At 49.3% G+C, this 140461-nt stretch overlaps 6 protein-coding genes, 1 long non-coding RNA gene and 1 pseudogene across 12 annotated transcripts in view; 5 read left to right on the top strand and 3 right to left on the bottom strand.

The window, feature by feature from the left end:
* Positions 1-6260, top strand: part of LOC113977361 (ficolin-1-like) — an 18370-nt gene extending 12110 nt beyond the window's left edge. For both annotated transcript variants that reach the window (XM_027703417.1, XM_027703418.1), the window contains 4 exons: positions 2285-2412; positions 2817-2946; positions 3502-3636; positions 4516-6260. In XM_027703417.1, coding sequence (XP_027559218.1) covers positions 2285-2412; positions 2817-2946; positions 3502-3636; positions 4516-4763 — 641 coding nt within the window. In that variant the 3' untranslated portion in view covers positions 4764-6260. The remainder of the gene's footprint in view (positions 1-2284; positions 2413-2816; positions 2947-3501; positions 3637-4515) is intronic.
* A 23520-nt stretch (positions 6261-29780) lies between these two features.
* On the top strand, positions 29781-56204 carry DPP7 (dipeptidyl peptidase 7). Its single transcript, XM_027703361.1, has 13 exons — positions 29781-29932; positions 30179-30292; positions 33647-33786; positions 34487-34650; positions 37954-38089; positions 41648-41729; positions 43422-43588; positions 44732-44792; positions 52642-52760; positions 52844-53000; positions 53318-53382; positions 54211-54281; positions 55355-56204. The coding sequence occupies exons 1-13, from the start codon at positions 29854-29856 to the stop codon at positions 55494-55496; spliced, it is 1497 nt and encodes a 498-aa protein (XP_027559162.1). The 5' UTR covers positions 29781-29853; the 3' UTR covers positions 55497-56204.
* LOC113977326 lies at positions 45493-51747 on the bottom strand (annotated as a pseudogene).
* A 2829-nt stretch (positions 56205-59033) lies between the features above and the next one.
* Positions 59034-83431, bottom strand: MAN1B1 (mannosidase alpha class 1B member 1). 3 transcript variants are annotated; one of them, XM_027703356.1, is made up of 13 exons: positions 82890-83069; positions 80521-80629; positions 75272-75408; positions 74423-74580; positions 72610-72719; positions 70837-71022; positions 68713-68861; positions 67896-68084; positions 66867-67057; positions 65103-65223; positions 63154-63351; positions 62716-62847; positions 59034-61871 (listed from the first exon to the last, which is right to left on the bottom strand). In XM_027703356.1, the coding sequence occupies exons 1-13, from the start codon at positions 83034-83036 to the stop codon at positions 61668-61670; spliced, it is 2031 nt and encodes a 676-aa protein (XP_027559157.1). In that variant the 5' UTR covers positions 83037-83069; the 3' UTR covers positions 59034-61667. The 3 variants fall into 3 exon arrangements, with proteins under 3 accessions (XP_027559157.1, XP_027559156.1, XP_027559159.1); XM_027703355.1 differs by having other exon boundaries at positions 74423-74583; XM_027703358.1 differs by lacking the exon at positions 75272-75408 and having other exon boundaries at positions 74423-74583; positions 82890-83431.
* LOC113977328 lies at positions 63312-74567 on the top strand. Of its 2 annotated transcripts, none has more exons than XR_003537317.1 (3): positions 63312-63399; positions 72350-72477; positions 74460-74567. It is a non-coding gene; the product is annotated as an uncharacterized LOC113977328 (long non-coding RNA). The 2 variants fall into 2 exon arrangements; XR_003537318.1 differs by lacking the exon at positions 63312-63399 and adding an exon at positions 72143-72228.
* A 1515-nt stretch (positions 83432-84946) lies between the features above and the next one.
* UAP1L1 (UDP-N-acetylglucosamine pyrophosphorylase 1 like 1) lies at positions 84947-102050 on the bottom strand. 2 transcript variants are annotated; one of them, XM_027703359.1, is made up of 9 exons: positions 101662-102050; positions 95747-95951; positions 93950-94125; positions 92683-92855; positions 91657-91850; positions 90747-90887; positions 89013-89198; positions 88219-88285; positions 84947-87262 (listed from the first exon to the last, which is right to left on the bottom strand). In XM_027703359.1, exons 1-9 carry the CDS (start codon positions 101936-101938, stop codon positions 87176-87178), a joined length of 1506 nt encoding a protein of 501 aa, XP_027559160.1. In that variant the 5' UTR covers positions 101939-102050; the 3' UTR covers positions 84947-87175. The 2 variants fall into 2 exon arrangements, with proteins under 2 accessions (XP_027559160.1, XP_027559161.1); XM_027703360.1 differs by having other exon boundaries at positions 101921-102046.
* Positions 102051-107897: 5847 nt separating this feature from the next.
* On the top strand, positions 107898-119090 carry SAPCD2 (suppressor APC domain containing 2). Its single transcript, XM_027703362.1, has 7 exons — positions 107898-108318; positions 112181-112186; positions 113340-113467; positions 116703-116849; positions 116998-117096; positions 117636-117749; positions 118651-119090. Exons 1-7 carry the CDS (start codon positions 107913-107915, stop codon positions 118777-118779), a joined length of 1029 nt encoding a protein of 342 aa, XP_027559163.1. The 5' UTR covers positions 107898-107912; the 3' UTR covers positions 118780-119090.
* Positions 119091-138411: 19321 nt separating this feature from the next.
* The window catches only part of ENTPD2 (ectonucleoside triphosphate diphosphohydrolase 2), an 11250-nt gene continuing 9200 nt past the window's right edge, over positions 138412-140461 (top strand). Inside the window, exon 1 of the mRNA XM_027703387.1 lies at positions 138412-138605. Within this exon, the coding sequence (XP_027559188.1) occupies positions 138495-138605 (111 nt within the window). The 5' untranslated portion in view covers positions 138412-138494. The remainder of the gene's footprint in view (positions 138606-140461) is intronic.

The following is a 140461-nucleotide window of genomic DNA, read 5'->3' on the forward strand; positions in this document are numbered from 1 at the left end:
GCAGGATGGCTGCGCCCATGTCACGTTTCTTGGAGCACGCGGCCGCAAGTCATCGGTGACACAGGGGGGTAAGCTTCCTGGGTGCCCCTCCCCCATGCCACGGCGGGAACCTACACTTCACCCCTGTATACTGGATTCGCAAACTAAAATTCCCGTCCTATCTCCGCAGCTCGCACCAAAACCGGGACCTTCACCATAACTTACTTCTATATCACCTGCCCCTTCTATATCACTCTGTCCCTCATGGATCTGCCGATCCTTTGCCAGGTGGTTATATTTAAAGCTTCTACAAGCAGCAGTGCTGGTGCAATGAATTTTATCCATTGCAAGAGATCTGTTATTTCTGTGCGTGTGATCTCAATAGGACACTGTCTTAGCAAGAGACACAAGGCTTCTGTATCCCTTTCTATGTCCCGGGAAGCCAAATTCCCCATGCTTTTTTACCTTTTCTCTTACTGCTTTCATCTCACGTGCGTTTTCTCGCTGCTTGCTTTTTTCACCAATTCGGTTCGGCTTTCGGTCTCTCTGCTTCTCGGCTTTTCGCTGCCTCAGCTCTCGGCGGTTTCGTTTCTCGCCGCTTCTCTTGGCTCGTGTTCACTGCTGCTTTCTCGGCTTTTCTTCTCCGCATCCTTTCAGCTTTTTGTTCTCCGCCACTTTTCTCCTGGCACATGCACTTGCAATTTTTTCGAGCTCGGTTCAGTTTTGCGTCCTTCAGCCACGTTCTGCACTGAAGTCTTGACGCTTTTAAAGACGTCTGTTTTTTTTCTCGGTATGTGTCCCTGAGCCCTAAAACGAGCTAGTGGCAAACACACTCACAATTTTCCTTGCTGCAAGGCAGTCTATTTTTCCCTGTTACACAGAGAAGCCCTCACATTTAGGGCACCATGTATGGCTTATTAATGTAATAAATAAGCACACGACCCGGTTGCATGGATTTCCAACAACCAAATCCGTTTATTAGAAGAAAACAGCACCTTTTATACCTTCGGACGACACGTGATTCGCCTAGCCAACCACCATGGGACTCACACTGCCCATGTGTGTCAGAGTATACTTTGGAAACTACCAATCCCAGGATGCATCACCCAGCATCCCTGAAACACGTTTCCTACAGGCACTCCTCTTCCCCTTTTATGTTTACTGGGCATGTAAAACATTTGACTAATAAGGAAAAGGCCAAGTCCAGGACCAGACCCCCATTAGGATGGACACACATGCCCACAAGACAGCCTGGTACAGCTGTGAATCCATGCATCAGACAGCACACTGGGTCACCTGCACCACCAGCACCACCATCTGAGATCATCTCCCAAAACTTTCCCTATGACGGATACAGATGCAGCTGTAGGCTGGGTTGTCTGATAGGGACCATTCCAGTCACTTGTGAATCTGAGATTCTGTTAGCAGGTATGGTTTGGGGAAGGAAAAAATGATGCATAATATGTACATATATGTATACATATATATTTTATATATATATATTCAGAAGTGTTTTCTGTCTTGGGGAAACCTCAGTGTGGCCCTTCAGTACTTAAAAGGTGCTTATAAAAATGCTGGAGAGTGACTTTTTACATGGCCATTGACAGGACAAGGGGAAATGATTCAAAATTAAAAGAGGAGAGATTCAGATTAGATATTAGGAGGAAATTCTTCACTCAAAACTGTTTGAGTAGGGTGGTGAGGCACTAGCACAGGTTGCCCAAAGAAGCAGTGGCTGCCCCCTCCCTGGAAGTGTTCAAGGCCAGGCTGGACTGAGTTTGGAACAACCTGGTTTAGTGGAAGGTATCCCTGCCCATGGCATGGGGGTGGAACAAAATGACCTTTAGGTTCCTTCCAACCCAAAACAGTCTGTGATTCTATGATTCAATCCACAGAGGATGATCTGAATGCTGTTCACCGCTGCATCCCAGGGAGCTGTTTCTCTGTATTACTACTCCTTTCCTGACAACTCCACACACATTCTCTGTGTCCTCCAAACATTTTGGAGTCTGGACAAATTCCTTCTCACAGCAGCTCCATCACCCAGACCCCCAAGAGAGTCATTGTGAATGAGAGAACTCTGAGCACCTTAGACAACCTCTTGGAAGGTGCCCATCTCCCCTGCAATATATGGACTCAGAAACCATGGCAGGGTTTAGTTCCCAGCAGCCGCATGCCAGGGTCTTGCAGTGTTAAGAGCTAGCTGGGTGCTGAAGGGCTCCAAGCCTCAAGGCTGGTGTGCTCCCTGGATGGAGTGAGCACATTATAACTCCTTCCACTTGATCTCTTTCTCTGATTTGCACAGAACCCAGGAATTGCCAAGAACTGTTGGGCAAAGGGAAGATCTTGAGCGGCTGGTACACCATCTACCCCCAAGGTTGCAATGCCACAGCTGTCTTCTGCGACATGGACACAGATGGTGGGGGATGGATTGTGAGTAGGATGAGAGAGGGAGGTTTTTATGTTGATATAGTGATTTTTGTTAAGGCTGCAAAGGGTGGCTTCAAAATAGAAACAAATGGGAGGAAAACACAGACTGAGCAGACAGCTGAGGTTCACATCAGCAAGCCAGTGTGAGTCCCTGTGTGGATGCAGGAGAATCTCCCAGGAGTTGTCTCTGGGAGCAGACCAAGGGCCACTCCCTGCTTAAATCAGCAAATCATTTCCTCCTCATTTCCAAGGGCAGATGGAGGACATCTTTATTGAGGGACTCTTATGAGGTTTGCTCCCCAGAGACCCACAGGAGTGTCCTGATGCAGGGGGCTGTGTACGTCAAGTGCTGTGGATGCTCTGGGTGAGGGATGGACTGGTGTGGCTGAGGGTCTCCTTTCCTGTAGGTTTTCCAGAGGCGCTGGGACGGGTCAGTGAAATTCTTACGAGACTGGGATTCATACAAACGAGGCTTTGGCAATCAGCTGACAGAGTTCTGGATGGGGAATGACAACATCCACTTCCTCACCTCGCTGGGTAAGGTCTGCCTCTGTCCAGGTCTGGGGCCATGAGAGTCCAATGCCTGTACCACATTGGATCATTAAAGACCTCTGAGCTTCTTGCATCCATTTGATGCCTCCCACTGTTAATCCCAAAGGGGATGTAGGTTCTTGCAGACCATTACATACAGGAAATTGTATTCTTAAAAAACAAACAAACAAACAAGTATTCAAGAAAGAGAATGAGCTGGCTGCATGATCTATCCTGGAGACAGGCCAAAACATTTTCCTACTGAAACTGGTTATATTGGCATCATGTTGTCCACCTGAAGGCTTTGAAGTCTGTATGCAGGCTTCCTGGGCATGTAGCTTTCAGTGTTCACGACCACCCACCATCATATCTGAAAAGGTGCTTCCCAAGAAAACCATCATATGTAGAGGAGGTTCTGTGGGAATATTAAATAAAACATAATTTCTCAAGTAGTGGAAGCTCCTCTCAAGATAGCTCATGGCTCATTAAAACCCCCACCCTGACATCCAGGGACGTATCCACCATAAGCTCTGCATGACTGCTGTCAACCTTCTCTTCTAGGACCCTGTGAACTCCGCATTGACCTGAGAGACTTTGAGAACAACTACTATTTTGCCAAGTACGCTTCATTCAGAGTTTTGGGAGAGTCTGAGAAATACAGACTAGTTCTAGGGGACTTCCTTGGTGGAAATGCCGGTAAGTTTGAAGCAGCTCTCCGGGAAAGTCTGTTTTACTAGAGCATTTCAGAAGTGCTTGGCATCTATAATGCAGAGCTGTATCATGCAAACTCCTTGTATCAGCTACATTTTAAAACAGTTTTTTAAAACTGGCCATGGTACCTCTAGTGCATGACCTCTAGGTGCAGGGAAGGAAAGAGACACCCATCACAGAAATGTGACCCAGAGCATTACCTACAAGCCCAGCCACATGGTTTAACAGAAAGTGTGGAGCCTGGTCCTGAGCAGCACCCAATCCAATTGACCTTCCCAACAGCTCTGTAGCAGGCCAAGTTCTGCTTCTGATTACTTTGGTAGGAAATATTTGACCACAAAGTTTGACATTTCCAGGGCTGGGGTGCTGTTCAGCTGTTGCAGCAACAGCACTGCATCCTCTTAATACCTGATGTTTTGCTTTTCTTTAAAAAGCAACCAAATTTTCTTCAAAATTCAATATCCCTCACAAAAGAATGAGTGAAATCAACACCTGAGAGACCAGTGCACTGTGTTTATGTGGCTTTTTACACTGCAATTCTGTCTAGTATTTCAGACACCAGTGTGTCTGCAGAGAACCTGAACAGTGCAAGAGAAGCGACACCTATGTACATGCGAGGAGAATCTGACCCATTTGATTCACAGGCACAGACAAATTGTCCGCGTGTTTTGGCAGAGCTCAGGATTCTTCTTTTGTTCAGAACCAAGGAAGAAACCTGGGCAACTGGGGCAAGATTACAGCGGAATTTAAAAAATTTGCCTTGCACCCAGCAAGGGCCACTGGTGCCCAGCAAGGTTGCACAGGCATATCAAGGTCCTGTTTGTGATCCTTACTGCAGTAACTGTGAATGTGTGCTCTCTGCAGGAGACTCTTTATCATACCACAGGGACATGCCATTTTCAACAACAGATCAGGACAATGACATGAGCTCCTTTAACTGTGCCACAGAATACAAAGGAGCGTGGTGGTACAATGACTGTCATTACTCAAACCTGAATGGGATGTACTGGATGGGTGTGCATGGGAGCTACGCTGATGGTATCAACTGGAAGACGGGCAAAGAATACCACTACTCCTACAAGCGAACAGAAATGAAATTCAGGCCAGTCTAATATGGTGAGAGGGTACCTGACTAGCACCAAGAGGTGCCACTCACCAGCCAAGAGAAGACAGAAAACATAAAGTTTGAGGACAAAAATAGACCAGGAAGGTTGTGCCTTCTATGTAGAACAGACTTTTTGAGGCCAGAAGAGATCAGTACTTTTTTGAGCTCCCATAAGCTCCACACTCTCACCCTGACTACCTCCAGCAGCCGCACTGATGTTGAGCTCAAGCGTCTTTTTCTGAAAAGTGCTTTACTTTGATTTAAAGACCAAGTGATGGGTGAGGCCAATGCATCTGAGTAAAGCTCTCTGATATTATTATCCTAAATGTAATTACTGGTAATTTTCAGTCTAATCCATGTATATGAAGCCTCCAATATTCTTGCAGCCTCTTTCTGTTGGACCCAAGATTCATCTGAAAGGCACAGAATTCCTGACCCACCCCCTCTTCCTGCAGGCTGTGATGAAGCCATGACGTAGAACAGCATGGAAAGGACTTGAGGGTCCAGCACAGGGCTGTCAGCATCACCCCTTCCCTCCTTCCCTCCTCAAGTGCTCCAAAGCCTCATGTGGGACCCCAGTTGCTGGAACCACAGCAGAGTTGCTCAGCACTTCCCACCACAACACAGCTGCAGTTGGCCCAAAGGCCAGTTTCAGCCACTCCGCCAGGGCAGGTTTCTTGATCTCATTTGCCCCTGCGGACCAGGAATTCTATGCAAAAGTCTGTGTGGTACCAAGACACTACAGCAGGTACCAGTGTTTTCCATTTCACCACTTCTCTCCCCCACAAGAGCTCCATTTTAGTTTTCTCCCGCTACCAATCTGATTGGCATGCCCTCAGCAGGAGCAAAGTCCCACAGCATCCGGCTGTATCTCATTCATCAGCTTCTGATACTGTCGTCCAGGAGTAGCATCTCAGAGAGGCCCAGGGTGCTGCCACGACAGCTCTAGAGATCCACAGACTCCTCTGCAGAGAGGTACAAGCAGGTGCTTACAACCTGGGCTTTAACCTAGGTAAAAGTGCTAAATCCCCTCTCTTTGCTATCCTCTAGCTTCTCTTTTTACTACACAGAAACTGTCAACATTTAAATTTTGTTTGTGAAGGACACTGGTGTCTGAGGGATTAAGAGAACACCAAGAGCAGTTTACCCAAACTCATCTATTTGATATTCCCATACCACGATATGACTCCATAGAGGAAATATTCAGGTATGACAAGCCATCAGCAGTGCTAGGTGAGGATCTTGCTTGCAGAGTGAAATTATCCTGAGTCCTTATGCTGGTTTTGGCTGGGGTAGAATTCATATTCTTCACAGTGGCAAGTATGGGGCTGTGTTTTGGATTTGTGCTGAAGACAGTGATGATAATATAAAGATGTTGATATTATTACTAAGCAGGGCTTGCACAAAGTCAAGGCTGTTTCTTCTTCTCGTGGCAAGGAATTTGGGAGGAGACACAGCTGAGACAGCTGACCAAAGGGATATTCCATACCATATGACATCATGCTCGGCATTGTGGCAGTTTGAGCCATGTTAGAAATCCAAAATCCAATTTTCAGGCTTCTCCACCCCCTCCCACAATTTATGCCAACACCGAAGAGAAACTTTCAGGCCAGAGGCTTCTATAGGGGAAGGGGGAAATATATATACATTTATTTACACAAATAAATACTATACAAACTAAAGACAACTATATATATATTACATCTCTATCAATCAGTCTTTTCAAGCCCCTCCTTTAAGTTTAGTCCAGGAAAGAGCCTTTTCAAGGCTGGAAAGTAACCAGTCCCTCTGTGGGAGTGTTCTGGGCCCGAACGCTCCCCCCTCACCAAGTTCCAGTTGTTTGTTGTAGTCTCTCCTCCTCCTGAAGTCCAGGAAGATAGCTTTGAGTCCTTGCTCTCCTGCCGCTGTGTGATCTCTCTCTCTCTCATACCTCGGTTCGTAGGCTGCTGCAGTGTGGTTCTGCTTATCAAGTGTCCACGTCCTGGCATGTGGATTTCTCCTCAGGTTTTCGGTTGTCCTGCGTGGCAGAGACATCCTCCGGGCCCCCCTTTCTCTCTCTCTGGGGGTCCGTCTCCAATTTCACTTGGGACTCTTTCTCCCGAGCGCCGGGCCTACCTCCACGGCCCGTCCACTTGGCTCAGCTTCAATGCTGAGCCTCTCCTCTACTTACAGTGGAGGGACAGAAAGCCCCCCTCCACAGCTCAGCTGTAGAAAAGGAGGGGGGAGAAGGCTTGGCTACAAAAGCCAGCCTCTCTCCTCTTACCTCAAGTCAGATTCAGGTGCTCACGTGAGTCTCTTCCCTCACTGCACACACTCAAAATGCTGCCTCTAACTCTGCTCTGGGCTAGGCAGAGCTGGGGGGGCCGCAGGGCTCCCCTCTTTCCCCCCCGGAGGGGAGAGAGGGAGCCCAGCCACCCCCTGGCCTTCCACACCTACACGCAGCAGACACCAACAGCAGAACTCTTGACAACAGTTTCCGGTGGGCTGTGTATATACGACTTTTGAGCAGAAGCGAACAACATGAGTGGTGATTGGCTCTTCAGGGAACACTGCCCTGGCACCCAATCACCTCTGAGTCCCCCTCTTCTCGAGGGGGGGCCAATCTCAAACCATGACAGCATATAAAGTAGGGGAGAAGAAGGAGAAGGGGGGGACATATGGACTGATGGTGTTTGTCTTCCCGAGTAACCATTACACGTGATGGGGCCCTCTTCTCCTGGAGGTGGTTGAACACCTGTCTGCTCGTGGGAGCATAATTCCTTGTTTTGCTTTGCTTTGTTTGTGTATGCAGCTTTTGCTTTCCCTATTAAACTGTCTTTATCTCTACCCATGTTTTCTAGCTTCTTCTCTTCTGATTCTCTCCCTGATCCCACTTGTGGGGGAGTGAGCGAGCTGCTGAGTGGGGCTTAGTTGTTGGCTGGGGTTAAAGCACAACAGTCCCCTAAGCTGCAGCCCCTCCAGCATGAGTCCCAACCACTCTGATGAACAGGAATGCTCCCTGTGCTGATGTAGGCACGTGGGGGAGAGGGTTATAGAATCACAAAATGGTCTGGGTTGGAAGGGACCTTAAAGAGCATCTAGTTTCACCTGCCCTGCCATGGGCAGGGATGTCATCCACTAGATCAGATTGTTCAGGTCTCCATGCAACCTGGCCTTGAACAATTCCAGGGATGAGGCACCACACCTGCAGCAGTCACTGAGTTGGCTTGCACTAACTCCAGCCAGGAAGAACTAAATTCAGGATCCAGTTCCCCAGATACCTGTGCATACAGAGCTCCCACCTCTCCTCAACAGAAGGGTTCTGATTCCTCCATGACCTCTCACACCTGACCAGTGAGGGGAGAGGCAGGAAACAGACTTGAGATATCCTGAAGAGATGTTCCCCCAACTGGCAGGACACCATCTAGTCCTTCTTGCTTCCTTTCCTCTTGCCAAGGGTCCCCAGAAGAAAAGCAGAATAGCCCCAGTCACTCTGTGACTGATTCTGGCCACTGATCATCTCAGAGCTTTTTCTCTGTCTTGGAAAGCTCGTGGATACTGTTTGCATTTTGTGTTTGAAACCCCTTTTCTGCTTGTCAGTAGATCTGGAATGGGCCAACCCTGAAGCCCAAGAAATGACAATGTCCCTGGAGCTTTCTCCACACATTTCCCTTGCTGCAAACGACAACCGAGTCTGTGAGAGTCACCAGGAGCAGGCTGAGACAGGCTACAGGGTGTGGGAAGAGGACTTAGTTTCTACCACATCATGGAGCCAGACACACACTGAGAGGCTGGAAGCATCTCTGATGGCTTGTTGATGCACAACCATCTGAAAGCAAAAGCAGGGCCAAAACGGTCCTCTCAGGGCCCACCCAGTCCAGCCTCCTGGCAAGATTGAGACTGCCTCAAGCAGTAGCCTCGTGCATCGCCAGGGATGTGGGAAGACTCAGCAGTCCAAATCACCCATGAGATTACTGCAGGACAAGGGCTGCATGGAGGCTCTTTCCAGGGAGGAATACAGCCACGTGTAAGTGCCCAGAGATTTCACAAATCTGAAAGCTGACTGATATCAAGAAACTGGACTTTCGAATGAAAGGTCTTCCTACCTAACACCGATGATTATCCTGTCATGATTTGTGTTTGGATGCAGCAGACCCAGGGGTGAACACCTTCCTCCAATTTTCAGAGGTGTCCCTGTGAGAGGGCTGCATCTGAAGAGATATGTATGAGTCAGCATAAAACAAGCTGCAGCTGGGAAAGGGAAATCATTTCACTGTGGTTTTGTCCTTGGGGTGGAAAAGATGAATTCAACACCCTATGCACTACATTCGTTGTGCTGCTGTTACCTTGTGGCCACCCAAACCAAGTGAAGGGGTGATTTAACACACCAGCTGACCCTGTCACAAACCACGGGCACACAGAGGCAGTGAACTCAAAATACCAATCTCATAGGTAAATAATCTTCTGTAAGTTACTCCTAACTAAAGGTTTGTTCTGCTAGCTGTGCTGAGAGAGCTCAAAACTGCTCATTTAATTGTTGTTGGTGCCTATGGCTGGAAACATGACATTTCAGTAGCACAAGAGAGCAACCCCAGGATGATTAAACACAGCAGCCTTGCAGCTCCAGCCCCTGCCAGTGCCTAGGGCTCTTGGCCAGAGGATGTGCCCACCCTACAATACTGGGGTGGGACAGCTTCTGCAGCAGGCTGATCTCACACACAATCACCTCTTGGTCCACATCGTTCTTGTAGTACTTCACCACCATCACTTTACAAGCAGCATCCTGGGTCACCTGGAGCCAAGGTTGGAGCAGGACATCTCTTAGACTCCAGAGGTCAGATAGACCTTCTACACAACGGCATCCCTTCCTAACCAAATGCATGAATCTCATTTCCCTGCTGCACAGGGATTTGCAACACTCATTTGCACATAGATGCTGCCCCTTCCATATAAGCTCCACTCCCAGTGATGCCTGCCTGGGTGGCTGGGGACAGCTAGGTTCCTCCTGTCACAACACATTACAACACTGTTTCTCTGGCAAAATTTTTGTGTTCCTTGGGCTGGAGCAGTTTCTCAGCCCACATTGGGTTACCACAGAGCTGACTTTTCCCAATCACAGTCTGCCCCACATCTCCATCCCTATTTCCTACCTGGGTCAGATCACTGCACAAGGCTCCTGGCCACATTCCTCAACCCCAATTCCTTCTGCACCCCTGCCCACAGCCAGCTCCCTTCCACCCGGGCTCTGCCAGAGAGACACAACCAAGAAAGCAAAGAGCCAGCTCATCTCATGCTGACCTGAAACTCTGCAATGAATCACGAGACGTATCACTCCTAGGGCTTCCCCAGCCAGGGATACTGGAAGCTAAAGGACAGAAAACAAAATGTTTCTCCCCACCTTACAACATTGAACAAGACTGAGTAGGCATTTTTAGGAGATTTTCTGCCCCCCAGAGAAGTACCAGGGCTGCCCAGTGCTGAATGCAGTGGGTTCATGGAGGGAATCCCTGGCTCTCAGCCCTGAGAGGACCATCCAGGACCCCTGCACTGCAGCTCATGTTATCTGGGTTGACAGTCTAGAGCATCTCACGGGGTATTGTGGTACTTTAACATTTCTATCCTCAACATCTGTTTTGAGAAGACTCGTGTATCAAGTGTGGCCCCACACTGATGGCCTGAGAGCTCCTCCAGGGCTAGCAGAGAATCCAGTCACATGTTTAATTTTGTCTCATTTTGAGGTTTGTGAGGATTTGTGTGTTTGTTTTAATAGAAAAATAGTTTTGACACAGCATGAGCTGGCTTAAGAATAGCACTCTTAAAATAGTCCCCGAATGTCACCCATTGCTCCCTGTGAAGGGTCACTTTGTGGGTAAGGTTACCACCCAGGTGAGCAGAACAAAGAGCTGCATATAAAACATACATGGGCTGGAAGGAGAGAAGGGTTCATTATAATTAGGGTCACAACACAAACTGTCTTGGGAGCAACATGAACTGCTGCTTCCTTTCTGAAGGAACACAACATGATCATCAGTGTTGTCACTGGAACAACTCTACCTCTATTGGAGTAGGTCATGAGGAAGCCAAGGCTCTGATCTCTTCACCTGAAGGGACTTCACCACAGACTGTGGGTCACTGATCAGATGGAACTGATCATTAACTGTAATTGCACAGATGTAGATACAGGAGGTGCTGTCAGTTGTCCATGCCCACAGAATGTGAGTGCCCTTATGAATACAGGGAGAAGCTGAAATCTGGAAAAGCTGAAATACTTTCTGAAGAGCCAATACTGAGTTTCAGTGAGATGTGTTAGCTCTGCCCAGTCTCTGGTGGGACACTGAGCCTCAGCCAACCCACAAATAACGGCTCCTGAGGATGGGCTTAGCCAAAGTACAAAGGATGGCAAAGGCAGCAGGCAGCCAGAACGGCAGTGCCAGCACTGCAGTGCCAGCACGCTGGGGAAGTCATGCCCCTGAAAGGGAAGCAATTTGGAAAAGCATGTTGGCAAAGAGCTCCAAAGGACCATCTCTGGTGATGCTTACCAACAGGAATGCTGCTGTCCAGGGCTGCAAGTCCATGGGGCACTCGCTGATCTAAGAGCATCAAAAGTCATCAAAGCACTCAGTTACAGTCGTGCTCAAGTCCTTAGACAAATGTCAAATCCCCACGAAGGACTGTCCTTGTCCCAAGTGCCCTTCCACTGTCTTCTGATCATTTGACCCACAGCACTTCATTCAAATTTTATTCTTTTACATTTTATTTACATATCTTTTTCTGCTTCTATTTCAAGAATTATTCTCACCAGATGCTGAAGAGGAGGAGACAGTGCCTTGAGAAAGCAAAGTGCATTTATTTATCTGACTTGCATATTTTCTGCCTTTCCACAGCCAGATCCTGCCAGCCTGGCTCCAGTAGTTTCACAGCTGGGCACATGTGCCTACACCAACCATTTACCCTCAGTATGTCAGAGCATCTTATACTGGCCTTGGAGAAATGTGCAGTTATGGTGTTTATCACAGGGCTGATCAAACTAAGGAGCTCAAGGCAATGGTAGAATCAGGCCCATTTTTTTTCTACTGTGTCTGTGTCATGTCCCAACAACCAAGAACAATGTCAGCAGACACATTCTGGAGAACTGCTGGAAGGAGAGACAAGGTGGGCAAACATGCTACACTGCAAAGCAATGTGACTCTCAGAGAGGACGGCAGAGTCTCACTTCCTAATAGAAAGCACCTTCTTCCACTCTGCTCTTCACAGAGCAGTGATCACCCAGGGGTATAGGGAAAGAGCCCCAAGTCCCATCTACTCCCCTCAAATAAGCAGTGGCACTCCTGGGCTGAGGAGCAGCACTGGTGGGGGAGCAAAGCTAGCATCACCCTGCCTGTGCTTGCTCAGAGAGGATTAAACAAACTCCCACACAAGTGAAACATGGTTCAGAGAGTGAATCAACAGCCCCAGCGAGAAAAGCACCTGCATCCTGCACTGGCCTGCAGGGAGCCACAGGTCTCTCACCATGAAAGCAGCAGAGGTAGAAGTGGTCGGACCAGCAGACTGTCCCATCTTGACCTTGCCCCAGGTCCCCTGCTCTTTCCCAGCATCACCTTAACACAGGGCAGCGGCCGGTGGAGGTGATAGAGCAGGTGACACACAAGTTTAATTTTATATTCTTTTTTTCTATGTATTTTGCTACTTTTGACAACAAAATCTGCACAGAGCATAAATATCCCCTAATCTTATCCAGCATTCAGTTTAGCTCCCTGACAAGCCTGTGTATGGCTAGGTGACCCTATCGAGGAACATTGACTGATTGTGTCTTCCCATCTGCTATTTGACTATGAAAGGGGAGATGTGCATGAAAGGCAATGGGCTAGGTATGCAAGTGGGGGTGTCCTGTCCTCCCCTACCCCATCCCACATGCCAGAGCGAGCTGGGAAGGAAAAAGATGAGGAAATAAGCTTGGGGACAGGTTTCTCAGGTGAGGCACCACCTACCCAGCCTCAGCATCTGCTCAGCTCCTCTCACACAGGTCAGGGCCTCCTGCAGTTCAGTTTTACCTTGTAGACCCTGGAGAAGAAGCCACTGCCTATCAGCTCAGCATTGAAAGCCTCCCAGAACTCCAGCTTCCTGACAGCCGTGCGCAGCCTCTGCCAGTGGCCCAGGTGGTAGTAGGTGTCAGACGACTCCCCATAGTACTGCCTGGGGTCAGAGAGCTCCAAGGAGATCAGCCATGCCTCGCACATCATGGGGACAGCAGCTGGAACACAGGGGATTCCACAGTGAGGCAGCAGCGGCACTTGGACATCACATAACTGCACAAGAGCCTAGGACTGAAGCCTCAGGAATAGAGAAAGAGGAGATGAGACAGCAAGATGATGCACTGGGAAGCACACTTGGGAACTGTCTCATGGTTAAGTCACCCTTCAAAAGTCATAAGGCTTAGTTTTGCCTTATGCAGGTTGTATTTAGACTTCTTTAGACTAGGACTTTAAATATGTCAAATTAGCATATATTCACTTACATCTTCTAAACGTTTACCATAGATAAGATTCAGCACCTTCAACACACAATAGTGCAGTCCAGGAAAAGTCCAGAGGACTCGATGATGTTGAGTTAAAGCTATTTTGCCTAATTTGGGCCTTCAGCATAGGTCACATACCACATCCTAATGCCACATACGTTACTTCAGAGCTTTAGACAGTGCTTAGCTACTACTGCATACATCAGGCCATGGATTGAGTGTGCCAGCAGGAAAAACTCCCTTTTAAAAGGGTTCTCACTTGGCAGGTGACTACAGTTCATTATAACCCCTAAAGAATCACAGAACAAGGAAATGCCCCAGCAGCTCTCCTCCTGTCTGAGTATCTCAAATTTGACTCCAAAGCCCTAGTGGTTCTGCTGAATTGTCTTCCTTTTACAGTGCTCTGACTCTCACACATCCCTCTGCAGTCCTCTCCCTCTGTTCTCCTTTTTGCCTTTTATAGCAACAGGCTCACACTCCCCCACCCAAAGCCATGCGCCATCCTTCCCCTTTTCCTGCATCACTTTCCTCTAGTTACTTCCAAAAACACAGGGGAGGCAAATCCAGTGGAAAGTGTGCATCTGATGCCCTGAGTGAGGCAAATAATGCACTTCCTTCTGGATCATTCTAAACAATTCTTGGTACATTACAAAGCTGTCTGAGCACATTCCACCTCCCACCTGGGGATCTGGCAAACTGTTTTGCCAGAGACAATGGTCAACACTTCCAGCTGGAGCAAAAGGTAAGCTCTTGCCTCCCGAATTTTCCGTCCTAGGTCTTGCACCGTACAAGGAGATGTATCAGCACTCCTTGATCATACAATCACAGACCAGTTTGGGTTGGAAGGGACCTTAATGCTCATCTTGCTTCAACCACCTGCCATAGGCAGGGACACCTTCCACTAGACCAGATTGCTCCAAGCTCTGTCAAAGCTGGCCTTGGACATTTCCAGGGATGGGGCAGCCACAACTTTTCTGGGCAACCTGTGCCAGTGCCTCGCTACCCTCACAGGGAAGGATTTCTTCCCAATATCTAATCTAAATCTCTCCTCTTTTACAGAATATTCTGAGTTGGAAGAGACCCACAAGGATCACTGAGTCCAACTGCTAAGTGAATGGCCCATACGGGGATCAAACCCACAAACAACCTTGATGTTATTAGCACTATGCTCTAACCAACTGAGCTAATTATTAGTTTAAAAATATTTCCCCTTGCCCTATCATTATCTTCCCATGTAAAAAGTCACTCTCTGTCTTTTCTGTAAGCCTCCCTTAAGTACTGAAAAGCCACAATAAGGTCTCCCTTCTCCTCTCCAGGCTGAACACACCCAACTCTCTTAGCCTGTCTCCACAGCACGGGGGCTCCAGCCCTCAGAGCATCTTCATGGCCTCCTCCGATCCACTCTAACAGTCTTTCTTGTGCTGAGGACCCCAGAGCTGGATGCAGATCCTGTGGACTACTTCATGACTACTATGGAGTGAGACAAAATCTGCACTGAGACATGCATAAAATATTTGCACTAGTCACCTCATCCACCCATGGTCCCTCCAAGACCCAAGCAGGGACCTGCCAAATGGGCACAGAAAGATGTGGCGACAGGGCCAAGCAGGGGAGGAATTCAGGAAAAGCTCAGGGCTGGGATGTCGTCGTCGAGACAGGCACCACACTGGGATTTCATACAAACATTGTTAATTTAGTTTCCCCTAGTCAGCGTGTTTCACCATCATTGGTCTCCTTATTATATACACGTTAAGATTGGCTGCTCTATAGCTTCTGCAAACTCAGGGTGACTCAGCAAACAGTCCAGGCTATCTGGCTATCACAGCTGCCCTGCAGCTCCGTCCTCCCTGTCCACCTTCTCATCTTCATTGTTTGCATTCCTTCACAACTTCGCAGCTGCAATGGCTCAAATTCAGGGCCCAAGCTGTCCACAGCTCAATTGCCACCCACACTGGTACATGGGGTCAGACAGGCAGCCAATACTGAGCAGGACAAGGGGGTGGGACATGCGAAAAGCAGGCAAGCTCCAGGTTGAGACTCTGGGAGGTGCAACACTGGGAACATCAGCACAAACCTCTGAAAGCAGCCAGCCCAAAGCTGCCACTACAGGACAGTCCCCCACAGACAGCAGGACTCCAGCCCCAGCAAAATCAATATGATACATGGGTTCCTACCTGAGCACAGGGCAAATATCTGCAGGGCCACAGCCCTAGCACTGTTCATGAGCAGAGGAGTCTATGACCATGATTGGTGCAGGGCACACGAAAGAGATCCCAGGGCCACTATTTTACACCTGCTCTGACCCAGGGACAGGCAACTAAGGGACATCCCATGACAGGATGCAGCTGCAAAGACCTGCCTGGAGGTTTCTGCAGAGATGGTCACTGCTCCTGAGAGCCAGCACCACCTGAACTGCTGCTGTACTCAGTGCTCTCCACCCAGCCTGCACCATGGCACTGCGCTGGCACATGGGAAAGGGCTCATGCAGCACAGAGGACAGGACTCAGCTACCACACCCAATGCTGGTAAAGCTGCCCTGCTTCAGCTATGTCACTGACGATATGACCTTCCCACAGGGACAGTCCACCCAGATCCTGCACGGAGGTCTATCTGATGTGAATCACACAAGCTTTGGCACGGACTGGGGCATGGGGCAGCAAGGTAAGGCACCGGCACAGGCTGTGCCAGGGTGCAGTAAAAGGCTTCTATTGCCCAAGGCCATGCTCAGTAAGCAGGGCAGGGAGCAGGAGGCCAGAGGCAGGAGTTGCTGCAGCTCTGGGACAAGTGGTGCTTCACACTCAGCCAGACACAGAGGAGCTCCTCCATATCCTGCATAACTGGCCAGGACATCAGAGGATGCCTACAGGGTCTTAGGAATCCTGCTGACCCTAAGATGCCAACAAAACACAAGAGAAGGAGTGGCAAAGGGTCATCCTGAGCATCAAACCCATCTTTCAGAGGGCCTCCTTTTCAGAGGCCTCTCTGTTCAGTGCTTTTCCTGTGTACCATCTCCTCCTTCCATGACCTAGTTCATCAATTGCCTCTTTGTCCAGTAAAGAATCTCTGCAATATCCCCAGCATGCTGGAACAGCCCCTCACATTAGACAGCTGAGTGGGAGTCAAGTCTTTATTTTCTTCTTATAAATACAGATGTTTATCCCCAGATTAGTGTTGACACACAGGCTGGGGGAGAAAATGGCCTTTCAAAATGCCAAGATTTATTTGAAGGCTTCCTAGGAGCCAGGGAGGAGAGAGGGTATGAGAACGATGGGGGGCAGAAAGGACAGCACACAGGTAGGGCATATCCTGGCATCACTAGCACGGTTCAAAACACCCAAACCCCTACTTTAATCTGAGCCCATAACTGCACTGCTCCCAGCTCCAATTCAACCTACAGTAGTGAGACCAGGTTTGGGCATAGGAGGAGGCAGGGATAAAGGGATACTTGCATTTCATTTGAGCGTGAATGCATTCTTTATAAAATGAAATAAATTAATACAGCCCAGAAGTAGGCTCAGGATAACTTATTGGCAGGATAAATCATTTTCACTTTGCAAATTCAAGTGCTTCGGGGCTGGGATCACACCCTGGATTGCAATCCCAGATGTGATTTAGCTGCTCTGATTTCAAACCTATCTCTTGTCATAAGAGAGAATCTTAGAAAAGATATAAAATCTACTTCTCCAGGAAATTTAAACAAAAAGGAAAGTCACGAGAGAACTGACAGCTAAAGTGTCCTTTTGCCGAGTGGAAAATACCAAATAATGGGAACAAGGGTCTTAAAAGGTCGAGCAAATGGGAACTCAGATGATCCAAGAGGACAGCAGGTGTTGGCACAGGTAAGTATAGGTCTTTGTTATAAATGGCCCCTGTGTGACATTTGAAATCTGAAACCCTTTGAAATCTGAAATAGTTAAAAGACTTCACCCACATTACGCTGAAGGACGAGGACCTAAGCAATGGAAAACCCCATTAGGGCACATTCTTGATCCCACTGAACTTATAAACAAGATGCATGTTCTTCAGAAAGCAACCTAACTAAAAAGCAGAAAGTTTTGGGGTGAAGATCTATGGCTAATGCTCTCTACAGGGGGGAGGCCAGCTCCTAAGATCTTCTGGCCCTGTAAAACAGTATTTCCTCAAAGCTTTCAAGGAAGAGATTAATTGTAACTTTAGCAATGAACATTTTTGAAGCTAAGTGGAGAGTCCCACTTGAAATGGCTTTTGCAAAGCTCCTAAAGACTCCTGTCCTCATTTGGGCGAGGATAGAGTTCATTTTCTTCTTAGTAGCTGGTACAGAGACAATGGTCAAAAAAAGGGTGATTCTTCATCACTCCCAGCTGGAGCAAAGGTAAGCTCTTTCCTCCCGAATTTTCTGTCCTAGGTCTTGCACCGTACAAGGAGCTGTATCAGCACTCCTTGATCATATAACCACAAACTGGTTTGGGTTGGAAGGGATCTTTGAAGTTTATCTGGTTCCAGGCCCTTGCCACAGGCCGGACACCTTCCACTAGACCAGGTTGCTCCAAGCCCCGTCCAACCTGGCCGTGAACACTTCCAGGGGTGGGGCAGCCACAGTTTTTGGGCAATCTGTGCCAGGGCCTCTCTACCCTCACAGGGAAGAACTTCTTCCTGACATCTAATCTAAATTTCTTCTCTTTTAGTTTAAAACCATTCTCCCTTTTCCTATCACTGTCTGCCCATGCAAAAAGTCACTCTCCCTTTTTTTTTTTTATAAGCTCCCTTTAACTACTGAACCACCACAATGTCTCTGATACACAGTGCTATTTTGGATTTAGTATGAGAACAATGTTGATAACACACTGATGTTTTAGTTGCTGCCAAGTCACATTTACTCTAAATCAAGACTTTTCCATTTCCCATGCTCTGCCAGTGAGCAGGTACACAAGAAGCCACAGAGGAGTACAACCAGAACACCTAACCTGAACTGGCCAGAGGGATATTCTATTTCTATAGAATATCGTTGTTGTTATATTTTACTCTGTTTCAGTTATTAAACTATTCTTATCCGAACCCATGAATTTTACTTTTGATTCCTGGTTCTTGTGCCCACCACAGAGAAGGGGGAGTGAACAAGGAGCTGCAGGCTGGCGTTAAATTACAACTTGCCAGGCCAGGATGTATAACAACACTGAGGCAGTTAATATGCTATGCAGTCTGGTGTCTAGTACGGTGAAGAACAGTCAAGCACTTAAGTCTTCCAAGAACTTGGCTGTTCTGCACCAAGTTTTGGACAATTTTAACCCAACCACCCGTGAAGGTCCCTGTGTGGGGCCCTCCCAGTAACACTCGCGAAGCACAGAAAGTGCTACAGCACTGCCAGGAACAACTCTGGGGGTTTTGGAGGAAGAGAAACAAGACAAATTAAAACACATTCATCAGGGAGTCAGCAGAGAAGGCTTCCAGCTGGCTCACCTTGCTAAACAGATGATCAACAAGGCACACAGGTTCTTTTGACATGGAAAGTTTCAGAAAAGAGTAGAAAAAAAAATAGTTGTAACAACTCAGAAGTCACAAGTTCAGTCACACACATTTACTGTCTATCTCTGCCCCCTTTGCTACACTCTTCATGCGTTTTCTGTGATTTGTATTTTAATTCTGAAGACTTGTGGTACAAGACCCCTAAGTGATGTCAAATGGCACTTATTTCACCAGCATATATAAACTTCATTTTCCTGGCATTTATTTGACGCTAGACAAATGAAACAGAAGAACAGAGCATGTGGGTGCTTGAAAGGAAGCGTGTGGGAACAGTCAAGCATTCAAACTGGCTAAAACATCGCCAGCCCACCTTCTCCAGCAAGAAAAATACATTAGGATGAGAAAAGATACTGTGACCGTACTGCTGAAATGTTTGAGGCGTCATCTAATGGCAATTACCATAACTTGCTGCTTTTTACAGCCCAGAAATGAGGGCTGGAGGCTGTGGAGTGACCAGGGAGGGAGGGGGACACCATACTGTCACACAGCACATGAAGGGCTGGACTCCTTGCAAACTCAAGCATGCCCCACAGCAGGTGAAAGCCATGCCTTTAATCTTTGGTGTTTCCAACAAAAACCCCAAAGCCAAATTTCAAATCTCAACCACTCTGTGTTGTTCCCAGAAGCCAAGAGATTATTTTTAACTCAAGGATTGTTCTCAGTGCAGATGGCCAGAGCCCTAAGCTAGAATAAAGGCAAGCTCAGGCTGGTTGCCATGGACTGCTGGTGATCACCCCACGGGGACTGAGCCTCAGCACACATCTATCTCCAAATGCCAGAAGACAGAAACAGCACTTACCTGGGTTTGCACTCTATTATCTCAGCACAAAAAAACCCTCACCAACCAGTACTGCTCCTTTTCAGGGAGAACATGGTTTCCTGTCCTGCAGATCCTCTCCTGTGTGTCTTGCTTGGTCTCCGTCTAATTCCTTTCCGTAAAAATCCCCCAGGCTGGAGATGGCCACGTGCTGTGCCACAGACACACCAGCAGCTCTCCACTGCAGTAACACCTGGCATCAACAGTGCTTTATACCTTTATAAGCTACTAGAGTGGGACCTGGTCTCTCCCATCTATTTCTGAGCAATGCAAAGCTCCCCTGCTGAGCTTCACACACAAGCTCTCACCACACTGGTGAATAGTGAATCAAGATCAGGGACCGTGCTGGAGCCATCGATCTCCACGGACCCTGCACCAGTCCGAGGCTGCAGCTGGGAAAGCACCTGCGGCTCTGCTCAGCACCATCCGAGGCCGGCAGAGCAGCCGAACCGCTCCATCCCGAGGCTGCTGCTCCCCGCCATCGCCCTCGGGAGCCGCTCCCCCAGCCCCAGCCCGCTCCCGTTAGAACAAAGCCTCTAGGGACTGCAACCAGCTCGGTCCCCATCCCCAGAGGAGGCGCAAGGCAGCCGGCGGGGCTGCATTAACGAAGTGGACTCGCCTTGCAGCAAACCCGAAGCTCTACGCGAGGCGAGGGCTCGGTTCCGCGAGTCCCCACACCGGGGACCGTGGGCGGTGTCGCTGGAGAAGGGAAAGAGGAGATTAAAAGGAGCCCGGGGAGTGGGACGGCGGTGCCCCATGTGGTACGGCCCGCCCGCTCCGGAGCTTCCCGGCGGGGACAGGACGAGTACGGCACGGGGAAGCCCGAACGCCCCGGGGCAGCCCGAGCGGCGACTCACCGGCTGCGGCTCCTGCGGGACGCTCTACCCCCGACTCGGCACAGCCGCCGCCACCTCCCCGGGTGAGCCCACCCGGCCGGCCCCGCCCGCCCCGGCGGTGCGACGGAGGCACCACCCCCATGCCCACCCCAGCCCCTCCCCAGGCGACCCCACCCCTCCGGTTTCCCCCCACCTCTGCCCCTCCCGGGCAAAGGAGGGCAGCCCCGGCCCCCTGGGAGCAGAGGCAGCTCCAGCCCTGCCATGCACGCGCGTCTCCCGAGGAAACCGCGGGCAGATCCCCGACTGTTCAACGTCAACAGCTTCGGCCACGCACACAGGCACCCACACCCACACCCTGCTCCAGATCTCCACGAACCCGGGGGACAGGAGCACGGCGACCCCCTCAGCTGTGCATCCGGCACAGCAACGTTTCCCCGTCAATACAAACGATTCTGTGACACGGGTGAGGGTGCCCTGTGGGTTTATAGCAACCCTACTACGTCCTCGTCAGATAACCTAAATAAATCCTGGGTGGTCTCAAACAGGAGCTGGTGGCAGCTGGGACTTGAACACAGCTGGTGACAGGGAAGGCTGCGCAGCCACAGCCAGAAACATCTGTGCTGCACTACTGACTCTGGTGACACTAGTGTCTCCCAACACCTCCAGAGCGGGGCAGGGCTCCCAAGACAGGAAATATGTGACCAAGGCACGTGCTCAGCCCTCAGTCCCTGCCACAGCACTCCTGAGCCCACTGAACAGCAAAGGCCAGGGAGGGGTGCAGGCAGGAAGGGGCAGTGAGCCCCCTGCCCCCTCTCTGACCCTACTGGTTCCCAGGGACGCCCCATGATGCCCACACAGAGTCAGGAGCAGTGTTTATCCAGGCTGTGATACAGTCTGCAGGGGAGATACCTGGAGCAGCCACACAGCCTCTCCCAGATGAAGATCCTTAAATCCCCTCTGCAGAAAGATGAACTAGCCGGGGTAGTTTCCTCCAATAAGAATGAAATCAGGTGGAGCGAGGATGGCAGAATGTATATGGCAAGAAACTTCATTTTAGGGATGTCACAGACCCTCTTCCCCTGAAGCACCACAGACCCCTCCATCAGAGCTGGGAGAGGGCACTGATGTGTGGAAAGCAACATCCAGCTGCTGCAGATCACACATTTTGCCACATTGCCCAAGGCCTAGAAGCCCCTTGTACTTCTACATGACAGCCAGCAACCAGGGAAGCAACAGCAATCCCTTCTCTGGGATGTCCAGGGGTCATGTTCACCATATGAAAGGTCAGTTCTGCAGATCGCAACAGAAGACACAGTTTCAAAGACGCTTTCTGGTACAGAAAGACAGCATTTAGACGTCACCAGTGTTAATGCTTTTAATGTAGACACCTCACTTTTAGGGTATGTACTGCCTATTTACTGTGGCCTTGTAAACACAGCTGCTAAGATGCAGCTGAACAATGAGAGACCATTTCCAGCAGTGTCCTCCCACTGAAATGTGGGGGCTGAGCATGGCTCCCTTGGCACTCACTGCACCAAGATGCAGGGCACCAGCAACCTGCAGTGCTGCCGACCCCAATGTCCTCACAACTCAGGCCACAACTTTGGGCTATGAACACCTCCCCCAAATTGGTGACTGTTTCAGACACGCTTTCTTCACAACCAACACCACAAATACAGTGGGAACAAGCAGATTTGTGCATGTGGCACCAGCAGCTCATCAGCAGACTGGCACCCCAAAGCTGTGCTCTGGGTACCCATGGCTCCGTGGCTCCATTTCCTTTAGGGGAAATTGGGAAAGGAATTAACAGGGACTGAAATCAACTCCATTCACAAGGCAGATGTGTCAGCACATCCAACAGGCTGGCCAGGCAAGTCCATTTAGGGGGTGAAGCTCTCATGACCAAACGCTCACACTAGGATGTGGATGCATCCTCATCTGCTTCAGTATTCATTCCCAGGCATGTCTCTCCTTGCTACAGTTCAGTCTCCACTTCAGGCAGGGATGGCCCAGCTTGCTGCCCAGCGACCTATCCTGATTTCCCTGCCCACCCTCCTGCCTGCTCCTTCCACAATATGCATCAAGAGTCACACATTCAGTGCTAAAGTGAGAACAGGAGTTCCTTCCTCTCCTTTTGCTTTTCTCAGCAGACATTCCTTCACAGGCTGCATACCCGCGTGACCAGCTGTGCTCCACAGAACACCCTGCTACATTGTCCTGTCTCATCTATGAGCATGGATCATTTTTCCTGCAACAAGCAGCATGCTCTGGCAGGAGCTGTCTACTCCCACAGCTTGCAGGGGAGCAGCGAGCTGTCGAGCTAGCAGCAGCAGCTGTCAAAGCAGGGAGGTGGGCTCAGGCCCAGCCCAGCTGAACACAAAAGCAGCCAGATGGCTCAGTGGCCCTGCTGTCCACATCATTAAAGGGAATGAACACCAGACAGCAAGGCAGCAGGAACAAGCAGACAGTGTTGATGGCTGAGAAGCACCTGTATTTTTCAGACCTAAACTCAGGGAAACACAGTGTCCTCCAAAGCAGAGTCTCATGTCATGCTGAAGGTCATTCAGTGCAGTGCAAGTTATTTATTCCTTTTGTGCTCCTCAGAAAGTATCTTGTGCGATCACACTGTGCAATCACACCACCTCCACGTGTTTGTTCTGCCTTTGACAATTTTGGGGCTCACTTCTGATTTTGCATTTGTCAGAGGAGTGCACCTCAGGGGTGCACGGTTTTGTGAAAACAAACAGCATGTGGGGAAGTGACTCTGTGCTCCCAGTGCAGGAGGTGCTGCCGCCTTCAGCAGACATTTGAGAGTCTAGACCCCAGAGCAACTGCCTCAAGGTCCAGCAGTGGGAGAGGCTCTGGTGGGAGACTGCACATTCTTAGACACCAAGAATACACCATACCCAACTGTAAGAAACCTTCAAAAGGAGTCCCTAATCAGTGCAGGAACTGCCCATGTGTGCCAAAATATCTGCTGTGGCTCCTGTTGTCAATATGAGATGTGGGACAACCAGGAGATTGTTGACACTGAATAGAGCACCACCGAATTGGGTCCTGACAAGAAGGGGTATGTTTATAGCTTGAGAAATTATGTGCATGAACCATTCTCATACCCCAAAGAAGGAAAAATCTGGTTGCTGTGTAACCCAGCAGGCACTGTGGCTTAGTATGGTCCTTTACACAAGTCTGAGGTTGCTGCTGAGCTCTGTCCCACACTGATGCCTACTCCTCCCACTAGCCATGTGCACCCATTAGCAACTGCTTCCAGGACGTTTTCCTTGAACATCCTCTGAGGACTGGTAACATTCCTGCCTGCTGGCCTGGGCAGAGGCAGATGTGTTGTCCCTTGACACACTCCCAAGATGTGGGATCTGCTGCACCCTGTGCAGAAATGGGAGAGGCCTGGACTCTGGTCGGGGTGGCATGTGCAAGGGAGACCCTAGCCTCACCTCTCCTGCCTGCAAAACATGATGCTTACAGGTTGCTCTGCATGAAGAGCCACTCCTGGCGGGGATAGCCCACCCACTCCTGCACACTCACTCACACACAGGCAAGTTACCATTTTCTGGATTACAAAAATCACTCCTAGCTTTTGGCAACCCTGAACCTTACTCACAGACGGATCAGCCACCCTCCTGCAAAACACAGCTAAGTGGCACCTAATCTGTCATGCATTGTCAGACCATGCCCCACTCCCAACTGCATTGGAGGCATTGCTTGCAGAGTAAATTCAGAGCAAAGAACACCTGCCAGAAATGCATGGACTGCTCAAGATAAGAAAAGCCAACAGTAAAAGCGAAATTTCTGAGGGGCAGAGTCCCTCACCAGAACTCATTGACACCCTCTGCAGGCTGCACAGCAGCTGGGTGGTCCCTCTAGTCTGTGCCCACTCCTGCCTGCAGCATGGTGCTGGGGGTCCTGACAGCAGCCTGCCAGCAAGTGCCACTGACAGATTTGGTGCACCCCAGTGCACTGACCACGGCATCTCTTGAGGGTGCAGGGTCCAGAGCCACAGTCTGCCACTCTGGCATGGTGTTGGTCCAGAGAGCAGGGGTGGCCAATGGAGGCAGCCTCATGCTGGCCAGGCTGTGTGGGGCTCAGCCCTGGTTTCCTGCAGCAGCTCGCCCTGCTGAGCTGTGCAGCCACATCCCTCCTCAGCAAACTGCCACATCACGGTCACCGTGCCACCAAACCTGACCTCCTGAAAAATCTTATCAGGAGGCTGGTGCTGTAACACTACTTTGTGCAGCTCTGGCAAGCCTGCACATGGACTGATGCTACCACTTGGTCACCTGACTGGCACAAACCGTACCATGCCTTCTGCACCTCAGGCTCAGCACTGTGCTGCTCCCTGCCCTCCGCAGAGACATGGCTTCTTTGTCCCTCCTGTGCCACCATACTGAGATCTGGCTCAAGACAGCATCTAGCATGGCCCCAGGAACATCCACCCAGTGCTTCATAGGGACAGGAGCACCAAAAGACAAGGCCAAACCTTTCCTCTGACATCCGCCAGGCCAAAAAAAAGATTAGGGTTAAGTTCTTCCAGTCAGACACTGCAGCCTTCTACATCACATCCTCTGTGAGCCAAGAGACCTGCCCCACAGTGTTCTCCTGGGCTACACCAATTCTGCAACCCTGAAGAAATCCAGCTGTTGCTCGAAGGCACAGCCTCACCTTCCCCTGCTTCAGCTGTCCTGCCTTTCCTCCTGTGCTGGCAGCAGCCTCTGCACAGACTCTCTTGTGAGCCAGATCTGAAGACCAATCCCTCATAAAATTACTTCAAGAGGAAGAAAGCAGAACTCTTTTTTAGCTGGCTCAGCTCCCTGGTCTTGGTCTTTATGCAATGGCACAAAGCCGTGCCCAGAAAGGGAGCACCTGATCAGGGAGGGAGTGCCCCCTTCTCCTACCTCTGACCTGGCCATACACAAGACAAAGTGGCCAGGTAACCTTGGCCTCACTGCAATTACAGGGCCTGCTTCCCACATCTGCTGCCTTTTTGGCCTCTGCAGTACAAACAGGCCAATGTCCAATGCTCCTTTTTTTGAAACCTTGAACACCTTCTCCCATATTTTTCTCCACTTGCTCCATGTGTTGGAGGGTCCTCTTCCAACATAAATTTGCATTTTTTTTTTGTCCCAGGGATGCTCCCGGGCTGCCAGCTGAAAGCAAGGGAAGGGAGAGAATGCAGTGTCCAAATACACTCCTCACTCTCAGCAACACTGCTTCAAGTCTCAATGCTGTTCCATGCTGCCACTGCAAGCAGCCAGAGAAACACAGGAAGTGGAGCCAGGCAGTGCTGCCAGGACCCACCAGAGCAAGCAGAGCGGCCAGGGGGGATGCACTCTCAGGAGTTACACGGGTGAGCACTGACAGACCTTGGTCTCAGCCATGGCTCACCAGGGAGCCAAGCTACACAGCTGCCTCGACACCTCCACTGCTGCCCTAGAGAGCACCCAAGCTGAGCAGCAAGGCAGGACTGCTGGCATGCCTCTGAGCACGGAATTATTGCTGGATCTCAGAAGCGCTCTGGGAATTTTTGTAAATGAAGATACACTGATCCTACTTCCTCCAAAGAGGGAAACTGATGTTACACAATTACTATTTATACTGAAGTTTATAACTGACTATATGCTTAACTCCTCTTCCTATTTTGAATGTTAGAACATTCCACTGTCATCCTGCCAGCTAGGACCCAGGGCTCCTTACACCAGCTGTTCCTTACCTGACACAGACAACAGACACCGATTCAGGGAAAGGCAGCGCTGCGCCCTATGCTGCTCAGTTCATAGAGGACAAGTGTCTGATCTCTCCACTGTCAGTGAACAGGAACTTGGGAACAGTTAACTTGGGGCAAACAGAAGAAGGATTTACATAATTTTAAATGAACAGACAAAATACAAATGCAGCCATCTAGAAACACAGGACTGCACTGTCCGGATCCAGAGGTCACTGCAAGCTGCTCTTTTGTCCCACCATAGCCAAGGATCTGGCCAAGGAAGATTGGAAGGAGCCTGTCCAGCTGGAGCTGCCCAGGGCTGACAGTCATAAAGTAACACCTAAGGAGGACTTGTCTTCTCAGTTTAGCATCTTTGGATGAGTTTATTATTGACAGGGGCGGGACAAAACAAGACCGTTTCTTTCTCTTTACAGATCTTGGAAAGCCTTTTCTCTTTGTCCCACCTACCAGCAAGTACTTTCATTTCTGAAGATACTAAGAGTCTTTTTAAATGCATTATTTTATTAGGATTGGTTTACACAAAAGGTTTCAGTAAAAAAAGCTTTTTCTCACCACAGGCTGAAAGTCTTTGCCTGTGTCACCTTCTGGATTTCCCTAACCTCTTCATAAAGCTTGGCAATGAGCACAAATCCTTTCTGCTTCCCTTAAAGCCCTTGATTACACAACCTCACTGCCATTACTTGTAGCCTAACTCTGCAAAGCTCTTAAGGACAGAATTTAGACAAGCAGTGGTCTAAAAACAAGGTCTGAATCCTGCTTCACGCAGCAGAGCCTTCACCCTGAGCCCAAAGTGGACCCACTCCAAGGATGAGTTCCAGCCTTTCCTCTCCACTGCAAAAGCAACAGTTTCCTGCTAATGTGTTTCGTTTTCTTTGTATCATTTCAGATTTTAAATTAAGACTTCTGAAGACTCTTCAGTGGTTTATGAAAAAGAGCCTACTATGTCACAGCCTTCTCTCTGGGAAGGTGGGAAGGAAGTTGCTTGGGCCTCATCCTTTCAAGAAATAAACCTGCTCAGGAGCACTAAGCCAAAACAGTTTTAAAAACAAGAGACACTAAAAAATCAGGGATTTCAAAATCTTAATTATAATGAAGCTTTACTGAAAGCCCAAATCTGGGAGAGCAGGAAATTAATTTAAAAATAACGTACTTGAAATACTGCTCAGAACTCCTCTAAGTATATTTTTATTATACTAAATTCATAAAGAAAGCATAATACTGTTTTAGTCCTAATGCACTAAAAACATTTTTTTCAATCAAGTGACCAGTCTGTCAGGAATAAATTTTATCAAGTTTCAGACAAGAAGTAGGCAGCATCTCTGTACATCTTCAAGTGGGAACCTAAGGACAAAATCAGCTCTAGAGAAGCCCTGGCCAGAGCCACTTGCTCACCGTTAGAGCCTGGTGCTGTCCTTTCATCAAGCCAAGACAGGTCAGATGCACCTGACACCAGGCTATCTTGGGGCCACCTGACCCAAGCCCATCTCCCATGCTGCTGCTGCCACTGTGTGACTGCAGATGGTAATAGGAAATGTGAAAGTGCTGTTTCTGCATTACCATATCCTTTAAATCTTCCTTTAACAGCTCCTTTGATGTTCAGTAATGTAAACCTCTTCCTCTCTAAAACATAAACTTCTATGACATTCACACACACCTTGTAAAGTCTCTGCAATATTTTGAATAACCTGACAATGTACTGACCCTTTGGGGTAAACCCAGACCTTTTTTGCATGTTGATACAGCACTCGGCATAACAAGATCAAACTTAATCATAGTTACCAGTAAGTTTACTTACAGCCACACTGGCTGGTCCAGCCCTGCCCAGTTTCCAACACAACTTTCTCCATCCCCTCTTTTGTTCAGCACTGCATTTTCTTTGGGGTATCTCCTGGGGTTCCCCTCTGGAACCAAAACTTAGAGAAATCATCCACAACATGATTTCATGCTGCTCTTGACTTGCTCTCAGAGCAGCCTAAACTCCCTCTCATCCCAGTATGTCCATCTGCAGAGCCTCTAGAGCCACTATGGGAATATGCTCTGTGCTTGTCACACACCTGCATCCTCCTGCCAAGAGTGATGGGCATCATCCAGACCTCTCCTCTGCCTCTCCCTCACTCCACCGCTCCTCTCTGGAGAGGTGGACATGAGCCAACTGTTTTGCCAATAGATGGGCGATAGAGAGGACACAAGACACCAACAGAGGGAATGGTCTTACTTTACTAACAAACTTAAGGCAACACAGAAACAAGATAATGCATTTCATATGGCAATAAGCTTAGCATGTGCACCATTTTGACAACAAACTAAGCAAGGTAATGCTTCATTACTATACAAGCAAAGAATAGTGATTAAGAAAGATACGTCACCAGTTACCCCGCCAATACATTACCAACATCCAGACCGCTTAATTCGCTGGGGAGCCCCGAGTCACAGCGAAGGGTTGGAGAACCACTCCTGGTAACTGGGAAATCTACACAGTGTGTCCACTTGCAGGTGAGTCTCCATCTTTGCTGTGAGGGGGTCCACAGAGAAGATGCAGTCAGAATCATTTGCATATTTTGTCATGCGAAAACACCTGTGACAGTCTTCTTGACCACCCAAGACCAGGGCTTGGCCAGAGCCCAGGTCTAGGTTGGGCAAGGTTCCTGGGTGAGGTTCCTAAAGGTCCTTAAAATATCTTGCAGACAGTCACAAGACTGTACCACAATTTTTTAAGCATCCAGTTTAACAGACAAGATTTAGCAAAAGATGTCTCAAATATATGGTTTGACATAATAACGCTTAGCATAAGCAGTTGAGCTCATCTATGCATAAGATTCATACTTAGCACAAGCAATCTAACTAATCTATATATAAGGTTTGCGCATTTTCCTATATCAAGTAAGGACAGCACAGGATTCATCTCTAATCCTGTCTCAGGCCCTGGCACTTCAGCGATAAACCCCAGTGTGGATCCTCACCCTGATTTCCTCCTGTGCTATGTTCTCACTTCCCTCGCCTCCCCTGGGCACTGAGCCCAGATCCCATGGCCCCTGGGGGCTGGCTGGGCTTTCCCTCCTCCCTAGCTCTTCCTTCTCACCCAAACACACCACGGAAGGGACCGGAGCTGCCACCACTTGTCCCCGCGAAGGGCAGCACCGATTCAGCAGCAGGAGGCAAACGCTGCAGTGGTTTGAAAAGCAGCAACCAACAGCAAGGCCAGGGTGGGGACGCGCCGTCCCGTGCCCAGCTTCTCCCCCCGGACCTGCGGGACGCTGCGGTGTCGTAGCGCCAACATGGACCCTCGCTAGCTTCACCTCCGAGCCGCACGCCGAGTTCCCGGCGTCGAGCCCGGGGCCGTGACGGCCGGACAGCACGGAGGGCACACCGCTTGCCGGGGGGGGCTGCCGGCGGGACGGGAACCGCGGGCACGGCCTGAGCTCTCCGCGGGGCACGCAGACCCGCCGGCCATCCCGGCACCCCGCCTCGCCCTGCAGAGGGCCCTGCAGCGACCCACTGCACCCCAGGGGGCTCGGGAGGCGACGGCCCGGCCCGGCCCGGCCCGCGAGCTGCGCCCCGGGCTGCGCGCAGGGAGCCGCCATGACCGAGCCGCAGCAGGGCTGGTGCTCGCGCGGTCACGTGAAGGGCTGTGGGTCAGCACGTGACGCTAAGGCCTGGTCACGTGCTCGGTGGCCGCGCGGGAGCGCTCGCGGTGCGGGTGCCGTGAGGATGCTTCGGTCGCTGCTGCTCCCGCTCCTGCTCCTGCTTCTGCTCCTGCTTCTGCTCCCACCCGCCAGCGCCGCTCCTGGTGGGTACCCTCGGCCCCCGGGCCGGAGAGCCCCGGCCCTGCCGTGGTCGGAGCCCTCAACCGACTTTCCCGGGCCCCGGGCAGGACCCCGAACCGACCTCCCTGGGCGGTAGCCCTCAGCCGGCTTCGGGAGCCCCGTGCGGGAGCTCCGAGGTCTCGTGGGCCCGGGTTCCCGGGCTGGGCCGTGCCGTACTGGCTGACGATGCCTGTTGTCGGTTTCCCTTGTGCTGACTGTCCCCCCTCCAGCTGCCCGGGCGGTGTGGCCCGGCCTGGAGGAGCGGCTCTATCCGCAGGTGCGGGACCACTTCAGCTTCGAGACCCGAGGCAACGAGACCTTCCCACAGCGGTACCTGGTGTCGGGTAGGTCCCCGGAGGTGCTGCGGCCTCGGACTGGATTTTATTCTGCTTAAGCTTTAACCACCCCTGCCCGGTGGCAGAGCAAGAGCCAGAGAGCTGTGCTGGGCATCCAGGAGTCAGTGTGAGCTGAGGGGGGCCAGCCCTTCGTTGCAGTGAACCATTCCCCTTCATTGTCTTTATTCTCCTCTCCTTTTCCTTATCCTATACTCTTTACAAAGGCATGTAGTGATAGGATAAAGTGAACTGGCTTTAAACTGAAAGACAGTAGGTTTAGATTATGTATTAGGAAGAAATCCTTCCCGGTGAAGGTGGTTAGGTCCTTGCACGGGTTGCCCAGAGAAGCTGTGGCTGCCCAATCCTTGGGAGTGTTCAAGGCCAGGTTGAATGGGGCTTAGAGCAGCCTGATCTAGCGGAAGGGGGGTGGAACTGAATGGCCTTTAAGGTCCCTTCTAAACTGTACTAGTCTGGGGTTCGCTCCTTGCCTTCTGTCCTGGCCATGGGGTGCAGGGACAGGTTTGGGGACCAGCGTCTCTGAAACAAGAGCAGGCTAGAAGCAGCAGCTGCATTAGGCTTGCACCAGAGCTGGCTTTGGTGTGTGTGTGTGTTCAGTTGACCACAGCATCTCTTACACAGGAACTCGGTGCTCTGAGTGCAGCAAGAAAAGCAAATAGTGACTGAAATGTTGCACTTTGTACCCACCATTCTTAGGAGTGAAGATAACTCCTCTTGGGTCAGTGGTTTGCGTTATTTAAAACCCTGCAGCTGTAGATAGCTTAATCCATGCCAAACAATGAGTAGTGCCAGCAAGGAGCCAGCAGTGTCTTCCTTTCTAGCCAAATAACAAGTTATTTTCTGTACCACTGACAGTAAGAGAGACAAGGCCTTTCTAAACAGCATGTGACTAAAAAGACAGCAGTTTCCATCACCAGTGTGACATGTTTTTCAACTCTGCCTACTCAGAGCAATCCGTGGAGCAATTTGTGGGAAGAGAACAAAAGTGGAGCTGGGAATAGCAGCAGCCCTGAGCACTGCCCAGCCTGGTGCTCACCTGCTTCTGCCTCCCAGCTGCATGTGGGGCTTCAGATGCTGCAGCTCACCTTCACATCAGCTGTTGCTCTGCAGCTTATTCATCACCTGTGCCCACTCATGTACGTCATGAATTCATGGATCAGTTCAGCCCAAAGATATGGACACAGCAGCAACACAACAAGGGAGACTTCACTAATTAAGTGGCCCTTTTTGAACAGAACCTTGGGATCACCTGGTTTAAAGCATTGTGTAACTTGTACTTGTCTTCTTTTTAAAGTGTTACATTTTATCTGTGTGTCCTGGGCAGAGCTGAATAATATTTCTGAGGAGCAAAATATTAACATTACAGTTCTGCTGGTTTACGAAGAGTTTCTTATTCAAAATTCCTGTGAGCAGTTCCATTTCCCTCTACTGTTTTTTGTGCAATATGAGAGTTTTCAGGTTATCAACAAGAAGCTAAAGGAGACTGTTATTTCACAACAGGGCATCTGATACTCTTTAACTGAATTAAACTGAGTTTAACTGGCAGTTCCCCAAGATTTCAATCCAAAAATAGATACCTTTTTAGGGAGCCAGTCTGTTTTGGCTTTGGCTCCTGTGAATGGTTGTTTACTCGGGGAACCATGAAGCATATCAGGAGAAAAGCCAGTTATCTACCGAATACTCAAAGCAAATGCAGCACAGACAGCGAATCAGCCTCCTTGTTAACAAAGAGCAGCAGTTTCACTAATGAGAGGTTTCAAATCCCATTCCAAGCCAAATCTGGCTTTGGCAAGTCTATGTTGAGAATGCCAAGAATTAAATTCAGGCCTCTCTGTTAATGGAAACAGCCCCACGTGACATGCTGCAGCAACATCCGTAGGACAACTGCTGCAGAGGGTCTCTTTGGATGATATGGTAGTGTATTGAAATCAACACTTAACTGATGGTCTGAGGTCTGTCACTGAAGAAAACTATTTATTATCCCTCCTAATTCCTGTGCAATTTATGACTAAACTAAAATCAAATGTTTGTTAAAGTCAGCAAGCATTAAAACAACTGTTTCTTAGATAAGCCATTATTGACATCATGGCTCAACTTGTCCTGCTAGGCTCAATTTGCCTTCCATTTTAAACAGATCTGAGGATGAAGCACTTCATCTTCATATATCATCATATATATATATATATGTATGTATATATATATATATATATATATAAAATGTGTGTGTGTTACATACATAACATATATCAGCATATCGTCGGCAGTGTGTCCTGAGCTCATTCCCACAGAGTGAGGGGGGGAATTCTGCCCCTCTGCTCCAGTGAGACCCCACCAGCAGTGCTGCATCCAGCTCTGGGAACCCTAACACAAGAAGGATGTGGAACTGCTGGAACGAGTCCAGAGGAGGCCACGGAAATGCTCCAAGGGCTGGAGCCCCTCTGCTCTGGAAACAGGCTGGCAGAGCTGGGGGTGTTCACCTGGAGAAGAGAAAGCTCTAGGGAGACCTTATTGTGGCCTTTCAGTACTTAAAGGAGGCTTGTAAAAAAGAGGAAGATGACTTTTTACCAGGGCCAGTAGTGATAGGACAAGAGGCAATGGTTTTAAGCTGACAGAGGGTAAATTTGGATTGGACATAAGAAATGCTTTGCTGTGAGGGCGGTGAGGCCCTGGCACAGGTTGCCCAGAGAAGCTGTGACTGCCCCATCCCCTCAAGGCCAGCTTGGATGGGCCTTGGAGCAACCTGGGCTTAGTGGAAGGTGTCCTTGCCCATGGCAGGGGAGCTTGAACTGGATGGTCTTCCAGTTCAAGTTGGGTCTTCCTCCCAACTCAAACCATCCTGTGATATGTAATTTACAGCTTTATGTGACAGCAGGAGCAGCAGAAAGATGAAGCAATTCCCTAATGTCAATTTTGTGGGAAAATGATCAGTGCAAGTGTTTAGGATAAGTTGGGCTGAAAAGGGAAATTGCTCTTTTGGGGAGCAACTATTTGCAAATGACTTGCAGAACTTGAGATTTTAGTTCTTTTCAGGCAGAAGTGGAAGTTTCAGGCCATGTGCTGATCTTGTGGAAGCTCTTATTTACAGCCACCCAAATGAGAGATTTCTGGAGCCTGGCCTTTTTAACACATTTCTGTCCCAACTCAGGTCTCAGGAATCAGCCTGTTCACAGAGTTCTTCCTTGTTAAGCTCCTGCCCAAACTCACCAAAAATGAAGTCACTTAATGCACATGTTTTTTGTAGTGTTTGGGGGGGACTTTTTGTGCTGTTTGGTGGGATTTTGTTTGTCTGTTTGTTTTTATTATTTTTAATTTTTATTTTTAATTTGCTTCTCTCAATTGTCTCAGCAAAGTTCTGGAAGAAAGGATTTGGGCCCATCTTTTTTTATACTGGCAATGAAGGTGACATCTGGACTTTTGCTCAGAACTCTGACTTTATATTTGAATTAGCAGAGGAACAGCAAGCACTTGTCATTTTTGCTGAACATGTGAGTATTTTAGTCATTATGCTTACTGTAGAGTCTTGTTCTGTTTACTGTTACCAAATTCAGCTTTCTGCAGGTCTGGAATACTCTTGCCATGAAACGGAGTCAGACCTGCTGTAACCTTTTTCCTCGTAGTAGCAGGTCTTCTTTAGTTAATCATGGTTTCTGAATAATTTTCTGCTATGCCTACCAGCACCCCAGGATACAGACTGCTGTTTCAGTAAAACCTATGCCACAGTTATTTGCTTTTGTAAGTAGTTTCTACAAGCCTCAAACTCCATGCTGGAGTAGAGAGTTACTTTGTTTGGATAATGTTTAATCTTTTTAGCCTGCAAAGTCCCAAACCAACTTTTCTCACACTACTCTATTAACACTACTCTATTAAATCTACTATATATCAGCTTAGGCATGAAGAGATTATCCTGTTCCCTATTCTAGTTGGGGATTTCAGGAGAGAGACACATGCTGAGAGCTCATCTGGCACACACTGAAGTAGCTTGTGTAGTAGTAGGACGTACTGTACATCCTCTTCAGTATCTGTCCTGAAGGTCTCTATGTAGGAGACATTCCTCAGTTATGAACAAGTTAGAGGACACCTCATGCTCTGTTATCTCTTCCTATCAGTGCACACTTACCCCAGCTCTATGGTGACAGCAGCGGAGACCCAGACCAGCATTGCCGCAGTGTCTCTCTTTCCTTTCAGAGGTACTATGGAAAGTCTCTTCCGTTCGGACTTGAGTCAACACAGCTGAAGAAGACTGCTCTGCTCACTGTGGAACAAGCCCTTGCTGACTATGCAGTGCTCATTACTGAGCTTAAGCAGCAGTTTGGTGCTGCAAACTGCCCTGTCATTGCTTTTGGAGGCAGGTAAGGTTTGTGGGGGCTCCTGCCCTTCTCTGCATCCTTTCCCAGCCACAGTAGATCTCTTCGGCTCTCAAGGAAGTTCTCAAGGCAGAGTTTTAAGCTATTTGATAGAGAGCAGATGTGCCTGTGCCTCAGCTCCCAGGAGCTCATCACCAGGTCCCACTCAGCTTTCCCATCAAGCATTAGTCTCCAGTTGTGGTTGCTTTGGAGAAGCACCCCTGACTGGATGTTTCTAAGCTGCTTCAATGTACGAGTCATCCAGAACACTGACCCAATTTTCAAGAAGGGCAAGAAGGAGGACCCCAGAAACTGCAGGGCTGTCAGTCTCACTTCACTGCCCAGTAAAATCATGGAAAAAATTATTCTGGGAGGTATTGAAAAACACATGGAGGATGACACAGTCATCGGTCATAGCCAGCATGGCTTCAGGAGGGGAAAGCCTTGCTTGTTAAACCTGATTTTTTTCTGGGAGAGGGTAACCAACCTAGTTGATCAAGGGAAGCCAACAGATGTAATTATTTTGGACCTCTTCAAAGCTTTTCATACAGTCTCTCACAGTATCCTTCTGGACAAAATGTCCAACCCACGGCTGGATAACCATGGTATGTGATGAGTGAGCAACGGGCTCACAGGTCGGCACAAACAGTTGTAGTGATTGGCGTGACATCAGGTTGACATCCAGTCACTAGTGGGGTTCCACAGGGTTCCCTCCTCAACCCGGTGCTCTTCAACACTTCATTAACAACTTGAATGCAGGACTGGAAGGGATACTAAGAAAGTTTGCCAACGACACTAAATTGGGAGGAGCTGTCAAGTCCCTCGAGGGCAGAGAGGCCCTGCAGAGAGACCTCAACAAATTAGAGAGATGGGCGATGACGAACCCTGTGAAGTTTAGCAAGGGCAAGTGCCGAATTCTGCGCCTGGGACGGGGCAACCCTGACTGTGTATAGACTGGGGAACGAGAGGCTAGAGAGCAGCTGCAGAAAGGGACATGGGGGTCCTGGTCGACGGCAAGTTGGATGTGAGTCAGCAATGCCCTGGCAGCCAGGAGGGCCAACCGTGTCCTGGGGGGGCATCAGGCAAAGCATCATCAGCTGGTCAAAGGAGGTTATTGTCCTGCTGTACTGTGCACTGATGTGGCCTCACCTTGAGTCCCGTGTGCAGTTTTGGGCCCCACAATATAAAAAAGGCATTAAGCTGTTTGAGAGAGTCCAAAGGAGAGCCATAAGGTGAAGGGACTGGAGGAGAAACCTTATGAATAAAGGCTGAGGTCACTTGGTTTGTTCAGCTTGGAGAAGAGGAGACGGAGACTCATTGTAGTCTTCAAGTTCCTCATGGGAGGCAGTGGAGGGGCAGGTACCGATCTCCTCACTCTTGTGACCAGTGACAGGACTTGAGGAAACAGCTGGAGCTGAGTCAGGACAAGCTGAGGTTGGATATCAGGAAAAAGTTTTTCCCCCAAAGGGTGGTTCAACACTGAAACAGGCTCCCTAGGGCAATGGTCACAGCACCAAGCCTATCTGAGTTCAAGAAGTGTTTGGACAACGTTCTCAAGCACATGGTAGGATTCTTGGGGTGTTCTGCGCAGGGCCAGGAGTTGGACTCGATCCTGATGGGTTCCTTCCAACTTGGCATATTCTGTGATTCAATGAAAATGAGAAATTCCTCCTGCAGGATCAGAACATTTTACATTGGAAATACAGGAAACTAATAATTGGTGAAATATTCTTCCCGGGGGCCACCCAGGTTTTTATGAAACACAGCCTCTTTAACAGCATCCATCCATTTTCATTGTAGGCCCCTTCATAATTCTGCTTTGCAACCTGCTGCGTGGCTACCCCTTGATTCCTTGCAGCAGTCCTTCCCCAGAGTGCTGCATCTGGGTGGATGTGATGTCCTTGTTTCTTGATGGATCCCCACTCTTGTAGTAGAGGGATGCTTCCCTTGAAAAGGCTTCCAGAAGTACAGGGCCTCGAATTCAGTCACAGTGAGCTAAAAAGCACTTGACCTAACAATTATCATTAAGCCTCCAGCTCACTGTGGTGTGATGATTGAACTGTTGATCTCGGGCGAGTTTGTACTGTGACTATCAGGACAGTGGCTAGTGTAGAAAGGCCTGGGAGCTGTCCTGGGATGGGGAGGTGGGAGAGGGATTCAGCAAAACCTGTGAGCTGGCTGCACGTTAGACTCAGCTTTGTGTGTGTAAATAAGGGCTCAGTCTGCAGCAGCCCTTAACACACTAAACCCACGTGAAGGACACTGAAATATGGCAGTGCTGGAGCAGCACAGCATTTCCCATGGGAGAGAAAACCCAAACCTCTTCTGGTGCTTATAACTTTGCCAGACTAACCTGAAACTACTTGTGGCAGGTTTCGGCTAATACCTGTTTCCAAGACCAAGGCTAGAGAAATGCAAGCTGTTTTACATATGGGTGCTGTGGGAATGGTATGTACTGCAACCACTTGAAGTGGTGGGGAGGGAGCCTGAGTACCTCTAAGCCTGGAATTAGACCAGGTTTAACCTGTGTTTTGGGAATGTCATTTGTCACCCCCAGGAGTGGCCTCAGAATAACTCCGCTACCATCAGCAAATGAGTAAGTTCTGTCACCTTGGGTCTATGTAGCAGCCCTTGATCCATGTGTAGATTGTGGCCCTGGCACTGAAGCTACTAAGATGGCTTTGAGTTTTCTTGTGGCATTTGTTCATGTCTCCCCTTCCCTATATCTGATCAACTATGCAGCAGCTATTTGGTGTGCCCAGGAAGAATACTCTCCACTTGCCAGGACATGAGAGGGCTGCCTCTTCTGCCATGTTCAGGGACACCCTTTACCAAGAGCCTGGATGGTCCTTATTATTGTGTATGCAAAATGTACAGTGTGTCTTCTTCCCCCACTGAACAGTGACAGCTTTACTTGAGCCATACTTGGCTCTACTGTGAAGTTGTCGGGACATGCTCAGGGAGGTGCAGAGTTAAATACTGAGGCAGGATTTACATTTGTCTGCAGAAGTAAACTGAGCTGCTGTGTTCCCACCAGAGCTGGTGTGAGCATCTGGAGAAAGGCCAGTAAGAAAACACTGTGTGCTGCTCTCTGACCATAACTGGATCTTTTCATGTGAGGATGAGGCATCACAGATATCCACGAGCATCATGCATATCATGAGCATGCAAGAACACATGAGGCATCTACAGATATTCATGAGCTTCTTGTACCTTGGGCTGGGTGAGCCTGTGAATGCTGGCCTGAACTTCTGAGGTGTTACAGCATAAGTTGTCTGTTAAAGGAAATAACTTGTCCTTTCTTGGCAGCTATGGAGGAATGCTGAGTGCTTACCTGAGGATGAAATACCCAAACATTGTGGCTGGAGCACTAGCTGCCAGTGCTCCTCTGCTGTCTGTAGCTGGGCTTGGAGACCCCACCCAGTTCTTTAGAGATGTCACCATGGTAAGTAGCATCTCTTTTCAGGAGCATTATATTCTTGCCTTAGGAATGCTGCCTCTTTTTCCTTTGCCATGTGTTTAAACAGACATCTGTCTTCACAGCATCAGTGCTGAGCAGAGAGTGCAATTAAATGGGAACCCACAAGGAAAAGCATCAGCTGCAGGTGTGATGGCAGAGCACTGCCTTAGCTGGAGCAGCTCAGGGTCCAAAGGTGCCACTTTGAGCAGCACAACTCAGTGCTAGTACCTTTAGTAGCACTAAGAATTCACTTTCCCATTTAGTGGCTTGACCATATTACAGCCTGAAATTTTTCCTTTGTGCATGGCTGAACCCCTTTTGGGTAACTTATTCTCAAACTCTCTCCCAAAATGCTGTGTTTTGCATTGGTACCAATGATTCACAGCAGCTCCCTAGTCCCAAGGAGGTTGCATTTCAATGAAGAGCTTGGAAATCTTCATGTCACTACCTAAAAATGTGCAAGGTGTCCTAGGTTCTCTTAAACTAAAATTTAAGCATGGCTTTTGCAGTTTGAGGCCATAGGACCCATAGGAAGATGGTGTTGCTTAGAACTGACTTACATTCAGTTTATAAGGAAAGAAATGTACTACCTGGTTGTACTGAAATCTTGTCTGATGGTGTCTCTTCTGCCCGTCTTTTGACATGAATTTCTAGATCTGGGTGACACAGATGGCTTTGCATGAACTACCTGTGTTGTTCCTCAGTCGGGGTTTGGGTCTGTACCTGGTGCAGGAGCCACCGAGCACACAGAGCTGAGATCCACCTGCTCACGTTTAGTGCCCTTCCGCCCAGAAAGGGGTGCTGGGCGATAGTTCACTGAACTGGCACCTCTCTTTGGGGAGTTTGCAGGCTTTTATACGAGTTACAACAAAGAAGTTGCACAAAACTTGTTAATCGGTCAACTTAACCAGTGCTTTTCTGGTTCACTATACCAAGGTGGTCAGACGATAGCATGTGAGGTCCCTCAGGGGTCATTTTTACCTCAATAATTAGTCTTAGATTGGCTTTGGGCCACCTTAATCCTCTTCTTCCCCATCCCCCTTGTCCAGACGTGATTCATCTTTGTTGACATTAACATATCCTTGCCGTTCTTGTGTTACTTTGCTGTGATTCTCCACTTTGAGGGCTGAGGACCACACCTGTGTGTGCAACTCGTGGTCTTTTTGCTTTTATTTATATACTTGAACACCTCGTTTCACTGCAGAGGATAGATGGCTTTACTACTAAGTATAGAGAAAAGACTATAATGAAAATAAACACATTTGAAACTCTTACGTGTATAAAAGAATAATAGACATCTTGTCTTAAAGTTATACATTTCAAAACAAATGTAATGCCACTTAGTTATCTAAAAGGCCTTGCAGTAGGAATTCTTCCCTGGTTGAAGCTAACTTCCTCTCAGCAGCCCTGTTCAGCCAGGAGCTCTGTCTTGCTTCAGCTGTGAAAATGCTGTGAGTCATTAAACAGCACTGAAATTAGGGCTTTGACCTTTTCACTTGAAAAAACTTTCCAATTAATTTAAAATTTTCTCTCCAGCTGTAAATGAGGAGCTCAGCTCTGGGCTGAGCTCCTAAGCAAGCACTATGTGGTGTTTTCAAGGTACTATCACCTTCAATGCTCTTATTTGCAATCTGTGCATCTGAAATCTGAATTGAATTGTTCTTCTTGGTGAAAACACCCCTGAGAGCTGTTAATGGTAATGAAGGCACAAACCTTTCCTGAGTCACTGTGGAAAGCGCTCTCTTCCCTCTGTCCCTCCAACTGAGTCAGAGTGCATAGTCTCAAAGCAGCTTTCTCTGTGACCCTTACTGAGCTTTTTCAGGTCACTTCATAAGCCTCTAGCTCACAGGGAAAGTGAGCAAAGGGCAGAAAGTTGATTTTGCATTCATAGTACTACGTTATATATGCCAACTGCCTGCAGCTGGCGGAACCCCTGGTGTGAGGGCTGCACATACAGCCCCTGCCTGCTTCCCTTGAGGTTACTGCTGCAGCAGCTGCGCAGGCCATCAGCTCACATCACACATCTGAATTGGGTGTGAGTCAAGAGTAAAACTGGCAGCCTGAACAGGAACAGCTTTCCTTGGAATGGCTGCAATGCCTCCTGCCTCTGCTCAGCTCAACTGAACTATTTCTGGCCCATAAGGGCCTGGGGGCGAGCTGAAATGGGTGCTGAGTCCTTCATGCCGGGCAGTGCATGGCAGCAGTCCAGCAGTGCCTAGAGGAGCTCAGCCATCACAGCAGCCAGAGCAGACCTGCTCCTCTGTCCTAGGCCAAGCCATCCCCACACTCTGATTGGAGCCATTAGTGTAGACAAAGATCAATAAGCACATCCAGAAGGAGATTTGGAACTCCTAAAGGGATGCCCAGGTAACTGTGGAAAACCCCATAATGATTTCTTTAAACATAGTTATCAGACAAAGGCAGAGTTAGGAAGAACAGAAAGGTCCCAAATCTATTTTTTATTTGAGGCTGGGTCTTTATAAGAAAAATGCCTAGCTAGTGACTTGTCATTACTTAACCATTGCTCTAGCAGGGTAAAGGGACCTTGGAAGAGCCCTAATAATTCTTATTATGAAGCACTGGTTGCCAGCAGATCTGAATCTGCCTTACAAATAGAAGAGAGAATAGAAACAGCTGGAGTCACTAGAGCCTTCAATAACAGAAACTACTTGTTCAACATTAGCCAGCCACAACTCTTCAAGCATAACTTAGAGAGCTTTTTCAGGATCAGTAATGGTTTTCCCAAGAAAAAGGACATGGTCATCTGGCAGGTCACTGGCAGGTTTAAGAAAAGCAGGTTTTGGTTCTGTACCCTGGATGCATAACTGACTTCTCCATGGCTCCTTCTCATAGACAAAGTGCAGTGGGAAAGACTCTGTTGTGTGTTTAAAAACAACAACAAAAACCTTCTAGACCTCGCAGCCTGGCCCACTCTCCCCATGTCCTGGCCAAGGCATGTCTCCTCTTGCTGCTTCATGTTCAGTCTGATGCTCCATCAAGTGCAGAGTGTTCTGTCTGACAGCCCAGCCAGACCTGGTGGCACAGCTGCTGCTTGGCCTGAGGTGTGCAGAGTATTGGCTTCTACTGGGATGTGATGACTGTCTGGAGGACAAGGCACTGGTGTCACTGTTCTTGAAGATGCAGATGACGTGCTGACCAGGGGGCCAGTTCCCCTCTCATCTCCTGATCCTTCTGGCAGTTCTTCCTCTTGCAGCTTCTACAAGTATCTCCTCTGTGAAACTGTCAACTGTGACATCTTGGGCACAGACCCCATGTGGTATAATGGAATCGTTTATTACAGTTCTTTCATGGTTTATATACCCCGTTACATCAGCAGTAAATTCCTGTTAGTAACTTTCCTCTATATCTACTTTTTAGTTAAGCATTCACTGAGCATGAGAAAAATACCCCTAAGCAATTTCTGACACACAAAGATACATCTCACCACGTCCACTTTTATCTTGCCAAGTTCCCTTAAGTTTCTCCCAGGGTCATATAATCTCGGTTCCCTACAGTCAACCTGTGTCTTTTCTGTCCCTTCAGGATTTTCAGAAGTCCAGCCTAGGCTGCGTCACAGCTGTCCGCAAGGCCTTCCAGCAGATCAAGGACCTGTGCCTGAGTGGAGGTAAGGAGAGAGCCCTGCAGACAGCTCTTAAGTGCAGGCAGCAGTCCTAGGCAGTCCCAGCCACGGGGAAAAAAGCTGATACAGCTTTACCTCAGCTAGCTCTTCAGTTTGTTCAGCTAAATTGAAGCAAATGCCCACATGGCTGCCTCTTTCTGCTTGCATGATTGATTTATTTTTTTAATTAATTAACAATTTCAGTTAGCATTAAAATTAGCAAACCGACACCAAAACATTAAGCAACTCTGTGGGGATTTGCACGGTGTTAATGAAACAGTTTTTTCTGCACCAAAGTGCAAAAACTCTTGAGGGGAAAAACCACCAGTATTTTATGCTAGTAAAGCCACATGTTTTGCCAGATGCTTGTCCTCAACACCCACACTGTTAAGAGCTGTTCAGGTGGGTATGACAGCTTTGTGGTCAACTCACTGGATAGATGTGAGAAATATATGGAGAGCAGTCTAGGTCCTGAAGCAATCATCCAAGTCCCTTCCATCTCCAGCCTCAGACAGTTAGGACAGAGAATGGTGAAGACCTCTGCAATGGCTCCTAAGTAGGCTGGACTAGATGTCGTGAGCTCATGCAGCATCTCCTGGGAGCCCTGCGTGGTATTGGGATAGCTGTGGTGACTTCTGGGTCTGTCCTGAGGCTTGGTCTGTGGTGCTGCATGCCAGGAGCCGTGTACCTCCTGGCTGCTGCTGGTCCTGGAACTGCCAGAGGAGCCTAGGGTCCAAAACACTGTTTAGCTTTAGGTCACAGCAGTAAGAACATTCGTGTTAACTAGCCAAGCTCTTCCAGGTCTGCCTGGGGCTATGCTTACTGCAGCAGGGGGATGAGGTGGTCATATTTAAGGCTTAGACTCTCAAGTCAGTATTCAGAGGAGGTCCCAGACCTTGGGTCTCCAAGCAAAGACAGCCGGGCTTTGGTGGTCAGCTGTAGAGCAGGATGGGGACAAGGAACTGCGACTCCAAAATGTGGAGGCTGAAAATGAAAATGAAGGGAGCAGCTTTCCCCAGCAGAAGTGCAAAGGTGTATCTGAGTACATGAGTGCATCTTGAAGGAACGTCTTCAAAGATGAATTTCCTGACTCCAGGTGACCTGTGCAGCCCACTGAGGTTTGAAGGCATGTCTCAGGAGCCCTGTGTGAGGGCTATTCTTGCTTGGCAGTTCATAGTGCAGAATGCACACTGCTCCCTAGGAGCATGGTTTTGGTGACTTTTTTTTGTTTGTTTTGTTTTGGTTGGGTTTTTTTTTCATTGTAGTTTGTGGTTTTGTTGTTGTTGTTTGGTTTTTTTAAGTTGATTTTTTCCCCCCTGCCAGGGAAAGGGGGCCTGTGGGTGTGAGCAGGAGCAGCCATCAGGGTACCAGCGAGGACAGGCTGTACCAAGCTGTTCTGCTCGCTGTGCCAACCAGGACCACTTCTGTCCCAGCAGGTGCTGATTCCTGTGGGCTCCCCAGGGAGGTGTCAGTGGCTCCAGAAGGGGCAGAGTGTGGGCCATGGACCGCACGAGATTGTGACACTGCACAGGGAGGCTGTGCCTAAACATCCACCTGTGTAAATTTAGATGTAATGTGTTCTTTCCAGTAGAAAGATGTTACAGCATCTCCATACTCCTCAGTGAAGTAAGATGTTGAAGCTTGGTATTGCTTTCCCTCTGTTAAAGTTTGTGCCTTTGGTTTTCCTTGCTTCTGCAGCCTATGATGAGATCAGCAGCAAAATGGCCACATGCAGTAAGATCTCTAACAAAGAGGATGTTTACCAGCTGTTTGGGTTTGCTAGAAATGCCTTCACCATGATGGCCATGATGAACTACCCTTACAAGACTGACTTCATGGGTCACCTCCCTGCCAGTCCAGTGAAGGTGAGGACATTGGTGCAAGGGGGTGACTGGAGCTTAGGACACTGTCAGGCACACCCCATCGGTGATGGCGACGGGAAGGTAGTGGTGGATGTTTCAGCCCTTCAGCTCTGGCAGTTAATCTACACATTTTAAACTTCTCTGTGACAGTGACTGCTGCATTTGAAATGCTCATGAAGGCAGGTTTGCTGGAATTGCTCCTACCCTGCTCTGCCTTTACCTTAGACATGAAAGCCCATGTAAGCTTGTTAACTTCAGCTTTTAAACACCAAAAACCTGCAGCTTAGAAAAAAAAAGTAGTTTTGTTGTAGCCCATCTCAACATGCTTTCATAGATGCATTTTTCTTGGTAGGTAGGGATGGAGATCTACAAATCAGCTCCTTTTTAAGTGTCACCTAGGAAGGTGACGTAGGTATAATGCAGAGAAAAATCTGCTGCTCTGGGGACTGCAAAACCTGTGAACTTTCAAGAGAATCAGAGATGGCAAAGTGTGGGAAAAGGGCCAGGTTCTCAGGGGGTTACAAAGACCTCTCATACACCAACTGCTTTTGCAAGGTTCCAGCTTTGATCTCAGATCACCACTTGCGGTTGCAATTCTTGGTGTCTTCAGGTGCGTTGACAGCCTGCTGTTCCCTGCTGGCTTCCAGCATACCATGCCCATGGGACTTCATTTGCTTCTGTGGCTCCTACCTGGAGCAACACGCATGCTGTGCAAGAGATCACACTGGCTCTGCTGCACTGGGACTTGGGAGATGCTGCCTCTGGCTCCAGTTCCCTTCTATGGTCTGTTTAATGACCTCTAAAGTGGAAATAATTATTCTACACATTCCCTTCACCCCTTGAAAAGGGCATTAAAATATTCTGATTGTAGGAGGAACTGCTGTGTGTCACTGTGGCCCCTCCACAGCTGCTTAACTTTGTAAAGGAACTGTTTGGCCTTGCCCAGTCTACTTGTTTCTATGTATTTTGTTGTTAAAAAGGAGGAAGATAAAAACCTCCAAACCTGTTGCATTAGGCCCTTGGAAAGCTGCTGAACCACAGAAGGTATAAATGGTAATTTTAATGAATCTTCCAGCTTAGCCCTTCCTTAGAGCAGAGACTGGTAACTGTTCTGTCTGTCATTTGCCTGTAATGTGTCTCACCCAGGTCGGCTGTGAACAAATTCTTGCCCACAGAGACCCAATTCAAGGCTTGGCTGCTCTTGTTGGTGAGTTAATATTATCAGTTTGCTCTTTTATGCAACACTGTGTTTTCTAGAAGCACCTGTCAGTAGAGTTGTTGCGTTGCTATGTGTCAGGGGAGCTGGTATGGCTCTGATCTCCCACTGTGATGTTTTGCCCCTTGATGATTCCCACGGTGGCCCACAGGTTCATTCTCTACCTTTCCAAACTTATCCTTGTCAGATTTTCAGGCACTGCAGTCCCATAGCCTGTCCATGAGATGTGGACTTCTGAGATAATTGGTTCTTTTCTAAAAGTTTACCCCTACTCTGGGGGTTACAGGCTCAGTGCACTTTCTGAGGTCAGCTTGTTAAGGACAAAGTTGTCATCACAGTGTCCTGTGGTCTTAATCCAGTGGCAAGAAAACATATCGTGTATATTTATCTCTGTGAGTACTTATTTTATCAGCCAGTAGTGTTTGTAAGGAAATTATTAATAGAGATAAAATTCAAAGAACTTTCGAAGACTTCCTCATAAAATCTCTCAAGTTGGCTGTTGAAAATGAGTTCTACCTTGGTCATTGTTCAGAAAAATGGGTTCTGAACAGCAACAAAAAATTGATTTAAGGAATTCTTACAGGTTTAATGTACTTTAGTAGCATTGGAAGCTAAATGTACCAATCCCAAATCACTGCTAAAGATGTTTGACTGATACCTAGAAGAGTTGTTAAAACACTAATGTCTTAGCAAAGATCTACTGGACATATTCACATGCTACTCCTCCTGTGAGGCAGAGTGGGACTCTTGTTTCTTTGAGATGAACAAGCTGAGGGTGGATTTCTTCCTCCTGGCTGTGGGGGAGCATTTCATACCTCTCACCATCTCCCCAGCTTCATTCACTCGGGGAAGTTTAGTCATGCCAGAGGCATGATTGACCAGAGCTTTAGGTAGGGGACTGGCTTTCTTCCATACCTGCCCCTCTACATTGTACAGGAAAACACTGTCCTTTTTCTGCATGTGCTGCAGCAACTCACCTCCTGCCAGGTAGAGCGTAGTGCCATGGGCTGTGATACTGAACTGGCAGCAGGTGAATGGGGACAGCATTAGCACTGTCCAGTGATTGCTTACAGGACAATAGTACTCCATCTCCTTGACGTGAATCCATTCCTCCACCTGCAGAGAACCAGACCAACACTCACCCATCATATCACGCCTCAAGTGGCATCACTGTCACATCAGGCTTGCTTGGTTCATGATGAAGGAAACTAGTGTCTCAACATCTGTTTGAACACTGTGGGGCTCAGGATGCCAGATTTTTGATTCATGTTTAGCAATCAGAGCCTCAAAAGAAACTAAATAAAATGCCAGAATGGCACACCTTGGAAGGAGCTTTCTTCTTGGGAAATAAGAGGATTGAGCTGAGCAAGGTACCACAGGGACCTACTAAACCTGGCATAGTCCAAGCCCTACCTACTATCTGAGTTTTTAACCCATTACAAAAGAATTCATCTAAACAGGGCAATAGGGCATTGAATTGGGGGCAACAACCAAGTTTGTGTCATCTGGAGGAATTTGTCAGCCTTGTTGTGCAGTTTCTTGTTATAGACTCATTCCTTCCAAGAAAACCATACCCATCATGGCAAAATGGAGCCAGGCCCTGCCCCTGAGCTTTTACCCTCAGATATGGGAATTGCCAAGTGATCTCTGAAAACTCAGTTTCTTGGCTTTGGGGAATCAGGTTCTTCTAGAGTAACCCTTCCAGTCCCTGTTAGCCCTCTTCCCAGAGGGCTGGACATTGCTTTCCCTCCTTTCAGAGATGGGAAATCCAGGTTTGAAGAGACTTCCTTTGCATTCCAGGACTTGAGCTCATCTTTCCTAAAATTAGGCTAATGCCATCATTCCTCTTTGCATTTGCCAGTGTTTCTCCCCGCTCTCAGCTCATACAAGGACAATCAGGGGGTTAGTGTATTTGGGGCAGAAATTTGACCTGTTTTACACTTGGATTTTGCTGTGTTAGTGGCTGTGCCTCCACTGTATGTGTTCTCTATTTAAAAGAAATGCACTCTGGCAAATAGAGAGTGACACCAGGATAGGCTCTGCTGCATGTGACTGTAATGGCAGAAATGTTTCCATAAGCTTATTGTCCTGACTTGCAACTGAGCCGGTCCACTAAGGACCAAAAATAACAGAGTTACTGGTCAACCTGTTGGAACAAAACAGGGCCTAGCAATATGGAGAGCCTATTTTGGATCATATTGGGGATTATAAGAGCAAATTAACTTACTCCTCTTAGTGTCTTTCCTCCAATGCAAAAGATCTTGTCCCTGAGTCTGACCATGCCGTGATTGCAGCAGATGAAAGTCAAGGTGCTGTTGCTGATCCAGCAGCGGAGGCGAGGCGGGTGGCTGTAAGTGTCTCTTAAGGTTTTGCCCCCAGAGAACTCTCCTAGAAGGAAAGCATGTCTTGAAAATCTATCCATCATCCTCCCCAGCAAATCTTCAGCAAACATTAGCAGAGCTGATGTTTTTTTCTTTGAAATACCTAAGGAGCTCAGGTTTAAAATTTCACATCATTTAGTGTGAAATATAAAACCAGAGCTTCTTAGGTATTCTAAAGAGAAAAAAACCTAATACAAACCAGTTCCAACTCTTTTGTAAATAGTTTTCCACAAAATATTTTTGAATAAAACTTGTGGGGTATTTCAAGGGTAGCCAGGAACAGCTTTAATTAGGGAATTTGTTTCCAGCATGAGCAATCCAAATGGGGTTTTTTTCTTCTTTTGAAAGAAAAGTATTCAGAGCATTTTGAACTTTGGATGTCCGAGAGAAGGTCGGAACCAGTCCCCCAGTGCTGCTGGCACTCCAACAGGCACTGACTGACTTGTATAGTTCAGGGGTGCATTATAGAAAGCTCCTTGCAGAAGGAGGATGCTGATATGGGAAGGGTCAATGCCTCCAGCTGCCTGTCTATGGAATTCAAGCTGACAGCCTGTTGAATTCCAGCCTGCTGAATCTTTGCTAACAGGAAGATGCTATTCCAGGTTGGCCATAAGCCCCAGCTCACCTGGGCAGAGACACTTTTGTCTGCATGGAGCTTGTCTTTAAATCCTGCTGTAATGCTCTTAATTGCCCCATGCTTGGACAGGGCTGTGACCAATTCAAATTTGCCCACTAGTTAGTCCACAAGTTCCAAAGGAAAGGAATGCTGGTGGGTAGGTAAGATCTCACAGCCCAGGGGTATAGTGTTACCCAGCCTAGATCATATGGGATGTTTGAGGCTCTGTGAGGAAGTTTTGTCTTTGCTCTCTGGTACAAATTGCGACCATCAGAAGTGAAATGAGCTGCCTGTGGCACTATGGGCCAGCTGGGTCAAAGCAGGGACTTGAACCTGAGTCCCAGCCATTCCCCCAGCTCTTCCATTATCCTTCTGCACTGCTGGGGTACAAGTTTGCATGTGATGTCCCTGCCCCTGGGGCTGCAGCATACAGGCCATCAGAGAGATGTGCCCTTTGTTGAAACTGTGCATTTGAAGTTAATTTGACTAAAATCACTACAGGGATTCTCAGCTGGCCATAAGTGGTTTAGCAAGCAGGGAGCTACAGCAATTGCAGGCTGGCCCAGGACTTTTAACTGCAGAGGCGCAACACAGTGCTCTTCCTAGGAGTAACCAGAGGCTATTTTTCAAGTCCAAATTAGAAGCCACAAAAGCTAAAGATTCTACAGTAATTTTCTGAAGTGTTTACCCCAAGCTGTTGTACTTGACCATCTCCCAAAAAGCCCTGTAAGAACTGAGGATCCTGTGTAGGGCAAGAGCTGTACAGGCTCTGTAAGAGGTTAAGAGCCTGCATTTTGCCTCTTTTAGTACAAGTGAACAAAGCAGCACAGTAGGGTTGGTCCCAAATCTTCCATTCAGATTCATAGCAGGGTTTAGTCCCATCCCCAACACTGACAGTCTGCTCCTGGTTTACCTTCTCAGACAGCAAAGCTTTGTGATTCAGGATTTCAAGACAGATGGGGTCACTTTTAATGTCTTGGAAAGAAAAGAATTCCTGCCGCAGGAGGGCAGTGAGGCTGTGCTGACACAGCAGGAAAGGGACACTGGAGCTGTATTACTGGTGTGGGCGCAGGCTTAGACTCTGACATTAAGATGGTAGCAAAAATCAATGCAACTGTATGAAAATATGCTGCTATCACTGCGATATAGAGGATTCCCTTGTCAGTTGTGCCAGCGTGATCAGCAATAGGCGTGGGGAGAGGAGCTGTGCACTCCCACTTGTTATCAGAGGGCTGGTACCATTCCACAGTATGGGAGAGAGTCCCCAGCAGTGTCACTCCACCCACAGCGAAGATGCAGTCAGACAGCACATCCATGTGGAAGCATGTCCGTCGCTCCAGCGTGCTGGCAACCTGGAGCCAGGACATGTTGCAGGGATCAAATCAGAAAACCTAGGATCACAGCAGATGATGGTTAGCAGAAGGCAGGTGGCTGGCTTACGTCTTGTGTGGCTTCAAGAACTGCTAAATTTTCCCTGGACTGAGGAGGGTTTTGTATTCAGACCTGGACAGGCTCCAGGCACATCCAGTGCCAGCCAGCTGGTGGAGCAGCTCCTTCTCAGTGAAGCTGAAGGCTCAGTTATGGCCTTCCTGCAGGTCTGCAGGGGTCTGGGAGCAGGTTGTGGTCTCAGCTTGCAGCAAGCAGGAGGTGAAACACATAGGCTTACTGAAATACCTGTTTGCTGTTCTCAACTTCACCTATTCCAACAAGCTCAACCTCTCACTACAGAATATTGAGGAGACCTTCAAAGCTGCAGAAACCCTTCTGGTGTGGGAGGTGATCAGGCTATGCTTTTGCTTTCTGGAGGGGTGCTTGAACTGCGAGAACTGCCTGGATGTTCTAAATATCCCCAAGAAACTTGGACCAGATGAGCTGGGACAGAAAGCCATGTGCTACGTGGGGCAGCATTACAGATACTGGCTGATCCTCAGTGCTAGAGAACAGCAAACAGCAGCTGGCATGTGACAGCTAAGAACCGTTTGAGTGAGATTTCAACAAGCACCTTTTTGCATCTCTGTTGTTGTATGAGTGTGTAGTAAAGAGCAGGTGAGCTCTGCCTGCTGCTCTCACCCAGGAGAAGGCAGGAGTGCTTCCTATCCCCTCATCCCTGCTGGCATTACCCCAGGGCACAGACCTCTGCTAAGGCTTGTTCAGCAGTAAATACCTCCCCGAGCTTGTTCTGGTTAGGAAGCCCTGGTTGCTGAGCCAGGGCAGTATCTGCAGAGCCACAGTGAACGCTGGCCTGGGCTGTACCTGGCAGTCAGTGCCGCAGCCCGTGTCCTCCAGCATCCTCCATTCCACTACTGCTGAGCTGCCTCTGGCCTCGGGGCCCTGGAAGGGAGCTGCTGTGGCAGCGGAACTCTTGGAACTCAGTACAATGCTGAAATAAGCCCCCTGGAGCATGAGGAAGAAAAACATGCTGGTTTTTCTAGCAAGCTTCCTGAAGCCATCTAGGAAAACAAAATCCTGCACAAGTCTTTTGACTCTCCAGACAGAAGGGGAAGGTCCTGGGAGCTAAAGCATATTTGCCTTTCAAGGGCAAAACCAAGGGAGGAGGAGTTCTCCAGTGAAGTGGGAGGCTGTACCTGTGCCTCCCCAGCACCAATCCCATGGCAGCACCAGTGGGGACAAGGGCAGCATTCTTGGGGCTGCTCGACTGACTGATGTGGACCTGGCCAAACCTGCACTGTGAAGTTGGGTACAGGTTAGGATGACAGTTTACAGCAGGAGCAAGGTGAGACCAGGGCAGGGCCTTACTGCTTCCCAGACAGTTTGGAATCTGTATTCTCAAGGGCTTTCAGTACTGCACAGTGCACAGGGAAATATGTAGAGGTGGGAGATCTATGGTGGGCAAGAGGAATGACACCCTCCCCTCCTCACCCAGCCATTTTTCCAAGGGGCTAAAGGTTTCTTGTGTCTCACCTCATTTGATGGCTGCTTTCCCGTGGGATCAAATTTGCACTGTCCCCTGATGACAAAGAGGAAGTCGTTGATGATGGCAACACAGTGGTTTTACACTGGCACACAGAGGTCCCCAACATTGTGCCAGGTGCTGCAGCCCACATCTCCTTGCACACACGGTTGTTGGCGGCTCTGCCACCAGTGACCAGCAGCACAGTGGAGCTGGAGCGGAGACTCGTACTCTGCATCTGCAGGATGGGCTGAGCATATAGCTGTGAGTGGTAATCCAGAGCCTCTTGCAGGTACCTGTGACAGCTACCTGAGTCCAGCCTCATAAGAGGCATTCCCTCGACATATCTCTGCAGGTCCCATAAAGGAATGAGAGGGAATCTTATGCACTTGAAAATTTCTGCTACATCTTTCAGCTGTGCATGGTCCTGCTGCAGCCAGCTCACTGCAGCTCTGAACAGTTCCAGCTCAGTGCATCCCTTGGTGTTGGTCCTGTCCAAAATTTCACAAAGGGTTCCTTGGTCCAGGTCTTTCCAGCACTGAGGATCAGCCAGTATCTGTAATGCTGCCCCACGTAGCACATGGCTTTCTGTCCCAGCTCATCTGGTCCAAGTTTCTTGGGGATATTTAGAACATCCAGGCAGTTCTCGCAGTTCAAGCACCCCTCCAGAAAGCAAAAGCATAGCTTGATCACCTCCCACACCAGAAGGGTTTCTGCAGCTTTGAAGGTCTCCTCAATATTCTGTAGTGAGAGGTTGAGCTTGTTGGAATAGGTGAAGTTGAGAACATTCCTCAGCCCAGCAGCACTGACGGCCTTCAGCTGGATGTTGCCGTCTGAGCTCCCTGCTCCCATGGCCTTTCCAACAAACGGGATCTTGCAGTAATTGCTTGCTGAAGCCAAAATTATCTTGTGGGTTGGAAAGCAAACCCCTTCTGCCTCCAGAGGCACGTCACACAGCACGCTCTGTGAGCGAAGGCTGCTGAGCCCTTCCGGGAGTTTTGGCACGTAGGTGTCAGACATGAGCCTTGCCATGCTGGCCTGTGAGCCAAGCAGCACCACTCTGGGTGGCACATAGCCCTGGAGCAGCCCCTCAGTGCGTCTCCTAGGCAGCCTTCTGCGCTTCAATCAGTGGTTCCATGCTGCGAGGGGGCTGAGGCTGTGCTGCCCACCCTGCAGATCCACCTAGAAAGCAGCAGCTGCAGCAGTTTCCTTCTCAGCAGCCCATGCCTGGGGCCTTGCAGCACAAACCATTGGATGTCGTGCAGAGCTGCCTGGGGCTGTTTGCAAGTGGAGCTGGTGGTGCTGATTAGCGCACAAATCCACAGTGTTTGTGGGGTTTGCTGTTACACTGGCAGCAGCAGATGGCCACCAGCTTAGCTGCAGTCCTCCTCCTCCTATCTGGTAACTGCCCATCCACACAGAAAGCAGTTCATTCCTGGGCAGCTCCTGGCTATGCTTCCCTGGCCGCCTGCTCAGCTATTCTTTCATCTGGGCAAGCCTGCACATGCCATGCTTCCCTTTGTGAACAACAGTCAAGCAAAATCCCCTCTGCGATGTGCCACCCTTGGCCCTCTGACTAAATTTGATCAATTCAGGCACAGCTCCTTTCAGGGCAAGGTTGGGAAGGTCTCAGTGGTTGTGTCCTGTTCAATTTGAAGCATTCAACCAGCATCCTGTGCACAGCCTGCTCCTGGGGGTTTGGGCTGTTCCAAGGACTAGTGAGCGACTCACTGGCTTTTGGCAAAAGGAGAGACAGACGAGAGCACCTGGGAGTCCCTTCCTCTCTGTGAATATGACAGAAACAAAGTGCGTCCTGCAGCCAGACCTTGGCTTGGTCTTGGCCGTGAGGTTGGGCAGTTGGGCTTTTGTGCTGTGTCCCTACCTGGCAGGGGTGTTTTACAACAGGCTTTGTGCTATGTTCCCACCTGGCAGGGGTGTTTTACAACTCTTCCGGCTTGGCACCATGTTACGACATATACCAGCTGTACCGGTCCTGTGCTGACCCCACGGGCTGTGGCATCGGCTTGGATGCGGAGGCTTGGGACTACCAGGTAAGGGGTTAGAGACACCAACAACTTTCAGCTGCTGGCCTGGTTATCCCCCCACCCCATGACAGCTTTTGTGCTTCTCTTAGGTTTGCACCGAGATCAACTTAACTTTCAACAGCAACAATGTGACAGACATGTTCCCCGAGATGCCCTTCACAGAGGCCATGCGGGAGCAGTACTGTTGGAACAAGTGGCACGTGAGGCCACGAGCACACTGGTTGCAGACAAACTTTTGGGGAGGAGGTGAATTGTGCTGACTGCTCATTCCTTTGTGTTTCCCTGTAGCTGTCTGCCTGTCGCCCTCTGCCCAGCTAAGCCCCATGAGGACAGGCACAGCGCACTAATGGGTCCTGGCAGAAAGTCACAGCCTTGTGCTGACTTGAGCCAAACAGAGGTTTCCCTATTCCCTTAGGACAGAAGTGGAAAACATAAGAACTGCCAAGAATTTGTTCTGTTCTCCAGTGTTTTCTGTTCTTGGCCATGTTTGCTGCAGTAGCCAAATACATTTGGATAACTGCACAGGAAGGAGACCTCTCAATTATTCTCTCTCTGGATTTCAGACCTGAGAAGTGCAAGCAACATCATTTTTTCAAATGGAGACTTGGACCCGTGGGCTGGAGGTGGGGTAAGCATGTGCACTCGTGCACCCTGAGCACAGAGCAGCCTTTGCAGGTAACACACTACCCCCTCTTCTTTTCAGAGCAACGCTGGCGATCCAGTTTTAGCCCATTTGAGTTTCTGCGAGCAGCTGTTTTATGCTGAGCCACTGAGGAGCCTCAGGACTCTAACGATGGACACAGAGTAGTGTCCATCAGCCAGGAACACTGATGGAACAAACGTGGGTTCAGTAGTGCAGACATAGCAGGACCTTCTTTACCCCACACCCAGGGTCTGAACCACAACCCGGTGTGTTTCTGTGTCCACATGTGGTCTCGGTGCTGCCGGCCAGGTGCTCCTGGCTCTCTCCAGTCCCAGCACACTTGGTGAGACCAAGCCAGGTGCTGTGAGCAGTGACTCAAACCAGGCATGTTTTGGCTTAGATTCAGCAAAACTTCAGAGTGCTGGCAGGGCTCAAGTTTAAAATTTAAAACCAGAAGTGACCCAGAACTGGATTTTGAGCTAGTTGAGCTCCTGATTTAATGCAGAAGTTCTTTGTTCTAGGCTGGCTTGGAATCCCAGCTGCAAGAACAACAGGCTGCTTAGGGTGTGTGGGCCCAAAGGAGACTTATTTCACTCTGCCAGGGCTGTAATCAGCTGACAGTTCCCACTTTGGGGGCAGCCTTCCCTTCATTTGGGACAGGTGATCTGGCTCATTAGGACTGTTAGCTGTGTGCACGATACCAGCCATGCTTTTTCCTTAGTCTTGCCCAGATCATGTTCCAGTTTTCAGAACTGATGTCCAGTTCTTCCCAGTAACTTGGTGAGAGCTGACCTCTGCTCTTTCTCCTTCCAGATAAACAGTAGCCTCAGCCCTTCACTGATTGCACTGACCGTTAAAGGAGGTGCCCATCACCTTGATCTCCGGTAAGTACTAAATTCTCCTTTGGCTGACAGAATTCTGATGCCCCAGCTGTTTGATCTCAGCAAGCCACAGCCCAAAGAACGAAGAGATACTTTGGAACCACAAAATCATGAGAGTTGTTGAGGTTGGAAAAGACCTCTAAGATCATCAAGTCCAACTATCAACCCAACACCACCACCATGTTCTCTACTAAACCATGTCGTCAACTGCCACATCCAAGTTTTTTTGAACACTTCCAGGGATGGTGACTTAACACTTCCCTGGGCAGCCTGTTCCAATGCCTTACAACCTTTTCTATGAAAAAAAATTCCCTAATATCCAATCTAAAGATCTGCTGTTTCAACTTGAGGCCGTTTCCTCTTGCCCTGTCACTTGATCCCTGGGAGAAGAGCCTGAACACCCCCCTGGCTCCACCCTCCTATCAGGGAGTTGCAGAGAGTGAGAAGGTCCCCCTTGAGCCTTCTTTTTCCAGGCTGAGCCCCCCAGCTTCCTCAGCTGCATCTCATCAGACTTGTGCTTCAGACGCTTCCCCAGCTCCATTGGCCTTCTCTGGAAACACTCCAGCTCCTCAATGTCTTTCTTGTTATGAGGGGCCCAAAACTGACCTCAGGATTTGAAGTGTGGCCTCACCAGTGCCCAGCACTGGAGAAGTACTTACAGAGGACTGGATACCAGGCTGTTGGCAGCCCAATGTGGAAGAGCAATCTTCCCCAGCACAGGGCTCTTCCAACCCTCCAGGGATGCTGGGCTGTGCAGAACTTGGCACTCGGCTCACCTACTGTCACTAGATCAGGTTCTTGCACAGGGATTGGCACAAGTGTGTGACACCCTGCAGCAATCAGTCATGTGAAGTCATCTGGTGCCTCCTGGCATTAGCCATCAGCCTTCGGGCCTGGAGCAGAGTGGGAAGCAGCCAGTGATGCAAGGGCAAGCTCAGGGCTCCTGCCCATATTTAGGCTGCTGCTTAAATGTGAAACACAAACCAGTCAGTAACTGTCCTTCAGTTTCCAGGCTCTGTCTGTGCAGGAGGCAAAGAGCTACTGCCCAATGACTGATGCTGCTCTGCTCTCTCTAGGGGACGCAACCCAGCTGACCCGCCATCGGTCACAGAAGTGCGCAGGCTGGAAGCCAAGATCATTGACGGCTGGGTGAAATCTGCGGGCAAGGAGTGGGCATGGGAGCAGCACGTGGGAGCTGCAGCGGGCAGCCAGCTGTGAGCCCTCCATCCCCACAGCCCCCAGGCAGTGCAGGCTCTGAGCCCCTCCATCCCCACAGTCCCCTGGGTGGTGCAGCTGCTCCAGGACACAGCAGCCTGCTGAGCTGGGTCCAGGCTGGGTGGGACACTGTTCTCTCCTCTGCCATGATGGTGGAATTTCCCCTTTCCAAAGTGTCCCACCTGCACCTCATTGAGCATCAAAAGAAAAGCAAAAGGCCAAATCACTGACTTGCAACCAAAACCACACTGTTTGGAGTCCATGCTTGCCTGCTTGGAATGAGCTGTTACAAGGGGTAGGAATAAGAAAAGCTTGCCTGGAAGGCCCAAGAACTATCACAGCTCTAAACAAGATGATTGCATGAGGCACCTTAAGCTTGAAGCTAAATTATTTTTAGAGAAAAAGTATTAGAAGGCTAATGGAAAAGCAGAGGTATGGTCATGACTGACACAGGGGGCTCCACTGGTGACCAGTTATGTAAAACAGACTGTCAGCCTCAGCCAGGGCTATGGGTTTGGGGTATTTTGGTTTTAACTTGCCCAGGAGATTCCAGTTGCTGAGATGAAGACTTACACAAAGTAATCCTGGTGTGCAATGCTGCCACTCAAGGGCTGTGTATTAGTGACCAGTAAAGCACACTTCCACTGAGACATTTTCAGAGCTTTTTAAAACAAATTACAAGTTTATTAAAGTGTGTGATATCAAAGTTTATTAAACTGTGTGATATAATTCCATGGCTTGGAATATATAACCGAATGTATAACCGAAGAAGATAAAAAGGGTTCCTTCTCACCTTCCCAGGTGGAATAATGCAGTAACTCATCTTTGCACAGAAACATGGATTCTTGCCTACTGGAATGACTATGCACCAATAATTACTAGCATAATTGTAAATGGATCAACTGAGGCAGCCAGTTGATTACTAGGGTTTAATATTTTTGCAGTGATTTTATTACTTTAGTGGAGAGGCTTCCTGGGTCCCCACAGGTTTCCATTGCTTGTGCAGCACAGTCACAGCAGTGCCTCAGCTCTCTGACACTGCCCAAACAGGCTTTGTGTCAGTGTTTGCACTGCTGGGCCCTCCCTGGTCACAGGAGGGCTGTTTCCCAGAGCCACTGCTGGTATTTCACAATGTTCAGGTGCTGACAAAGGACCCACATACCTCTGCCCTGTTCTTAAGAACAAAAGGCCAAAGCTTGTACCCCACCCCCTCAGAAATGCTGGAGAGAGCAGGAACAGATGGATCCATTCCTTTGTCAACTACTTCAGATATGTGTAAATGAAGGACAACGTGGAAGACCCGATTAGTCAACTCCAGTCCCCAAGAAAGCTGCTGTAAGCCTGCCAGTGGCACTACATCTTCAGAAAGACCCAAATCCTCTGTTCATGCAGATGAAAGCCTCCACTGGCCCTGCTCAGAGCTGCCACCATCCCTTCTGCTCCTGCTCAAGTTAGGCTTTGTGTTCGTTGCTCCAGCTGTGGCTTGTACAAGGCTGCCACACCCAGCCTTACTGAGGTGCTGGACTCATGTTCATCCTCCATGCTCAGAGCCCTCAATGTTCTGGAATTCAGATTTGCTGTATCCAGGCATTATTCAGGATTAGCACCACAATAATAAAAAAAAAAAGCAGAGAGCAAGGATTGCATCTTGCTTGTATTCCCTTTCTAACAGCACCCTTAAGTCCCACAAGCAGGCACCCAGTGACACCAGCCCAGCAGTGCATGAACACAGCCAGGCTCAGGGAGAGTCTTTTTGGGAAATCAATGCAAGTCACCCTTGCAGTCAGGGTTGGGTTTGGGCTTTGGAGGGAAAGGAGGCCCAGGTGTCTGCTGACCTTCCAGAAGGGCAAGAGTTCTTTAATCCCCTTATACTGGACTACACTGAGCTCCTATTTTCCTCTTACAGATAGTTCTTGCCCCAAAGGAATCCACATAGCGTGAGGAACACCCACTGACTGATATGGATGGATGAATAAAAGGCTTTCAGACACCATGGCAAAGAGATAAACATAATACATATGGACTTTCAGTACAGATGAGCAGTGCTAAAAAAGAAACCATGGCAGAAGTCTGAAGCCAGTGCCACCAACATCCATAATGTGTTGAAGCCTTGGGCAAGCAAGCGTGGGATGTAAGTGGAAAACCCTGGTTGTGTGGTGCTGTCTGAGCTGAAGGGAAGAACCACAGCCACACAGCAGCAGTCACTGCTCATGAGCATCATGGGAACACTGCTCCTGGCTCAACTTCAGGGCCACAAAAGGAAAATGGGGTGCCAGCAGGAGTGACCCAGACCAGACCATGACTGCAGCCCCTCCCCTATGCTCAACAACCCAGTGGGGTTGTTGAACAAAGGCTCGTTTGTTCCATCGTCACATACCAACGTGGCAAGTGGGGGCAATGTGAGAACATTACACAGAACAGGAACTCAGATTTCAGTGGAAGCCTCCAGACTTGGACAGCAATCTCCAGCAATATTATAGACGGAAAAACCCCAAGCCCTTCTTACCATATCCAAAGTCAGAAAAATCTTAAATTTTCTGTTGAAGCAACAAGTTTCATGAAGCTACCCTGTCCTGTCCGTTTTACTGGTCTTGTTAAATATACTGAGTGTGGCACTGGAAATCAGGAGCTGACTTCCCTGCAGGGCTATTTCTAGGAGCGCACAGCTGAAGGGAAGTCCTAAAGTGCAGGAGAAATTCACAAAACTGTAAATGTGTTACTGCAAAAACGTTTCCTGTTCTCATCCCTCATCACTGCCAACATCACACTGGTATGGAACTGGAAACAAGGTGTACTCTTTGTCTAGTATTTGGAGGAGTAAATACAGGTGTACCTGAACTTGGCGAAATGCGAAAATCCTGTTACTGGAAAGTCCTGTGAAACACGAGGGGGCCTCTCAGCCAACACCAGGGACCTGGCAAAACTGCCAGTTTCTATGACCTGTAATGAGAATTCAGCTTTCAGAAGTTCAGGGATTAGATGCTAGCTGTGCCCCATCCATCTGCTGAATTTTCTTTGAGCAAACAGGTCTGTATTTTTTTCCTAAGCTGTGGCTCAAAGCCCCAAGTTTGAGACTCCCAAGTCCTACAGCCATGCAGCTCTCTGTGGCTCTGCCGGTGCCCGGCTCTGTTCCTCAGTGAAAGCCCAAGGGAACAGTAGTGGGGCAGTGGGGCCAAGGGTTGTTTTAGTTTAATTAGGCGGGCACTCAAGCTCTTGGAGAGAAACCACTGCAGCTCTTTGTGCAGAAGGACAGAATCCCGGCTCAGTGGTGGCCTTTCCACAACATTCCACTTCAGCCAGGAGCATCCCAGTACACTGAAACATCAGAGCGGGTTACGGACCAGGAAGTTCAGGCTTTGGAACAAGGAACCACAGAGTGCTCAAAGGGAAACTTTTGATTTTCTGTTGTGCTGGGGGAGCACATCGTGGAATAGAGATGAGCTGTGGAGCTCAGAGACTGACCTGACACAACAGTTGGTTAAGAAAGTAAAAATAAATAAGCAATTAAAATGACCTTTGCAAGAGAACAGGAAGAACAGATGAGCTTTGTTCAGATTCTTTAGTTTGTGCCATTTCGCATGTGATACAGGGGTGTGAAACATGCATTTGTTCTCAAGGGAAGCGAGAACTGAACAATCTGAACTTCAGGTTTAAAGGTTGAGGACAGTAAAGCCACATTTTGCAGAGATTCCATGTCCCAACAAGAACTAGGTAGAAATCAGATGGACCAACAGGCTCAGCTAAAAGATAAGATATGTTTGGGAAACTGATGATTTATTCTTCTCTCCCTTCCTTTAACTCATTAGGAAATGAATTATTACTCTCAAGCCAATCATAAGGCAAAAATAATATAATGCAGACTCCCGCAGTCCCATTCGTAGAATCGATTACATTAAGACTAATGTAAGACTTCAAGAACAGAATATTTTTGGTAAGCATTTCTGTGTATTCCATTTCCTAAGAAATGTCTCTGTTGCCTCAATCAGGCAGCTGTATGGGTGAAACACCAAACCCCAGAAGTTTCACAATCCATAGCACAGTTATAATTAAGGGTTCAGTACTAGCTTCAGTCAAAGGCACAAGGCCAAAGCAACACAAGTCACCAGGACCTGCGTAGTGTCACTGAATTTATCTTTTTTTTCTTTATTCTCCAATTTTAAGATTAGCTTTTAGCGAAAGCTCAGCTGCTTAGCAGCAGAGACCTGCTCCACAAACAAAAACACTGAAGGTGTTACCTCCCACATTTCAACAGCACCTTCCTCATTTGCTGTTGTGTCAAAGAAAACAAAAGTATTGGCAACCAATCAGTTGTGCAGCCAAAGGCCACAGTGACTGGATTCCACTGCACATGTATGTGAGAAGCTCATTGCAGGGGTTACTGCTGGGAAATGAGTGGGAGGAACATTAGCACTCTGCACTGACCTGTTCTGTCCTGCCACTCCCAGGATACCTTTGATGATACAAAAGGTGCATTAAATAATTTGTAAGAGTTCTTAATTTCCATAACCCATCATTAGTACATGGAATGATAAATATTCTCTAAAAGACTTAAATAGTGGTCCCAAGGGTAACTTGTAACTCCAGCAAACAAAATGGATCAGCATAAAACAAAGACGTATCCTACTTTACAAATCGAAGGTTTTAATTACTATAAAATACACATACCTCCCTCAGCCATTCCAGTCAGACTCAATCAGTTCTGTCAGTGGCCCTGGTGTTAGTGGGGACTGGACCTCCCTGCTGCCACCACATACCTGTTTGTGCCCATCACACCCACTGCCACAGGGGAAAGGGCATTTCAGTGAGAACAACCTCTTCCAGAAATATGAACAAGCACATTTCTGAGATCTTATCTGTGAATACAGGACTGTCCAAGTAGCTACAAATCCAAAAGGACAAGCACTAAAGAAAGCTCATTTCCAAATTCATGGTTTAAAATCTATTGCACATATAAAAATGAAAGATTCCAGGGCTCCAATAAGATTCTTAAAAAACCTGGGTCTGCTTTGTCTTCAAGCAACTGAAATGGATTTCTCTAATTCTACTGGGACCTGAAATTGCTGTAATACTTTCAGACTGTCTGCTTTTAACACTACTATCGAAAATACTTCTAACCAATGCATTACTAAGGAAAAAAAAACCTGAAAATTTCTCCACAGTCCAAGAAATTATGAATAACATAAAATGTGCTGTACAGTTGTAAGCTTGAGTCAACAAGACTCACCTCATGACGTGATATCTGGACAGGAAGGGACGGAAGGAGGCTGATAATTAATGTGCTCACAAGCTTTCCCAGTACCCAACCTCAGAAAGCAGCTTTCAGTCAGAATACCTGAGTCTAACTGATGCAAATAATACATAAAATGCACGTGTAGTTTCACTTGTATTTCACATTATCTCCTGCATTCCTGCAGATAAGTTAAAAAACTGCAATACCTCTAAAAAATTATATACCACTTTGAGCCAAACCAGCAGCAAATTCCCTTTCACCATTCATTTCAGCCTCAGCTTGAACAGACTGTTCAAAGTGCTCTACAAAAACTAAGACCCTATACAATGGATGCTCTGCTGCTGCTTCCTTCTGCTAAGGTGATGCAGCACAGCTTGTGAGTTTGGAATGAGATCAGAGTATCAGCAGCAATACTGACAGCTTTGCTTCTACCTGGGACAGCACTACAGCTCTTTTGTTTATTCCACTTTGCACCTGAACCACTGTCACATTCTGACAAAGGAATGGCTCTGTAATCCAGTGTTTCAGTGAATCCAGAATAAACCAAAAAACTGTAGGCTTATTCTTGCTCTCCAGGAACAACCCTGTGCCCTAAGCTGACTCGCTGCATTCCCAATATATAATGAGCATTTAGTAAGACTGACATAAGTGAGTTCTGGGTCACCAGAGCCCCATGAATGTCGTGGTCCACACTGCAATTACTCTCTGAACCTTGTCATCAGTACTAGGGAAACCAGCTTCATATGGCACAGTTTGTTCATCCCAGAACCAGGGATTAGATTTAAGACTGACATGATTTCTTCAAACCAGAGATGCTTTCCCCAAGGTTTTGTTTGTTGTTTGAAGCCAAAAAAGGTGCAATATAGCATCTCTCCTCAAACCCTGAAAAGTAAAGTGACTTGGAGATAAAAATGCCACCACTGAAAGGTCCAGTGTTGCAGAGTCTATGCTGGCACCCAGATAGGGAGTGGATGAGCCTCCGTGTTAAAGATGTATTTGTCAAGGTTGATTAAGTCTATGTCATCTGAAAACAGCAGAAACATGTATTTGAGTGTTTCCCCAAGGAAGAAGCTCTCCATCTTATCCCGTGGCTCTGGATTACTGGGATTCTGGACGTTGTTAATGGAAGTATAACCACCTGTAGGAACCTGTGCCAAAAAAAAAAACAACAGAAATTTGTATCTTTACATAATATAAAATAAATTATTTTTTACTTCCTAACATCCAGATGCACTTGGAGAAGATAAGTGCTAGGAAACAGATCAGCATGTTTTTCATTTTGTACTTGGTTTTCCTTTACTTACAAAGCTTCAGTTATGAAAAACACCAACTCATTGCATTTTAAAAGAAACCACAAAGATAAAATGAAGCATTTATACTTAAGTTAAAGAGGTATCACAAGGAACATCCCCTTGAAGTTTCTGGACAAACATACAGAAAGGAACTAGCGATTTCTAGGTTAGAGCTGGCCCAAGCCCCACACCCATTTCTTCTAAGAACAGACCATGGACATTTGATGACCACTGGCATCTAGGCCACACTTTCACAGCATATCAGTGATATCTCAACCAGCACTGTAGTCAGAATGAATACAAAACCCCTCTATCAAACCATTAGTGCCATTTTGTGCCCATTTTTTTCTTTGGCAACTTTAATCAGAGCATTCATTCAATCCAGCCAGGTCCTTCTCAACTTCTGAATTCTAAAAGCAACCACAGTAGAGATTCAAACAGCTTCCAAGATGTAGAGACACTCTGGCAGTCTTGCCTACGGCTTCTACATTCCACTTTTTAATCAATGCAATGCAAGTTCTTTCCCTATATGGACTAAGTAGTGTATCTCAAACTGTAAGAAAACAAATTTTTCTGTATATTCTTACAAATTTCCCCACAGGTATCTGATGAATCTTGAAACACAGTAAGTTTCCAAAGTTGGTGTTAGAAAGCAAGCGAGCAAATAAAGTCCTGACAGAACAAGGTCACGTGGCCTTACCCGTGTGTATTTATTGAAGTTCTGCAAGATTTCCCAGCCCCAGTCTTGATATTTCTTATCACCAGTGAATCTGTACATATAAAAAAGGCTTTCCACAGTTTCTGGTCGCAGTAAGTTGTGCCTGTCTGCGGGCTGCAAGAGAAAAAAAAGGCAAGAGTACTTCAGACAGGGAATTTCCTCAAGGACACATGCAGGGAAAAAGATAATGATTCCCATCTCCATCTATTTCTAAGAGTTTGCTATGCGTAACTCAGCTTCTAAATACACTATCAGGGTAATTAAAACCAAAGCCTAGGGTACAGCTAGAAGGCAAGGCAGCAAAGGAATTAACTGCTCCACAACAGACCCCATCACCAGTATCTGGCCAGGAGTTCAACAGCAGAACAGAGCTACCGAGGAGTCATGGAATTGGAGTCCAGGCCAGCTATATCTGCTCACCTTGATTTCCACATCTTTGTGGCCCTTCTGCGCATGGAGGTTGAAATGTACGATCTCCGGGCTCAGGCCTGTCTCTACTTGAGCGTACATCTGGTAGCAGGTTTCTATAAGGGCTTCAGCCAACTTCATATGATCAGCATCCAGTCCATTGTGGGCTCCTAGTGCCAAAGTACCCGGCAAGAAGCAAACCAAGTGATCCTGCACGACAAGACAACTCTTACTGCAGAGAAGTTATGCATCAAACAGGTATTTGTGTGTGTGCGCGCGCGTGCATCTCTGTCTGTCTGGGTTTATTCTTTCTCTTCTTCAAAACACATTTCTGGTACCTACAACTTGAGGATAAGTTTTTAACAATCTAATGTAATGCAGCATGAGGCAAGCAGAGAAATCATTAATTTGGAAAACATCCCAGACTGTGTTTCTATGACAAGTTTCTGGAAAAAAGGTCTTAGGTCAGGGGGAAGGGGAGGAGAGTGTCTTTTGGTTTACCAGAACCATACAATACATTCCATATCAGCTCATCCAGGGGGTCAGCAGAACCACCTAAAGGTTTGGTTGTCCTCATTCTGGGGCTAGTCCACCACTGATATAAGACTGTAAGAACTGCAGATTGATGTCACATATGGGATTTAAAATGATTCTTAACATTCAGAATGAAAGTTCAGGTCTCATCATCCAAAAAGACAGTAAAACCATTCTGATGCCCCTGTATGGACCTTCAAAAGCTTTGTCCAGTCCTAAAGGAAAGCTGAGGGTTGCAAAGGTCAACATAAACATAAGAGCCAAACATTCCCCATTTTTCCAGCTGGCCAGGGTAAAAGACCTGTCCAGCCTTTCAACAAGTAATAATAAATTAAATACCAAAATTCTAACTTCCTGGAACAGAAGAAAGTGTACTGACACATGGAGATGCCTAAGCCAAATCTATCTGTCTCAATTCAATTCTGTCCCATCTTGGGATGGAGCAGCCCCCTCTACCCAGACTCTGGTGTCACTCACAGCAGGTTTGGAGAGCTTTTGGGAAATTCAGATCCATGCTGAAAACTAGATCTGAGGATCTAAAAAATATACATCAGGAAACCAAACAAGTAATAGGATTCATTAAAGCTCACTTCAGGTATTGAAAAAGATAAGGCTACACATACATTAGTAATACATCACTTACATTAGTAATACATCACTTGCCTCTAAGACAAGCCACACGCACGTACCATACCTGCACTTGCATGAGATTTTTAACACTCGCATGAGATCTTTAACTGCAAGATCTTAAAATGCATTTTAAAGAGTATGGATGCATATATTAAGAGCAGGGAGTTAAGATTAATCAATTTTCCCCACAGCAAACAGCATACTGTTTTACTCAAGAACCCTACAGTAGGAAAAGAAAAAAAAGTCATGAATGGACAGAATCCTCCAAAATTATCAGATTTTTTTTTAATCCCATAACACAATATTAGATCACCATCTTCTTTTGAAGGCAAATCTGAAAAGCCAGGTGTGCGAGTGTCCACATATATTTTTGAATTACGGAAAATGAATAATACATAAGATAGGCATTGCCTCAACAGCTTCAGACACTGGTTCATGACCAAAAAAAACAGAAGAAAAAAAGAGAAAGAAAATCAGAAAATTTAACTCCAGCACCACAATGTTCAATCTTAGAGGAAAATAAATGGGTTTACTAGAATAACTCAAAGACAAGGCCCCTGGTTTGCACATGCAGTTAGTATGTACAAAGCAGTTACTGCCATCACACTGGAGAGACAGATGTCTATGTATATATAGTCTGGAGTTTTGGTTTTTTGTTGGTTTAGGGTGGTTGTTTTTTCCTTTAGAGAGGGAAAAGCTTTGCATTTGCCTGGTCGTGTGTTGGGTTTTATTTAAATTTTGTCATGGCTTTTCTGTTTTCTTTTGTTGTTTTTTTTTAATGCAATTGTATTTCTTACCATCTTGGCACTGAAATGGCCATGAGCAAGCTCTCCTACAAAAGTAAGCTTCTTGGGGGCTGATCTCTGAAGAAGATGCTTTTTCACCCCTTCTATGGCTCTCATATAGTCTTCCAATAGCCTGTGAATTAAAATCATTCCCAGATGGCTCACGTACACACAGTCAAAACGTATTTCATTATAGCTGATCACCACAATCCTTTAGGAGACTGTTATTTTGGTCTAAAGAATAATATTTAACTAAATGTGAAAACTGACAAAAAAACCTCAAAGTCACCATTAACTGGACGTTAATTGGTTGTTGCTACCATGTAGCAATACTTTAAAAAGTAAACCCTTATTTATGTATTAAAGAAAACATCCCCAACTGTTTCTAGGCAATAGCCAAAAATTATTTCAAAAATTCTTGGAAGTAAAGTAATTGAAATCACAGAAAATCTAGGCTGGGAAGGACCTCATGGAGGTCTCTACTTCATCACTCTGCTCTGAGGCAGATTCAGTTACATCAGGTTTCCTGAGGTTTTATCCAAGCAATTTTTTAGTACCTCCATCCAAAGATGCAGTAGTATCTCCATCCAAGATGGAGATTCAAGGACTTGGAGCAATCTTTTCCAATTGACCTCTCTCATTGTGAAACATTGTTTTGCAGTATTTAATTTGATTTTCCTTTGTTTCCAAGAACTTTCATGTGGAAAACAACCTGTTGATTAATTCCATTGCAAGGCTCACAAAATGCCATTGTGGTCCCAAAAACACTGATTCTCCATTTACAGTGAGGTAAAGCTTGGAAAAAGCAGTGAGAAAACTTTGTTTGTAGAAAGGCATTTGCTCTGATACACAGAAAAGCCTCTAAGAGGCATGTTGTCACTCTCTCTGCATTAAACCCCTCAAAATGAACAAGTCCAACATAATTAGCTCATAATGCAGACAAAAACTGCTGGATTTTTTGTCTTATTTTGGAGGAAACCTTCTTTTTCAACGTCTTTAATTCCTCTGCTCCTTGTACAGTTTCTCTTCCACTTTTGCAGTGCAGACAAAAGAAACATATGAGACTTAAAGAGGGACTTTTTACAAGGGCATGTAGTGATAGAGAAAGGGGTTTTAAATTGAAAGTAAGTAGGTTTACATTGGATATTAGGAAGAAATTCTTCCCTGTTGGGGTGGTGAGGCCCTGGCACAGGTTGCCCAGAGAAGCTGTGGCTGCCCCATCCCTGGGAGTGTTCAAGGCCAGGTTGGACGGGGCTTGGAGCAACCTGGGGTAGTGGAAGGTGTCCCTGCCCATAGAATGAGATGAGCTTTAAGGTCCCTTCAAACCCAAACCAGTCTGTGGTTCTGTAATTAAAGCAAAGATTTACACAAACATCAAACTTCAGTCTCCTTTTACCCTTCACTAACAAACCCAGAGCAAACACAGACATTGCTGGTGAAAGGAAATATCAGCAGTATTTCAGAAGTGTCTAATTATGCTCCATATTTACAGCAAAGACTTAATTTTCATCTCCTGCTGTCACACTCCTTACATCTGATGAGCTGAGGAAGAAAAGCTTTCTGTGGAGAAGGAGTTTTGAGACTAAGCCTAACTCTCCTACTGGTTTTACATGAAGTTACCACAGGTCCCTCTTGCTGCTTAGCTTGCTTTTAAAAACAGTGATATGTTCACTTGACTCTTGGGCACATATGTTATTTTTCTTTAAGCAGCAAACTCACTACAACAAAACAGCTCACCTAATTCTCACACCGATATGAGAAGTGGAAAGAACTTACTCGTTTTCTTTTTTCCCACCCTGAATCCACTGCTTGAGCAGATACTCATAGTAGCTGTCGGCTCTGGCTCCCAGAGTGTAGACCCCCAGGTGGGTGAACTGCCCGCTGTTGGTGTTGATGAACATAGGCACGAGGCCATCATTTTTCCCTGAGAGGGTGTGAACATGCTTCATCACCTCATCTACAGCTTTCTACAAGAAAGAAAATGGCAAACATAAATTACAGGTATAAATGATGCACAAAACCGTAGCTAGTAACTACAGGCCAGCAACAAATCTGTAACTTTTCTTACCTAAATTAGCATCAGGGACATAAAGTTCAGCTCGAGCAATATTTCAATACAGGATTTCAAACTTTTGGACTCCCAAAACATAATGTTCTGGGTACATTTAAGTACTCTGAAATAATTATAACTGTTTCCTTTCCTTCAAGGTAAGCCCACTCGAAAGCCAGTACTATGGGACAGGACTATGATCTGATTTACTCAGCTTTGCAAAGTAGAAGTCCAGCTAAAATAACAACTACATGAATCATGCAATAGCTAAAGCTTCCTTAAATAACTGCATTCTTCAAAACTGAGCTGTGGATACAGTTCAAAACAATAAAACACATCAGCAAACAAAAAGAAAAGTGGAAAATATTATTTTCTCTGAAATTACTCTTCCCTATACTGTGACCTGCTCTCAGACTCTTATCTAGTGAGTCATATTTTAGTTCCTTGGATGGCAACACTACAGTTTTGTTCTTTGCGTATAGATAATGGCATCAAGAAACCACACTCAGAATTTTTAATTTTTTTAACTAAAAGCTGTTTCTGAGGAAGAAAAATAATTATTCATCTCCACTACTACTTTTTGGTATTCAATAAAATAATCAGGACGTTTTGTTTATTTTTCTTCCCTCATCTAGAGTTTCACAACTTATTTATTGTAACTTAGAGACTCCAGAGACCATGAGTACTGATGAGAGTCAGTGGTGGAGCTGCAGAGAGGTGGAAAAAGAAAGAGACATCAACTTATTCTTCCATACCCGAAACTTCTCATCTCCAGTGAGACGAGAGAGCTCCCTAAACTCCAGCTGAATGCTGGTCACCTCTGCCACAGTGCTATCGGATGTCCAACGAGGAGGGTGTGCAGTGCCCCGGCCGATGTTGACATCAGAATACGGTATCTTGGAGGGGGTCTTGAATGCTGGCATAAGCCTGTTCCCAATGTCTTTCTAGAGAAAACCCATAAGCACAGGACAAAGCAACAAACAAAACAAAAAATAAATATACACTCTCACCCCATTAGATTTTCTTCACCAAGAAGACAGAAAAAGACAGAACAGCAGCTTAGTTTTAGATGGTCCAAGCAATTAAAGAATTAAAAGAGGTCATGAACTTATTCATAGTAATGAGCAGAGTTTCCACCTTGTCCCTAGCACTGCAGGCCTCATCTGAGGCTGCAATCCCTATTCCACATGATGCAAGTCTGCAGTCACTAACTGCATCTAGCTAATCTGAAGAGGTGGCTGACGCTGTTAAGACACACAGAGAGGGAATCAAAAGACAATTATTACCCTTTGCCAAGCATTTATTTCTTCCTTTGTTTCATGAACTTTATTACAGTCAGCCATTCATCAGCAGTGAGCAGGCATACAAGGATAAGTGATGAACACAGCGAGGTTCTGAGGTCATCCAAAGAGCAAAGAGAGGTGCAGGCTTAAAAGCTTAATGGTAAATCCCTTTCCCACCACTTTAAATATGAAATTCTTAAAAAACATTTAACTTTCTGAGAAATCTTCCCTCAACTTTGTCCAATACGGAATACATAACCCAGTTTCATTTGTAAGGCCTGTCACTCACAGCTTTTTCCAGGAAAAGGCTATCTCCAGAGAGGTGGTAGGTGCTCAGCAAGCCGCCCAGGATACGGATAGTGCTCTCAAATAGGTTCACATCCACATTTTTATCAAATACTAAATCATTTGCTACCCATTTTCTTGCTTCTTCAAATTCTGCAAAGTATAAAAGGTAGTTCATTTTATGAACTTCTGGAATGTTCAAACAATTAGAGATATGAGTATTCCATATATCCCAGACACTTATTTATATCTGTCTACAGAGGTGATCATTTTAGGTGGAAAACTAAAGCGAAGAGCTGGCTTAATTCTTATTCAGCACACATCACAGATGCATACAGAAGAAATATCCACCAAAACAGAAAGTTCTTAATAGTCCAAGAAAAGAAGGAATAGAGGAAGTCTTTATTTAAAAAATCCAGAAATTTAAGTCTTTCAAATCCATCCATTTGACTTGTCAGACAATTAGTTACACTTTCACAGAGCCTTCTGTTTTTAATTAAATCTTCAACCAAAGCTGTTATCTACCAAGACAACAGATAACATATTCAGTTAACAGCCATTAACACCTTTAGCCTAGCAATGTCCTGGGGAGCCTGCTTCCTGTCTCAGCACTTGATACACAAAATCCCAACAGGTTGCAATTTTTTTCTCTAGGAACAAAAATGGTTGTTTATCACACTACTAATTTAAAAAAAAGAACGTAAAAAGAAAGCCATTTTAGATTCATCAGCCAGCTTAGCAGCAGCAGCATCACTCAATGACTGCTTTGGCAGAGCGTCTATCTCCATGGTCCATGTGAGTCAGCTCCGCCTCCAATTGTGAGGGCTGGGCTATCTCGAACAATCTCACAGCCTCCAGAAATTCTTTCTTGTGAGAAGCAGCAGCACAACCAGTTTCCCAGAAATTGAAGGCATTTCACAGAAGATAAACTCTAAAGCAAAAGGATGCCTCTGTGCCCTCTGGTCTTGGATGCTGAGCAGATTAAGGACCACAGAAAATCTCCCAGACAGATGTTAGGGCTATTAGCAGCAGAACAGCAAAGGCACAGTCCTCTGCCACAGAAGCTTTTGCATTCATCGGCTAATAAAAAAGACTGGCAGCCTCAAAGAAAACTTTGATTTACATAGCATTTGTTATTCAGAAGATACCTCAGGAGCTTTCTAAGGCAATCAGCAGAACTGCTATAAAATATGAAGAATTCCTCACCAAGAACCCCTTTTCAGCACATCTAAATTACTAAAAATTTATTTTAAAAATTTTATTCAGTTCGCAATTAATATTTTAGGAAAAAAAAAGAGCAACACACTGACAACTTGATGAAACTTCAAGACAGCCTACTGAGGACTAGAGCTGCACACACATGACATATTAAACCAAACGAAAAATTCTATTTTATGCAAACTTCAAAGGTAGAAGAGAGAGAACCATGAAGGACTGAGTATTTATTGTCCCCTTACTAGCAGCTCTGTTCTCCCTATCTCATAGAAAAAGCTGCACGATTAATAAAAGTTTACAAAGGAGGCTATCTACCAAGGTTAAATAAATACAGTTCCAGAAATTTTTAAAAAACACTAAAAGGCATGCACCACCAAAAAAAAAAAAAGCCAAACACACAACAAAAAATTCCTCTAAAATACTGATTAGGCATTTAAGTTTTTTGCAACAGAATTGCAAAAATTTTGGCTTGGTTTTTAAAATCTGTTTTAAAGTTTTCTAACATGGTCACTTCCAGAATCTCTCTCAAAAATACAGGCAGAAGAGCAATTCAGGAAGAAGGTATTGAGTGCTCCCTTTCTCCACCCATGGATTCCTTACAGATATATCCACTGCATCTCTTGTTGTATATAACCATGGAATATTCTTTTTCTGGCTCAAAATTCTACTGCAAGAAAAACACTGTCCTTTAATATAGTTGGGTTTTTTAAAAAATATTTTATACATATTTATGTGTGTGTATGTATATATATATGTGTGTGTATATATATATTTTTTTACCCACATAGGAAAGCTAAACTTACTGGTCACACGTAAAAAATGTTCCCCTCAAAGACCTCTGAACATGCACTGCCTGGATATAATATAAGGAATTATTTTAGAGGGAAACAAACGGAGGAGGAAAAAAAGTTACCTTCTTTTAAGCCTAAAATCCACATGGTATCCAAGGCATCAATTAAGGTAAGCCCAAGTCCAAACCACTCACTGTAGGACTTGGACAAAGGCTTCAGCTCATCATGGCCCCAGGCAAAATCCTTGTACCCTCTCCAGGCATGGCGGAAGGCTTCGATCACAGCCAGCTGGCGCTCATTTATGGGCACTGCAAAGGAAAACAGCACCTTGCTCAGGACTTTTGCAGGGCATTATGCAGCTATACCAAGCACCATTTTGCTGCATTCTACCCAAAATAAACTTTCTTCCAAACTAACTGATCCATGCAACGGAAAAACCATCCTCACATTATTCTTTTCAGGACAGCCTTTTCTCTGTAGAATAACCAGTCAGTGTTTCTGGTCAGCAATTCAGCCAGGTGGAAAAAGAGATATCTCTCCCTGGCAACAAAATTGTCACTTCTGCAAATAAAACATTAAAATAATCACATGTACAGTTGTAGATTATTATCACTAAAGCTCAAAGAGCTGAAGTCAGGAAATACCAAATTAAGATCCACAGTAATTCAGCTGCCAAATACATATGCTTAACAATACAATCCTCAACTGATCCAACACATACCATTTTTTCTTCATCTTCCCTCTTTTATTCATTGCTTTCTGTTAAATTTAAAACCACTTCTATAAAATGAATGTCTCTTGAACTTTTCATTTAATACCAAAAGAGGAAGAAAATTTACATTTTTTGTCTTGGCAAAGCCATGTCTTTCTCCATAATTCTACTGATATTTGCTTGCAATTTGCCATCACATGAATTTTATGTTACACATCCACCATGGAAAATTTCAAGCCCATTAGCTGAAATTTTTCAAAATTGTAAACAAAGACTTCTAGAGTGGGAAACACCAAGCAGCAAAGCTAACCCCATAAATATTCAGCTAGCAAAAGTGCAAATATAATGGCCCATCTTCGCGAACGAAGATTTGGGGAAAGGTCTTTTACCTTTCCAGCCTGCGCAATGGATTTTTTTAGGTGAGACACAGCCTGCGCTGAACTGAGCCCACCCTTTAATCCTAAGGTTCATCTGCCGGGGCCAAGCAAGCTTGGACAATGGCAGTGAGGTCCTCAGGACGTAGGTTTGTTTAGAGTGTCCTTCTCATAGATGGATGGCCACACAGGGCTAACGACCTCCATCAGGCCAGGAGACCGGGATTTGAACCCGTGGTCGCAGCAGTGAAAGTCCTGCACGCTAACCACTAGGCCACCAGGGGTCTCGTGCAAAAGTGCAAATACATCACATTGAAATACGCCATGTTTATCACACCAGAACTTCCTTGTTGAACCCAGAAAAAGGAACAACAGGTTCTTCACTTCACAAGGGCAGCAACTTCAAAAACAACTTCTGCAGCTTTCTGGTGAGCCTTAAAAACAGTTCAGTTTAGTTCAGGGAGGAAGTCACTTTCCCTGTATTTGCAGAACAAAAGGAAAACCACTGCTGAAAAAAGAAACTGTCTCTTTCACAACCTCTCTCCTTAGATTATCCTATCCTGAAATATGTGCCTCGTCCCAGAGACTATAATTCAAAGACTTTCAGATTCTGAAGGCTAATTAGCATGAAGACTGCCATGGTGGAGTAAGGACACTGAAAGGCTTGCATGTTCTTGGTAAGTAATCTTTCCTAAACTTTTTGTTTCCTTTAATTACAATAAATAAAATAGATGTGCATGGGGAAAATTCGCACAATTTCAACCATAAAAGCAAACAGAAATAAAGGTATAATTAACTGTACTATTTACCTGGTTCCTTCTGGTCTTCAGCCTCCACAAATGAAGGTTTTTCTGGTTCCTTTATTTTACTGGATGGAGGTTCAGTGTTTTGGTCAGGTTCTATCACTGCTCCTCTCCAGCTGCAAATACAAGGGACTGTAATTAAGGCTTATTTTGGTCACAGAAAGTCATGTGAATGAATGGGATTTATCTCTGCCTTTCCTTTATCTCATGATACTTTGATTAAAAAAAAGTTGGATTTTGTGTCAAGGATCAAAATAACTGTGTTGTCCACTAGATAAGTTTTCTGTTCAAAGAAAGAAATTTGCACCAGAGAAATTTTACTGTATTAAGAAATGTGTCTTACAAGCTCTTGGAATTTCATTAAACATCCTGGCAATGGAATTTAATAAAAAACACCTGAAAATGCTGCATTACAAGTAATTTGTTATCTACCAGCTCTGAAATGGCCACACCAGCCACTAACACTAAATAGTACCACACAAATGATGATCACCAAAAAATCACGAAGAAGCACAAAGGACGAGCTGCTCAAAGTATGGGCTTTGCTATCATGGGGTCACAAGCCTTCCCTGCCACCACAGATGCATAAATCAGTTTTACAGGTTTTTGTGAAAAACCTCATGAAGGAAAAGTCTTTCAGGATGGACTTCAATTCAAGCAAAGTTCATATCAAGATCAAACAATCTCGATCATACCACTTAATATACAGATATGTTGCCTTTGAGCTCATTGATATGCTTCCTAAAGAAACTAGGCTTACAGGACCTTTAAAGTTTATAGTGTTTACAGTCAGCATATCTTCTGACTTAAATAATCCCATATTTCATGTCTTACTTTCATTCTTTAAATTTGTAACTAGTCTTCAGTAAGCTTTCCTTGCTCTCCTAAATTCTCCTGTTACCAGCTGTTTAATTCTATGAGTTACAGCACAAGCAGAAGCACAGCAATATAACACTTTCAGACAACACCAACAGCCAAAATGTTGAGGCAGGCACAGTTCTGATGTTATGATCAGCTCAGCTGAGCCGGTGCTGAACAGGACACAAACACACAAAAACCCCAAGCCTAGTGTTCCAAATCTGAAGAACATCTGCTGAACTTTTAGTATTCTTTTCTATACCCATGTTACATTCCTTCAGTTATTCCCAAATCAAACCACTTCAATCAATATCATCTTGGGAAACAACTTGGTATAACTACAACCATAGCAGCACAGACCCTTTACAAAAGATACTACTAGATTTGTATAAGGGGTCTCTGAACTGTAGGAGAAATTGTTCATAAGAAAGGAGTAAGCACATTGTGTACAGTCACATACACACAGCTACATACACATCTGTGGTTTCTGTCAGTTCAGCCTGGGCTCACTGTGTTTAGTGGCACCAATCCCTGATCAGTACTGACACTACTATCATTTTCCAAGCCTGGGCCAGGACAAAGACACTTGTAGCAGCACTGTTGTAACGATACCGGTACATTAATATTTATTACAACAAACAGAAGAAACCTCTGGACACCAAGAATCCTCCTGAACATTAACAGCATCTAAGTGCATTAGAAATACAGCCAGCCTCGCAGGGCTCCAAATCCTCTGCAGCTGTGTGATGCAAACAGTAAAATCAGAGAAGCTGCATATTCCTTGAAATGAAATCTGTCAGCCTAGCAATATCAGCAGTTATCAGGCCAGGCTCGAGAACAAATACAAGAAAGAAAACCACCTCGGACACAAACAACAAAAAGCCCTTACAATTATCACTCCAGCACTCAATGGATGTTGGTGGAAAGGGGAAACACCGTAGCTTGCTTGAAACATTTCTACCTGATAATGGATTTCTCCGTTTTCTCTCCTTTATCAGTCTGGACTGGCTCTTCTACAGCCCTGATGGTACTGTGTCGGGTCTTCAGCCTTGTGTCCCTCTGTGGTGCCTTGATCTGAAGATTGGAAGGACCACGACGAACACGAGGTGGGTTTGGCTGCTTCCGGGAGAAGAAAAAAAAATATGTGCTTGGTATGTTATAAAGATGGTAAAATTTCAAACCATAAGTCAACAATATTCACTCAACAACATTAAATAATGCTTCAGATAAATCTTATTTTGCTATCATATCAGCAGGCAAGTTCTGCCTTGAATGGAAAGTATGCTAAAGACCTAATGCACTAATCCACAGTCAGTTGATGTTCCTTCCCGTTGCATCTCCCACAAACATAACCCTTCAAACACTAACATCTGCTCTGCCTGCTGCTATTTCTCAAGCTCTCAGAAAAGCTGTTCCGATTACTGTGACATCAACTCCATTCATGTCTCCAATTCAGCCACGACTCCAGGCTCCTCACATCAGTGAGACTGATGCCTAGAGCACTCCCAAGTCAAAACAAATTAATCACAGCACCAGTGAAGCCTCAAGTAAGAGGTCACTGTGACCTAAAGTCCTGGCACTCCCGGGCAGAGCAATGAATAATAAATAGCATACAGAACATTATATGAAAAAGATAGAGCAAGAAATGCTACACCAAAGCCCTTCCTGAAAGGCCAGCATTCCACCCAGAGTAGACTTTTTTTTGCAAGTTCTAACTCCTTTCTCCACAACAACTGTTGGAACCAAGCACTATTTGCAGCCTTCACAAGTTCTTTGGTAGCTTTATAAAACTCATTTCTTCTCACAGTACCTGCGGCAAAAGCTCAGGGTAGTCTCCATGGTTGGCATCTGCTTTCTGGGGTGCTGGTAGAACAGCTGGATTTGCCAGCTTTACTCCAGGAATTTCTTGTTCTGTTCTCTGATCATCTAATGGCTTGTTTGTTAGACCTAGACACACAAAACTCCTCAGCATAAAGAATCAACACTTCAGGTTGCAGCTAGAAATTTATAACAGTTTGCTGCATTCACATAGTGGATGCAACTCCAAAAAGTGCATTCACAAAACATTGATAAACACACACTAATAGTTAAATACAAATGTATTTTGGTATTAATCCTCTCCCTAATACACAAAAGGGCTGCTAAAAGGCACTTTTTTTTTAATTGCTACTATTTCAGTTTCTCAATACAGGCAGTAAGATAATATCAAAGCTAAATGTGCTTAAGTATTGGATTGGATTTTCTAATCTGATGGGCAGTCAAAACCAAGAGAGGATTATCTTATTCTACTGATTAGGTTTGGGCTACCAATATCTACATACAAACAGAATAAACAGCCACCAAATCTTAATCAACTGTCACGGTTTAGGAATGGTACTCCCGAATTCAGTACCCCCAACCGAGACCCTCCAAAACCACACTGCCGCTCTCTGCTCCCCTGTTTTCTCCTCCCCCTTCCCACTGCATCGGGGATGGAGTTGAGAATTGGAGGTAAAGGAAAGGTTGAGATAAGAACAATTAACTGGAAACAACGAGATAAGAAAATTAACGGTAACAGCAATAATATTAATAACAAAACAGTCCCTTCCCCACCCCCCAATGACACGACTGGTGTAGAGTAACATCCAAGCCTCAGCCACAACCCCTTGTGGCTACTGTAAAAAATTAATGCTGTCCTGGCCGGACCAGGACACACACACAGGTACCTATGTACCCACTCAACTTTTCTTGACCCTATTTATGGCCAAGATTTCCTCACCCTGTCCATTATCCATGCCTATCTCTATACCATCCAACTATAAATATATATAAATGTACAGAAGTACAGGTATAAATTCCATAGTCAAAGATCATCCTTCTGAGATGTCTGTTGAGTTCATTTAGTCCAGGACTCTGGGTTCTATCCGTCCTTATGTCTTCCAGGGCAGGAAGACCTGCTGCCAGTTGGTTCAAGCTGTATCAGGAGCTCACAACTGGTGTATTTAGAGCAGTCTGCCCTCACTATCCATGGTGGTTATGGCACACAGTGGCAACGTCATTCAGCAACCAATATCATACAATTCAACATTACAGACTGTGCTCACTCAAAAATCAAATCCCCTCAAGGGACACATGTTTCCCCGTCCCTCTGCATTACCCACCAAGTGCACCCAGGTCCTCGATCAAAAACACTTCGATGGATGGGTTTGCATTTGCTTGAAGCAGGACTAATCCAAATTATCTTCCCTAACGCATTCTACATATGTGCCACAGGGACTTTATCCCCTTCTACAGTATGTGGAGGTTTTGATTGGATAGGCCCAGCTAGACTGGTAGAGATAGAGGTGTTAACTAGTCAGGTGGCCTTCATTAAATGCAAATCCCAATGTTTGAAGGTCCCACCACCCACTACTTTCAATGTGGTTTTTAACAGTTCATTGTACAATTCATGCACCAGAGGTTGGTGCATGATAGGAAATACGGTACATCCACTCCATTCCATGCTCTCTGGCCCAGGGGTCTATGAGGCTGTTTTTGAAATGAGTTCCATTGTCCGACTCAATTCTCTCTGGGGGCCATGTCACCACAGGAATTGCTTTTCCAGGCCCAGGATGGTGTTCCAGTCAGTGGTGTGAGGCACAGGGTGTGTCTCCAGCCTTCCAGTGGTTGTTTCCACCATTGTCAGCATGTGGCACTTGCCTTGGCGGGTTTGGAGGAGTGTGACATGATCAATTTGCCAGGCCTCTCCATATTTATATTTTGACCATTGCCCCCCATATCACAGAGACTTTATTCACTTGGTCCTGCTTGGTTGCAGTGCATGTTTCACAGTTACAGATAACCTGGGAGATGATGTCCATTGCTAAGTCCACCCTTCGATCACAAGCCCATCTGGATGTTGATTCTCTCCCCTGATGACCTGAGGGGTCATGGGCCCACTGATCCAGAAATAATTCCCCCTTGTGTTACCAGTCCAGATTCACCTAAGACACTTAAATCTTGGCAGCCTGATCCACCTGTCTGTTGTGATGTTCTTCAGTAGCCCGACTCTTGGGTACTTGTGTATCTTACATGATGTGTTTTAACAGCCAACTACTCTACCTGGGCACAGTTGCCCCAATTCAGCAGCCTAGATGGGTTTCCCTCTGTGCTGCCAACTGGTCTTTTTCCACAGGTCCAGGCACCCCCAGAGAATTTGCCACAACCCACGAGTCAGTGTAGAGGTCAAGCACTGACCATTTCTCTTGTTCAGTGATATCTCAAGTCAGCTGGACAGCCTTCAACTCTGCAACCTGACTTGATCCACCTTGTCCCTCAAAAGCTTCTGTGACCCGCCATACAGGACTCCACATGGCAGCTTTCCATTTTCAGTGTGTCCCCTCAATACAGCAGGAACCGTCAGTGAAGAAAGCGTGTCTCCTTTCATTTTCTGGTAGCTGATTACATGGTGGGGCCTCCTCAGCACCTGTCACCTTTTCATCCTCTGATGATGACAGTCTGAAATTTTCACCTTCAGGCCAATTACTGATGACCTCCAAGATCTCTGGGTAATTGGGGTTGCCTATTTGAGCTTGCTGTGTGATCAGAGCAATTAATTTACTCCATGTGGCATCAGTGTCATGATGTGTGTAAGGGACTTTCCCTTTGAACACTCAGCCCAGCACTGGCAGTTGGGGTGCCAGGATGAGCTGTGCTTCAGTGCCAATCACTTCTGAAGTGGATCAAACTCCTTCAGAAGCTGCTAGGATCTCTTTTTCAGTTGGGGTGTAGCAGGCCTCAGATCCTTTGTATCCCCAACTCCAGAACCCTGGGGCTTGTCCTCGAGTCTTCCCAGGTACTTTTTGCCAGAGACTCCAGGAAGAGCCATTCTCCCCAGCTGCAGTGTAAAACACGTTTTTCACATCTTGTCCTGTCCTGACTGACCTCAGGGCTACTACATGAGCAACCTCCTGTTTAATTTGTTCAAAAGGTTGTTGTTGTTCAGGGTGCCACTTGAAATTGTTTTTCTTCCAGGTCAAAAGATAGAGGGTTGACAATCTGACTGTAATCCAGAATATGCATCCTCCAAAAACCCACAACGCCCAGGAAAGCCTGCGTTTCCTTCTTGCTGGTGGCTGAGGACACAGCTGGTATTTCGTTGACCACATCCACTGAAATCTCACAATGCCCATCTTGCCATTTTACCCTTACAAACTTAATTTCCTGGGCAGGTCCCTTGACCTTACTTTGTTTTATGGCAAAACCGGCCTTCAGGAGGATGGATTATCTTCTCCCCTTTCTCAAGAACTTCCTCTGCTGTGTTGCCCCACACAATGATGTCATCAATGTATTGCAAATGTTCTGGAGCCTCACCCTTTTCCAGTGCAGTCTGGATCAGTCCGTGCAAATAGTGAGGTTGTGTTTCCATCCCTGGGGCAGAGACTGAGTGTTTCTGTCCTCTTCCAAATTCCCTGGTCAGTGCCCCCATCCTGGGACAGGGATCCCAGTTGCTTGGTTTCACTGCCATCTAGTTTCATATTGTGGGCCGCAATATCCCAGCACCAGAGTAACCAGGTCACCAGGGGCTCACCTGACTAGCAGCTGAAATCTTTTCACACATCTCACAGGTCACCCGAGGATGGGGATCAGGTGATTATCTCTTCCTCCTGTTCTGAGGGCCCTACTTCCTCTTCATGCCTCACTAAGCAAACTGATTTGGTTTTGGATTTCTTCTCCTGAATAGGGGCGACTGCTACTGGCATGGGTTGTTCCTTTGGCTCAGCTGCAGTCTGAGTGGTCACTGTGGCTGTTGCTCTGCTTTCCTCCTCCTCCCCCTGAGGGTGCTGTCTGATGATGAGAGTGTCTCATAAATAGTAGCCAGGCTCCAACACACTGCAGTAAGTTGCTCCTCTCTGGAGTTGCCACAGCATTCTCCTTTCAAATATTCTGCCACTTTATCAGGGTGCGGTAGCTGTTCAGGGGTGAACTTCCAAACCATTGCAGCAATTTCCCCAAAAGCTGGCCCATTTTCTCCCACATTCCATGCCATTCATGACTAGCCACCCTCGGGGCAGATCTCTGAATGACCTTCCTCTTTGACTCTAAACATGGTGTGGACTGCACTGAGGACACCTGGCAGACTTAGCAACAAGAACATGCTTTCCTTAACATCCAAAGGAATTCAAAAATCTCAAAAGCTGTTGTAACAGGCCAGAAGGAGGAAAAGAGGGTGAAAGGCTGGGGAAAATCATCCTCCCCTGTTCCCCACACAGAATGGGTACAATTATTACTGGACTCCCAAAGGTAGTGCCCAAGGTATATGGTAGGAGAGCAACACTGAACACACATCCCAAATGACCCTCATTGCCCTTAATGTTATCATGTCATAAACTGAAAACCCACACTACAGCAACAAAGCAGTCCTGATCCCTCTCCCTGCTCTGAAAAAGATCCCCACAAGGAGCACATAGAGGAATATATACAGGGTTAGGTACCACAACCATGTGAACAGACCAAGCAACACCGTGACCAGTGGTTCTGTACCTAATATAACAAATGCTTAGATCAAACTTGTTTTCAACCTGCTCTGGGCAGATCTGTTGTTACCTCAGCCCTTTGTGCCTCACACTGGGCGCCAATTAGGGCTGTTATGGTTTAGCAGTGGTATTCCCCAACTCAGTGCCCCCAACAAGGCTCTTCAAATCCACACTGCCGGTCTCAGAGAGTCCCTTCACCACCACCACCACTCCCCCTGTTCCCCCACCCTTCCGCGCCCAGCAATGAAGTGAGGTTGTACAGAATAACATCTGGGCCTTAGCCACGCCCCCTCCCGGCTACTGCAAAAAATTAACCCTGTCCTGGTTGAAACCAGGACATCAACTAAAATAAAACGTTGCTCTAGTCAAGCTAAACAAAGAAAAGAGATATGAAAAATATTTCTGATTACGCATTAAGTCATTGAAACTTCACATAAAATCATCTCACAATTGTGCTTTAATGAATACACCCAGGCACTGTCAATAGAAATTAAAACTGGTTATAAGAAATACAATTTCCTAACTAACACCTCACAGGCAATTCTGAGCTGTACAGAACACATACTTTTCCATGCTTCTCCCATGCTTGCGTAGGAAATGACTCCACAGACTGCCAAGAAGGTAAACAGGAAGAGAATGACACTCCGCTGGAGTCGGGACAGCTGCTTCCATTTCTTTAGGAGAGAAAAGAAGTGAGAGGAAGAACATTTAGCACGACATTAAGAGCCTACTCAGTTAAAAATTAACAGTTAAAAATTAACTCTTACTAGTTCACTCAGATTAAGAAACACAAAACCCATTAGGTTTAATTTTACCCTGTTTCCAAATGCAGATATCCATTGCTTATTTTCTTTGATGACAGAGAAAACAGGAATCTAACCAGCTAGCATGTAGCTCAGCAAGCTCACAGAAATATCAGAGCCACTTGCTGCAAGAACCTCAGAACCTGCTGAATGCCAAGGATCCCACAGAGCTTCAACTACAGCTGACTTTCATCACAACCTGCACTGCCTGACCTGAGATCTCCATCTGTAGATGCTCAGATGTCAACTGGGAAATCAGCCAAAAGCCTCTTTCCTCCTGGCTGGGGAGGTACCGCGCAGTGCATATGCAAAATAAGAACGGAAGCAAGTGGTAGGAAAACTAAAAATGTTACTGCAGCAAAGAAGAAAGGCTCAAAATAAGCTGAGCACCAGTCACTGGACAGGTCACGGGTTCAATCCCCGTACAGGCCATTCACTTCAAGAGTTGGACTCAATGATCCTTGTGGGTCCCTTCCAACTCAGAATATTCTGTGAATCTAGGAAAGAGAAGCCAGGCATCCTGCCTCTGATAAACATGGGAACTGTCACACAGAACAGGTCCCGCACCACAAAGAAAGTCACCAACCTGCAGCAGCATGAAAATGAAGTAAAATATCACAACAACGAACAAGACAAATCCACAATGTTTCCAAGTTTAATCCTGGGCAAAAATGTATTGTTGAAACTGAAGTAGAGGCAACAATCACTAAAAATCAGAGAGCAAATGGTATATTAGCATGAGAGAGGCTTATGTACATTAACCTGCATTTACAGAGAGAACAAGTTGGAGTTAAACATTAACTGCCAAAGTACCATTCTTACTTTTCCAAAAGTCCCACTGACATTCACTAATATTGGTTTTGGCATACAGAGAGCAAACTTAAGTTCCAACGATACACTCAGGAATAATCTTTCCTACCAACCACATGACACCCCACAGCACTTCCCACAGTCCTCATCCTCTTAGCAACAGCCAGTCAGAACTGTCGATGTGCTCACACTGCGAGCCCCATAGCACATAAAGTTTCCTGTTTTCCTCCTGCCCTCTTGGCAGTACAGGAATCCTGCACATCCTTCCCTGCGCACACTGCAAGATGCCAGTCCCACTCTGTCATCTTTTGCTCTACCTGCACGGCAAACCATATCACCATCTCCCTGCTGCAGAAGGATGCTTGAAAACCGGCAGCCTTGTGATTCCTCAAGGCAGGACGGGAAAAGAGGCATTGATTGTGGTGTCTTGGGACAGGCAGGAATGAGGCACAAGAACACATGAGGGTATCTACCACCATCTTACTGTTTTTTTGTTCCCAAAGAATAAGGATAAAGTAAAGGGTGAAATGAAGGACGCACATTTCTCAAGCTGGTAATAAAACAGAACTGTGAGAATGTGTCCCTAAACAAGCTCTTCAAATGCTTCATCTGACAACCTGTAAATCCTCTGTAGGTGACTATTCATCATCTCCAATCTGTAACAAAGGTTATCGTGTCCTTTTGACTCACTCTTTCTCATACAAGACTCTCCGGGCCCAAGACTCCCACTCCCAGTAAAGCTCCCTACCCACAAGCAGACAAGATGGTCACTTCCCCAGAGCTCTGCCAGGGGACCCCTCTCGTCACACTCAGCCTTCCCACAGAAAGCAGAACTGTCCCCTTTACTCTCCCAGGGCAGAAGACAGGGCGCCTCCTTCAAGCCTTAAAACAGGGAACAGAGACACGGAGGCCAAATCTCACCCCACTCATTCGTGTCCACAGAGCGCAGCACTGCCCTCCAAATGCCCACCAGCAGAGCACAGGATTTTACAGTATTCCCCCCCAGCTTTGTTCGTGAAAATTAAGACATGACGTGGAGCTCCCTCCGCCAGGCCGCGCCCCACACCCCCCGACCCGGCGCGGAGCAGCCCCTGACAGCAGAGCCGAGCCCAGGGCCGCCCCGGGGCGCACAGCCACAGCCACGGCCCCGGCCCAGCTCGGAACGGGGCAGGCCAAGGCAGGTCCCCCATGGCAGTGCAGCTGCACCCGAGCGCAGGGACATCCTGATCGCCCGGTCCAACAGCGCTCCCTCATCGCCAGGTGCCCCCCGCACCCAGCCCGGGGTGCCCCCGGTACCGCACAGCTCCCGCGCGGCTCTCACCCGCCAGCAGGAGCGCCGCCGCCAGGCCTTGCTGTTGTTGTAGCCGCCAGCCCCGACCGTCTCCTCCGGGCCGAGACTGACGGAGATGAAGTCCCGGCGCGGTGGCCCCGCAGCGGTGGCGGCGGCGGCAACGGCTCCCGCATACATGGCGGCGCCTCAGGGGCCGCCGGCCGCCATCGCACCGCGGGACGGAGCGGCCGCTTCCGGGAGCCGCTTCCGGTGCCGCTCTGGCGGCGGCGCATCCGCGCTCGATGGCACCGGGGCGGGGCGCGACCGGATGGCACCTCCCGCCCCTCTCACGGGTTTCCCCCTTCGGGCCGGGGCCGCGCGGATTTGGCCCTTGTCTCTCGCTGTCCCCGCCGAGCCGGGCCCTGGTCAGGAGGACGGCAGGTGCCGGGGCAGGCAGTGAGGAAAGGAGAGTCTGGGAACCCTCGCTGTTCCTCGATGGTGAGATTACGCCATAGAGACCGTTCACAGAAACACTGGCATGGGAGCACGAGAAATGAAAACGTGCATGTGGGAGGTTCTGAGGAAAATCAACTCAACACTTGGCCTGCAAGCTCCCATCAGCCGAGCCCGGGAAGGTGCAGCTCCCATGGGGAGGCCCGGGCCCCAGCCCAGCAGCACGGGGCACTGTGGCCCCACACGAGGGGGCACGGACACCGCCGCTCCTCCTGCCAGGGAGCACAGCCAAGGGAAACCCAAACTGCTGCTGACTCCGAGAGGACAGGAAAGAGCTGTCTCATGTCATCATCAGCTGCCACTGAGAACCCGAGACAGTTTTACAGCAGGCCATGCGGGAACACGGGCCTGAGGGGAGACGACTGGAATCTGTGAGAGGATGTATGTGAGTGGGTGAAAAGCAACTTAAGCAGTTGTATAAATAAACCCTTCCATGAGACCTGGCACTGAATTTTTGTACTCAGCAGGATGCACTCATCCCACAGCTGCTCCTCCACAGACCTCCAGCCTGTGCAAATAGTTCCCTGCATCTTCCCTGAGGAGGAGGGGTGTTATCAGTGGGAGTATGGAACAGCATTGTTTAGTGATGTACACGTTCACAGCCAAAGCGTGACCAGGTTTGTAATAACCATTACTTCTATCTCAGGTTCCTAGTCCCAAAAGGAAGAGGGTGGCATTGAAGCAGCTGCTCTAAGTGCTGGTGCTGAATTCACCTCCAGCTGTGCCTAACTGGCAGGTTAGCGTGCATCATTTGCCCCTTTACATTTGGAATCCACCTCACTAGATATCCAGATAAAACTGAGACTTTTGTGTTTTTCTGAGCATTTCATGATTAAGAAAACTAAGCAAGCAAAAATTGTGGTAAATATGAACACCGCATAAACAAGCACGGGAACAATTTAAGATGCCTGAAGCATGCATTCATTTTTAGTATTCATTTTCCTACCACAGGAAACTACTGATTCATGTAGCTTAAAAACACATTAAACCCACCAGCAGCCTTCGCAGGGATGTCAAGAGAGAAACATGGGGGGGGAATAGGTAAGAAAGGAAGATCTGACATTTGCTGGGTTCAGCACTAAACCCCCAAAACAGGACAATATGCCATTTGTGACACTTTACCAACTTCCCCTCCTGACTGTGCTATAAATAGAGCCCTGTTTAAGATGTCTGTCACTGTGCAGCAAAGCAAAATTTGCATTCCAGCAAGTGCTCAGCTGGGAGAGCCTGACTCAGAGCCAGATCACTCAAATTGACTTGAAATAAGACAAACAACCACCACCCACAATTAAACTCCTTTCCGTGAGTAAACTGAGCTGAAAAGCTTGGAAAAAATAAACAGGATTGAAGACAAGAACACAATCTTCTGTTTTCTGATGAAAAATAGATGCCACAGTGTCAAACTGCTTCAGGAATCACCCTCTGCTCAGTCCCACATCCCCCATAATCTGAAGCATGGACACTGCCGCCTCCAGCCGTACCACTGGTGACACTGTCTGTCCTGCAGCTGTGGTGACAACACCCACGACATGTAGGGACAAAGACAACAAGGATATTTTCCTCACAGACAAGAAACACAGACAGACACATAGAAATCACAGTAACATCTTTATTGTAAAAATGCTTAGATGTCCAGAAGTTTCTGGAGTACTACAGGACTTCCCTTTGTTTCGGGTACTTTTTTCATTTTATAATGCATACAAAGACTTTGTTACATATTGGACAGATTTCTTTTTTCAAAAGTTCTCTCAAAATTCTTTCTATGTTCCAGTTTAAAATGTGAAGTGTCATAGGGAAAAAAAAAGCTCAACAGACAAAGCATTCAACATTCTAATACAGCTTTTCCTTGAAAACAACCTTGAAAACTGTATCAGCAGCTCTGTGTACACAGGAAGTGAAGCTTCAAAAGAGAAAGTACTTTATGAAGAGCAAAAGAAATCTTTATAGCACAGTGCAGCGTAAAACAAGCGTGTGCCAGAATTGCTGAGCAATACTCACAAAGATACAACACAACTTGTTCTTGGACATAAAACTTGACTGACAGGAATGGAATGTACCACAGAAACACTGTGCAAAAAGACTACAGAACTGAGTGTCATGACAAATGCTTCCTTTATACTAAATGAGAATTACTGGCTGCACATGCCAGCTGAGGTCATCAGAACTGTCATTAGCTGGCCTGCATGTGTGAAAGGCTCATTACTCAAGTTCATGCAGAAACACTTTATAACCAAAAACTCTGATATTAACATTTAGATGCTTTCTTTGGAAAACTTGAGCCTACTTACAAACTGTATTTATTCTCAAAGCCATTTTTATACTTACCCAACATTCTGAACAGAGCTTCACATCAGGAATTGCAGAAAGCCATGGAAGTTATTTATGCTTAATGAAATATCATCAGCAATTCCTTAGTAGAAGCTGATGCACTAAATAACATTGCAGATGAAACATCTTCCTCACTACCTTCCCTAGCACCAGGTTTAGTGGAAAAGTATAGAGTGCTCCTGAAGCAAAGTCCAGCCACCATCCTCACCAAGGCTGAAATGACTCAGGTTTGCTCAGTGCAGGTTCTGCAGCAGGTGAGCGTGAGCTTCCCAGGACAGTGTCCAAAGGCTGAACAGGAACAATCACTGGTGGATCACGGCCATCCTGGGATCCCTTGGCCAGGACTGAGTTCACATGCTACATATGTTCTGACAATTAACATCCTTCATTAGCTAACGCTTATCTTTGCATGATGTTTAGTAATATATTTAAAAGGAAGGCATCTAAGGAATTATTTCCTAAGTGAAAGAGTGCTGGAAAACCCCCTGGGCAGAAAATGCAGAAGCAAGGGTGGTGTTTTACTGTGTGCCCTGGTGATGCTGAGAGTAAGCCTGTTTTTTGGGGGGGTAAGCATTAAATTCTACCATCGAGATTTGTTCCTTTTACTACTTTCAGGTACCTTGAAAGAGCCCCGTCTGAAGGATATGGTATACATTAAACAGGAAATGGAAAGGAAAACAAATGTTTGTTATAGCTAGGAAGAGCAGAGGGTTGTGAAAAAAATTCTCATTAATTCTCTTTTTTTTTTTTTTTTAATTAAAAAACCCCAGGTCACTACAGCTGTCAGAAGCAATCAGTCCAAGCAAGACACCAGCAAGCCCAGATACAAAACTAGTCTGACTGCTTTGGAGTCCAAACCTCAAGCAGTGCTTAGGCACAGCAACATCCCTACATACAGCAGACTCTGTATGATCTGCTTAGAGGATGCAATTGCTGAATTGGATCTTCTAATCATCACAGGATTAGGGACAAGACGTATCACTGCAGAGAAAGGCCTCAGTACCCACAGTCCTTCCATACTTTTCAGGATGGGGCCTCAAACTGATTGCAGCTGGGCACATAATTTAGAAACAAAACCAAAACAAAAAACCAACCACACCAGCACAAACAAAAAACCTAACAATGCACTGAAGAGATTTAATCTTCTTGGATGCAAAGCTGATTTATTAAGCCCTGGCTGGCTCTTTTCCATATTCATGTGCCCAGCAAATAAGAAATATAAGATATGTTTAACACCTGGAAGGTGTTAATCCTCACTCACATCCAAGTGTACAAAACAGACTGAGGTAAGAGGCCCAGCTTTCAAAGTTACCAAACAGAACTGGGGAGCATGAATATGTGTGTAAACACAACTGCTGCAAGGATTTGGCATCAATCAGACACTGCAAAGCAATTTTTTTTTTTATAATGCACTTCATAGCTGACATTTTAGTAATGTCAGTTCTCATAATGGCTCTGAAAAACAGATATCTGATGAGGGGGAAAGGCTTCCCTCTTCAAGAATTTTCCAGCATTTCCACTTTGGTTTCATCGAGTACAAAGGGAGAAGGGAAGTCTTTGTTCTTCATGTGCACCTCCAGACCCTGAGAACGTGTGAGAACAGTATTGTTAGGCTGTAAATGCATCAGACTGGTCACCTATTTTTAAGTCCTCAAAGAATGACTGAGAAAGGTCATGGGAAGGACAAACAACAGCAACAGTTTCTCCAGTGATGGAAAGGGTTTCAGCCCCAAGCCTGGGGTTCATGAAGGAGTGGCACCAACGAACCCTAAAACAAGATCTCAGAAACTAGCTTCATGGGGAGAGGCAGGCATGGGAAGGTGTTCTTAGCTAAAATTAGAATAATCCTAGCAAAGGGAAGTCAGTTTAAATTGCCTTGTATTCATTTTGTTCTCAGAAGGTAGCAATTGCAACAAGGTTGCTACGTGCACATGTTGAGGAATACACTTGGTGCAGGTCGCTGTTGCAAGTTAATACAGGTGGAAGCCTAGCAAAAGTGTAAAGTTTCACGAACACTCTTCCCCACAGTGATGACATAATCCTCCTGCAGTCCACTGTTTCACTCTGTCTGTCCAACACAGGGAAGATCCTCTTCTCACTACTACAGGTTTCTCAGGATCAATTATTTTCAGAGGGACAAACTTGAGAAATTTTTCCCTAAAGCCAATGCACATATCTCACTTCACAGTCAGTACTCACTCCCTGTGGCAGATGGGCACAAATGAGCACAGAACTCATAGATTTTGTAATTTTAATCTTCTGCGCTTTTCATTCAGAAGATTTCAAAGTGCTTGTGAGTCTTAATGAAACTGCAGCCTCGTTGCAAATCTCATTTTACAGATGGCTAAAACTGAGAGTGAACAAACTGCTGAAGAGTAAACCATAGCGGAACCAGAAATGTGACACAGAGCCAAATTCCCAGTTCCCTTGATCTGACCATTTCTCAACAAGCCCAGGCTAAAGAAGTCACCTGTGTTCAGAAGGAAATCAGATATACCTGCACACTCTTAAAAATAGCTCCACAGATAGTTATTCTCACCTCTCCAAAGTAAGACACTAATGGAGAAATCTCACACACAGCTGGAGGATCTTCAGTTCCTGAGAGACTAGAGAAGAGAACACAGGATTAACTTCCTGCTGTGCTTAAAAAACAGTCTATCTTCGTCAAAAGATTGTCTAGAATAGGATATCCAGAGGGATAAGACATTTGTTGTAGTCACATGCACCAGATACTATTTGAACACAAAGTGTGAAAATAAAAGGGAATTAGCAGGTCCCAAATGTTACTCATCAAAACCGGGGCATCACTTTTATAGAGGTGCTTTTCAAGTAAAATTAACAGCATGAATTGATGAAGTAATGGCCCCGTGAAGTAAAAGCAGCTTCCCACTCCACATGACACAGGAAGTATCTGAATTGGTAATCACTGTAATAGTCAATCTGTAAGCCCACCTGAGAATCCCGTTGGGTCCACATTCAGAAAAGCTCGCAGGGCCTACAAATTAAAATTCCTCGGGCTGGCTAAACCCAGAGTGACAGAAAAGGCTGCCCCTGTTTAGTGGTGCTATAGGAGGGGTCAACTCATGACCCCAAGGGCAGGGATCTGCCAGAGATAACACCCAGAGCCCCCTTGTGCTGACTGCCTGGAACACCCACAGTCACTAGAGGAGCAGGAGCTGTAATAGACACCAATCTGCACATCAAGAGAGCACCAGCTGAACGAAAATCATTCTGAGCCACCCTGTGACTACACGAAAACCCGGTTTTGGAGAGCCTAGCCTGGCTGGGCAGTCCCAGCAGAGAAGCTGCAGAGGAGGTCACTGAGGTTCATACCTGAGTTTCTCTGGTATCCTGCAACCATTTTCATCCACAAATCTGGCCCCAGCCTTGAGAGCCCAGCGGTAATGCTGGGCCAGAAGGGCTTGCCGAGCAGTGGTAGGAGTGTCTTTGTCAGCTGTGTCTGCATTTTTTAGCGGCGAGAACTCTTCTTCTCTCAAAACTTCAAATGCCACAAAATTCCTACAAGCAAAGGGGAGAAAACAATGATCACAAAAACCAGAGCTAGTCATCAGCGCTGCTAATGCAAAAACAACGTTCATGGGGAAAGGCTCATACATATTTTAAGGAGCAGTGATGTATGCAGCCTGGGGCAGTCAAGCCAAGGGAAGCCCACTGCCCATCTGAAGAGCCAAGGAGTACCAGGCCTGTAGGATGGAAAAACACATGAAGCCTTATCTCTTTGGGAACATAACAGTAACCTCCTGACTCTCTGGAGGCTGCGCTCAGGTGAGAGGAAAAGCAACAGTTCTGCAGAGATTCCACAGAAACTCTTCCAGACATTTGGAGGCTCCCAGACAAAACAACAGAGCACAGCAGGATGGAGAGCACAAAGCTGCCCAGAGCTCGGACACAGTGTGAGCTGTGCACTCACTGCAGAGCATCCCACCTTGCCCAAAAAATGCCCACTCTGCTTGGGTGTCTGTAGGTCAGGACCAACTAAGGACACCAGTTCCCAGGGAAAAAGCAGTATGGGAGGCCTCACAGGTGAATGTTAAGTACAGCTGTTTACCAGAAATGGGAATGCAAATTTAAAAAGCCCCACAGCAGTATCTGTGCGTTTCTCCACTTCATGTGTGAAGCACAGCTGCCAAGCTGGTTTTGAGGTGTTAAAAAAGCATAAGGAATTGCTGCATGCAAATGAGTCCTGACACAGCTCAGAATTCAGCACTGTTTATATCACTCTGCTTTTTGCCTTTGGTTTGATACTGCTTTACTGAACGCATGTCAGGAAATAGAGACTGGTTCAAACTTTGAGCCCTCAATCCTAAAGGAAATCCTCTAAAAAAGGAAATACTATCCCCAAACAAAGATCATCCAGTTTGTCTGAGGTCTCTCTTTGCCATTTATTTAAGCCTAAAACAGAGTCTTCACTGCTGAATTTAAGATCTTGGAAAATAGGTTTTATAAGAACACATGCTAAATTTCTACATTATTAAAATCTCAATTCCCTGGGCACAAGTACCCCTGACTGCATATGGCAGAGCACTCCCAGCTATGTTGTAGAGCTTGGCAAGTCAACACTGACAGTTTCCACAGCAACCGTAACTTGGCCCCACCGTGCTTAAGCAAACTGTTTTCCAAGCACAAAGGGTGCACACTGAGCCCTGGCATAACAGCGCCCAAAAACATAACCAGAGCTGCAGTTGCCATGGAAGCCACAAGCCTGAAAGACCCAATTTTTGCAAGTCTGAACACTGCAACGCGGGCTTCATGTGCTTTGCACTCGATTTCCTTTTATTTTTCCCAGGCTGGCAGAGGCCAGACCAGCCAACACATCCTTGGCAAGATGATCAGTCTGGGAGCAGGGTCAGTGCATGTTCTGAGCACCCCATGAGCTCCCCTTGGAACTGTGCCGTTACTGTTGGGTTGGGGCTGGGCATAGATTCAACAGCCTTCCTAACAAGCCACCCACAAAAACTACGTGCTCCCTCAGACAGCCTGTTACAACCTACAGTCATTCAAACAAACACTGAGAAGGGGAAAAGTAAAACAATGTCTGCCACTAACTTAGAGAACTGGAACACATCAAACACAAACTTCTCCAGCTTTATCCCGTTCGGTTTTAGTGGTTTTACCAGATTTCCCTCCTTGTCAATGTAGGGCACCTTCTTTATGGCTACGTGATGCTTTAGCTGTGGTTCACATTTCCTGCAAAAGGAGAAGAAACAAGTTCATTTACTTCATGCCCACTTAGAAAAAAAAAAGCAATACACTTGTGGGAAGCAGATGTCTTATTACTGCTCTGAGTCATCTCTCAGCTGTTGTGGGTGTTGCTCTCTCCCCAACGATGCAAGTCGCATCCAGGAAACACTTCACTGAGCAGAGCAGCCTGGCCAGTGGCTCTCCCTGTACCAGTGGGACATGACAGTCAGAGAAGAGGGAGGACTTGGCTTCAAGCTGAAATTGCAGGCAGAGGTTAAAAAAAAAAGGCAACCCAAATTATCTGATTGGGATGACAATGGAGCAGAGCAGATCCCTCACCCAGAGATGGATCAGGAGGGTCATACCGCTGCTCACTAAATGCCCAGCATCACATCTCCATTCCCCAACGCCAACGTGTTGCAGAGTCCACCCACAACTTCACCCTCTCTCGCAAACTCTGTTGTCCCAAGGGATGGGCATGGGTGACATTTCCCATTGGAAATCCTTGGTGTGGGGCTGCATCACTGACCACACTGCAGCCTGTACAGCTGCTCACCCCTGCAGGCCCAGGAAGGGTACCCCTTGGGTAGGGCCTGAAGAACATGCTGGGGCTGTCAGAAAGAGGACACAGCTCTTTGGAAACGCTTGGAATAGAGAAAAGTTGAAAGGCACAGGAGGTACTCATAACTGGGTGTTCCTGTTTCCCACTCTGTAATTTCAATCTTGGAGGCACTTCTGGGCAGCACAGCTGTCTAGCAGGTCTGCTGGGACTTACTGGGCCACTATTTCCAGGAAATCAACAGTGAAGAAGTGGTTGCAGATGTTGCCGGCGCTGAACATCAGTCCCCCCTCAGGGCACTGCTGCTGCGCAGTCTCCGGGCTAATCTCACTGTACTCCACCACCTGGTACACCCCATCCACACAGCACACCACCCCAACGGGCTCCGTGGGGTAGGCCTTCTCCACCACCTGCAGCCACAAGACAAGGGCTATGACAAGGAGGAAGAAAATCCCAGCACTGTTCCAACTCCTACAAACGATCCTGCAGGACTGCTGCCTGCTGACCCTCCAGCACCTCAGGAGCAAGGGCAGGGCAGTTCATGGGGCACAGAGCAGTCTGGAGGCACACTTTGCCCAACAACTGAGCATAAACCCCAGTACTCACCCACTTAATTGCACTGTTTCTCAGAAGACAAACCCATTAAAAGCAATCGGCCTACTGGGGGGCACTTTTCTTATCAAGGACTGGGACCTGGCATCAAATGAAAGCTGTTTGCAGCTGTTAGCCTTCAGCTCCCTGTTTGCATGAACAGCGCTAATGACTCGAGTAACATAAACTTCTCCTCAGGCACCTGCTGCTATAGAATGAAAAAATCCAGGCTGGTTTGGCTTTCCCCATGTTCCACAGCAGAGCATTAGAAATGTCTCCATTAGACTTAAAGGTGCACTTATAAAACACAACCCGGTCCAATACGCCTTCTAGACTGCCCAAGTGCCTTTGTAGAAAGGGCTGAGCATGGAGGGGAAGCGATTCCAGTCCGTAGTTTCCTGTACAGCTACAGTCCCTGCTCTAATTGAAGTTTATTTTCCACAGTCCTGTGGGAAGAACAGGACACCCACAGGTAGGGATTTGGAATGCAATGCTGGCAGTAAACAGCTTTAAATCTGCTCAGAATAAGCCCCTGATGGGCATAGGGCTGAACATCCCAGGTCATGAAAGCTCCCCCCAGCCAGCAGCTTTCAAGCATAATGAGACCCTAACTCCCTGGGGGAAACCAGCCCAGTGTTAGCACTGCTTCACCTTTGCCCCGCAGTCTGCCCCTTTGGAAACGCAGAAACCTATGAAGACCGGATCTGCCATTTTCACAAGGATATTGTCCACACAATATACATGGACATACTGGATTCCACGCTGCTTCATATCATCCAAGATCTTATTATCCACCAAAGCACGGTATAAGCCACCATTGCCATCTAAAATGCAAGAGAAAAGAATGCCATGGCTCATCAGTGACTTTGGACTGGGTTTTTTTTGCAGCTAACAGAGCAAAAGCAGAAAGTCCTGAACAAACTTTCTTGAACAGCAGAGCAGGGAATGCTTTCTAGCCAAGAGTCAGTGCTACCAGATTTTATTTCCAGCTCTGCAATGCAGTTCAGGTGAGCATGTTCCTCTCCTCACCCCGGCTCATCTCACCTGCAGAGTGGGACCATGGGGACCGGCCTCACTGAGCGCCATTATGAGACTCTGTGAAGGCTAGTAAGATCCTCAGAGGGAGAACACTAAAGGGCAAAACGTTATGCAGAGGGTGGGAAAAGTCTGCTAAATTTCTCCCGCAGTGCAGGGCAAAAGTGTATTTAAAACTCATCTTGGAGAAAGGCTAAAATAAATCTTATTCTCTGTTTATCTTCTCCCCACAGCTTCCCAATGCTTTTTTAAAGGCTTGAACTGCAGCTGCACAAAAGACACCTGCACGATTGTTCATCACAGATCACCCATTCACAGTTCCTCCTTGGATACTGCTGTCAGCTCAGGAAAACCACTCTGCAGCTGCAACACCCCATCCCTGCAACACCATCCCAACCAGGCTGCCTTCACCGAGTCTCTTACCATCTCCAGGTTAAGAGGAGAACTTCACAACGTGAGACCTTGCTCTCATTTTGGAAAGAGTTAATCTTCTTGCTGCTTTTTTACCCATTTCCAGCTATCAGCCTTGAGCAGGAGCCCAGCTCCTGACATCTTCACCCCAGGAGGCAGCACCCCAGGGACCTCACACACCTCTGCTGATGCACCTTTTTCCTAACCTGCAGCCACACCACTGTAATCCTGCCAATACTCCCAGACTGATAAAAAACATGGCTGTAGGCAAAATCTCCAGCAAGAACTTAAACAATGATAGCTACCCTCCTGATTACCAGCCTGAAACATTTAACAGAATCCTCCCACACTAACTGGAAGCATTAACCCTAAGCCCCAAAGCCTGCTCCATGTGCCCCGGCTGGCTGATGGCCAGTAGCAACTATCAACACACATGACAGTACTGCAGCATTCAAGAGCAAACAACGGGTACCTGGAGCCATAGCAATTTTCCCCTTCTCCTCCAAGATGGCCTTCCCATCAAAGGTGACAGCAGGCAGCATTCTCTGTTCAAACATGATCACGTTGGATCTATCCAAGTTGAAGTAGTTGTGTTGTACAAAAAACTCTTCTGTTGGCCCCAGTGTGAACTCACTTGTCATGATGTACCTAGGCAGGAATGGGGGCTGGGCAATGAGCAAAAACAGCACAAGCAAAAGACAAAACAACAAATGGAACACAAAAAGGAGGAACCCCATGAGTGTGAAATGAGACACTCCAGCATCCTGTGGTGAGCAACTGTGCACGAGAGCTCTCCTTCAGAACTCATCCCAAAGGAAGGCTGCACTGGGTCCTGTGCATGATCCTACCCACAGGTCCTTAGCCCCAGTCAGGACAGAAGAGCCTTGCCCTAAATGTGAGCAACATCTGGGTATGTGGATGAGCTGGAAAACAAAGCAAAGGGCAGATGACAGCCTTGTTCACCCTAGATTCAAACTGATGTCAGTTGCCTAAAGAAACACTGACCAGCTGAGTCTGCCAGCACCTCTTCAGTGCCAAAGCAAACAGCAGCACTTCCATATGTTGGCTATGGTCTGTTTTTCTCTTAAGTTTTTCTATTTCCTCCTCTCCTTTCAGCTCCTGTCTCTCCCTCCACTATCCTCCTTCACCGGTGGCTAAAAGCCATCTTCATCATCTACCTGTCAAGCTCTTCAACAACCATCGGCATAGGAATACAGGGTCTTCTGCCAGCATGACAGGGGAATCAATCCCTCGTACAGGAGAGCCTGGACCTCACGGCCCCCCAGTTTACATCTCTGCAGCACAGCATAGCCTGGGCTCAGGGGTACTGCAGCAGTGAACTGCCTCAACTGCCTCCTCAGCCCTGGGAGGGGAACTGGAAACATTATCAGTAGATGTAGCATCTTGCAAATAATCCATCCTGGCTTCCAGCAGCACCAGGGATGGTGCATTTGCAATTCAGGTCCTGCATGCAAGGCTTCGGGAAGAAGCACAGTATAGACTCACCTTCCATGAAGAAACAATATATGAATCAACTTCAATCTCCAATTGGTAAAACAGTGTGGTACCCTGAAGCCCTCCTACTCTGCCCAAACCCTGCCTCAGACCAGACACCGATTCCATAAGGCTCTCTCTTCACAGTCTTAATAGTCTAACAAAGAACACTTAGCAAAAAAAATTCCCAGAAACATCCTAGTGCATTCCTCTCACCCACCACATCCCACAGGGAATTCACATTTTGCACTCTGCCCAGAGCTAGTCTCTTTTGAAAGCCAGGAGCAGCCAGCAGAATTAGCAACTGTGAACAGTGACAGCAGGAGGCGGCCTGAACACAAAGCAAGAGGTTTTTTGCTGTGGCAGAGAATATGGGCAGAGAGGCTTGGAAAGTGAGCTCTAGGTCCTCCATGAAGGAATCTGAGAAAGCAGAAATGGATGAAATTTCTTCTGAAGCATCCAAAACAATCACTGAAAAGTGCTGTTTATAGTGTTGCCAGGGCCTGTGCTCGGAAAGCCAGCAAGGTACAGCAGTCAGGGTCATCGTCAGTGATGCAAGGGCAGCATTTGATCCCTCAGGTCTGCAGACACAGACCTGCCACCTCCCATCCCTGTGCACCTTCCTCCAGCCACTGGCATTGCAAATCCTGTTGACAAAATCCCCTCCCCTGGCCTGTTTCTATGCAGCACCCAGCTCAGTGCTTCTAGAAGACAACACAGGCAAGACTGGAACACAGAGAGCCCTGCACAGGAGGTCTGGCTCTGGGTCACCTACCAGGGGATGGCACACTTGCAGTGATGTCTCTGGCCAGCGAGCTGCTCCACTTTGCGAATTCTTTCTGCCTGGATCTGATACAAGTTCTTGCCACTGGGCAACCCCACGTTGTACATGCCCTTGGGATAGCTCACTCCCAGGCGGGTTCCTTGCCCTCCAGCCAGGAGCAGCACTGCCACCTTGTTCTGCGAGATCTGATACAAGCCTGAACAGAAGAAAGAAGCCCAAGGGAACATAAGAACCTTCAAAGCAACCAACACCCCAAACTCTTCTCCTGAGCCTTTCTGCAGAGCTCAGGCAACAGCTAGAAGCTGCCAGTTCAATGTTGTCAGCTCAGAGAGAAATATGACACTACATACACAGGAGAAAATACATTTCATCTCCTGGATGCAGCAGTTTCCTCACCTGAAGCAGCAGATGTTGCAACAACAGGCAACAGCCATGAGCTGCAGCTTAGGAGATTCAAACTGTACATTAGGATACAAAGTCTTTACTAGGGAGGTGGTGCAGCACTGGAAAAGATATCCAGAGAGGTGGAGGCTGTCCCTTAAAGTTTTCAAGGCTTACTTTGGCAAAGCTGTAGCTGGCCTGGCATATGGTCCTGTTCCAGATGGGGGTTGGGCTAGAGACCTCCAGAGGTCCCTTATCATCAACATTTCTACATCCCAAAGAAGCCAAGTCTCATCATCTTCAGTAAAGCATGGGCATTTCTGGAATCTGCCTTAATCAACTATCTGTACCTGTGCTCCAGCTTAAATAGAAGCTGAACACAGCTGCAGTCAGGACTAATAACACAGCCAAGCCTGCAGGAGCCGCAACTCCCATAATCTAATTAAAACCAGTATCTTTGCTCGTGACAAACCAAGTCAGTCCAGAACCTGGGGAAGAAGCAGAGCACATAAATAACATTCAGCTCACTCTTAGACTTTGTTCCCTGCCTTCTCCCAAGCCGGTATCACAGTAATGACTGACATCTGTGAGAAAGATTTTTCCTTAGGGAACACTTTGTGTTCCTCTGGGAATGCAAGGAGCACTAGGCCTGCCCAGGTCAGAAGCCACAGCTCTGCTGCAGTAGCTATCAGGGCCTTCTGCAACTGCACACCGCTGAGCTGCCACTGCTCCTGCAGCCCAGGATAGCCCGTGCTTCACCCCTGCGTCCAGTAAACACTCCACATTAACCACAGCTGGGGCCAAAACATTCTTGATTTAGACTGAAAGACACAAGGACCAAAGAGATTGAATTAGAAGAAAAACAGGATTGGTTTTATGCTAATCTTTAAGTAACTGGCTGTTTAAATGAGCAATAGAAGAAAAATACCAATTGGTGCTGTAACAGCATGGCTTGGTTTTAATTCTGTTCAGAAATGCAGCTTTCAGCAATAAAACCAAACTTGAGTTGTCCATGACATTGCGGTAACACTATTCCCGCCTCCCACCCATGCTCACAAGTGTCAGTCCCACCCCAGCAGTAACACAATGTTTCTGCCTAAACACACCCTTTCCCAAATGTGGATGTCCCAGGGGAGATGGCAGTTCTCAGTTTTCCATACAGTGACAAGAGGATGGGATCTACCCAAGGGGATTTGACATCTCACACCCATCTCCCAGAGGGGCCTCTCACTGTGGGGACTGAAACCTCAACCTCAGCAGGATGAACCCAAGCCCAAAGCAATATTACTGATAACATCAACAGTGTCACTCTGTTTCTCTTGTCACAATCCATCAGGCTGACTGGGCCATACTCCAGGAAAGACCTGACCGTGGCACACAACCCAGCAAGGGGACTCCTTCCCAGTATTTATGGTGCAGCCCTACAACCCAGAGAATTTTTCCAAGTTGTCCTCTTAGGTCACCATGAAAACAAATATCCCCAAAAATTTGAGTAAGCAGGTCTGCTGTGACTTCCCAAATGTAAAACTACCAATATTCACAACTAAAGTTCATAAGAACTGACTTATCTTACTGCATAGTCCTGGAGTAAATGGAAAGATATATCCACTTAAAAAAACCCCACCTTATTTTCTGCAATATATGAAATACAAACAGTTAACCAAACAGAAAAGGGAAGATGTGTTGGCTGCTGAGATACCAATGCTGCAGTCAGTCCTATTCTGCACAGAAAGTAAAGAACAAAAATAGATTTTGCAGGAGGAACAGACTTGTCTTGCAAGAGCAGACAGAATTCTCTTGCTGAACAATGGGGCACATCAGCCCCATTACAAGAGCAGTCAGCAAGAGAAGAAAACTCAAACTTTTCAATTCTGCAAAGCAGTCAGATAACCAGAATGGTTCATCAAACCCTCTGATGAAATGGGGTTACACCATAGCCCATGGCCAAGGCTTAGATTTCATTAATAAAACACTACAGAATGTCAAAGTGTCTGTGCTTGATTTACACCATCATCTCTAGGGCTGCCTGGAAAATGTGGTTGCTAAATGTTGGTGTTTAAGATCTGAAAGCAAATCTGACCAGGCTGTTTTATCATCTCAGAGACAATAACAGAGGCATTATTTTTTTAACTATTAAAAAATATCTCAGGTGTTCCCAAGAAAAGTTTTGAGTTGTCTGGTTCTTTTAACCATTACTTTTTATCAGAGAAAAAGGGGGAGAGGGAAGGAGGAGACATCACTTCAGCTGTTCATCTTTGGGGGACACAATGCAGGTGGGAGCTGCTGGGAGCTCAGACACACATGGCAAGAGCACAGAGTACTCAGCTCAGGGGTGGCCACGACCCCGCAGTCACGGGCTGTACCAGCCATGCAGCCTCGGGGACGCTGTGCAGCAGGTCAGGATGTCTCATCTGCTCAGATCCTGCTCAACACCACGAGCAGCTCATGCAAACGAGGGCCTTTCAGAGCTGCATCCTCTCAGTGACCCATGATCCCACAAAGCCTGCGCCCATGACACCAGCTCCACTGGGAAATGCCATGCAGGGGCACAGGGATGCTGCTGGGGACAAGGCTACGTCTGTGGGGACATGCAGCAACACCCAGATTCAGCACCATAAAGTCTTGCTCCTGATTGCCATCCTCCAGGAAATTAAACGGAGGGCTGATAGCCTCTCCAGATTAAACTGGATCATAAAAACAAACCAAAGGGAAAACAGAAGCTCTGTGTGTACCCCTTCTGGTGGAAATTCAGGCTGCCTGCAGGGCTGAGGTGGCCTGGGGCCATCAGACTTCATGGCCAGGTGACTTGGGCACAGTGGCAGGGTCCCAAACACACCAGACCTGGGCTCCTGCAAGCAGTGCCGGCAACCAGTGAGGCCAGCCCACAGAGGTGGCCTGGCCTTCCTTTCCTTTCTGTGCTGTGGCCAGTGGCATGAGGCACACATACCAGATCCTCACTTGTCTGGCAGGGTGGAAGTCAAATGACCCAGTTTGGTAAAACCGTTAATTTAACTGCACAGCCCCGACTCAGCCCCATTTGCCTCTAGGGCTCAGGGGGTTCCTTCCTGCTCACCATGACACCCTCAAACAGCCCTGCTGAGATGGACTTGAGGGTGTGGATGGATGAGAAGCTTAACATATCCCAGCCACATGCACTAGCATCCCAGAAACCCCCATGTCTTGGGCTCATCCGACAGTGCGGGGAGCAAGTAAGGAGGTGATTCTGCCCCTCTGTCCTGCTCAGGTGAAACCCCACCTGCAATGCTGCCTCCAACTCTGGGGGCACCAAGACAAGGAAGATGTGGAGCTGATGGAACAAGTCCAGAGGAGGCCACAGAGATGTTCGGAGGGCTGGAGCCCCTCTGCTCTGGAGCCAGGCTGGGAGAGCTGGGGGTGTTCAGCCTAGAAAAGAGAAGGCTCCAGGGAGACCTGAGAGCCCCTTCCAGTGCCTAAAGGGGCTTTGAGAGAGCTGGAGAGGGACTTGGGACAAGGGACTGGAGGGACAGAAAAAGGGGGAATGGCTTCACACTGCCAGAGGGCAGTGTTAAATTAGACATTACAAAGAAATTCTTCCCTGTGAGGGTGAGGAGGCCCTGGCACAGGTTGCCCAGAGAAGCTGTGGCTGCCCCACCCCTGGAAGCGTTCAAGGGCAGGTTGGACGGGCCTTGGAGCAACCTGGGCTAGTGGAAGGTGTCCCTGCACATGGCAGGGGGTTTGAATGATATGAGCTTTAAAGTCCATCCCAACTCAAACCATTCTGTGATTCACTGTATCAGCTGATCTTCCCTCCATCACCACTCGGCCCTGAACGTGGTGTTTGACATAACAGAAAACCTCCTCTACCCTGTGACCATGATGCTTCTATTTCTGTTTCTGATTGGAAATTTTGACTCCCCTGCCCACACTTCCCCACCTCTTTGCTGGCAAGGTTGGGTCAAGGCTGTGCAGCCACCTGCCAAAATTTAGACAAGTATCTCTGCAACCACAGCTGTTTTTTCCAGGCTATATTTTTATTATGATTTTTTTTTTAACAGTGGTGTTATATTTTATAAAGAAAGATGCAAGACACATATGACTTTTTGTAAATAAAATAAAGTGTGCTCTTAGAAAAAAGCAGAGGATATCCATGTAAGACCTGAGTGCTGTGAGGGAAGCATATTCTCCCACATCCAGCCATGGTCTCCCTCATCGCCCCCAGTTTTCACATACCCACACGGCAACTAGGGAAAGCCACCTGCATCTACCAGGCTCCAAAAACCATGGCTAATGGGCTTTCCTGGGCTTCTTTCACACTATCCATCCACTCTGCTTCCAGATCCCATCACTCTCCTGCCACACATGGCTCTGTGTGGATCAGGATCAGCACCAACCTAAGACTGGTCTCTGCACCTGTCAGTGTGCTAAGAGCTCACCCCAAGGCAGCAACCCAGCTCAGCAGCAATGAAACCCCTCCCTCCTCCCACCCTCCCCGGGGGCTTATAGAATCATAGAATGGTTTGGGTTGGAATGGACTTTTAAGCTCATATCATTCAAACCCCCTGCCATGGGCAGGGACACCTTCCACTACACCAGGTTGCTCCAAGGCCCATCCAACCTGCCCTTGAACACTTCCAGGGGTGGGGCAGCCACAGCTTCTCTGAGCAACCTGTGCCAGGGCCTCCTCACCCTCACAGGGAAGAATTTCTTTGTAATATCTAATCTAACCCTGCCCTCTGGCAGTGTGAAGCCATTCCCCCTTGTCCTGTCTCTCCAGTCCCTTGTCCAAAGTGCCTCTCCAGCTCTCTCGAAGCCCCTTTAAGTACTTTAATACTACATATTTTCCATGACAGATACTGAAAATCATGTCAACAAAATACCCCTATGCCCTCTAAACCATATCATGAAGTACCATGTCCATTTGTTTTTTGAACACTTCCAGAGTTAGTGACTCCATAACTGCCCTGGGCAGCCTGTGCCAATGCCTGACCTCCCTTTCTGTGAAGAAATTTTCCCCAATATTCAACCTGAACCTCCCCTGGCACAACTTGAGGCTATTCCCTCTTGTCCCATCGTTTCTTAGCTGGGAGGAGAGACAGACCCCCCCACCTGCCTACAAGTGCCTTTCAGGGAGTTGTAGAGAGCTTCACCCGCCCCTGCCAGGCACGGCCTTAGCACTTGCCTCGCCCCCCCGCATTTCACAGCGCAGAGTGAGAACTCGGTGTCTCACCCAAAGTGCCTCCGGTCGAGGGGCACCGGCTGCCGGCGCTCAAGGCCGGGGTGCAGCCGTGACTCCAGCTCTCCGCCTCCCTGCCCGACTCGCCGTCTCTGTGGCTCCCACCTGCCGCCCCCGCCGGACACCGACCTCCGGCAGCACGGGGTGGCGCGGGGCGGACTGCCCGGAGCCCCGCGGTGCCACCGCAGGAGGCGGCTCCTGCCCCGGGACCCCGCCAGGCTGGGCCTCGGCGGGACGCGGCCACCCCCGAAGGGGTGCTTCGGACACCGCCAGCCCTGGGACGGAGGGACAGGCGGCCCCGCGCCTCGCTCACCTTCCGCCTCCCAGCGCTGCAGAGCGGCGGGGCCGCTGCGGCGAGCGCTGCCCAGAAGCTCGGAGGGGAGCGGCTCCATCCGGCCGTCCAGGCGCTCGGGCGGGCCGCGCTGGCGGGCCCCGGCCGCTGCCGCCAGCCGGCAGTGTTCGCCCAGCCCCGGCGGCAGCGCCGCCAGCAGCGCTCTGCGCTGCTCGGGGCCCAGCTCGGCCCAGAACCGCAGCAGGTGGCCCTGCCCGCACCGCTCCAGCCGCGCCCGCACCTCCTCGGGCGGATCCATGGCGTAGGGAGCCCGCTCTGACCGGCTCGGGACCCAGCGGGAGCAGGCGGGCCAGCACCGCGACAGAGCGGCACCGGGCGGGGCCAGAGGTGCCGTCCCGCCCCCCCGAGCCCCCTCCCTGCCGCTCCCGGGAGCGGGGCTGGTCGCAGCCGCAGCTAGTCACGCAGAGCGGGGCTGCAGAACGATCCCCGCCCGTTCCCGGAGCCGCCGAGAGCTTCCTGAGCTCGGCCCCCGAGGCGTCCGCAGGATTTGACGCCCTCGGCCCCGCGAGTTCCGGCCAACGCAGCACTGCCCCCACGGCCGAATCCCTGCTCCGCAGCGGCTGTGATTCTGCGGCTGCCGTGAGATGTGTCTGCCGGGACCCCCAGCCGCTGGTGCTGGGACCTCGGTACCAGAGGGGGTCTCACGCCCCGTCTCTACACCCGCACTTGGAAACTCGTCGTGAAATCTCGGACTTCCCTCAACGCAGAAGGAGCTGGGTGGGCCCGGCTGTACTCCAGCCATGGTGCAGGGTCAGGCGCCCAGCTCAAATCCAGCTCCCCATTGTTGAAATAAAGTACCAATGAGATGGATAAAAGTTAAAAATGCACTGCATCACCGAAGGATAGTACAGGACAAATAAAAGAATTTATGAAAGATGAGTGAAAAACCAAACCAGCAGGAACCAAGAGCCATGACCCAAAAACTGAAGAGCAGGAGGACACTCTAAACCAAACTAAAAAGCCGAAGAACAACTTTGTATGAACTGAGTGCTCATCAGCATAGTAAAATCTTTGCCCATAGACTGTGATTGCCCCTTACTCACAGAAGCCCCTTCCCCATAGATCATGAGTAGTAAAAGAAGTGTGCAAGGTATCTTCAGATGGAAACAAGAGACTGCAAAGACAATTATTAGAGCTTTAGGTCATTACCTGTAGGGAAATCCTGATTTCTGTTGATTCAAGTGTATAAAAATAGGCATGCTGAAAGTCTGCCAGCTTTGTGGATTCACCACCCAGCACCCATCTCTGTGTAGGTATGAAATAAAATCAATTATCTTGACTCTGTGTGTGAATCAGCTTCTTGCACATAGAGTGGAAGAACCCAGTTTTTGGACAACAGAGAGAGCACTAGCAGCAGTGGAGTAACCAGACACAACTACCCAAAGGCCAGGGCTGGGCCAGTCACAGCATCAGAAGGCACAGGGTAAGGGCGTCCCCTCTGCAGCTCATGCTGGGGTCACAGGCTGCTGAGAGGGAGGACAGTGCAGTGTGCTACACTCCTGCCCTCAAGCCCCACCCTGTGTATGCAGTCCACTCCTGCTGCTGGGCAGGCTGGCACTAACCCCTTGTCTCAGCCAGCAGCCACCAGCCTGTCTCTGTGGCATCCTGCACACAATCAGAGCCCAGCTGGGCAGAAGCAGATGAGAGGACAGACAGACAGGAGCTCAGACACAGCCACCTCCCTGCATGTAAATGGAGTCAGGAGAGCTGGACTCCATCTGGATGTGACCATCAAGTCAGAAAGAATCCCTGAGAGTTGTCAAAGCTTTTGTTTCATGCTCTATTTCCTGTTTTATGTAACTTGACACAGCTCCTGCTCGGAAGAGCTTTGGGGTTTTGAAACCTCCTCGCTCTGCTCCCCTTTACACAAAATCTCTCCCTGACATGGTTGTATTCCTTGCCTGCCCATTGTGTGGATGGGTGCAGGTCCACACCTGGTGCCTGCATAATCACCAACCCTTCTTCATCAGAAAAGGCTCTGTCAGATACAACTTGTAAATCAAGCCCTGCCATTTCCTGCAGAACTTGCTTCCGTGCCTCAAAGGAATCCCATGGGATCCTAGAAGAACTACAGAAAATCTTGCTGCTGCTGGCGAATGTGCTCCCACCCTTCAAATCCAGCCATCCACCAGAACAGGTTTGTCCGGCTGCAGAGCGCCCCCTGGACTGGTTCCACAGCCTATGGCAGTGTGTGTGTAGATATTTTCTTCTGCAAAACAATAAAAATGATGACAGGTTGGATAAGTTACACCAGGCAGGACAACCTGAGCGAGCAGGAGGGAGGGATGCTTGGGCCAAACAAAACACAAACATGCAGGAAGAACAGGAAATTCAGCATGGAAAAAAGCTCCAGCACCCTGACAGCAGAGAGAACACACAGCACTGTCAGGGTGAGGTATCCCAGCAGGAGAGAGGCAGAGCTTCTTGTGTTTAGGGCCTTGCTCCAGGCTTTAACATTTAAGCTCTCTCTAGTGCATTCCCCAAAGAAATACGGTTTTTCAATCATTCCCCAAATAACATGACAGACCGGGGAATTTCTGGCTGTGGTACAGCTGTGACTGCTGTTGCCCTGGCTTCATCATCATCAGGAGAGTGGAATTTATGACAGGACAAAGCAGTTGCTAGATGGATTCCAATCAGAAACCCTGCAGTATCTATCATACTTCCATTTAAGCCCTAGATAGTTCCCTGTATTTAAAAAAGCTGTGATGAGACCCCAGGAGGGGCGAGATGGTGAGATAGGACACAGTGGCTGCCATTTCCTACTAACACCAGTTCTTGCTCTGTGGACCCAGAAGGGGAAACAACCCATCACCCCCACAGACAGCTTATTTCAGCTTCTCACCAACTGTGTTTCTCCCAGCCCTTGTGACAGCCCGTGAACCACCAAGCATCCACCAGACTTCCTGCTTGCTGGCCTTCTGGGAGAAAAAACAGTTTGGAGGAGAGAAAAGTCGCTTCATGGCAAGTGCCTGGCCACCACCAAAGAAAACACAGCATGTCCCCAAGAGGCCCTATTGCAGCAAGATGGAAAACACAAAGTCGTTGCAGAGATGAGATCAAACACAATATCCCTGTCCAAAGGGAAACCTCTCCAACCATGCTCCCCTCACTATTTTTAGCCTTTTCCCAGAGGTTTCTTGGGGCCGGACACATTTCTGGGTTGACACTTTGGTACCCCACTGAAAATAATAATTCCCTGCACCTGCCAGCTTTGGGACTTAATGAATTTTTCAGTGACGGGACGTACCAGGGCTTGGTCTGGACTGTTGTGGACACAGCTCCTGTTCTGTTTTTAGCCAAGCTCTGACCAACCATTCCTGGGTACAGTCTGGTCACCTGCACTGGCTGAGGACAAACCCACTCTGGATGCAGCACCATCTGGGCTGGCAGTGGTGCTAGCTGTTCCATGTGCCAGGAAACAGTATGCACACACTGAGCCCACAGATCTGTGGCTGGTTCCCCACCAGACCTTGCTCTCCCCAGAGAGAGCAGCAAAGGTTCACAACATCTGTTTGGACATGGTCACCAGGAGACAACCTCATGGCTGTAAGTTACCATGTGTTCTCTGCATAATCAAGATGTACATGGGAACACCTACAGGCCACTGAAAACAGCGCGGGGCTCAATCTACTGAGACAGTCACCCATCAGCACCCATTGATGGTTCATGTCATGTAGGAAGGTGCCCCATCACCAGCACCCTGTTCCTCCAGTGATCTGCTGGGGTTTGGTGCAGCTTCTGTGACCTCTCTTCGCAGAGGTGGTAATGTTGGTTGGTAGGACATGCTGACACGCCACCAGCCTCCAAGGGGACACCAAGTGCCCTGTGCCCTCTCCAGAGAGGGGCAGTGATACGTTTGATGTCACCGCACCAGACCCATGCATGTCACTGCTGATGCCCACAGGACAGCAGAGAGGGAGGGCTGGGCCAGGTCTGAATGGCAGTTGGTGCTTCACAGTAGCTTGGAGGAAGGAGAACTGAATAACTATGTTTTTTATATTTAAGAAAACAAAGAAATCTGTCCATCAGAGGAGTCTGGGATGGCCCCAAGACAAAGTGAGAGAAAATACCCCGCCGCCCCCCATAAAAAAAGCAAACCCCAAAAAGTCTTTTCCAAGAATGTTCAAAATCTCTCTAACCTCATCCACTCAACACAATGAGGATGGAAATATCAGCCTGTCTCAAGGCAGCTTCTTGAGGGCACTTTGGTATGAAAAACGCAGTAAGAGCAGAGCTGCCCTAGGCAGTTGTGTCCCAGCTCCTTGTGCTGGAGCAGGAAGCTCCACACGGACAGCAAGAGTATTTTTGCTGAAACAGCAGACACAGTCAATGCCAGGAACTGTTTCTGATATCTCTGGATCACTTTCCTGGATAGACTGGCTAGGCAGGGAAATTGGACACAAGACATTATGGTCATTCTGAATTCCCTCTGTTATTCCTGGCTGTTCCTGCAAGACCAGAAAGGGGGGAGGAACCCAGAGAAAACACCTTTTGTTTGCAGATCTAGCCTTTGCTGAACAAAACAGCCATGTGCTGATGCTGACAGAGCTGAGCAGCACCACACTGACTGCCTAGTTTCTGGAATAGGAAGGGGAGGGATGAGACACTGGTTCCTTCTCCTTGTATCCTGCACAGGTGTGAACCTGTTTAGTCAAACACAGCTAAGCCAAGCAGAGATCTCAAACAGGTACAACAGGTCCAGGAAATCTGTGAAAAGAAATGAGTTAAAGAAAAACAGTTCAGTCACAACACAGAGACCAGCTGGAGCAGGACACACTGTCTAATGGAGAGGTTTTGCAGAGAAGGCAGCATCTTGCACTAGGATTAACATACTGCTGCATCTAACAGACACAGCAAATTTCCCTATAAAGTAGAGAAACTCATTCTCCTACCAATGCCAGTATATATTAAGTTTATAAAAGATAAGACACAAATCCTGTTTCTTTCACATTTGTCAACATCGGAGGGGTTTTTTTCCCCCTTTATTCATGTCTGTGGCTCTTTTGAGCCCATCCCCCAGCTCCTGCTGGCTGATGGCCACTGGTGCCTCACCAGCCACAGCGCTGGGATGATGGCACTCAATTGCCTCTGTCAGCACTCGCTTCCTCCATGTACCAGGCAAGTACAGCACCGTGCTTGTGCTTTACATCCCTCTTCTGTAGGGATGCTGCATTGATTGACACTTCTGGGGTGCGTTTGCAAAGGTGATGGTGAGAGTGAATGCTCCAGTTGTTTTTTTTCCTCCCTCTTCGCTAATTACATTGGCTCTGAAGTCTCTAGAAGTTGTGCTGGTTTCGGCAGGGTAGACTTATGGGAATAGGTTTTGGATTTGTGCTGAAAATGGTGCTGATAATACAGAGATGTTTTTTTGTTGCTGAGTGGTGTTTGCCCAGAGCCAAGGTCTTTTCTGCTTCTCACCCCAACCCACCAGTGTAGGGGCTGTGGGTGCACAAGCAGCTGGGAGGGTACACAGCCAGGACAGCTGACCCAAGGGATATTCTGGACCACACGGCATCATGTTCAGTGTATAAACCGGGGGGAAGAAGGAGGAAGGGTTTGGCGTTTGTCTTCCGCAGTAACTGTTACACAGGATGGAGCCCTGCTTTCCTGGGGAAGGTTGCACACCTGCCTGCCCATGGGAAGCAGTGAATGAATTCCTTGTTTTGCTTTCTGTGAGTGGCTTCCGTTTTCCCCGTTAAACTGCCTTTATCTCAGCCCCTGAGTTTTCCCACTTTTACCCTTCCCATTCTCTCCCCCATGCCACCAGGAGTGAGTAAGAGGCTGTGTGGTGCTTAGTTGCTGGCTGGGGTTAAACTACGACAGGTTTTCGGGTATCTCTGCTTGAAAAGAAACCAGGATTTGTGCTTGGATGGATGGATGGACGGACACCGGCCAGAGCGGCTCTTCTCGGGGTGCAGGGTCCCGGGTAATCGGGGGATCGAGGAATAAACATCTCCCTGAGCCTGCCTCGCTCGCCGCCGGGAAAGTGGCGCGGTCCCGGTCCCTCCGCCATCCCTCTCCGAAGGGACCGGACCCCTCGCCGCTCCCCGGCCGCGAGCGGGGCGGGCGCCGCGTGGAACTCAAACCGCCGTCCTCCCTCTCAGCCAATGGTCAGAGGGACCGCCCGCCGCCACCCAATGAGAGCTCGGCACATCCCGCCCCTGACCAATAGGCGCGCGGGGCTGGCCCTGGGGTAACGCTCGGCGGCGATGGCTCCGGAACGCGGCGATCGGTCGCTCCCCGCCGGTACCGAGGGTCTTCCTCGGGTTTTCCTGCAGAGCCTGCGGACTCTTTTCGATATCCTGGATGACCGGCGGCGGGGTTACGTGCACCTACAGGAGATCGAGTCGCGCTGGCGGGGCGCAGAAGCCCGGGAGCTGCCCACCGGGGTGATGGAGGGGTTGCGGCAGGCGGCACCGGCCAGCGGGTACCTCACCTTCGAGAGGTTCGTCTTGGGGCTGCGGGCGGCCCTGCCCGGGGCTGAGCCCCCGGTTGAGGGCGGCAGCGGCGGGCAGCGGAGCGTGGAGAAGCCGCCGAGCCCTCGTTGTTCCGAGGAGCGGCGGGGGAAGAGCACTGGGCAGCGGGAACCGGGGCACAGCCAGCCTCGAGGCCGCGGTGAGTGGCGGGACTGAGCGGGGGGCTCCGGGCTCGCGGGGTTGATGGCAGCGCCGGGCCCGGGGACTGGCGCCCGGAGGTCGGGCTGGAATCTGGTTGTTCGCCCCTATCCCTTGTGCTCTCCTCTGGGCTAGAGCCAGCGCTTCCCGCAGGGCCAGTGTAAAACTCCGCCAAAGTTACTGCCATGCTCAGTTTGGCTTTGCTGGGCTCCGATCCCGATGTGGATATCCCGACGCCGCCGCCCACCCAGGGCTGTGCTCCCTTCGCGAGGCGCTGGGCTATTTATAGCGCTGACAGAAGGAATTAAGGGCTTTGCCGTAACGTGTCCGTGGTTGTCCCCGGGCGTAGAGTCTGTCCTGACCTTCCCCGAGGGTGACTGACACAGCTGGGAGTCTCAGGATGGCTGGGACCTGCGGACCCCCCGAGCAACCTTGACGGGGTGAGGGTTGTGGTCACGGAGTAGCCGTGTGCTCGGGTGGGCTCTGGGCTGGGGTGGCCCTCAGAAAGGATTCTTTCACAATGTCATGCACGTGCAATAAAAATTGCAAAATAAAAATTGCAATACCTGATCCAGCTTTTTGGTTTGGATCATTCTGCAGCACTATTCCCAATAACAAGTAATTAAGCAATGAATAAATGAGAAAGTGGCACCAGGCCAACATGCTTTGCTGTCCCAGGCTCTGGCTACAGAGCTCACCTGCAGGTCCCTGTGGACTCTTCCCCTTCCTTGGTACCTGGGGTCCCTGTGTGGCTCTGCCAGAGCCCTCTAGGATGGTACGCTGACCTTGGCACAGGAGAGACCTTTTCACTGGCATCTTGATTTGTTGTTAGTCAGTAGGAGATGTTATAAGGAAACCAGGTTTCTGGGCTTGTCTGGGTAGGTAATAATTCTTTATCTAGGTTTGTGAAGTGCTTTGAGATCTGAGGACACTAAGGTCTGTGTGAGGACCTGGTGTTTGTTATTGCACGACCTGAGTGCGATGACATGACTTCCTCCACCTCGGGAATGTCAGGCTGGTTTGCCTTCCCTTCCCGCCCACTCCCTCCCAGTCCCTTCTGCTGGGTGGAGAAGAAACTTTAACTGTGGCTGAGGTTCTCTGCTTTCCATATTGCTCCAGACTAATCACTGGAGCTTCATCTAAGGGAATATTATTAAGCAGGCTGACTCTTCTATCATCAAGAGTGTAAATCTGGAAAAACCTGAAAAAAATCCTGCTTGGTGAATAGACAGCAGGTTGAAAACTCTACCCTGGGAAGGAGCAAGCAAATGACTGCAGCAGCTTTCTGCTTGCTGAGGATCTTTTCATTATAGGCTGATATTCCACAGCTGTTTGGAGCTTGTGGACAGGGTTAGTGCCTCAGCCCTTGATGCCAGCTTCCCAAGCTGCAGGGTCATATTCTGGCAAGAGGCCTGAGTTTCAAGTTGATTCATCAGCTTAGAAAATGTTACAGTTCACAGTTACTCCATCTCTTTTAACTCCAGGTCCTGCACAACTGCCCAGTGCTCCCTCGGAGCACTGGAAGGTTTCACAGGGTGCAGTTCGAGTGGATATCCTCCTCAGCTGGCCATGAGGGAGTTGGGCAGTGCTGTGTCAGGACACAACTCCATCACAATACAGAGAAGTGTGGTGAGTGCTGGGAGCTGCCTGTGCCTCCAGGAAGCCCTGTCTCCACTAAGACTATATTGTTTGAGTGCGAGGCTGCTCTGAGCCTCCAGCTGCATGTGGTGTCTTCTGTAAGTGCAGTGAGAGGATGTAACAAGTCAGAGGAAGCTCTCTCTGCCTATGATTTGGGGTAAGGGGGTGCTCACAGGATGCTTCCCCAGCTCTGCTTTATGGTCTGGGGTCAAAGGTGATTTGGATGTGACTCGTGGCAAAATGGCAGAGGTTGGGGCCATGTGACTCTCCTGGCGTGTCCAGGGGTGCAATGAACCAGTGGACAACAATTCCCTTTCTCTCACTAGTTCTGCTAGTTCTCACACTAGTTCTGCTAGTGTGTGGGCTGAAGTGCTTCTAAAGAAGTCCCTGCTTAAGTCACCTTCCAGCTTCTCCTCAGCCCAGCAGTGCTCAGGCAGCCTGCAAGCTTCTGCTGGGTGCCCCACGGTCCCTGGGGAGCCAACAGCACCCTCTAGGCACAAGGATGGTGTGGTGGATATTGGGGAAGTCACTGTGGTGGTGCCCACTGGTGCCTTGTCACAGCAATGTCCGAGTGTGTCACTCTTGGGGGTCTTTACCCCTGTGGTTCCCCTGTGAGCTGAGACCTGGGGAAGTCAAGGCACAGAGCAGAAAGTGCCTTGCTCAGGAGGTGTGTGATGGCCTTGGACACTGCCTCCTCCCCAGCACTTCACTTGCCCTTGCTCCAGGGGTGGCCTGGCTCTCTAGCAGCTCCCTGGAGAGCTGGTGGCACTGACTCCAGGAGGGATGGGACAGTTTGTAGGGGCTTGTCTGGGCCATTGCCAAGGACAAGTGTAGAAATGTGTAAAACAACCATGAGGTGTCTGCTTGTCTTGGGCAGGGAGGCTCCCAGAGGGAGGAGGCTGTCCTTTATCTCATGTCAGGATCTCTTCCACCTCTGGTGATCTGGTCCTGCTCTTTTCCTAAGAAGAACTATCCAAGCTCATTAGCAGGGATCCTTTTTTAGCCACTGCCTTGTCTGTTCAGGTGCGCAGAGCTTGATTGTTTGACCAGGAGCTCCTGCTTATCACAGGTTCAGCTCAGTTCAACCCAGCACTTCCAGGTAACAACAGCAAAAAGCTTCTAACACATCTGTCCTGCAACTCCTACCAGAAATGCTCCAGGCTTTGCCTTGGGAGTCTGCCTGTTGAAGGTACCCTTGATTTGGGGCTGTTTCTCAGTTTTCCGAGCAGGATGTGCTACAGGTCTGCTAGGAGAACATGCACGTGGTCACACCAGTCTTGCTGGGTTCCTCCCAGGTAGATTTGGGTGTATGAAACCAAAGGCAGTTGGCAAAGCACATGGGTGGGTGATATCAAAGACTGTGTATATTGATGTGCTGGAGACCTGTCTGTGCCAGAGTATTTGCTGGCAGGTGGAGCAGGATGCTGTGATGGACCAGAAGGAGGACTTTTCCCGTGGCATGGTGACTTCTTTCTCCAGTGACACAAAGTGATGGACTGAGCTGTCACGTTGCCTGCTCTCCCCTCAGCCTGAGTCTGGTTCCCACTACTGAACCGGTGTGAATGTGGCAGCACAGGCAGCCCTGGCACAGTGCAGCTCTCCCAGATCTTGTTGCCTTAAAATGAAGGGTGGCTCCTGTGCCCATGGCTGATGTCCCTTGCCCCGTATCCCAGCTCCATCGTGTCCATGTGCTTGGCTCAGGAAACTCGTGGAGCAGAAGGAAGCAATGTGCCAGCCCAGGTGATGCCATGCACCCTGTCCTGGCACTAACAGCCCTTCATGTGCCTGCAGCAAGGAACATGCCAGACCTGAGCCAGGTAGCTCTGGTACCCAGGAGCCAGCATGCGCCCAGCCACGGGAGAAGGATGTGCGACAGATGGCAGATGCATGGGGAGCAGTCCCGAGGAGGGTGTATTTTCCCCAGCTGCCTGCCATTATTTGCCAACTCCCTGATGCTCCTGTTGAAAAGCCAGGTTGGGAAAAGCACTCTTGAGGAGACTTCTGTACAGGGAGCAGGCAAGCTGCAGGACTGAGGGAGTAGCATGAGGCAGGGTGTGCTGAGCCAGGAAAGGAAGAGCAGCAGGCTGGTGCCCAGATATGCCTGGGGATGTGCTGGCTGCAGGCCTGGCTGCCCTGGTGCTATGGTTTGGGGCAGTGGGGTTTCAGAGTGCTGCTCTGCCAGCTCAGCCAGAGGCGGATCAGAGCTGGCTTGGCTGTGGCTACAGGGCTGGGTTTCTGGTGAGGGCAGGTGGTGCAGGGCTTGTACAGACTTCAGTGCAGGTGCCCAGGGAAGTCCTGCCCCGGCTGACAGGCAGGAGGTGTCTGATTCAGCCTGGAACCTGCCAGTATGAACTTAATCTCCAAAAATAGGTTATGCATGGATTTGCTTTAGCACCATGTGTTTGTAGTAGATTAGTCTTTTGCAGGATAGGATGTTGGAGTTTTAATAAAATTTTGAAAAAACTACAGCCTGATTTACTCTGTGATTACATCACAGGTATGCAGTCTGGGGGGATGTCCACATGGCCAAGTCCATCACCAAGCAGGAGCTGCCTTCAGGTGAAGTTGAGTTCCTGGCAGAGCTGGTGCCACCTGAGTGGGAGCCAGGTGTCCCATGAGGGCCAGCAATATCACTGACTGGACTAGTTTTGCCTGGAAGCTGCTTGTGATACCAAAAAGCAGCAGAAACAAACTTCTTAATGCCAATTTGTAGCTATAAAAAAGGGCATTCTTCTTTATTCAGCACTGGACGTTCAGAGGAGAGCTCCTCTAATCAAACGACAGAGGGTCAGGGCTTTTTATTACATGTACCGTTTATATATTAATTATATATTCTCACTTAATGCATATTCATTAGTTTGCTTTACATAGTCACGCCCATATTGGAAGTCCTTCTTTAGTCTTTCTGGATCTTCTTCGCTGTCTTGACCTCAGGTCTTGAGCAGGCACAGCATTATTCTGTTTCACCACTAAAAACTGTAACATTTGTTCTTTATCTTGTTTGGGTACACAGAGCTTAGTTTACATCCTGTTTGTTTGAGTGCATCCCTTATCTAATTCTCTAGGACTTCTCCAAGATTATATTGTTCCTTATTTGGGCATTCCAGGATACTGTGAGTAAAGTTGCTATCTCTCCTATCACTTGCTCTCTGCAGAAGATGACACTGAGGTCTGTTGCCAGCCTGGTGCAGCTGAGTCTGTCATTCCTGAAGCCTTTCTTGCCTGGAAAAAGATGGGAGCAGGCACTAAGGCTGGTGCTTTGCTCAGCCTCTCCCTGTTTGCAAGACCACCCTACAGATCATCCCACATAAGTGGGAACCCTGGGGAGGTTTTTGTTGGAAGTGGCTGGTGGCCTCATGCCTTCCTCTGTTCCATGCCTTCCAGATGCGAAGTCTGCTGGGCAGTCCCAGGGGGATGGTGGCCACCCGGGGGCTGGGGACACTCGGAGGCATCAGAGGGGCCGTGCAGAACACCGGAGACACACCATCACCAACGGCGTGGATTTCAGCATGGTAAGGGACAGCCCTGTCATGGGCTTCCATGAGGGGGAAGGTGGATTGCAGGGGTCCTTCACTGCTGACACCATCTCTGGGCTATGGCTCCCCCTCTGCCCACCTGCACACGTGAGCCATGGGACGTTGGGCAGATCCTGATATTTTGGATACAAAGCTCTGTTGATATATGTGGAGGTGCTGCCCTAACTTCCACAGCTCTTTCTGTTCTTGCCAGACAGTAACCTGGAGTGGGGTTAGCCCGTGGAGCTGGCATTTGACTGCATGGCTGCCTTCCCCATGGGCAAGGTCCTGGGCAGGGAAAGGCAAAGGTGGAGGTGTGGCAACAGGTGGGTCTCTGGGCCTTTCAAGCACCCCAGTGAGGGTCAGGTACTCTGCGCTGGCAGGTGGTGGGGCCAGGCTGTGTCCCCTTCCAGATGTTTCCTGCAGGTCAGCGCTCAAGCATACTGATCCTCCTGGCTCTCAAGAGACTTTTTGCCAGCAAAGCAGAGAAATATACATTGAATTTAGCCAGGCAGCCCAGGATGGAGGCATCTGCTTCTTTCTCTCTGCCCCTGTGTGGAGAGGCTTGGATCAGATTGCCTGGGTGAAGGGATCTGCCCTGGAGAAGCTGCCTGGGCACGTCCTGGGAAGAGAGCCAGGACCAAGCCTGCAGGATGAGTGCTTGGTGGGAGTGTCACCATTGCACTTCCACCCTTTGCACCCTGGTGTCACCGTGCTCCTGCAGCCCAGCAGGCCTGAGTGGTGGTGCCCAGCCTGGTGCTCGCCTTAGGGGACACAACATACCCCAATGCCAGCCTGGCAGGGGGTGTTTGCTGGGCTTGCAGCCTTGCAAGGGCCAGGATCTCCATAGGGCCAAGCAGTCGCTGCTGAAAGGTGCTGATAAGGAGTGATAAATGAATGTCTGGGATTGAGGGCTTTGTTTCTCAAGGGTTTTAGGTGGCTGGAAGTTGCTGTTTGGAGAGGGGAAGGTCCCTGCTTCCCTGGCAAGGCTCTCTCCTGTGCGCACAGCTCTGGGCTGGAGCCCATCAATGCTGTGAACTCAAGGTCCTACCTGGTGCTGGTGAGGAGGGGCTGGTGGGCACTGCATCTGTCCCCAGCTCTGCCACAAGTGCTCTTGCTCTGGGCTTGTGTTGCCCTGGTCTCTATTTCCCCAAGTTGTGGGGGCACTGGGAGAGGTCCTCTGCACTTTTTTACCCTCTCTGCAACATACCCAAGAGCTGCACTGTCTTTCTGTGCTTCTAAGCCCAGAGAAGTGGTGTCTGTCCCTGTCTCAGCCTTTCATGACACCGTGGGCACAACCTTTGGGCACTGATCCCATTTGTGAGCCTACAGAGAACAGGTTTGAGTCCAGCAAGGACCTAATCCTTATGCTGTCACCTCTCCTACCCCTCCCTGCCCCAATGGTGGGGCCCCCAAGGGACAAGGAACTGTCAATAGACTTGTTTGCCTAAAGCCCATGGCAGATGGTAGCACTTGTGTCCATCCTACATTCCAAAGCGCACCAGGACTGGTTCTTCCTGAGCAGGGAGTGGAGCTGTGAGGGCTGTGCTGCAGCCCCAGGACCCTTTGCACTGCCACAGCTGGTCCCTACTCATCAGCTGATGTTTTCCAGCCAGTCCCTCATTGACTGGTCTGATTTCCCCATGGCCATGAGGGTGGCTGGGATGAGACCTTCCATGAGAAGCTGAGCACTGTCATTTGTAGACAGCTGAGGGCACAGCTCCATGCCCTCCTCTTAACCCCAGGTAGCACCAGCCAAGTCCAGTTCTTTGCCTTCCTCATGCCTCTGAAGCTACCTCTGCCCAGTGTCCCATCCCTGTGAGATGTCATCTGTCCCCACACCAGGCAGAGCTGGCAATGTCCCTCTGCTCTGTGGGATGTTGCCTCTTCCTCTGGTCACTGGGCTGGCCAGCAAGCCTAGTGGGAACAGGGCAGAACAGGCAGCAGTGGGCTGCACCCCCAGCTGAGTGGGGTTTTTTGCCACATACGGCACCTTCTTCATGCCCCTCACAAACGGCCTCCATAGCATCAAGGCTCTGCACTTCTTCCTCTGGGTATGTCCCTTTGGGCCATCGGAGAAGTGTGCAGGGAGGCTCTCATGTTGCAAACAGTGTTTCCAGAAGTGGGAGCAAGAGCAACCCCAGTGTATTGCGTGGCAGGTGTGGGATGAGCAGAAGACACGCTGGAGCCCAGTTTGTGCTGTGGGTGAAGGCCAGGCTGTGTTGTGGCAAAGAAGGCAGAGGCAGCAAGGCAGGCAGCTCCCCATGCCCTTGGCTTGGAGACAGGCGCAGAAGCTGGGGGAGCAGCCTGGCATGGAGAAGGGGAGCAGCACCCTTGGGCTCACAGATCGAGAGTGATGAATGGGTCACTGCACCAGTACTCTGTTCCCTGGGGATGTCCCCTCTTCCCTCTCCACCTCTGTGATTGCTGGTGGCAAAGTGGTGCTGAAGGGAAGTAGAGGCAGAAGGTGGCAGTGGAATGGGGACCCTGTGTCCCCTGTGGATGCAGGCTGAGCCCCCTGTTCTCCAGCAGCCTTGGCTGTGTTGCAGCCAGGCACAGGGTTCTGCTCATCCTGTCCCAGGGGCCTGCTCTGGAGGCGGGGGCCCCAGGCACTCCTGTAGCGGCTCTCCAGGAACACCAAGGTCCCCACTGCCTTTCCAGGTGATGCTGGTGCTGGAACCTGAGTGACTGGCAGAGACACTCAGCAGAGAGGTGTGCTCTGCTACGCTCTGCACAGCTCAATGTACTTTGCAGGGTGAAGCAAAGTGGGGGCAGAGTGCTGGGGAAACAGGACTGCAGGTTTTCCCTGGCTTGCAGCCTGCACAGTGAGCTGGGCTGTTCACTGCTTGCCAAAATCCAAGTGTATCTGTGCTGGGGCTGATGCTCACACCCTGAAGGGAGCTGGGGGTGGCTGCTCCTGCTGCCTCCTTGGGTAAATAAGAGGTGAAGAAAACAGCTTCTGTGAAGGAGAGCAGGAGGGTGGAGGTGATCTGGGTGTCCATCACCTGCTTCGGTTGTTCTCTCAAACTAGAGAACTCTTCTTCCAAAACTCGTCCTCCAAAGCGGCATCAGGCAGCAGCCATCATCCCACTCCTCTATGGCTTCTCACGAGGAGAGGGGTAAGACCCCTGCCCATATCCACATCCCTCCATACCTCATAAAGAAACCAGCTCCTGGAACTCAACAAGGCCTTGATGGGGAGTTGGTGACATCCCTGTGCTCTGTCCTGCAGCTGAAGTACATGAAAGAGCTGGAACAGGAGAAGGATTTCCTGCTGCAGGGTCTGGAGCTCATAGACCAGGCTCGGGACTGGTACCACCAGCACATCCAGCTCATGCAGGAGCATCAGCGGCTCCTGGGGAAGAAGAGAAGCAGTGCTGTGAGTCTGGGGCTTGTTCTTGTGGTGCCTGGCTGCTTGGGAGGAGGTGGGGCTGCTCTGTGGATTTGGAGAACTGGACTGGGACTTGGCTGGACCTGGAGCCAGCCCCATGGTAACCCCCAGCCTTCTTCTTCCTCTCATCCCACAGGATTTCCCTGAGGGTGGCTGGAGCCACCTGGGGCGCCTGGTCCCCAAGCTGCAGGAGGTGAACCGCTGCCTGGGTGAATTCCTTTCCACCACTGGCAAGGTGAGAACAGCAATCAGCAGCTTGAAGTTGTTTGTGTGACCTTAGGATCCATCCTGTCCCTCCCCGTGCTGGTAGCAGGGCTGACATTGGAGCTGCCAGAGTTTCCCCCAGCTCTGAAGAGGTGACTTGGCTCCATTGGCAAGACAGGTGATGGGGGACAGCCAAGAGGACAGCACTGCTGGTCCTGAGCTGGGCTGGAGGATGGTCAAGGCATTTGGGGAGCTAAAGATGGTCCCCAAAAAGGTATAATCGTTGTCAAGTGAATAAGAAATCCAACCTGCTGAAGTGCTGAATCAGCCACCTCAGAGCTGACTGTCCTGCCGGGCTCCTGGCAGGAGCCAGGCACACTGGCAGGAATGCTTCTCCCCTCTGCCTGGTGGGCCAGAGACCCTGTGATGGCCTGTGCTGGGATTTTAATCCTCTGCTGGGCTTCTCTCAGTTCCCTGTGTGCCACAGAAACAACTTCCAGCCTTGAAGAAAGGCTGGGAAGGGCCACAATGGAGGAGGCTCAATGTCTGATCCCTTCACCTTCTCTGCAGCCAGCAAACCCCTCCTCAGCCCCGAGCAGGCTGGTCCCCACAGCATCCCCAGCCTCCACAGGCTCCCAGCAAGCCATCAACATGCTAAAGGAGCAGAATCGGCTTCTCACCAAGGTGAGCAGGGGTACAGGTGGAGGAGGTGCCCTTGGGGGTGCTGGGAAAGGAAGGTGGGATAGGGCCAGGAAAGGAATGCTAGGCAGTGAGAAGTGTTTCTTCAGCTTGGCCAACCTTGGTCATCCCAGAGAAGGGTGTGTGGGCTGCACCTAGAGACCCTCTGGCATGCAGCTGTCCCCAACTGTGTCCATCTGTTTGCTGGGTGAGTCAATGGGCAGGGATGGGGCATTCCTGTCAGAGGGAAAAGACTGTGACAAATGCAGGTCACAAGAGGGTGATGAGACTGCAGCTGGGGTCTGTAAGCAGGGCGGAGGAGGAAGGGATGCCCGTGGTGCCCCCAGCAGGGCCAGGCTCACTGCTGGGGTTCCTGTCCCAGCACATGGCCACAAAGATGCTCCGAGGGCTGGAGCCCCTTTGTTCTGGAGCCAGGTTGGGAGAGCTGGGGGTGTTCCACCTGGAGAAGAGAAGGCTCCAGGGAGAGCTTGGAGCTCCTTCCAGTACCTGAAGGGGCTCTGACAGAGCTGGAGAGGGACTTGGGACAAGGGACTGGAGGGACAGGACAAGGGACTGGAGGGACAGGACAAGGTGAAATGGCTTCACACTTCCAGAGGGCAGGGTTAGATGGGATATTGGGAAGGAATTCTTGGTTGTGAGGGTGGTGAGGCCCTGGCACAGGTTGCCCAGAGAAGCTGTGGCTGCCCCATCCCTGGAAGTGTCCAAGGGCAGGTTGGACAGGGCTTGGAGCAACCTGGTGTAGTGGAAGATGTCACTGCCCATGGCAGGGGGTGGAATGAGATAAGCTTTAAGGTCCTCCCACCCAAACCAGCCTGTGATTCTGTGGTTCTATGAAATCTTACCTGCAATACAGCAGTTGCCAGCATTTTCCTCCCGTCTCTTGCAGGAGGTGACTGACAAAAGCGAGCGCATCACCCAGTTGGAGCAGGAGAAATCTGCCCTTATCAAGCAGCTCTTTGAGGCTCGTGCCCGCAACAACCATGAGGCGAGCCAGCTGGACTCCACCTTCATCTAGCGCCTTCCCCTCCCCGTCGTCGAGCTTCCCCAGGGGTTTCGAGGGACTCTGGCCCCAAACCCATCACACCCGTTGTTCCAGGTGTTGTATCTCAGGGTCTGGGACTGCCGTTGGCATCTCTGCAGGAGGAAGCTGGCACCCCACCTGGGGAGCATCCCTGCCCTGCTGTGCTGCTGGCTTTCCAGCCATGCTGCTCTCAAGCTGCTCCTTTTCTGTCTCTAAATGGGTGCAGGGACTCTCTCCCCAGCCCCACGACCCCCAGTGTGCAGGAGACGTGGCTGCTGCCTGTGCTGCCTGTGCAGGAGGAGCTGCTGTGCCCTTGGCCTGGCTTAGGCTGGATTTGGCTGCTCTTGGGAAAAGGTGATGCATCTTCAACACTCCAGCCACCATCTCCAGGCAAGCCTGGCCCTCGGAGGGTGCCTTGCCCCTGCTTGTCCTGCTATCGGAAGACAAGACTGGAAATCCAACAGGTCATGCCTGGCCCCTCTCTTCTGCCTGTGTTCTGCCTGCCAGAGATGCTGCCCTGGCCAGGCAGTGCCCAAGCTGGTGCTTCTCTCGGCAATCCCTCTGTCCCATTTGGTGGTAGTGATGCCATAGTCGCTTTTTACACATCTGCAGGCTCCTGTAGGGAACGAGCCATAAATCTAAGCGAGGTAGCCTGCACCTCTGAGCTGCTATTTCAGGCTGTTGACAGGTTGAGGCAGACACCTCACCCTTTACTTGGCTTGACCTAGCAAATGTTTCCTGATGGCTGCCAGGATTAGATTCTTTTCATGATGACTGTAAAAGGAGAGGTCATGTCCCATAGCCTGAGGATGCTCACATCATCTTGACCTCGCAGAGGGGCTTTGGAACTCAGTTTTGTATTTAACTGAGCGTGGGTGATGAAGCAGAAGCTGACAGGCTCTTCCCTTTGCACATCTTCATGTGGAGAAATGGCAGCTCTGCGTGTCCTAATGGTGGATGCTACTTCCTGGGGTGACATCCTGACTGTGAGCTGCACTCCTCTGCAGCTCTCTTGTGGGGTGGTGGTGGTCTGAGATGGGTCCTATTAGATGGTGCATCTCAGGTATCCTCCTGCTTCCCACCCAGCTCAGTGACAATTCTTGAGCTGAATGATGTTCGACTATGGCTCAGTACTTGGTATCCATGGTACTTTCGCTGGAGATCCCTGTGAACTCCCATGGGTCCCTGGCCTTCCATATCCCCGAGACCAGGGCTTTTCTCTCCAAGGTTGTTTCAAGCTCTGACATGCCGTAGCATTGAGCTGAGCTGGGCAGAAGGTGCTAACCCTTCCCTGGGCTGGCACCATGCAGACCAGTTCTGTTCTCACTCCTGTTTTTGTCTGTTGCTCTCTGTCCCTTCCAACTGTGCTCTTTGAGGATGATCCTGACCTAAAGGTCGCTGCAAGGCATGAATCCCTGTTCTGCTCTGGTGCCTGCAGCTGGAATGGGGGTCAGCAGAGTGCCAGGGAGAGGGTGGAGGAGGAAGGGCAAGACCATGGCTAGTCATGTCCCTTGCCTGCAGGAGTAGGGTGTTAGTTGTCTCCTAGGCATCAGTGCCTGCCATCCCTTTTGTGATGCCACCTTGGTGTCCAGTGCCTGTTTTGCCTAAGGTTTAATTAAAAGCAACCCTCTTTATGAGGAGGGTCACCTGTCTGTAGGGATAATAAAGTGGGGTGAACTATTTAATTTAACCTTTTTTCTCTCTGCCCAAATCAGTCCATCTAGTGCTACCAGCCCTGAAGGCCATGACTGTTCTGTCCTTGGGATGTGGAATGAGCTGAAGTTGCACAGTCTGGTGAGCACAAGGAGCCCAGGGGTCTCTACTCCTGGGCATGTTCCCATGTCCTTTCCCATCCCCTCTGAGCTTCCCAGGGACTGGGGATCTGCTGTCCCCTGCTGTGGGACAGGGTCTTGAAACCACCTGCCCCCCTTCGAGTTCATCTGTCTGCTCCTCTAGAAACTGTTCTAGAGACTTGCACTCCTCAGGTGGTGCTGGTGCAGTTCACAACCTGTTATTTGCTTTAGAGTGCCCTTCCTTGGAGCCGCCCCACGGTGGTGGCAGCAGTGGCTGGTGCTCTGCAGTGAGTCCTTCCCTCAGGGGCAGACAGAGAGGACCTCAGTGGCATGGTGTGCTGTGGCACATGTTCCTCTGCCCTGTGCTGAGGTGGCAACACCCATGTGGGGTGAACCTGGGGCTCTGCACTGGTCCGGAGCACCCTTCTTGCCCAGGCTGTGGGGTGACCCCTGCACTCTGCAGAGCCTCCCCCGGGGTTGAGACCCCCTGCTGGGAATGGACCCAGGAGGGAGACTCCAGCCAATTGTCCCACAGCTGGAGAGGAATCTCTGCCATGGCCTCTTTCAGGTGCTGCTAAGGGCAACCACGAGTTCCAGCTGGGCCAGGGAGGAGAGTGGTAGTTGCCCTCAGTTCCAGTTTCGTGCCTTTGTTTGGATGTGGAGCCCATAAAGACTTCCAAAGGAAAAAGAAGGCCATGGTTCCCACTCCAGGCTGCTCTCTGCAGCGGCAGGGCAGCTCTCCCTGCCCCAGCCCAGGGGATTGTCCTCCCAGCCCTGGCTGGCAGCACTGGCCCCCAGCCCCCTTCCTGCTGCAGCTTACGGGGGAGTGCCAACAGTGCCATGGGCCTACTGGGACTGAGGTGCCCTGAGAGCTGCAGGGCTAACCTGAAGCTGTCACCTTGGCCTGGCCATGCTGTTTCTGGGCCTGACCCTCATCTGTGTGTCTGGGCTGTGTCCATTAACTGTGGGGGCTGGCAACCCTGAATGGTGATTCAGGAGCCATGAGACCTGGGTTTGGGGCCAGGTCTGTAAGCGATATATATGGTGGGTGACATGGGTGAACACCTTCCCTTTTCTTCAGGCTCTGTTCCTACCGGAACTGGGTTTGCACAGATCTGTGACAGTGCTTCTAGGGCTCTGTTAACACCTGGAAACCACTGTGTGAAGCTGCCAGAGCAACTCGTGCTGACCCACTTCACCTCGCTGCAGCCTCTCCACACTGGATGTTGTCAAACCCAGGAACAACACCATGGGGTCAATATGCCTGTCCCCAGGCATTTATGGTGGGTAACACCCCATGGTGAGTCCCCACTGCCAGAGCCTGGAGCTGCTTATGAGAGTGGGGTGAGCCCTCTCCTGGGCTCAGTCTGGACACAAGCCCAGCCCCTGGGCTGCCCAGGGATCCAGGATCTCATTCTTTGTGTCCTCAGCCATGCAGTTTGGAAAGAATCTAGTCACCCAGGTCTATTTGTAGTGTTTCTCTTCTCCTGCCCAGCTACATGTCCTTCTCACGCCCTTGGAGGCTGGGCTGAGTGCCCAGCTGCCCTCTTAAAGATGGGCCACTCTCCCAGCACAGTGATTATCCCATGCGCCAGCAGGAACAGTCACATTGTGGGCCCCCAACCCGAACGTTCTGTGCTTTTTGCTTTTCTTTCCTGCCACATGATCATCACTCCTCTGCTGCCAGAGTCCCTGCCCTGGACTGGCACCGTCAGCTTCCATGATCTGCACCCAGTGTTCTGCTGTTGTCAGTGCAATTCCTTGGAAGATGAACCAAGGATGTAATGACCTGGAGAAGATTCTGGGTCCTGGTGCTGGTTCTCACTGGGATAGGGAGCTGGGCGATGCAGGGCTGACTGGACTAAGGAGGTGCCTGGTGCACCTCAGACCTGTGAGCTGGCACCCGGTACCTCTTGCTCTGTGGTTCCTCATTCTGTCCCAGACCATCCCTGTGCCATGTTGCTGCAGCCCTACCTGTATCCTGGGCTCCTGCCTATATCCCAGGTTCCAGGTTGCCAGCACTTTACTCCTCTTGGCAGCAATAAACTCAGAGGCATCACCTGGCACTTCCCAGTGCTCCGTGTTCCCCTTCCGTGCCTGTGGCTGACATTTGAAGCACCGTGAGCAAAGACCCACTCCCAGGTGGAAGGGACAGGGCCTACTCTCCCCACTGAGGGGTACAGTAGGGGCAGTGGTGGCTGAGCCTCTGCTCCCCATCCTGGCTCGTTCCAGGGGGGGACACTGCAGCACAGCTGTGCCAGGGATCCCCAACATCTCCATCCCGAGAGAATCAAGCACAGCATCCTGGCTCTGCTTCAATGTTTCATCAGGTCCCTGCCAGATCCGATGGCTCTCCATGGCTGTGATTTCAGCCTGGTGCACGTGCTCACCTCCGCCTGCGCAGCCAACCCAGTCTGTTCCAAGGTACAACTGATTGAAGGCAGATGCTCCTTCTGGGACACCCATGTGATGGGGAAGGCTGAGACTCAGAATTCTTGATTTGCTCTGCAGCTGTGTGTCACAGGGACCATGATTTACTCCCACACATTACACAATGAGGTAGCAGCCCATGGCAGATATCCATCATCCTTCCACTCCCAGAAAAGCATCTGTCGAGGAGCAGAGCAGGGATTGAGGTCATGGCCAGCACCCTGGGGGACACACAGTGTGTGGGTTCCCTTAGACCCAAAGTGTCCCTTCATGGGACTCTGATGTGGCAATGGGTACAGACACTGGGTGCAGATGACCCTGTCCTCCTGTCCTCCCATCAGGACACCTCTGGCTGCTCCTCCCAGGACATGGGATTATGCTCTGGGTGGGAGCAGGCAGCTGAAGGGACAGAAGTATCTGCAAGGGCAGAGTCCATACTGGACCTGGGCTGAAGCCACATCCCAGGGAGCCATCAAAACCCATCCATGTAATAACACCCTTTGACTGCCCTGCCTCAGCTGAGAATCAGAGAATCACAGAATCCCAGACTGGTTTGTGTTGGAAGGGATCTTTAAAGACCATGGAGTTCCTCCCCCCTGCCATGGGCAGAGACACCTTCCACTACACCAAGTTGCTCCAAGATCTCCAACCTGGCCTTAAACACTTCTAGGGATGGGGCAGCCACAGCTCCTCTGGGCAACCTGTGCCAGGGCCTCACCACCCCAACAGGGAAGAATTTCTTCCTAATATCCCATCTAACACTTGAGGCCCTTCCCTCTTGTTCCTCCAGTCCCTCATCTGAAGTCCCTCTCCAGCTCACTTGGAGCCCCTTTAGGCACTGGAAGGGGGTCTAAGCTCTCCCTGGAGCCTTCTCTTCTCTGGGCTGAACACCCGTAACTCATTCAATGTTTCCTCATAGGAGAGATGCTCCATCCCTCTAATCATCTTTGTGACCCTCCTTCGTGGACCATTACATCCCCAAAGCAGGAAGCCTGGGCTGTTCCGTGCCTGTGCAAACAGCCCAGCATTTCACTGGCCCCCTGTAGATGGAGCAGGGGAGACACATGACTCCTGCTGGCCCTCCGGCTGGATCCAGGGGACAGCACTGGGAGTAGCGAGTCTTGCTGCTCTGGATCTTCTTGTGGGCATGTGTCCTCCATTTCCCCACAAGGCATCCCTTCATGGGTCTGAGGGACCCCACAAGTTTTCCATGGGCAGACGAGGACACCCCATCCTCGAGCATGTCCAGGAAGGCAGGTTTGATTGCTCTTGGCTCTTGAAACCAGCTCCTGCCCATGAAGGAGATCTGGGGGTCCCTATGAGCCCAGGAAGACCCCAAGTAAGGACGTGGTGGCTTTAGGTCCCTTGGCCCTTTTCCTTGGGGAGAAAAGAAATCCAATTTTTATTATATAAGTGATCTAATCTTCCTGTTAAGAACCTGTGGGCTTGTTTCACTGCCTGCGCTGCCTGTGCTGCCTGTCCTGGGCATCCTGCTGCTGCCCCAGGTCAGGGTCACAGCCACGACCATGTTTGTGTGCCCACAGATGGGGACTCACAGGGCAGAGTGACACAGCAGTGACAGTCCAGTGCAAGCAGGACGTTCTAGCCCGAGCCCCCAGATCCACAGGGCTGAAGATGACAAGGTCCCACGAGGTGCTGCTGAAACTGGGAAAGAAAGTCTTTTTTTCCCTATTGACTAAGCCAAGAAAGCCAGAAGACGCTGCCCCCAGGGTTTTGTTTAGCCCCAAATGAAAATATGTTAAATATTTTGTACTGTTTTAAGTTTAGCTCAGGCTTTTTAAATGCTTTCCTTTTCCCTTCTGCTGTATTTAAGGCCAGTTGAAATGGCAAAGTTGTTTCTCAGTAGCACATGGAGAAATGGCCCTGTCCTGGTGCTGCGGGCTCCAGGAGCTGAGCATGCAGCTCTGCCAGGTAGAAAACATCTGGTTCTTTGGGATGCTCCCAAAATCTCCATTAGCTCTTAAAATCTCTGAAGACCTCTATTAGTCCTCAGACTGAACCACTTTGTGGGGAAGACCTGGTCCCATGAGTAGATCAATCATCCCACTGTGCCAGGCCAGGAGCCACGCTGGAGTCTGGGTCTGGTGTCCTGTGCCCTGTGAGGGATGGGCTTCGGCCAGCTTGGAAAGACCTTAGCTGGGAATGACCAAATAATCTAACAATTTCGTCATAAATATTTAGTATTTATGGCTTAGGAAGAGAATAATTTGGGTTTGTAAGAGACATCTCGGTGCTGATGCTCCTGCACCAATGCCAGCACCTTCTCACTGGTGGCCATGTGGCTGGTCCGTACCTGCAGCTGCTGCTCCATGCCAGGCTGCCAGACGTGTCCCACTGGGACATTCCAGTAGCATCCCTGGCATCCCTGCATCCAGGGCAGCTGGGAGCTCACAGCTGATTCTGGGGGGGTTCTTGACAGAGTCTGCAGGGGCAGCTTTCCCTCTGCAGTATCCCATACTCTGCACCTCCCACACACCTGCATGTCAGCTCCCATTTTGCTTCTCTGTTCCAAATCCTATGGGGGTTTTCCCAGCCCAGCCATTTTTCACATTTTCCTTGGATGAGTAGGCTGTTGCATCACTGCCAGCTCCCAGAAAGTCATAAATCTCCCTGGCCCTACTAAAATCAAGAAATCAGGAGCAAACAAAGAAGAAAAAAACCACAAAAGAAGCTTTTGTAAGTAATACTTTTAGGAGAGGGTGTCTATTTCTCTTCAGGGTCCTCAGCCTTCTTCACTCCCATCACTGAGCTTCCCCTGCAGTGCCCACATTCAGTGGGAGCCCAGAATTGCAAAACCAAGGGGACCGTGAAAGTTAAATATTGCAAAACTTGATGGGGTTGTTGGGGCTGCAGGGCTGGGAGCAGCTCATCCTGCAGGATCCAGCACCTCCAGGAACGCCCTGGTTGCTTTGTGTCCTGTGCAGCAGCTGTCGGTGGGGTCTGAGGCGGGGCACGGCTCCCGCTGTAGCTGCCCTGTGTCCTGGGGACAGCGGAAGTTCAAAGCCACCCCACCTGCTCTGCCCTGGGGCCCATCTCTGCTTCCCGTGGCTTTTCCAGCTCACACTCTGACCATGGTCACACCACACCAAACTGTCCCCCTTGGCCCCACGCCAACCTCCTGCTATCCCCACTCGTTCCTGAGTCCCCAGCAAGGCAAAGAGGAAAGATGCCTTCCATAGGCAACCAACTGTTGGGGCTCAATGCCCTTCCCTTCAGCCCACATCTCCCCACACACCCTGGATGGTGCTGCACAGTGAACCCCCCCCCAGCAAGGCTGTGGGAGGCACCTTATCCTGAAGCAGTCTGGGAAAAACAGACTGGGGATAAAATTAGCTGGAGTTTTTATTACTGGGATTTTATTTTTAAGAGCAATGGAAAGTACATTACTGAAGGGAAAACCCCAGAGGTTTGGGCCAGCCTGTGGGATAGCAGCATGCCTCTGCCCCATGGTGGATGTTCTGTCTGCTCCAGGTGGGATGCAGGGTGGGAGCTGGCTGTGGGAGCCATCAGTGTGGCAGCAAGGACCATAGCGGGCTGATCCTGCCCCGCAGGATGTACCAGGGTACAAGGGGAAGCAGGGCCAGCTGAGCCCTGCCAACAGCCATCACAGTGGCCATAGAGTCTCTGAGAAACTCTAGTGGGAAGGACCCTTCCTGTCTGAGCAAGATGGGACTCTTAAACCAGAGAAGATACAGCTGGGGGACTGGAAAATCAGGACAGTCCTGGAGAGACTGGAGAGGGATGGAGCCACCAGCTCTTCCAGCATGTGAGGTGAAGGTTGGAGACAGATCCAATCCAACCCACCCCAAAGCAGACAGCTCTTGGTGCTGGGGTGCAGGAGCTCCCTGGTGAGGGATGGTGCTGCTGGAGGTTGTTCTGTGCCCCAAACAAGGGGTTTTGACAAGTCCAAAGAGGAGGGATCTACTGAAGTTTGTAAATGCAGAGAAATCAGAAAATCGTGGCTGGCTCAGGAAGTCCCCCCATCTGAGAAAAACTGGAGACAGGGAGAGGGCTCAAGGAAAGTGTCCCATATGTTTGCTGTCATTTTCCTCATCCCTGGACACCACTGGGTGGCATGACAGGATGGTGAGGATGTAGCAGCTGTGTTACTGCCAACTACTCCCAGGCTTATTTGCTCAGATTGATGTGTACCAGCCAGAAGTGTGGCTAGCACAGGCTCCAGCTGGACCCTGACATGGTTATTTTTTAAACTAAACACCTGTAAAGATCTCACCTGAAAGCTTAAACATACTGTCAGGGTCTAAGCAAGTTCCTGATCCCCTGGTGAGCTGCCCAGTGACTCCCAGGAGACCTCAGTTATTCCAAACACTTGAAATGTGGCTCCTCACACAGATACCTGCTGCTCAGCCACAGGATCCACCATCCATCCTCTCCCTGCCCCACAGGAGAGATGGTCCTGGCACAGGGCTCAGGGGCTCTGTGCCTCTGGGCAGAAGTGGCCAGGGTGTGGCACCTCCTTCGGCAGCTCTGCTTGACCCTGGGTTGAGGAAGTCCCGTTGTGATTGAGCACCCACATTACCACAGGAGAACTGACATTTCCAATCCTGGGGCTCTCTTCCAAAAGAGAGGGACATGCAGGATGTTGGAAAGGGAAGCTGAATCCTTTAGCAGGGCATATAAAGCCTTCCTGCACAACAAGATGGGGGCAGAAGACAGTGGCAGCCAGGCAGGCTCCCAGCAGCAGTTTGGATCTCAAATCAGCCCTCAGAGGCTGAGCAGGCTCCTGCCATGGGAAGGCAGAGGTGTAGGATCCTCCACAGGCTGCGAGTGGGTGTCTGCTCCACCATGGACCACACAGATTTCAGATGGACAGCCTGGCTCACCATGGTCGTCTCCATGGGCTGCAGGGGAATCTGCTCTGGCACCTGGAGCACCTCCTCCCCTCCCTTTCCACTGACCTGGGGATCTGCAGGACTGTGCAGTGGTTTTTACTCTTTTACTCTTTCTTAAATGCATTATCACAGAGGAACCCCTATCACTGTGGACAGGCTCAGCATTGGGTAGTGGTGGGTCTGTCCTGGAGCTGGCTGGGTCCGACAAGGGGATGGCTTCTGGTGCCTCCTCACTAAGGCACCCTACAGCCCCCCACTACACAAACCTAGCCAATGTAGTCCCAAGGACATGGTGTCCCCCTGGCAGGAAGGGGACCAGGCTGGAGCAGGGGGGTGATGCACTGGAAGCAGGATATGGATGCTCATCCACAGCAGCCTCTGCCCAGCTCCTCTCTGGTTGATACATACCAGGCAGGATCATGTCTGCCCTGACAGCAGCTTGCCACACCTGGGCTGGTATCAGCTCCTCTGAGGGCTCCCCAGCCTGGGCAGCTCGTCCAGCACCTGGTGCAGGCTGTTTTGGGATCTGGATCTCACCATCTGCTTCTCAGAAAGGAGGCGAGTGGCTGCTGCCGTGCTGCCGCGGAACAACTCTGACAAGCCGCCCACACCTCCAGGCACTGCCAGATTTCACACTCATGCAAGAGGTTTCTGTGCTGAGGGTTTAACTTCAGCCTGGGGACTTTGAGCTGAAAGAAATCACCTCAGTAAAAAATAATTTTCCTTGCAGCTGGGCAGTGTCTCCCTGCAGCTCCCATCACATGAAGCCATGATTGCTCTTCCACCTCACAAAAAACTAAAGTCCAGCTGAAACTGGAAAATTTGTACTCAGTAGTTTCGTCCAAGTCTCTTGCTGAAACCTGAGAGCAGGAGTGAACCTGAGGTGAGACAAACATCCTTCCCATGCCCATCCCTGCAGGCACAGAGGAGCACCTGGAGGTCGCTGTCAGCTTCCCACTAATGAAGCCGGGTGGGTTTTTCTTTTCCTTTTGTCCCAGGAACAAAGCACAAATGTATCTTAAAAGGGCAGGGCCGTGGCTTTGAGTGAAGCATTAACAGTTCTGAAGGCCTCAGAGATCATCCCAGGACACATCTCCTTTCCCCTCACAGTGACTCCATCATCTCTGCAACCTGCTTCAGCCTCAGGGGCAGGAACAGGTACCTGCAGCCCTGGGGTGTGTCTGAGGGTTGCACCTGGAGAGATCCCTATACATCCTCGTGAGCATCCAGCTGCTCATCAGTCATACTGGTCTGTAGCATGTGGAGGAAGAGAAAACGAATGAGGCTTCCCAGGGCTTTTTTAGATTTTCAGAGTACATGATTTTCTCACATTGCAGCTGGTGTCGTCCGACAACGAGCTCAGAAGCTCATTTCCCTCGAAAGACAGATAAAAGTCCAGTTCTGCAGATATGTTCAAAAACTGAAAAGCATAAAAAAAAAGTGAAAATCTCTACAGCTTATAACTTATTTTTTTTTTAGTGTCAGGATTTCGGGTTATCTGACTCCCATCTTGGAGTTTTGAGTTATTTGAGGAAAAGGAAAAAGACCTAAAGAGAGCTGGTGGACCCTGGGGTGCAGCAGCAACTTAGGAGGAGGGTTCACATATAAGGCCCCAGGGTGGATTTAATAAATTGATTAAAGCTGAATAATTTCCTGGCCAGGGTAAGATTCAGTTCACCAGTAATAGGTGATTTCACTGTGGCTTTACAAAGCTCATCCCTACTCCCCGGGCAGCCCAGGGGACCCTCAGGTTTGCCATAAGGAGACAAGTCCAGATGCTGGAGGGCTGCCGGGAGGCAGATGTTGAGAGAGTGTCTCCAGGAAAGCAAGCTGCCAGTGGTGTTTGCCCAAAATGGGAGCTGTCAGCACCTGGGGGAGATCTTCTGCCCGTTGCCCAGATGTCAGTGGGTTTGGGTTGGGATCCTGCAGGGTCTGGGCAGCATGAACAGGCAGAGATGCTGCCAGGGGCCATCCCAGGGCTGAGAGGCAATATGGGAGAGGGAGGGATCCCTTGGCTGAGCCTTGGCAAAGGGTCACAGCACCCACTCTCCTGCCCTTGTGCTGTGGTGGGTCGATTGCTGCCAGCCCTGAAAGCAGGTCCGCAGCCAGCCAGGAGCATCTCAGGCTGCTCTGGACACCTCATGCTGCCCTGCCTGCCACAGTGATGGGAAATGAATCTGTCCTGCGTGTCTGTGCCATCCTCTGCCTGTGTGTGCCATTGCCTGCCCTGCCTGTGGAGTCACACTGGCATTACTCTGCTGGACACAAGGGGTTTGGCTGCCAGGAGCAGTGACAGCTGGAGGCAGGAATAACAACAGCCCATGACCTCCCCAGTGCCCCCTTCAGAAGGAGCTCTGCCTCCACCAAGGACTGGGAGCCCTGGCAACACATGAGCACTGACTTCCCGAGGTCACTGGGAGCTGAGCCCTGGAGCTGCTGGGCAGTGTGGTGGGTTTTTTGCTTAGTCAGCAGGATGGCACTGGGAAGTCCTTGTTCAGGAACAAAGGAATACTCTTTCAATCTGGGACCAGCACGGGTGGTTTCGAGTCACCTCCTGACCTCCAGCAGTCAGCTGGCTGGGCCTGCAAGCTGGAAGCTCAGCAGGCAGGGAGGGATCAGGCTGCCCAGCTTGGTGGGGAGAGGGTGGGAAAATGCCATTGGGCTCCAGCAGAGGAAACAGCTCTCATGACATTTCTTGTTGCATTTGGGATGTGGAAAGGACTGGAAACATGCCTGCTGGCTGGAGGGGGATTCTCAGAGCTGTGTAGCTTTGCACAGAGGAAGTGACCATCTATCATAAGGAAAATCCAGTGACAAACTCCTGATATACTTAACTTCAGGATGTTAAGGCAGGCACTGGGCTGAGGGGCTATCCAAGGCTGGAGTGGAGCACTGAAGCACTGTGCTGGGGCAGCTTTCATGGCTCCTGATGGAAAACAGTGGGGAAAAAGACTGGCAGAGTCAGGAGTCCAGACGAGATGCTTCTCTGGTGCAGAACTTTCCCTAGAAGAACCATGGCACAGGGAGGGGATGCTGCTGGGCAGTGCTGCTGGGTGTCCCCCACCTTGTGGGGGAGCATCAGGGAGCCCCAGATGCACTGGGGCTCTGGTTTTTATTGAAGTCCTGACAAAGAAGAGGAGAGACCTCTCCTTTCCCACAAGCTCAGTTTCCAGTGTGAGGTCTTGGATCATGCAAGTATAGTTTGATGCCAAAGATTTCCAGGAGCCCTGGGACAGGATAGGACAGCTTCTCCAGCCACAGTGCTGCACAGCAGCAGGGATGGGATGGTGCCACTGGCAAGCTGAACCTTCCAAGGGATGCTGGTCCTCAAACCTCCAGCAAGCACCAGTGGGAAGAAAAATTATCTTTCTCAGTGTGAAATGCAATTGGGTTGAACTGATACCTTCCTTCATCCTTTCCCAGAGCTCAGGAAAGGGGTGGTGAAGTGGTGTCAGCTTGCTGGGTTGGGGCATGCTGCCAAAGAGCTGCAGGATGGTGATGGGTTATACTCCTGAACTGGTAGCTGTGGCACAGCTGGAGAGCAAGGGATGCTCAGAGCCCTCCTGGTGCTTGAGTCCTCCTAAAACATTTGCTTTTCCCTAAGAGCTGTAGGGACTTGAGAGAACCTCTGAGCAGAGGGTTTCTCCATGCACCAGCAATGGGAAAAAGAGCAAATTCACTGCACAGAAGAGTTGATGGAGAGATGCCAACACAAGCCACAGCCTTTCAGTTACTTCAATTCTTGCAAGATCAATGCAATAGCCAAGAATGGAAAAACAGGTTCTGTTTGGACCTTCAGGTCCCTGTAGATAATTGGGGAACAAGAGACCACTTCAGGTCAGAAGGAGGTGTGGGTTTGGGGGGAAAGTGGACAGCAGTGCTTGTACCCACCCCAGGTGGAGGAGACATCTCCATACCCCTGCCTCCCCATGCCCTACTGCCTGTCCTGCTGCTGCTTACAGGGAACCTTTGCAGCAGCCCATGGCCCTGCTCAGCTCCAGACCTTGGGGAGCTGAGCAGCAGCACTGGCAGTGGTGCCCCTCAGCCGCTCCCTCCTTGCTGTGGCTCTGCATGGGGCTGTGGTGGTGGCTGTGGGCTGCCACAGTGAGCCTACCACCCCGAGAGCCAGGAAAGGGCTCAGCCTCTGCGTGGCCCAGCTGCTCATCGTGGCCATGGCCTGGTGCCTGTGGGGATGAGCTGAGACTGTTCAAACCATGGTTTCTTACTTGAAGTTGGAGGCCCTGGGTAGTGTTGGCCAGTTTAAGAAAAGTGACAAACAGTTCCCTGCTTTATTCCTAGCAGAAGATAATTTTCCTCTCTGTCCCGCCACCTCTGCCCCCACCCCACTGCTATCCCCTCCCTCACACCGATGATGGGGATCAGCCCCATGCCACCAGTCTGCCCAGGAGGGTCTGCATGTGGTGCTCCCTTCCTTCATGTCATGTGCTTCACTCCTGTCCACCCACCCTGTCCCACAGGTTTAGGGGTAGGTGAGTCTGTGGTGGCTGCATGGAGCCAGTGGAATGTGACCATGACCCTGGGTCTCCGTGTGCCAAGGATACCTCTGCCCTGGGGCCACAGCGTAGGGGATGGATGGTCTGCCAGCAGGTCCCCTGTCCTGTGCCAGCATCCACAGGCTCACAGCTTGGGGAAAGCTCACCAGGCACCCTGCCATGGCTGCAGGAGCAGGGCTGGCAGCACAGGACACCTGTCAGCCCAAGGGGCTGTCTTGTGCTCCAACACCTCCCTGCCCTCTGTCCATGCAGGAGAGGGTTCCTGGCAAGACAACCAGGGGAAACCAGAGGGGCTTTTCTGGAGAAGCTGCCTACTTCCTGGATGGTTCAGTGCCAGGACAACAGGGATCCCTGCCCATGGAGCTCCCCCCAGTTGGCATAACAGAGACACTGCCCTGGGAAACGGGAGAGAAAAAAGGGTTTAAAAAGTGAGTCAAGAATGGAGACTTGTACTTGGGTTTGATCTTCCTTCCGGGTAAGGATCCTTGCCAGGAGGGGGATTATAGCCTTGGATACACTGAGATCCTTCCAGCCCTTCAATGCCTCTAGGAGGACAAGCTCTGGGCTTGGAGCTGAGACTGGAATGCATCTGTGTGCTCCCACTTTCATGGTACAGAGGCTCAGCAGGAGCTGCACTCAGTCAGGAGTGAGGTCCTGACTGAGGAGGGTTGTTGCACCCCCTTATTTTTCTCCTCTACCAGTGGAAGCACTGGTTGGATTTGCAGCCTCATTGTCCACAGATTCAAGAATAACCCAAAATGCCTCGCATGTGTGTGCTGTGGGCTTACTCAGTGCTGGGACCGGTGTGGGCACTCCCACAAATTCCTGACAGGTGCTTTCTTCCCTTTCAGCCCTGTCTGGATCCCAACGTGGAGATGCAGGTGGGTACACCCAGAGCAAAAGCATCTTTGTGGCTCTAGGTTGACACATCTCTGTTGGGCTGAGAGATACACCCACCATCAGGAAAGGCAGCTGGGAGGTTTCTGGGACTCCTCTATGCAAAGCAACAAGATGCTGGGGAGACAGTCATCCCCAGCAGCTGGGGAAGCACAGACATCCTAGTCCTTTGGTTGATGCAGGACTTGGCTTGCCTGAAGGTCCAAAAGGAAGAGGCATCTCTGGGCATACAGAGTAGCCTGCACTGGCCTGCACTCTCCAAAAAATATACCTGATGTCTCAGCTGAGTCTCCAGGGTGGGTCAGTCCAGGTCCCAACTCCATCAGGAGCAACAGAGCCCTGGGGAATGGGAGCAGGTTCCCACTCTTCCATCTCTCTGTGCCTTCAGTGCTGCTCCCAGGCAGAGCTGAGGTTGGGAGTGGGACTGGGGTTGGGATTGAGAGCAGGGCTGTAGGATTCCTCCCATGGACCACAGCCTGGGGCTCTGGAGCAGCTTCAGCCCAATCTGAGACCAAGGAGCAAGTCCCTGCCCTTGTTCCCTGGTCTGAGCTGCAGAGGCAGACAGGGTCTGTGCTCCTACTGGGGACACCTTTGCAGCCTCATGCTGTCCCAAATGTGCTTCCGACTGCCACAGGGACCAGGCTGTACTCCTGCCAGCCCCTCTCTGTCCCTGCTGGTTCTTGCCCTGCAGAGGAACCACGGACTCCACTGCCCTCCGGTGCTCTCTCAGGTGCAGGTCAGGACCCCCTGGGGTTCCTGCCAAGGCTGAGATCAGTGTTGTGCTGTAGCAGCTCTGGAGCACATTGAGGGATTTTTTGTGCACTGCTCATGGCTGGCCCACACTGGTGGCTCATCGCAATCCCAAGGCTATTGAATGCTCCTGGATGCATCTCCCCTATATTTGCTGTTGGCTGAGGAGCTCACAGCTGGGAGCAGAGAACCCTGTCTCTAATCCCTCCCTTTGGACCCCAGCCCGTTGCAGTGTCTACAAGCTCAATCTGTTCTTCCTGTTATTTTCCAACCACATATGGAGCTGCAGTGCCGCCCACCAGTGCTCCCAGATGTGCCGCCCACCGATGGCTCCCAGATGTGCTCCTCCATGTTTAACAAAGCTTTTGCGCAGACCTGAGCCCCACAACCGGCAAACCCCACCTCTCAGAGACACCAGCAAGTGCCTTCTCCTGCTCCAGTGTCTCCTTTTATCCCTTATTCAGCCTTGCAGCCCTCGCCCAGATGGCCCCACCTTTTGTTGGAAGATGTGGATTAGAAAAAACCTCTCTCCTTTGTCCAGGGGAGTTGCGGTCCCCCACTGCTGCATGAGTAATGAATTCCTCACCTTCTCCTCTTTGTACTTACCTGACATTTTGCCCCCAGGGAATACTTCCCCTGCTTCATGGTGGGAACAGGCTTTTCTGCCCAGTTGGGATGGGTGCCAGCATGACCTTTCTCTTTTGGGGAGTCTGTGCTTGTGCCTCTCCTCGGAGCAGGAAGAGGAAAGCCCTGTCTCCCCGCACCACTGAGCTGAACTTGTGTCCACACCAGCTGCAGGGGATGTAGAAATACAGGCAAGAGTTTTCAGGTGCCTCAGGCATGCTGGTGACACATCCTTATCCAGCTTTACCTGGGATTAAGCTCTCTGTTTATCCAGGTATGGGGTGAGCCAAAGGCACCAGCACAGTTGGGAGTCAGGGCTCCTGATGTGGTTTCCCCTTTGCCTGGGGCATCCATCCCCTTCTCTGGGCTCCTGTCCCATGCCATAAAGAATGATAGAACTATAGGATGTCCCAAGTGGAAGGGATCCACAAGGACAACACAATCACAGAGTCATTAAGGTTGGAAAACACTTCTAAGATCATTGAGTTCAACTCCTGGCCCTCCACAGGACACCCCAACAACACCCCCGTGTCCCCGAGAGTGTTGTCCAAATGGCCCTTAAGCTCTGTCAGCCTTGGGGCCATGCCCACTGCCCTGGGGAGTCTGTTCAGTGCCCCACCATCCTCTGGGGAAAAAACCTTTTCCTAATATCCAGCCTAAAACTCCCCTGACACAGCTTCTTGCTGTTCTCTCAGGTCCTGTCATTGGTCAGCAGAGAGAAGAGCTCAACACCTTACCCATCTCATAGGTACAACTAGCCCTTTTCTGCTGTGGCCCCATCAGGGTGGTGACACCCCATACACAGGCTGAAATCGTGCAAAATGGGCATTAAATTGTGGGGAACTTACTGTTGCCTCACAGCAATCCCTGCCTCTGCCTCTGGTGGATTATCTCGTTATTTCAGGTTACTGAAAATACCATTTTCAGGTCTGATCATGCTGAGGGGATCTGTCCCTCCTGCTATCAAAGCAACCCCCTAAAAATTCACCATGTGCCTCGGGATGCTCAAGACAGGATGAATGTATGGAGAACAGCGCTGCAAAGGACAGAGGTGACAGAGGTGGGAGAATGGCAGGCAGACGGCAGAGTGGCAGGGTGGCAGTGTGGGAGGACAACCAGGCTGTGCCAGACTGCCTCCCCACGCAGCTGCTTGCACATTGAACCTGCTTGTTTGGGCAGATCCTTTGCTTCACAACTTGAGTCTTGCAGAGGTGACATCTATTCTTGTCTTGCTTTGGTGGTGCCCAAAATCTGCGTCCCTGTTTCCTCAGACAAACAAGGCTGTGCTCACCTTCTGGCACTGGGGCAGGCCACCTGCTTCATCTTCCATGGCAGAGAAAGCCCTCCCTGCCCCTCACTTTCTTTTTCCCACTGAACTCACTTGTGCCTGGAGCTCAGGCATTGCCCACCTGGGGTGGCCACCTCAGCGCAGCCACCTTGGGGAACCCAAGGGATGTGGTTGGGTTCTCTGTGGGTGTCTGAGGCTGCCCACACAGCATGGGCAGAGGTGCTGCCATCCTCTATGCCCTGTTCTCCATCCAGTGGTGCCTCGGTGGGCTCCATGGGAAAGGAGAGATAACAGGAGCTCTCCTTGCTGGGGCCACAGCTGGCAGTGCTCAACCCTGGCCAGGCTGAGCTCAGACAGCGGTGTCAATGCACTCCCTCACCAGAACATACCATCACAGGATACTGCTCTGGCTATATGTGGGTTTGCCTGGCTGTCATTCCCCTGGGAACTGGAGTATTTCCAATCCAGCATGTCCTAGCTTTTGGTGCCTTCCTGTTTGCACTGCAGGTTGAGTATCCTGGGACACCAGCAATTGGCCAGTGCTGAGCACAGGCTCCCTCAGACCTCGACTCACCCCTCCCATCCCCTTGGGGCCGGAAAGAGGGTGGCAAATATGACCCCATGAAGAGAAGGAGGAGCAACCTCCCCTTGGGGAGGGAAGAGATGTCAACCCCTCTCTCCATGCCACCTACAGACAGCCTGGGAATAGGATGGCCAAGTCTACACAAGAGCAGGACCCTCACATCTATACTCAAATCCCAGGAGGGTCCCACCACACTCCTGCCAGACAGGGACTTACTCCAAAGTCCCCAAAAGCAAAATAAGGACAAGGAACAAGGGACCATCCCTACCCGCACAGGGCTCTCCCAACCCTGTCTCTGCTTGCTACCACTCAGAAAAGAGATTTTTTTTTCCTTTTCGGTCTTTGAAGACTCTTCTCACTGTTTGTCCATCTAAGAGTGAAGCAGCTATTGAGAAAGGAATTAAGTGCAGTCCAGAGAAGATCTCTCAGCTTCTGTGGTAATCCCCGGTGCAGTTGCACTGTACAGGATGGCAGATGTGTGCCTCAGAGGTGGGCGGCAAGAACAGTCAGGAACAGGCAGGTATTTTTCTGCGGAAACTTGAGAAGAGTTAGCCTGGGAAAGCAGAAAGGCAGTGGAAACAATGCTGTGACAGCCTCGGGGACAGGACTATCGTTTCCTGTGGCATCAGCATCAGCAAAGGGGAATAATTTTTTCACATAAATTAATATATTAGTATCTTGGAGTTGACTGACACAGGATTAAATGCTTAATGAATCAAAGTAAGGAGGTAAAATGCCATACAAACAGACTGACAGGGTGAACACAACAGTCCTTCAGAGAAGCCCTGCGCCGCAGTCATAGGCACTGCTGTGGCAAGGGTCACTCTCTGTGTCCCTATTTAGACATTTTCTTCCCCAGACTCTGTTGCCAGTCACTGCTGTCACACTGGAGCTCATCCCCTGTGAGACCTCCAGCAGCAGAACCTCCGCAATGGAGAGGCATGTCAGGGCTGAAGGCTTTTGCATCACAAGCCTTCAGCACAGGCTAAGCCCCACAAGCACCTCTGCACCCCAATACCGCAGCAATGGGCAGGAAGCTCTGGAGAAGATCCAGCACTGGTGCAATGTGTGCCGTGCATGGGTCAGCTGTGAGTGGCAGGAAAGTGCCTTGCTTCAAAAAACAGAAGTGAGGCAGGGTGTGAGGAGCCTCAGCTCACACCCTCAGTGCGAAGATGTGACCCTCAGCCTGCAACACAGCTGTGCTGGGAGCTGTGTCCTCCTCTCCTTAGTGATATCTGCTTGTTTATTATTTTGTTCACTGTCTTATCCCATTGTGTAAGCAAGCTCCAAATGTCCTTCTTGGAGCCAGGAGCCCAACCTCCTTTGGCTCACTGCTCCACATGCAAATGCATCACATTATTCACTTGTGACCATATTAAAAACAGCCTCAATATATGTCTGGACTCCTCAGGGCTGTCATGAACCTGTGATGATTAAAAGTGATAACACAGTCATAGTTGTTAATCATGGCAGCTGCGAGAGTCTTGGAGCTTTTCTGTATCTTGGGGTATTCTGACATTCCCACTGAACCCATGGTGGGTGGGGGTAGGATGGGACTGAGCCTGGAGTCAAGGACTGTGCCCGGAGGGGTAGCTGGGTCTGATCCCAGGGATAGAGGCTGTGCCCAGGGAGGAGGGACAGGATGGGGCTGAGCCCCCCGGTAATAGTGATGCCCGAGGGGCCGAGCTGGGGCTGATCCCGGGGACAAGGACAGTGCCCGGGAGAGGTAGATGGGGCTGGTCCTGGGGCGGGGGGACAGGAGGATCCGGCAGGGGCAGCCGTGGGACCCGCAGCCCGGTGCCGCCCCCCGCAGTGCCCCGGAGCCCGGTGTCCCGCCCGGGTGGGCCGGGGCGGCGGTGACTCAGCCGGGAGAGGCGGGCGAAGAGGAGGCGGGGGAGGAGGAGCGGCAGGAGCCGCCGCAGCCTCCGCGGAGCCGCTCACCTGCCTGGCCCCGCCATGGCCCGCCGTCTGGCCGCCCTGCTCCTGATGCTGGCCCTCGGCTGCCTCCTGGGCATCCTCCTCCTGCTCCTCGGCTCCGGGGACACGCGAGGCCCGCCGGGCTTCAAGGTGAGCGGGGCGGCGGGGCGGCACCGTGCGCGGAGTGGTCGGAGCGGCGGGCACCGGGGCGTCCCAGGCACCCGGGGGCTGGGGGAGCCGCCGTGTGAACGCCGGTGTGCGGGAATGCCCGTGCAGGAGAGGCTCCGGCATCAGGGAGTCCCCAGCGTCATGGGAGGCGCCGGGACTGAGGGGTCCCCGACCTGCGGGAAGGGTCGCAGGGAGAAGCCCCCGCCGGGTGCGCGGGGACGGGCGCGAGACCCCCAGTGTGTCACCCCCCGTGCGGGACCTCCGGCTGCGTGAACCCCGGCCGCCCATCCCTGGTGCCTTAGACCTGCGCTTTAGGAAGGGAATTTGTTGGACACAAGGAAAGATAGCGGCCCTCCAGATCAGAACAGCCGTGTCAGCATCTGCTGCTGCAGCTCTGCCTGGGTCAGGGCTCCACGGCGCACCCCAGCATCTCCCAGCTCCCCGGGCTCTGCTGCATCGCCTGAGCCAGCGCTGCTGGGTGACAAATGCACTTCCCTTTGAATGCAAGCTGCTTTTTTTCTTCTTTTTCATTGTAAATTCAGATGCTGAAAGAAGTTCCCCAACAATTTCTTGTTGGCCAAGTACCTCTTTTGTACTTAAAGTCTTTTGTTTTAAAACAGTTCCAGGCTCTTGTCCTGGAAAATGGTTCATCTAAACTCCCCTTTTTCTCATCCCAAGCAATTTGCATGGAAACTTTCTGAGCCAGCCTGCATGCCAGATGTGCTGCCTCCTCTCTGGGTTTGTCAGATGTAATGAAGATTAGGATGAGAAGATGAGCTGGCTTAGCCAAGATGATCCTCACTGCTGTTAGTATAACTAGCAATGATTAACTTCTTCCCTGTGACACCCATCTTTACCACCCATTGCCACATGCTGGGGCATCTTGGGCATGCCTCAGTTGGTTTCAAAGTGGATTTTATATCTTGGGACATGGGGGAATTAGATTGGTACCAAGACCCCCATACGTAGCACTTGGGTCAGCCTGGAAAGCCTTTCTTCCTCCGGTTCCGAGATGGAACTTTGGTGTTAAGCCAAATGAATTCCTGGAAATTTAGTTTTTGTGCTTTTTTTTTTCTCTCTCTCTGGGTGGTAGCACCTTCCAGTCTGCAGGCAGTGCTGCAATTTGGGGACGAGCATCCCTGAACACTCACGTGGGTCCTGGCCCTGCTCCGCCCAAGGCTGCACTGCCCAACCCAGGGACTCAGAGTTCCTGGACTGCCAAGTGTCACAAGTCCAGTTGTGCACTGGTGTTCAGCAGTGCCTGTTCCCACAGGGCTGGCACCAGGCAGGCACTAAGGACTTGCTTCTGCACAAAGCTCAGGGCTGTTTTAGCAATGCAGAACTTTATGTTAGTCTAACTCAGCCCAAAAGATGCCCACACAATTTAGGGGTCAGTCCTGCTGTGGGAGACTCAGGGCACGTCCTCCCACCCACTTGGGCAAGACGTGGTCCTCGGTGGCTCAGTCTACATTAGCTGCTGGGTGATAGTGCTGTTCCCTGCTGAGCTACAGCTCCACATCTTCCCTTTCCAGCTCCTTTGCTTGGAAGATAGTCCTAATGCCATTCTGGATTAGTTATCTGGCTGCTGAGGGACTGATCCCAGCAGAGCAGCATCCCACTTCCCTTGTGGGTCCGCAGTGGGGCTCATGGCCTGATAGCCCCGAGATGCTGCCTCCTCTCCATAACCCTTTTTTTCCTTCTTTTGGCAAATGTATTCAGTGGCCGTTTCGATGCCCTGTGGGCTCTTCCCATGCCAGTCATGCTGGCAGTGCTGTGGCTGCTGCAGCAGGAAGGAAACCTGTAAACCTGGGTGCCCCATGGTGTCACCACCCTTGAGG

The sequence above is a fragment of the Neopelma chrysocephalum genome, unplaced genomic scaffold, assembly GCF_003984885.1.
Source record: "Neopelma chrysocephalum unplaced genomic scaffold, ASM398488v2 Primary Assembly neopelma1_226, whole genome shotgun sequence".
Classification (NCBI taxonomy): domain Eukaryota; kingdom Metazoa; phylum Chordata; class Aves; order Passeriformes; family Pipridae; genus Neopelma; species Neopelma chrysocephalum.

Excerpts from the sequence above, each read along its gene's own strand:
- UAP1L1 (XM_027703359.1), bottom strand. The coding sequence starts at position 101,938 with ATGGATCCGCCCGAGGAGGTGCGGGCGCGGCTGGAGCGGTGCGGGCAG. Across the intron at positions 92,856-93,949 it reads GAAAATTGCTATGGCTCCAG|ATGGCAATGGTGGCTTATAC; the intron begins GTACCCGTTGTT and ends CTTGCATTTTAG. Across the intron at positions 87,263-88,218 it reads TAGTGTCTTACTTTGGAGAG|GGTCTGGAGGTGCACATGAA; the intron begins GTGAGAATAACT and ends ACACGTTCTCAG.
- MAN1B1 (XM_027703355.1), bottom strand. The coding sequence starts at position 83,036 with ATGTATGCGGGAGCCGTTGCCGCCGCCGCCACCGCTGCGGGGCCACCG. Across the intron at positions 67,058-67,895 it reads CTGGAGATGAGAAGTTTCGG|AAAGCTGTAGATGAGGTGAT; the intron begins GTATGGAAGAAT and ends TCTTTCTTGTAG. Across the intron at positions 65,224-66,866 it reads GGTGGGAAAAAAGAAAACGA|GCTATTGGAAGACTATATGA; the intron begins GTAAGTTCTTTC and ends TTTAATTCACAG.
- DPP7 (XM_027703361.1), top strand. The coding sequence starts at position 29,854 with ATGCTTCGGTCGCTGCTGCTCCCGCTCCTGCTCCTGCTTCTGCTCCTG. Across the intron at positions 29,933-30,178 it reads ACCCGCCAGCGCCGCTCCTG|CTGCCCGGGCGGTGTGGCCC; the intron begins GTGGGTACCCTC and ends TCCCCCCTCCAG. Across the intron at positions 44,793-52,641 it reads AGGCTTGGCTGCTCTTGTTG|GGGTGTTTTACAACTCTTCC; the intron begins GTGAGTTAATAT and ends CCCACCTGGCAG.
- SAPCD2 (XM_027703362.1), top strand. The coding sequence starts at position 107,913 with ATGGCTCCGGAACGCGGCGATCGGTCGCTCCCCGCCGGTACCGAGGGT. Across the intron at positions 117,097-117,635 it reads TCCTTTCCACCACTGGCAAG|CCAGCAAACCCCTCCTCAGC; the intron begins GTGAGAACAGCA and ends CCTTCTCTGCAG. Across the intron at positions 117,750-118,650 it reads AGAATCGGCTTCTCACCAAG|GAGGTGACTGACAAAAGCGA; the intron begins GTGAGCAGGGGT and ends CGTCTCTTGCAG.